This window comes from Equus quagga, chromosome 10 (genome assembly GCF_021613505.1).
Source record: "Equus quagga isolate Etosha38 chromosome 10, UCLA_HA_Equagga_1.0, whole genome shotgun sequence".
Classification (NCBI taxonomy): domain Eukaryota; kingdom Metazoa; phylum Chordata; class Mammalia; order Perissodactyla; family Equidae; genus Equus; species Equus quagga.
In genome coordinates, this window is record NC_060276.1 from 3,553,279 (window position 1) to 3,679,214 (window position 125,936).

General features: G+C 41.5%; 1 protein-coding gene and 1 non-coding gene across 2 annotated transcripts; one reads left to right on the top strand and one right to left on the bottom strand.

The window, feature by feature from the left end:
* Positions 1-27,676: 27,676 nt before the first annotated feature.
* PASD1 (PAS domain containing repressor 1) lies at positions 27,677-93,456 on the bottom strand. Its single transcript, XM_046673710.1, has 16 exons — positions 93,425-93,456; positions 92,380-92,473; positions 88,409-88,528; positions 86,193-86,282; positions 78,659-78,758; positions 78,119-78,229; positions 76,334-76,464; positions 73,571-73,653; positions 45,894-45,966; positions 37,648-37,774; positions 35,586-35,857; positions 32,453-32,611; positions 31,882-32,076; positions 31,219-31,493; positions 29,664-29,919; positions 27,677-27,838 (listed from the first exon to the last, which is right to left on the bottom strand). The coding sequence occupies exons 1-16, from the start codon at positions 93,454-93,456 to the stop codon at positions 27,677-27,679; spliced, it is 2,280 nt and encodes a 759-aa protein (XP_046529666.1).
* A 21,560-nt stretch (positions 93,457-115,016) lies between these two features.
* Positions 115,017-115,121, top strand: LOC124246206 (U6 spliceosomal RNA). The gene has a single exon (XR_006890415.1). It is a non-coding gene; the product is annotated as a U6 spliceosomal RNA (small nuclear RNA).
* The last annotated feature ends 10,815 nt before the right edge of the window (positions 115,122-125,936 follow it).

Sequence of the window (125,936 nt, forward strand, 5' to 3'; positions counted from 1 at the left end):
AACAGTTTGGTGCTCTTCAGGAAATTACTTCCCGGATCTCCTACTCCACCACTATGATTGCATTCTGATCATAACCACCATGTTCACAGGCTACTTCACACAACTTTCAGTGTGAGGCAAGGATCTAGGGCTTCCGCTTTCCTCCTGGCACTCCCACCTAAGCTTCTGGCTCCAGCAACACTAGGCTACTTCTAGTTCCTGCTCGGCCCAGAATGCCTTTCCTCCCACTGTCAGCCTCTGTGTACTTGTATTCATTCTTCTCACATAGTTCAGATGACATCTCTACTCTGGGTCCTGCAGGATTCTCCGCCCCCACCCCTGTTGACTGTTCCATTCTCAGCGATCTGTCTGCAGAGACTATAAACACGGGGGCCTCTGTGGACACCAGGGGTGAGAAGGATTAAGAGCAGCTCCTCTGCAGTGTGCTGCCTGCTTTAGCCCTTTGTAGTACCACAGATCAGCTCCAGGATCTTCAGCAAGTTGACTTAACCTGTCTGCATCTCAGTTTCCTTGTCTGTCAAGCGAGAATGACAATAATATACTGCCTCAAACAGTGGTGAAGGGCAAATGGGATAATCATGTCAAGTGTACCTGGTGTTTAAGTATGAGCCTAATACATGTCAGCTTTTGCCTATCTCCAGCTGCATCGTGTCCATTTGGTTGCTCACTTGGGTTGCACACTTGCCTCCTCTATTTTGGGGCCAGGGACCTCGTCTCCTCATGTATCCCTAGCATCCAACACAGAGCCTCATCCACAGCAGGCTTACCAGATGCTTGCAGAGCTGAGGCAGGAGAGGCTGGGCTGCAGTGAGGAGCTGCAGTGGGAGTCAGCCTTCCACTTACCACCGAGATGTTGTTGCCAACACCACCAGCAGCTCCGGCCCCTGCTTCCTCCCATGGGGGCCCTGAGTCTTGGCTTCCTCCGGATCCTCTTCAGAGGGCTTTCTAGCTCTCCTCAGGAAGACTCAAGGCAATCTCGGGGTCTGGCTGGGGAGAGCTACAATCTTCCTTCCCTCCCCACCACCTGATTTCAAATCTTGCTCTGAACACTCCTCCTCTGCACCAGGATGGAAAGGCCTTGGCCACTGGCTACTCTGCCTTGGCCAGGCACCAGGCAGTTTGGTGCACTCAATGGACTTTATTTTTCCAACCAAATCACAATTATTTTAGCTTCCCCCAGACTACTGGCACAGTTCAGATCCTCATTAACTGAATCCTGGAGAGATATTCCTTCTCCCCCATCTCTGTTACATCCAGCGTGCACCGTTCTCTGACCTGCTGCATTGGTGATCTCAACAAACACACCTTGGCACACATCAAAATCACATGTGTAGGGCACTAACAATTGTGGGAGGTCTCAGCTCCAAAAGAGTGTATGGTATAGTTGCTCATAATAAAAACAAAAACGATGGCAAAAGACAGATCATATTTCAATAAAAATTCCCAATACAGTGCAAGAGGACAGACCTTCTACCCAAACTTGTCCAAACTTCTAACCTGTCTTCATTTCTCATCCAGATCCCATCTGGCAGGACCACCTTCATAGGAGTTGGACCTATAGAGTCAGACAGGGCCTGGCACTTAGAAGGATTACCTATGCTTGGTTTAAGACTCTGCTGTCGCCATCTTTAAGTTCTTAGTACTTTTTGAGCAAGAAACCTGCATTTCATTTACCACTGGGCCCCACAAAGCTTATAGGCAATCCTGCTCCTTGGTAACATTCCAAACAACCTCAATCCTATCCCAGGGTCTCAACCACCCTACCACTCTTCTGACTCCTCCCCTCCTCCCCTCTGTAGGCCTTGGCCAGTCCCTCCTTTCTCACCCTTCCACTGCACCGATTCCATCATCTTCCTCCACATGGCCTCTCCCTAACCTCATCCGTGTGTCTCAACTTTTGGCTGAGACAAGTTCCCTTTTCCAGCCTCATTCTCTCTTGGCACCTCATTCTCTACCCTCATCCATCCCAGAATTGAACACTTCTATGAGCTGTACTGCCCCCATCCCCTTATGTCCTCACTGAGCCTCACCCCATCCCTAGCCTAAACACTGCTCCTTACCCCATATGAGCCTCAATTCATCTCTGCACGTTGATTAACCAATTGATTAGGTGTTACAGGCTGAATTGTGTCCTCTCAAAATTCATGTCGAAGACCTAACCTCCAGAATATGATTATATTTGGAGATAAGGTCTTTATAGAGACAATTAAGGTTAATTGAGGTCATTAGAGTGGACCTAATTCAATGTGACTGGTGTCCTTATGAGAAGAGGAGATTAGGATGCAGACAAATGCAGAGGAAAGAGTGTGTGAGGACACAGGGAGAAGATGGCCATCTACAAGCCAAGGAGAGCGGTCTCAGAAGAAACCAACCCTGCCAACACCTTGCTTTCAGACTTCCAGGCTCCAGAACTGTGAAACAATGAATTTCTGTTGTTTAAACTGGCTTAAGCCAGTCAGTCTGTGGCATTTTGTATGGCAGCCGGAGTAATCTAACACATCAAGTATTTATTCAGTGCTACTATGTGCCAGGCACTGCTCTAGGACCTGGGACCACAGAAGTCAACGAAACAAACAGAAACTCCTACCTTGTGGAGATTAGACAAAAAACAAAGTCAAAGATACAAGATGTTGGGTGATGATTGGTGCTATGGAGAAAAAATGAAGCAGAGAAGGGTCTCAGGGTGCAGAGTGTTTAAGTACAGTGGTCAAGGAAGACTCCACTGAGAAGATGGCATTTGAGCCAAGATTCAAAGGAGATGAAGGGTCGTACTATTCCAGGTCGGAGGATCCACACATGCAAAAGCCCTGCAACCAGGGGCTAGCATGTGCTAGCGTCAGCCAGGAGGCTGGTGTGCTGAAATGGAGTGAGTGAGAGAGGAAGACAGTAGGGGATGAGGCCAGAGAGGCCACAATGGGGGTGGTGAGAGATCCTGCCGGGCCTCACAGGCCATTGCAAGGACTTTGGCTGTTAGAGTGATGTGGAGAGACACTGAGGGATCTGAGTTAAGGGGTACCATGATCTGATTTCTATTTTCATAAAAATGATCAATCTGGCTACTTAATGAGAACAGATTGAAAAGAAACAAGGGTAGAAGCAGGGAGATTATTTAGGGACTATTGAAATAATCCAAGTGAGAGACAATGGTAGCTTACACAAGGTGGTGCAGTGGACTTGGTGAGAAGTAGGCAAATTCAGGGTAGATTTTGATGGCAGAGTCATTAGGGTTTGATGACAGATTTGTATTGGGCTATGACAGAAAGACAGGAATCAAGGATGGCTCCTGGGATTTTAGTCAGAGGAATGCGAAGGGTGGAGGAACATTAACTGAATTGAGGAGGACAGCTGTGGAGTAGGTTGGAGTTGAGTTCAGGGGCAACATCAGGGCTGGAGATATAATTGGAGAATAAGTAGCATCTAATCAGTGTTAAAAGTCATGAGACTGGATGAGATCGACAAGGAAGTGAGTGTAGACAAAGAAAAGCAGCCCAATGACCAAGCCCTGTCCAATATTTAGAGGTGGCATAGATGAGAAGGAACCAGCAAATGAGACAGGGAAAGAAGGATCAGTGAGATAGGCAGGAAACCAGCAGAATGTAGAGCCAACTGAAGAAAGTATTTCAAGAAGGAGGGAGTGATCAATTCCTCAAATCCTACTAACTGAACAAGTAAGAGGAGGATGAAGAATTGACCACTGTGTTTAGCAATGTGGAGGTCAATGGTGACCTTCAAGAGCAATTTCCAGGGAGACGTGGGGTTCCAAGGTAGATCAGAGTGTTTTCAATCAAGAGTGGGAAAAGAGAAATTTGAAACAGTGAGTACTGACTGACAACTCATTTGAGGAGTTTTGCTATAAAGGAGAGCAGAGAAATGAGAGAGTGGTGTTGTAGGGATACAAGGGGACAAGATCAAAGTTTTTTTTTTAATATGAGAGAAATTACAGCATGGTAACATGTTTGTGTGCCAGTGAGCCAGTGACGAGGGAAAGACTAATGATGCAGGAGAAAGATGCACAGATGCAGGTAGGTGGGAGAGGTGATGGTGGAGCTTGGAGCAGTTCTCTTCTGATGGCTTCTATTTTCTCAGCAAAACAGGAAGCCAGGCCACCAGATGGGAGTGAGGGTGGGAGAGAGGTGGCGGCGGTTTGAGAAGAGAAGGCTTGAAATAGTCTTCTGGGAGATGGGGAGGCTGGATGTTCTATGGAAATGTAGCATGATTGCTTAGCTGAATTAAGGGCCCTCTTGAGATTTAATGGCCATTAATTTAAAGTGAAATTAATCAGCATGTCTGCATGGTTTTCTCTGGCCACGTTCAATCTCCCGCGTGCAGACCCAGAGTAGATAGAAAGTTGGATTTTATCACGGTTGACTTTTGTTATGAGTATAAGAAAATGACAGAGGGACACAAGAACTGCATGTAGATTCAAGGGAGAAATTATGATAATCGATCATTGATTTTAGGTTGGGTGTGAGGGAAGTAAGGATAGAGTCAGGGTTTGGTGAAGGACAGTGAAAAAAACAGGATTGTTAGTTGAAGCGTCCCGGTGGTGGTCAAAAGATTATTGGAGTTCTTGTAGTGCTGAAAGGAATGAGCTGGGTTTCGGAGAGCAGGAGGTCATGGAGGGGTGGTGGCAAGGTCTTAGGACATGACCACAGGAGTAAGTGGCTGTGGTAGGGAGGAGGGAAACAGCCTGGGTGGAGAGACCAGGGGCTCGAATCATCTACGTGGATATTGAAATCAGCAAGAATGTACATATTTAACCAATTCTTATACCAGGCCCCTTGAAGCCTTATCGCCTTTCCAACTCCTCACTCCATTCCTTGGACTCATTGTGAATCTGAGGGGCACCCCAATCCTGAGCTTCACCTCTTCCCAGAGCCTCACCTCTCCCTCAACCTCACTTGTCCAAGAGGTCACCCTATTACTGAGCCTAGGTCCTAGCAGGAGCCACGCCCCATGGCCCAATCTGTCATCCTTTACCTGAGCCTTGCCCCTGAGGGCTTACCATGTGCGAGGCACTATGCCTGGTGCTGACGACATAAAGGTGAGTCAAACAGATCAAGTCTCTGCCCCGCTTCCCTTCTGGTTGGAGGAGAGAGACAATAAACTAGCAAACACGGTGAAAACTTAGGAAGGCAGTTGGTACACATATGATGGAGGAAACCAAAGTTGGGAAGAGGGCAGGGAGTGCCCGGACACTGGCTCTTACTTTGTCCTGATTCTAACCTAGCCTGGAGCCTCCCAGTCTTCGAGATCCCCACCCCAGGCCAGCTCATGGTGGCAATATGTAGCTTCAATCACTCCCCCGGAGTCTCCTCACCTCAACCCTGGCACTGACCTTGACGTCTTTGCTGAGCTTGACCCCAGACCGGCTACCATTGAGATCCCTGATTCTCATCTATTCTTCATCCACCCTCAACTGAGCTTCAACATCACACATCTTCTCCCTAAGTTTCACATTGTGCAGAGGCTTACTGTCTCCAAGAAATTTTCCCACCCCTGACCCTCGCTTCTAAACAGAGCACCCCTTCCCTGAGACCCACCCTCTCCTTGATCTGAAGCCCATCTGCTCCTGGGTCTATTCCTGACCCCACCCCAATACCCCAACTCAGACCATACACACCTCAGGCCTCCCTCACTCCACTCCCTGTCCTGCTCTAGCTCTTCTTCTCCACCGCTTAAACCACCCTCAGCACTCCTGCCTGCCCCTCGCTTTATTCGGCGACTCCTCACAACTCCATCCCTGACCACACACCACAGCCCTAAGCTTCCTCCATCCCCATTTCTTACATCGTCCTTGGCTGGGAGCACAAGCTCTGGAGTCAGACTGCCGAGATTCAAATTCAGCCTTTCCACCTGCTAACCACGTGCCTTGGGCAAGTGACTTTACCTCTCTAGGCCTCAGTTTTCTTGTATGAAAAATATGAATGCCAAGAGATCTGACTTCCAAAGGTCATTGTGAGGACTGAATGAGATAAGGCAAGTGAAGAGTTTAGCACAGCACCCAGTTCAATGAGGTCTCGATTAGTACTAGATACAAAAAGACGCTAGTCTTGGGCAAATGGTCTGGAACAGTGGGTGCTTCTGTGTTGATTTCTTTCATCTCAAGGACGAGACTCAGCCTGAGAAGCTACACACCATCACAAGAGAGGTTCTACCCTCACCACTCCTAGCTTTGGGATGCTCCCAGAAAATTCTGATGTTCTTTTAACAAACTCTGGCAGGAGAAGTGGGACAAGAAGCGAGGCTGTTGGTCTTGAGGTTGTAGGACTAGGAGTGTCAGAGCAGCTTTTGTCTCCCCAGCTGGTGTTGGCCTGCATCTCAGTAATTGGCCTCAGTGCTGAGAATCCTCCTCCATGTGGCTCAGGGTGTTCCTTCGGGAGCCAGAGTCTGAGGGTCCACACTCCTAGGAGCTTGAAGACAACTGAGAAACTGCACAAGATTCGAGGCTGCTCCTTTCTGAAGAGGAAAACAAAGTTCCCTCAGTGGCTAAAAGTTTCCTGGCATCTCTGCCTTGGGGTGGAATTCCCTCCCTTTCACTGGGTAATCATTGTCTCTTCGGCCACATGCCCTACTTGTGGCAGAGGAACCTCTAGACCAATATTTCTCAAAGACTATGATGCACAGGAATCATCTGGGTTGCTTTTCAATCATGGCAATTCTCATGTCTTGGTCTACATCCCCTACAGAAACAGTAGGCCTGAGGGGGGAGCAAGAGTTCTGCATGCTTACCCAACATTCAGCATGCCAGTGACTTGGTGATGTGAATGTGGGGCTCTGGGTAGGCCAAACTTTCAGAAACATTGCTCTAATCTTGACTTTCTTCACAGGAAGTGCCTCCTTCTCTCTCTCTCTCTCTCTCTCTCTCTCTCTCTCTCTCACACACACACACACACACACACATAAACACACACACACACACACACACACACACAGTGGCGGTAGCAGAGAGCTCCCAGAGGATGGATTGTAAGAGTAAATAATCTGACCTCAGGTTTGGGAGGTCAAGTGAGCAAGTACACGAGGTCCTTAGAAACCCTGGGAGCCAGCAAGAGCATCTCAAGGCCGGGGACAGGGCTCCTAGGAGGTCTGAGTACAGTTGCCTGGACTGGCCAGGCTCAGTCCAGGGCTGGAGAACCAAAGACAGGGCTAATGGCCATTATATAGCATGACACACCCACACACACCTTCCGTACCAACATACACACACACCTGGAAAAGATGCTTAAGCAGACAAGCTCCCACTGACCTCGGCCCTGGTGCACTTCATTTTCCCTACTGCCATCTCCTGGACACTGTGGGCACTGTAACTACCACCATGACCACTGGCAAGTGCATTCCTTTCTTATGCCAGGCCTCTCTGGATACCATTATCATAAAAGTTATGTCAACCATGCTTGTGGGCTCCAAACTCAAGTCCAAATATATTCCCTGTCCCTGACTCTTATTATTTGAGGTGGGCTGCTGGAATCGTACCAATTTTCAGAAAGAATTGAGCTTCATTGAGCCACTGCCTTGACTGGAATGTCCACCAAGCATCGGAAGTACCATTGGCCACCAACCTCTGGTCTTTGGGAGTGGACATTTTATGAGAGAGGATGCTGATGATGGATGCAAGAGATCAAATGACAACTGTGGTAGTCAGAGTGGACAGAGCTTCTTCTATCATCCTGCTCAAGCCACAGTTGCCTCCTTGCTCTTCCAGGAGCACCATAAGCATGTTCCTGCCTCAGGATGCTTGCACTTGTTCACTCTACCTGGAATTTTCTTTGTTCAAAGTCTATAATAAACATTTGTTGAATAATCACTATGCACAGGTATGTTCTAGAGGCTGAGGACACAGCAGTGAACCAAGTTGACTAAAGGCCTTGTCTTTCTGGACATCACAGCAAGGGAAGACAGATAACACATTAATAAATAAGTGCAATATAGATGATATTCCATCAAATCCAGGATGACATCAAGTGCCTGACCCGGCAATTAAGCCATGATGCAATGCTTTCTTGGTACATATAATTTTTATTTTGTACTTATTAAAAGAGCTTTTTTAGACTTTATCAGACATTGATTTTTACCATAGTTCTTTCTGGTGCTTATATAAAGAGGAAAATATAGGCGTGACATCAGCATGAAGGCAGAGTGAGTTGTTCCCTTTGTCTCTCCCCTCTAAGTTACAACTAAACAGACATCCATTGACCAACAGAGGATTCCCTACACAGCACAACAGGACACCTGAGAGATCCACACAGCCGTATATCTGAAGGTGGGCCATCTGGACCCCCAGGAAGCAGTGGAACTAGGGGAGTGAACCCCTTTCCCTCCCCAGCAGGAGTGATCCAGGTCATACATCCTCACACAGTGGCAAGTGAAACTGTGAGTGGAGGCGGGGAGAGCCCATGTGTAAACGCTTGTGGAGTGGCAATAGCCCAGCCCACAGGAGTGCCCACTGCACTATGGTGGGCCCACTAGACTGAACGCTCTCCACCAAGCTGAAGTGGCTCAGCCTGGGTGAAGGTGCCCCACCCAAGCAACAGGCTCTGCCCATGTGAGCATGACCAGCCAACCAAGCATGGCGGCCCTGCCCATGGGAAATTGCCCAGCTGAGCCCCTGAAGTTTGGCCTATTCAAACTCAGAGCAGCCTGACTGGCAAAATTATGAGCAGACAGGGTGGGAACAGAAAAAACAGCTCCGGTCCCCCGACCCCCAGCAGTGGCAGGTGGAATCTGTGACCAGAAGCAACAGGAACCACAGCAGAACTGGTGACCCAGTCCCCAGTGGCAGCAACACCAACACCAGCACCACCAGCTGCAGGGGCTGCATACAAGTCCCCAGGTCCCCAGGCACTTGCCAGTAACAGCAACCATTGTGGTGCAACAAGCACCCCAAGATGACCTGGGAACGGCAGCACAGGTGGTGCATGGGACAGCAGTGTCTGAGTCCGCAGAGAGCCAGTGAAGGAACACTAGACTAGGTGATCAGAACCAAAGTAACCAAAGCTGTACCCAAATAAGAAAAGGTGATTACCACCACAAATGCACTAGGAGAGGATCAATTCATCAAACACCACAAAGAACTACAGTAACACAGCATAAGAGAAGGAAAATGACAATTCTCCAGAAACCAAACCAAAAGTCACAGAAGATTACAATCTGAGAATTCAAAATAGCTGTCATAAGGAAACTCAGTGAGTTACAAGAAAACTCAGAAAGACACTTCAATGAGCTCAGGAATAAAATTAATGAACTGAAGGAATACTTCACCAAAGAGACTGAAACTCAAAAGAAACAAAACAGAAATTCTGGATGTGAAGAACACAATTAATAAGATAAAACGTAATGTAGAAAGCATAAAAAATAGAGTAGACCTTATGGAGGAGAGAATTAATGAGATCTAAGATAGAAATCCAGAAATGCTTCAGGTGGAGGAGCAGAGAGAACCAAGATATTTAAAAAATGAAGAAATTCTTTGAGAAATATCTGACTCAATTAGGAAAAGTAATATAAGGATTATAGATATCCCAGAGGGAGAAGGGAGAGAGAAAGGAGCAGAGAGCTTCTTTAAAGAAATAATACCTGAGAACTTCCAAACCTAAGGAAGAATCTGGACTTACAAGTACATGAAGCTGATAGAACTCCTAATTACATCAATACAAAAAGACCTTCTCCAAGGCATTTAATACTAAAACTGGCAAACATCAATGGCAAAGAAAAAACATTAAGGGCAGCAAGAGAGAAGAAAATAACCTACAAAGGAATCCACATCAGACTTTCAGTTGTTTTCTCAGCAGAAACCTCACAGGTTAGGAGAGAATAGAATGATATATTCAAAGTACTGAAAGACAAAAACTTTCAGCCAAGGATACTCTATCCAGCAAAACTATCCTTCAGATAGGACAGAGAAATAAAAGCTTTCCTAAATAAACAAAAGCTGAGGGTGTTCATTGCCACTAGATCCGCCTTACAAGAAATGATCAAGGGAGCCTTCCTACCTGAAACCAAAAGGCAAAGTTTTACAAAGCCTTGAGCAAGGAGATAAATAGACAGACAAAATCAGAAAACTGCAGCTCTCTGTCTGAATAGGTTACCAAACAATTATAACATAAAAGATAATGGGGAAGAAAACATCAAAAATAACTATAAACACTTCAATTTAGTCACAAACTCACAATACAAAAGAGAATAACTTGTGACAACAAAAACATAGAGGGGGAAGAGGAAAGCGATGGAACCTGCTTAGGCTAATGGAGATAAGAGACTACCAAAAAATGGACTATCTCATCTATGAGATCTTTTATTCAAACCTCATGGTAAACACAATACAAAAAAATCAGAGCAGAGGTACAAATCTTAAATAAAGGGAAAACTTAGGAAACCATCACAGAGAGCCACTAAACTGAAATAGCAGTTAGAAATGCAAGGGAAAAGGAACAATGTAAATATAGAAGAACCAGAAACCAAGAGATTAAATGGCAGTATTAAGCCCTCATATGCCAATAATCACTCTAAATGTAAATAAGTTGAATTCATCAATCTAAAGACATAGAGTGGCTGGATGGATTAAAAGACAAGACCCAACAATATGTTGCCTCCAGAAAACACATCTCAGCTCTAAAGACAAACATAAGCCCCAAGTGAAAGGATGGACGATAATACTCCAAGCAAATGGCAAGAAAAAGAAAGCAGGTGTAGCCATACTTATATTAAACAAAGCAGACTTCAAGATAAAAAAGATGATGAGAGACAAAGATGGGCAGTATATAATGATAAAAGGGACATTCCACCAAGAAGACATAACACTTATGAATATATATGCACCCAACAAAGGACGACCAAAGTACATAAAGCAACTATTAATAGACCTAAAAGAAGAAATTGACAGCAACACAATAATAGTAGGGGAGCTCAACACCCCACTTATGTCAATGGATAGATTATCCAGACAGAAAGTCAACAAGGAAACAGTGGCCTTAAATAAAACACTAGACCAGAAGAACTTAGATATGTATAGAACATTCCATCTTAAAACAGCAGAATACACACTCTTCTCAAGTGCACATGGATCATTCTCAAAGATAGACCATATGTTGGGAAACAAGGCAACTCTCAATAAATTTAAGAAGACTGAAATCATGCCAAGCATCTTTTCCAACCACAATGCTATGAAACTAGAAATCAACTACAAGGAAAAAGCTGAGAAAGTGACAAATATGTGGAGACTAAACAGCACGCTGATGAACAACCATTGAATCAATGAAGAAATCAAAGGAGAAATAAAAATACCTGGGGGTAAATGAAAATGAAAATACAACATAGTAACTCTTACGGGATGTAGCAAAAGCGGTACTAAGGGTGAAATTTACAGCAATACAGGCCTACCTCACCAAACAAGAAAAATCTCAAACAAATAATCTTAAACTACACTTAACAGAACAAAAAGAAGAACAACAAACCAAGCCCAAAGTCAATAGAAGGAGGTAAATAATAAAAATCAGAGCAGAAATAAATGAAATAGAGACTTAAAAAACAGTAGAAAGGATCAATGAAAATAAGAGCTGGTTCTTTGAGAAGATAAACAAAATTGACAAACTCTTAGCCAGACTCACTAGGAAAAAAAGGAAAATACATACAAAATAAATTGGTTAAAGTAAACTTGCTCACATTCAGAGGCCGACTCTATTGAATCACTTTTTGACTGAAACTTGTGGATGGCCCTGTCTTCTCACACCCCATTGTCCTCTCTGCTGTGAGGAGTGCTGGAGGAGATGGCCTTTCTTTAAAGGATGTACTGTTTCAAAGCCTTCAGGCCCTAAGGCAGGCTTTGCAATGACTAGAGGATAGCCCACTTTGGACTCCTGCTTGGAGAAGGTAGCTAATGTAACTGGTCAAGTTTGACTCACCAGCTTGACACCACTCCATCCCCATTGCCATTGGTTCCTAGAGGTTAAAGGAGCGATTCCCTATCATCTTGGGGGTTTCTCCTCCAGCACTGACACCCTGCAAGTTTTGATGTTCACATACGTGTCGTGATTGGTGCTTGGCTGTCAGCATCGTAAGGTGAGAGTCATCCTGATTTCAGAGACTAAAAGTTGAAGAAAATATGAAAAAAATGTACTTGTTAGCATGTCACATGGTAATAAGGCCTATAAGGAAAAATAAAGCAGAAAGGAGGGATGAGAAGGGCCTGGGGGAACATTTGCATAGCATGCAAAGTAGGTAATGAAGATAGCAGACATATGAGAAGAGTATTCTAGAAAATAGGAACAGCAAGTGCAAAGGTCCTGAGGCAGGCGTGTGTTTGGCATATTTGAGGAACAAGGAGTGGTGGAGGGCTCTGCTTTGGCATTCTGGTGACCTTTGCACATCTCCACAAAGACAATGCAGGCAAAGCTCAGCCACAGCCTGACTCCAGTCTTAGTGGAGTGTCCCATGATATTCCCAGGAGCATCAGAAGATAGGCAGTCTTGTGAGGAGCTGTCACAAGACCTTTTCTCATTTGCCTTTCTGTTTGCCACGAGGCATTTTCTCATCCACTTCCCTGGTTCCAGTGAGGGATGGAACAAAGGCCTCTCCCTACCTTAGGGTGCAGCTGCAAACAATACAGCTGCTTTGCTGTGGCGTAGAAGTGGCTCCTCAGCAACAGAGGATCCCACCTCTCGTAGTGGCCATTGCCCAATCCTGTGGAACCAGGGACACGAGGAAGTGACAGGAGCTCAGTGCGGAAGAGTGGTGGCAGATGAGCTCAAATGAGGCCACTTCTCCTCCACTCTGAGCTGCTTCCCAGCCCCTGATTTCTTTCCCTCAGAGCATCTGCCACTCTTCGCCATCTTTCTGATTCATTCATGTTTCCTTGCGGTCTGGCTGCCTCCCCCACCAGATCGTCAGCTCCTCTCTGTAGACTCAGCTCCTTTCTAATCTCCTTTCCCACCACACAGCCCAGGAATTGTACCTACTTTTTTCAGTTCTGATTATAAAAATAATACGCTCTTGTTGTGGCAGTTTTAGAAATAACCACTCACAATCCCACCAGCCAAAGAAAGCCATTATTAAAATTGTATATATTGTCTTCCTGTTTTTTCACTCTACAAATCCAATTTTACATCATTTAGTTCATACAATGTAAAGATGTTTTAAAATTTTCCTTCGTTTTTTATCTGAGTATAAAAGTCATTGCACATGCATTATAAACATATTAGAGTAAAACATACACATATAAAATACAAAGTGAAAAATCACCCATAATCCCATCCCCCGGTGACAATCACTTTAGTATTGGAATCTATCCGTCTGGATGTTTTCTTGTCACACGCAAAGGAACTATGAGCTGCTTTTTTACCCTTAACGAGATCCCATGGTCTCAGGGGCGGTTCTCCTCGTTGGCGCCTGCGGAGGATGGTGGAGCCACCGTTTCCTGACTTCCTACCCCCTCCTGCTTCCAAGCCCTGTTGCTTTCTTTTCCATTGAGAACGATGCTGGTGTGGCCTCGCTTGCACACATATCTTTGGCATTTGACCTTTCCTCCCTCTGCTTTCATACTTTCAAAGCCCTTCCCCACCCCCAACATTTAAAAAAAAATACTACTTTCACTGTACATTTTTATGTTTTCAATAGTCCATGTAAATTTTTAATCTGTCTGGAATTGAATTTGGTTTAAGACTTAAGCTAGGGATTAGCTATACTTTGCTAATTGTTTAATCTGTTTGTGGAACACCATAATTTCTCTTGCAGTGTTGGAAGGAAGGGGTGGCTTAGGGGAATTGAGCCCCTATAATATCCATGAATATTGGATTAATTATCCAATAATTATCCTCCAGCGTTTCTTGGTTATGGACAATTAATATTTCCTCAGCCTTCAAGAATCCCCTCCCCTTCTCACTGACCGGAGGGTCACCCTGAAGATTCATTCCTCTAGAAAGCAGCTCTGGAGCCACAGCCGACCTACGCTGATGGAAACGCCAGTCCTGCCATGTTTTTGTTATATATCGTTGGCTTTGTTTCTGGTCAAGTCCATCTCTTCCTGTGCTGTCACATGCTGTCAAGACCAACGTAGCTGTAACACACCTGTTAACACGTGGTAGGTCAAGTACCCTCTCATTCCTTGCCTCTGCTCACTTCTATTTCTTCCCCTCAAATTTCCTTATTGCTCACTTAGTCTTCTATCTAAACCCTAGAATAAATTCATAAACTTATGAAAGAAAAATTATACCATTGCTATCTTGGTTGTAATTGCATTAAATTCATGGATTAAATTTGGAGAAAGCTGATATCTTTACTGTAAGAATCTTTTCAATCAAGCTGCTGGTATTCCTCTTTATTTTCCTAAATGTTGCGTGATGTCCCTCAGTAAGATTTCCTGGTTTTCTTCTTATAGGTACTGCATATTTTTTAATGTTTTATGTATATTTTGTATATATATATATATATATATCTCATATACTATATAACATATAATAGATATGCATTTCTTGCAATTATGAATGGGATCTTTTTTCTGGCTGGTTATTGTTGGTTTATGAGAAAGGTGTTGATTTTTATAAAATTATCCTGTATCCATCTGCCTTGCTAAAAACGTTTCTTAGTTAATTATCTGTAGTTTCCTAAGCAAGCGATTGTAGCATTTGCAAATAATGACAAATGAGTCTCTTCCTTTCCAACATGCCTCCCCTTTGTTTCTTGTCCTTGGCTCTCGTGGTGATGCCTCTGGTGACTCACGGTGCGTACTGACATTTCCTCCACCATCGCTTCCCATACATTTAATATATTATGTCGAGGAAGAATCCTTTTATTCCTAGTTCACTACTATTTGTTAGTTTAATCAGGAATGGAAGTCAAATTTTATTAAATAACTTTTGTTTACTTACAGTATTTTTTAAATAGATGCAAACAATTCCATTATATGGAGGTTTTGAAATAACCCTAACAATTCCTCAGGTAGTTGGAGGCTTTGGTTGTTTCTATTTTTTATTACTGTAAATTGTGCTGTAAATGAATATCTTTTCCAAAAATAAATATGCGTCTACTTTTTTTTATTTACATGAGCAGGAAGACAGGTGAGCGATCGAGACTGTCAAGCATCTCCCATGTGTCTGGTATTGGCGTTGGTGTTTCAAGCGTGTTGGTCTTTTTGGTTCATCCATGCTTGAATTAGTTGGGGGACCCCTCCGGCAGCTAACAAAGTTTTAGTGAACTTCTTTACAGTGAATAGGAGGTGGCTAACACAGAGTAGTGTCATTATTCTTTTTTTAGACTTCTATTCATTTCTCAGGTTAATTCAGCTCTAAATCGCCACTGAGTGCTTCTTGTAAGTCAGGGCTGATGTGGATTAGAGACAGAGTCTCCCCAGCCTCGGCCTTCCCCGGGTCTTCAGCGAGTCAGAATATGCATCAACTTCTTAAAAGTAGAATTATGGGTCCCAAGTAGTAAAATTCCTGGTGAAAGAATGTGAACCTTTAAAGGGTCTGTCCCTGAAGAGCTGAGCAGCTATACAACAAGGGTGACACAAACCCCAGCGCATAAAAGTGTTCATTCCACCTCACCCTTGCCAGCAAGAAATGTAGTGATTCAATTTTCTTTGCAAAATTTATTAAAATATTTCATTGTTTTAGTTTATATTTTTATCATGCTTTATTTTTCACATATTCATTCACTATTTTCCTTTTCTGTGAATTACTGTGTGTTCTCCTTTTTCTGCTGCAATCTTAATGTTTTTCTTATTGATTCACATATGCTCATATGTGCACAGCAGGTACACTGATAGGTGGCATGTATGTTAGGCTTTTTTGTTGCTTATCTTCTCGGCACACAGAACTTCATTACTTTAATGTAGATAAATCTATTGTTTTGCTTTTCTTTTGTGATTCTTTCCATTTCTTTTAAACATAGAAAGCCCCATCCATCCAGGGATCAGAAAGATATTTCATACATTTTTATCGTAGCTTTTTATGGCTTTACAGTTGGAGCAAAAAATAAATACAGAGGCCCAGAAGTGGTGGAAGCTCACAGAGTGAGGTGGGATTTACATCACTTTCATGGCTCCTGGGCCTTTGCCATGGCTGCGTCCTGTCTCTGTAAAGTCCACCCTCCCACCCCCACCTTCTCTAACTGGTGACATCCACTCAGAGCTCAGATCCAACAGAAGCCTGTGCTGACACTTTTCTAGCTAGAAATGGTCTCTCCATCATTCTTACCTCCACTCAACGAACCACTACATGCTTCCATTAGAGCATCTCCACTTCTTTCATTGTTTTTTCAATATAGATCTAATGATTGTCCACTCTGTTCCCTGGACTCTGGAGAGAGTGGGGAATCAGTCTTGCTTGGCCCCACTTTATGGTACTTATAGTTCAGAGGTGGAGGCAGAAGCTAAATAAATATGTATTCAATATATTCAAGTCCATTTATTCACTAATTTATTCAATAAAATAATATATAAGTACAAATGAGATGATTTGTATTGCTACTAGAGTTTATGACATGAAAGGGGAGTTATTCAAAACAATGCATTAAGATTAGAATAAGAAACAAGAGGCATACATATTGCAAAAATGTATCATTATTTGCAAAGTCTATGATTGCTTGCTTAGAAAGGTAAAGATGATTAAGAAATCTTTTTAGCAAACCAGATGGATACAAGACAATTTTACAAAAGTCAACACCTTTTTTATAAATCAGCAGTAACCAGCTAGAAAATATAATGAAAAAATATCCTAAGCACATTCACAACTTCCCTTCTGAGGAAGTGATATGTAAACTAAGACCTAAAAAAAGAGATGGAGTCAACCATGTGAAGTGGGTGTGAGGGGCTAGGGATAAGCATTTCTGGCAGAAGGAATAGAAAGTGCAAAGCCCCAAAGCATTAAAGTGCTTGATGCTCAAGGGCCATAAAGGAGGTCAGCGTGGCTGGGGCATGGTGAGCAAGGGTCAGGGGCAATGAGAGGAGATGAGTTCATAGAGAGGGCTGGGGCCAATCTGTGCAGCACCCTAGAGGACTTTGCAAGGAGTTCACAATCTTTCTAAGTGCAATAGAATGCACTGGAGAGTTTTAAGCAAGCAAGTGACATGATTGGGTTTATATTCTATAAAGATCACTCTAGATGCTGTGTAGGGAGTAGACTGTAAGGAGCAAGAATGGGAAGAGCCCAGTTAAAAAGTTATAGCAGTAACAGTTGTGAAAGATGGTCGTGGGAGCTTTGGAGGTAAAGAGTAGTAGATGGACTCCAGATAGATTTTGGCGATATATCCAACAAGATGTGGATGTTGAGTGGGGAAGGAAAGTTTAGGAAAAGGGTGGCTGTATGCGTCTGCTGGGCTGGCCATAACAAAATACCACATACTGGGGGCTTAAACAACAGACATCTATTTTCTCAGTTCTGGAGGTTAGAAATCCAAGATCAAGGTGCTGGCAAATTCTGTTCTCGATGAAGGCCCTCTTCCTTGCTCACAGATGGCAACCTTTTTGCCATGTCTTCACATGGCCTTTCCTCTGTGTCAGCATGGTAAGAGAAGAATCTCTGGTGTCCCTTCCTCTTCTTATGAGAACATCCTATTGCATTAGGTCCCTACCCTTCTGACCTCATTTAACCTTAATTACTTCCCTAATGGCCCTCTTTCCAAAAACAGTCACGTTGGGGGTTAGGGCTTCAACATATGAACTTGGGGAGGACATAATTCAGTCCACAACAGAGGCTTAAACAAGAAATGTATCGTCTCACAATTCTGCAGGCTAATAGGTCAAGTTCAGGATTGGTTTCTTCCAAGGGCTTTGAGGAAGAATCTGCTCCAGGCCTGTCCCTCAGCTTCTGGTGGTTTGCTGGAAATCCCTGATGTGCAGAAGCATCCCTCCCATCTTCACATGCCCTTCTCCTCCCTGTGTGTCTGTGTGCAAACTTCCCTCTTCTTATAACAACACCAGCCACTGGATTAGGGCCCTCCCTACTCCAGCACAACCTCATCTTAACTAACCCCGTCTGCAATAGCCCTATTTCCGAATAAGTTTACACCCTGAGGTACTTGGAGTTAGGGCTTCGCCATATGATACAACTTAGCCCATAACAGCAGATTTCTTAGAGAATTGGGTGAATGAGTGTTCAATCTACTGAAAGAGGGAAGACTATGAGGCAAACAAGCCCATGGGGTATCAAAAGTTCTGTTTGGGGCATATTAGGTTTGAAATGCCAATTAGATATCTAAATTTGGGGGTATAAAGTAAGCAATTGCATATAAGTCTGGTTCAGTAAGGCAATGTGGGATGTGTGTGTGTGTGTGTGTGTGAGAGAGAGAGAGAGAGAGAGAGAGAGATTTAAAGTTATGGGACTGGATGTGATCACATAAGGTGTGAAAAGAGGTAGAGAAAAATCCAAGATGCAAGTTCTGGGCCCTCCAATGTCTAGCAGTCAAGAGGAAGAAGTAGCAAAGGAGAATGAGAAGGAGCAGCCAGTGAGGTAGGAGATGGGGGAAGCGGAAGTGAGGTGTCAAAGAATCTTAGAAAAGAGAGTTTAACAGAGAAAAGGGGTTGGCCAGTGAAACAACACTGCTGAGAGCCGGAGTAACACCAGAGCAGAGAAGTGAAGAGCGAACTTGACAACATGGAGTTCACAGACCACCATGGTCAGAGCTATTTCAGTGAAGTGGTAGGAGGCAAGGGTGGATTCAAGCGTGTTGACTACACTGGGAAGAGAGAGCAAGGAGAGGCAGTACCTGGAGAGAAGTGCTTTTAAAGGGAGCAGAGAAATGTAGCACTTGCTGGGGAGGGATCTGGGAGTGAAGAGATGACTTTTTCTCAGATGGGAAGTATTACACCATATTTGCACGATAGGGAGAATCTGGTGATGCTAGAGACAGGGGCAAGTCGGAGAGAATAAGATCCAGAACACAGAGAAAGCATCAGCCTTAGAAAGGAGAAGGGATACTTCCAACATCTGAGCTTGAGGAAAGGAGAAAAGGTTGAAAACAGAGGAAGGCAGATTAATAGGCTTGGTGATGGGATGATGAGGGAGTTCCCTTTCCATAGCTTCTAATTTCTAGGTCAAATATGGACAAGGTAAGCAGGAGGGACGTGAGGACTTTAAGGATAGAGCAAATCATCATTCTGAAAATGGACTGGAAAAACACAAAACGCAAAAGTCCTTCCAAGCAATGAGGGGTGCCTGGACAAAGTTGGAGATCATCAGTCTATAGGGGAGCGCAATCTGCCAGCTTGGGTGATTCTCTCTAGCAACACAGAGACGCTTAAGTGCAGACAAACAGAGCACAAATAGCTGCGTTCCTTGAAGGCTGGGGATTTGCCAGTCAATCATGACAGAGGGAAAGAGGCCACAGGGAGTGCTTATGTGACAGATCGTGACTCTGAGGCATGTCGAGAGTAGAGAAGGGAGATATACCAGGGAACTGACCGAGGGCTAGACTGAATCTTGAGAGTAGGATCCTCTCTGGCCCAGAGTAGGCGCTCAGCAAATGTTAAGTGAATTGGTCACGAGGGGTGGGGGTTGGGGGTGGGGGGCACTGGAGAGCCGCAATACTGCAGTTATACACCAGGGGGCAAGAGATGCCAAGAAATGAGTCAGACCAAGCCCCGCCTGAAGTTTGGGGGCTGTGTGGCTGGAGCTCCAGTGGCCCTCCTGCCTGCTCTAAGCTTTCCTAGGACATGGGGTGAATGATGCTGCCTACCCAAGCTGGAGCCCACTGTAGGTACCACCAGATGGCTGGTGGTGGTGTGTGTGGGGCAAGAACAGAAGAAACCATGAGCCCTAAGACACAGAAAAGGGAACCTCCTTCATTTATACCCATCCTGTTCTCCTGGCCCATGTCTGGGCTCTGGGCAATGCCCCAGCCCTGAGAAATCACAGGAAACAGACTCTGAGTGTTCTTGGGCACCCTAAGGTTTGGGAAATCGGTACCAAGAAGCCCAACCTATGTGCTGGCCCTGAGGAGCCATCAGACCTCCTTGCTGAGGCTGGTACCATGGCATATAGCCTCACAGGCTGGCCCCAATGTAGAGGGCCCCTAGAGCTAAGTGCCCAGAACCTGGAAAGGTATTGGTCCTGAAGCAGAGGCCTGGGAAGGCTCTGGTGAGGAGGAGAGAGCCCATTGCTCAACAGATCTTCCCTGATGCCTCCTATATGCCCAGCCCATGCTGGGAACACAAGACAATGAACACAATCCAGTCATCGGTTCAGTCCTTAACCCCCTCATTCATTCACACTCTCCTTGCCCCATACCATGTGTCAGGGAAGGAAACAGACAATTATGTCCAAGAGTTATGACTGGGGAAAGGAGGAGTTAAGGCTGATATCTTACTATTAGCTTGGGTGACTAAGAAGATGAAGATGCCTGTTCCTGACAGGGGAGCGGTTTCAGGAGATGCTGAAGAGCCTGTTTGTGGCTGTGTTGACGTTGAGGTGCCTGAGAGACACCCACGGGGAGATGTCCAGTATGCAACGGGATCTCCAGGTTTGGAGGCCAGTTGGGAGAGCTGAGGTGGGGGATTGAGGTTTGGGAGTCATGGATCACTTCCCAGGTGGAGGCTGTGGGCTGGGGTGGGGGAAAGTGCAGTAGTCAAAGGAGGAGGTGGGTCTGAAGGGCACCTTCCAGCGGACTGCGGTCCTAAGCATGCTTGTAACTTGGGCAGAAAGGACCGGGGGTGGGGGGAGGTGAATGCAACAAGGAGGGTGGAAGTTCCTGTAGTATGGTCGTCCTCTCAGGGACAAGGCACCCCCTGTGTGTCTTCATTAAAGCTGAGGAGGAGGCACAGGGGCCAGACTGGCAGGGGACAGACTGTCATTAGTTCGCTCATCCATTCACTGGTTCCTTGCTCCAGGAGGGTTCTTAGCTCTAGCCCCAGTCTGGAGCAGGCCTCTTATCTTTGCCCCTATGTTTCTGAGAGTCAGTAGAGGCACAGAGAGGTAAGACAATTTGCCCAGGGTTTCAGAGCAAGTGGGTAGCAGGTAGAAGCCTAAAATAAAAGTTCAATGTCTTGTCTTCCTCGGCGTCACATCCCAGATGGAAACTGGTGGGCATTGCCTACAGGCAGGTGAGGGGAAGAAAATAAAGGAGTAGCACTAAACTGGGTAGGCCCAGCTCCTTCCCAGGTCTCCTGCTGTCCACAGACATCCCTCTATGCGCACAGTCCGGCTTTCCTAGCAGACCACGTGCTCCAAGGTTCTGGGTGTAAATCTCCCTGTGAGCTGAGTTCTTGCCCAGAGCCTGGAATACCAGTTCTCAGCAGGAGTCACGCCCCACTTCAGCTGAACTTGCAGCCCCTCTCCCACCTACCTCCCCACAGGCTGGTGGCTAGAGCTCTAAATAGATTACAAAAACACTTGAATGTGCGATTCTGAATACTGCGATTTGTCTGTCCTGTCTATTGACCTTTGCCTCTGTGCATTTGACATGTTTTGATTCTGCAGGGTTGTGGGTTTCGTTTCATCAACAAGGTGACCATGTGGTTAATTACCCCCTGACCTTCAGGGTCAGGGCCTCCATCTGGGCAGGAAACATCCATGGTTCCAGGAGTTTCAGGCCTCTCGGCATTTAGTTGTCACTGCCAATTCCCCCCATCTCCCTGCAGTGTTCCTGTCTCAGGTGTGCCACAAAGCGATCTGGAGAGTTCATCAGAGCCACCACCAGGGACACTTGCCAATCGAAATGCAGTGCTTTGCGCTTTGTGACTTACACTCTGCTGTCTCATCCACCAAGCGCCTCCATCCCTCAGTCCCATAGGAACATGGCAATTCAGGGGCCAGGACTGTACCCCTACTGCAGGTCACTCCAGCAGGTTCTGCACACCCTCATCTCCAAGTCCCTCTGTGAGGAAGAAGCCTGAGGAAGGGCTGCGAGGTTACTGGCTGATGTTCAGAAGCTTAAGAACACTTATATCTGAGCTAAATAGAGAGTGAGCAGAGCAGGAGGTTTTTCCTGGGGCCTGGGACTGGAGGAAAGGGCTACCTTTTGGCCCCAGGGACTTCCTGGTCCCTCCCAGCTTCTGGGAAGTTGCACAAGAAGGCTCAAGGGCCTCACCAGCTTGACCTCCTGCTTGATGATCCTGTCTCAATAGCTGGTTTTCTTTGTGAAACATTTTCCCGGTGACTGCTAAGGACCTAGGTTACAAAGATGTTCATTGGAACATTTGTAGAGGGAAGGCTGTTTGTAAGGCATTGTGTTACATGGGCCTCCAACACCTGCCCCAGTCTCTGCTCACTGCAGCTCAGTCTAGAAGAGAGAATGCCACACGTGCAGCGGGAGCTAAGCAGAGACGTAAGTGCTCTGAGTGAAGCACAGGCAGGGGTGGAGGGACATGGAGTAGAGGGAGCCTTCCCGGCCGGGCTCTACATCACGGGCAAGGGTTGGAAATGCAGAGGTGGGAGGGAAGGACATTCCAGGTGTATGGAATAGTGACAAATCCATGAGGGCGGAAAGGCTTGTGTCGAACCCAATGGTGCAGCGAGGCTGAGGCCAGAGTGTGTGAAGGGCAGAGGGACATGTAGCTGCAGAGGAAGGGTGAGGCCAGACCACCCTAGGCAGAGAAGTGGATTTTATTTGATAAGCAATGGAAAACCATTCAACATCATCTTGCTTACCAATGAAAACAGAAAACACCCCAATTATTTAATATCCCCTATGGAACATTCAATTGGGTCCTAGCTATAGACCAGAGAGTTTTCATTAAGATTGTTGTAACTGATTTTGAGAGACAGGGATGGAATTTGCTGTGGTCTCTCCTGAGGCTGGAGACACGTTGAGGCTGGAGGACCGACTTCCTCCTCTCACTCTGGTGAGAGAAGCTGCAGTTCTAAGCTCCCATGCCCACCTTATGCCCTTCTCCTCTGCCCAACCTTTCTCCCTCAACCTTTCCTTCCCAGTGATTTTGGCATGAACACCACTCGCATCCCAGAATGTTTCAAGGCTACCTTCACTTTCATTGTCTTCAAAGTGCTTGGAACATTTGAGATACTGCAGAGAGCGTTAGCCAGTGCTGGGCTGTGCACCGCAAATGGAGTTGAAGAAGAACATGCACTGGGGCTGGCAGTTTGAATAACACTCTTCTTTCTTCATTGTCAAAGGCATTTGGGAACAGGAGCATTTATCCATTTTTGATGCCATAGAAAACATACGAATATTCAGCTAAATCTGTGCATAGAATATTCTATTACATGCAAACTGAGTCTTGCTCAGTGAGGAGGCTGTGCTGCCCACCTGGGAACGAGCTGATGGTTGGGTCACGGCGGCTGTGTATGGCAGCTCTGCCACGTGTGGCAGCCGAGGTACCTCTGTCATGTTCTTCCAATTTCCTCTGCCCCATCAACCCACAGAAAAATGCACATCCTGTGCTTTCCTAGACAGGGGATGCCAATTTGGCTTCATGCCGGAGGAGTTAACAAATCCTCACAAGCCACCATCAAGTCTTGTCGGGTAAAGGTAAGGTTATGATGGTCTCGGCCAGGGGCCACCTTGCTGACATCATTGCTGGGGGATGCCTGCTTTGAGTCTTGGGGCTGCTGGTGGCTGTGTTGAGGGAAGGAAGGACAGAGCCCAGGGCTCCTGGATCTTCTGTGTCTGAGCCTGCTTCTGCTGCAGGAACCCTGTGCCCACAAGATTGCCATGCTCTGGCCCCTCTGTACCTCTACCTACCCCTCAAGGGGGAAGCTGGTGTGGGCCAGGCAGCTGGGGTGAGAAAAAGGTCACAGCTGTCCCAGCAGTGGCGCACAGGAGGGCCAGGAAACTCCGGAAAAAGGCAACCCTCGCATTACAAGCCAGGTGCCCAGCCATCGAGTAGTGTGTTGGCTACTGTGCTCAGAGCCTAAGGCAGAACGCTGCTGCCTCTCTGGGGCCACCCAGGAAGGAGAGCCAGGTGGCTGAGGCTGGGGTGCTGGGGGTGGGCGGCCTGGGAGCAACGGCTGCTTTGCCTTTGGATTCTCCCTCCCAACCCCTTCCCCAGGATCTGCCTACCCTTGAGCTGCTGGAGGAACTCCCTCTGCTCTCCTCTCCCTCTGCTCTCCCACGCCCAAGAAGAGTCTAAGAGTAAAGAGGAGGTGGCTGGCGAGGGTTGTGCACTGTGTGTGCAGCATGTGGGGCCTGGAGGGAGGGTGATGGACAGAAAATTTGTCCTGAGTAGTCCTAGATGCTGCATCTGTTTCAAGATTTCCCAGGAGAAACTTTGTGGGACAGGCTGCAAAGTCCCCAGAGCCTCCTGGAGCAGCTTAGTGCAGATCACGGGACAGGCATAGCTCTTTCCAGTTTGAGGCGTGGCCCTGGAAGCTTGTTTGTAACCATTCTTTTTGAAGCAAGTAGTGCCTAAACTTCTCTCCTGCCCCGGGCAAGGCTGGTACAGGCCTCACCCTTCAGCTCACGACTGAAAAGTGCACATAAGGCCCACTCATTTCTTATCACTTTGTGGCTAAAGGGACACGAGTCACGCCTTATCCTCATGCCGACACTGCCATCCTTTGGTCTGGTCAGCCCTGCCCCTCCCAAAGCCTGCGAGCAGACAGCTTTCTCCCTGGTTGCAATCATCAGGAGACCCTCTGGAGCTGGGGGAATTAGGGCTCGTGCCTGGGAAAATGAAAAGGTAAGCTCCACCTGACCCCAGTTAAAGCCAGTGGTCCACCCAGGCAACCAAGTCTAAGGTCTCGGCAGGGAGTACCACGAATGCCTCAGAGTGGGAATTGGACCCAGAACTGCCTAAGAGGCCACAGAGAATTCACTCGCCATAGTTTGACCTCAGTAATACACAAAACTAAGTCACAACTGGATGATCCTGCACGTGAGCACTGATTCTGGGCTTCTGCCCTCGGTACCCCCAACTTCTCCTCATCCTAAGATGGGGTGTCCTTGCAGCTACTCCTGTGGAGATCCTTGGGAAAAAGCAGGCCTAGGCAGCCAGCCCTCCAACCCTCTGGCAACATGGCTCTGGGGCCAAGCCAGGAGCTGAGCAGTTGAGGCAGAGCCTGAGGAGCCCACAGACTTCCCCAATTCAGGATCCTTCTCTGAAATGCAGGGGGTGGGGAAGCCAGCAGAAATTGGGCCAGATCAAACAAATCCCAGCCCTGGCACACTCCAAACATTGATCAAACAAGAACCCCAACTGAACGCCTCCCGTCTAGCCAGCTTTCACGGTGCCTTTCCCGAAGCATCTTTCAGTCCTACCGTTCTAGGTAGGAAAAGCATTGTCTCCTCCTCCCTCCTTTTTTTCAGATGGAGAAACTGAGGCCCAGGAGCTTAAGTGACTTGTCCAAGGCAGAACGGGTCTCAGCTGCATCTCCTGGGAGTGTGCCACTCTTGGGCCTGCCTGCCGGCCTCTCCCTTGCCATGTAGAGGGAGAAACAAGGCAGGACTAAATTCTTTTCCTGTGAGAAACACCAGATCTGGCTATGGGAGCTCCCGATGCTGCACAGTAAGCCTCTGAGCTGCTCCCATGATCAGAATGCTACCAGTTGACTGAGGAGCCAGAAGGAGCCTGCATGCCTGAATGCCACCCACCCCGCCATGGTCTACGAGGCAGCTCTTGACCCCTGAGCCTGGGCCACTCTGCATGCTAGTGGAGTGGTGCCTCTTGCTCCCCTGCAATCGTTCATCACTCTCTTTAACAAGTGTGACATGGTTTTGTACATATGCAGTCCTTCCTCTATTGTCTGGCAGGAGAGGGTACAGTGGTCCCATGATCTCCCAAGAGAAGGAAGTGGCAGATGTAGCAGCCTCTGCCTCCCAGTTCTACCTCTCAAGGGAGGCAGCTGCCAGTGCAGGAAGCAACAGAGTCCCTGCTAACACCTCGGAATGCCTGTCACTTCCAACTCTGTCTGTCCAAAGTCAAAAATGATATCAAGATTGCCTGGGACCACTGCTCCCATCTCTGCTGGGTGGCCCAAGAGAACTGGTTCCTGGAAATGTTCTGCATCTGCTGAACACAATGGGAGATGTTCCTCTAAGTGCCAAGGAGTGACTCAGAGAAGTGACTGGGCCTTCAGCTTCTCCTTCCCAACAGCTACGAAGGGACATGCCTGAACGCAAACAGCTCCTGTGCCTTGGTCAGCTCAGGCTGTCATAACGAAATACCATAGATGGGGGGCTTCAACAACAGATCTTTATTTTTAATGGTTCTGGAGGCTGGAAGTCCAAGATCAAGGTGCCAACAAGGTGGGTTTTATTCTGAGACCTCTTCTCTTGGTTTGTAGGTAGCCACCATCTTCCTGTATGCTGACATGACCTCCTCTTTGTGCATACAAGGTGAGAGAGGGAGCAAGCTCTCAGTGTCTGTTCTTATAAGCCCATTAATCCCATCATGGGGGTCCTACCCTCATGACCTCATCAAACCTAAGCAACTCCCAAAGGCCTCGCCTCCAAATACCATCACATTGCAGGGTAGGGCTTCAATGCATGAAGTTTGGGGGACACGTTCAGTCCATAGCACCCTGGTAGAGATCAGGCCACCTGAGAATACCAAGCTCCTCCTGTGGGTATGAGGCCTCACGTGCCCCCTTTATTTTAACTTGCCACTAGAGACTGGGGGCTTCCTTTGCCTTCTTCCAGCAACGGTTCATTACCTTAAGACTGATATTAAAGGTATACAATAACTTCAGATAACGTTATCAAAGTGCCCCCCCTTTCCTCCCCTCTTTCCCTCTCCTTGCAGACAGCTGGAAAGGTGCTCTCCTTGGACCTGACTAGAGAGCAATCACTTTTCCTCCAGGGAGTGCACCTGCCCAAGAAAAGGCTATGGGCAGGAGAGAAGAAACCTGCATGCAAAGCAAATGGGCACTTTGCCCTTTAGCATCCAGGTTCACCTCTGAGGCGACATATGAGGCACGAGCACAGTCTACACAGGGTGGGTAGCCCCTAGGCTAACTATTTCAGGCCCGGCAGGCCTTGGGCTGCCCTTGGTTTCAGTGAAGGAGCCAGTAGGCCTCAGCTACACAGAGAGCCTGGGTACATGGCCACTTGGAAAGGCAGGATCCACCAGCCTCTGCAAATGTGGCAGGGAGCTGAGGTGTGAACGAGAGGTTGAGGAGAACAGACCACATAAAGAGGAACTCCAGGAAATGAACCCTTCACTCAGGACCTTGGCACGAGTAGGCACCAGTTGGTACCATTTCTAGGTTCCAAAAGTCAGTCAAAGTTCACAGAGAGTTGCAGTGAAAGACAATTTTTATTAAGCAGTTAAGTTGTGACTATTTCAGCATGAAGCGCCTCTGTTGACCTTATTTCAGCTTCCCACAGTTGTAATGCTGTTCCCTGTGGGTTTCCCCAAAAAGACTGTGGAAGAGATGCAGGGCTTCATCATCAAGGCCAAGGCCTTGGAATTCTTGCAGCTTAAGACAAAACAGCTTCTTCCTAGATAGTAAAACATGCTGGAAAATATTTCTTGGCAGAAAAAGGGTGTTCTAAGTTGATGAGACTCTGCAGCCTGCCACCCCATGGGAGAATAGGTGTGTGCGAGACTGGGAAGGGCAGGTGGGCACAGCGGTCTCCTGCTGTGGCCTGGCTGCTGTCACATACTAGCCCACTGGGGATCATAGGCTGCCTCTGCTTCCACAAAACAGGTTGTGCTCAACTAACAATTACAGAAAGAACTTATCAGGAAAGAATAGTAAGTATCCACACCCACCCCCTAACCCCTACTCTAGGGGACTCTATAAGCCTTGGAGTCCCCTGGCCACGCAGGCCTCATCGGCCTGTCTCCCCTCTTCTCTCAAGACTCGGTATGAAAGTACTGCTGGTGCTGCTGTTCATCCAAGCTGGACTGCTCTGCAGGCACGAAATAGCTGATTTGGTCTGGTGGATATTCAGCAGGGGCCTGGAAAGCCTCTGGACTTGGAGGTACCTGGGCTCCTGCCTCAGGGGCTTGTGCCTGCTAGGAAAAAGGGGGACAAGGTGGAGTCTTTTGCTAAAGTTTCTGGGCCCATTTCGCGGTGGAGGGAGGATCCCTTTAGTTCAGGTCAACAAGGTGCTGAGAAGTACCTCTGTGGAACACAAGCCTGCAAGGTGCCGGTAGAAGGTAGAGCGGGGGAAAACTGGGTTCCTCCCTGCTTCTCTCTCCTAATGTCACGTTAGCTTAAAGACCAGCAGAAGCATGCCTGGGCTCTCCTAAACTTGTCTTCATGTCTAAGGCTACTGGATCCCGTGGCTGGCCCTGCCCAAACCAGCTTCTCTGGCAGCCCTGGCTAGCCAAGGCCTTGGAAGGTCTCTTCCTGCCCCTACCCTTGGACCTTGCCATTATTCTACTTGGACTAAGTGACTTCCATGCTGAGCCTGATTAGCAGCTACCTGGCCCACCTGAACAACGTGATGGGAGAGGTAACAATCCACTCTGTGCAATGGAGAGGGGAAGAGGGACAGACACAAAAATGGTGTTACAAAGAGTGGGCTAAGGGAATCTTTTCTATTGGAGAAGGAGTGACCCCCCCTTGGGGTGGGTTTTGAAGGTGATGTAAGATTTCAACAAGTGGAATTCAAGAGGGCGGAGGAGAAGATAAAAGAATCAGAAGGAGCAAGAATGGGCTATGGGCAGAAAGCTAGAGGTGTCTGGGGACCCAGAGAGAGGGAGGGCCCAGGGGGTGGTGGAGATGAGCCAGAGCAGGGTGTGGGGGGCCCCTGAAGTATTATGGACAGGGAAGTTCCCACACGGTCCTGCCCTTGGCTGTTCCACTGTGATCTCCTATCTGCACAACCTTCCGGGGTCCTCCCTTCTCCACTTTCCTGGGATATCTGCTCAGCTTTGTCTCAGCTCTGCCTCTCAGGGCACATCCAGAGGGTAAACACCTTGAGAGCAGGCATGAGGAAGGGTCTCACCAGAATCTGGCTTGGTAACTGAACCACAGGGTTCACTGGCCATCTGATCTCTTTGTGTGGGCAGTCCCTCTAACAGATCAACTTCCTGGAGGGCTGGCAGCCCAGTGGTTTAAGGTGTGTATGTGAAATTATTCACACCTTTAGCCACTTAAAATATCCAAACTCCTTCATTCTGCCTTAGCTTACTGTTTTTTCTTGTTGTTTTTAGTTTTTTAAAAAAGAGTTGAGGCTCTATTAAGATTTCTAAAGCCAGAATCAAAATACCCTTTGTTAAGTGCTGTTAGTAAGAATGGGAGTTTGTGGTGCCCAAGGGGTCTGCTGGGAGTATACCTGGGAGCAAAACCTGCTATGTGACTGCCATCTGGACCAGTCCCACCACTGCCCTGGAAACATGGATGTTGCAAATGATCCCCAAGCTGGGGTCTGCCCTGCCAAACATGGGGCATGACATGCATAGATACCAAGCACATTCAACAGTAGGACTCTGCGTTTGTTTTCGGTATGAAGAAACACAGCTACACTAGGCCTGGATTTTGTAGCAGAACTTAAAATTCACAAGTTCAGAAAGGGGTCTGGGCTGGGGCAACAAACAGCATATAGCATGACTAACTTTGCCCAAGTAATATATTTTTGAGAAGTTTCCAAGTCAGATTGCATTTAATATCCATGAGGACAGCTCACTTTTTCATGGAAGGCTGAAGAGAATCTTTGTACTCAGCAGTGAGTGCTACTACCATGTGAGTAACCACCTCAGATTTATTGAGTTTTGAAGACTATATTTCACACATGAAGTGTACTCCTGTGTGTGAGCCTTATGGAGAAGGGGCCCGCCTCTGTGCAGAAGCCCCTGACTTGGGCTGCAGGGCAGAGGAGAAGGGGTGGCATACCTGGGGCCAGGCAGCTTGGTCTTGTAGGATGGCCTGCTCACTGGAAGACCAAGTATCCTCTTGGAGGTAAAGGTCATGCTGTGGATCTGGTGGCTGTTGCCAAAGATGGACGTACTCCTGCGAGGTGTCCAGGGGGACTAAGTTTGAATCAGAACCAATGAGACACTCAGGAAAACTGGTAGAGGAAATCAAGCTTGGGCTATGTGCCATGGACAGCAGATTCATGGAGGACCCCCGCAGGTCCTCAGGAAGAAAGCTGTAAGAGAAGAAACATGTTACAGTGGCACAGATCTAGAAACGATGACCCAGAAGACTGTCTTGCTCATTAGTAGGTGCTTAAGGTACACTTGGTTTTGGTGGCTAAATCAAGATTCACTTGTTTGTACTCTCACTTTGGCCTGAATAAGACTCAATTTGCCAAAGTAAAGTGAAGGTAAACCTTGAGATAAATTACAGTTATTTGTCTCAAGTGGTTTTATTTGTATTACTTGGACTGTACTTGTTCTACCATGATGGTGACTTCTGTGGTCTTGTGCAAGGCACTTCATCTACCCCAAAGTCAGAGACTTGCCCTTCATCACTAAAGGGGCTAGTGACTGCAAGGGGCTGCCAGGCCGATTTCCTCACTCCAAGTCCAGTGCTCTCTCTACAACCCTAAGCCTGGGGGGGGGGGGGGGGGGGTCATGAGATAAACAGATTTCTAAGCCCTGCTCCCAACTCTGAATCTGCACTTTCAACAACCTCCTCACCTTGACTCTCACGATCAGGCCAGTGGGAAACATGGCATTGACCCACCTCACGTGTCAGGGCCACTGATCGTAAAAGAAGGCCCAGAAGGAAATCCGGAGAGCTCTGGGAGGCTTGCTCAGAGAGCTGGAACTCATTCAAAAATATTTATTGGGCACCAAGTATGTGCTAAGCAACCCCTTCACTGCTGAACAGAACCTTCTCTTTCTGGCATGGGACCAAAGACTGTATCACTGAGTAGAATACGTGTTCATGTCCTCATCCTGCCTTCCAGGACTGAATTCTGTGTTCTTGGTTCTTTAGGTATCCAATGGCAAACCAGCAACTCTTTCACAACGACTTCCCTCATATAGATCGTGAATGCCATGAGGACCCCTTCACCTGGTCTACTGTGATCACCAGATTCCACTGAAGGGGGAAATGAAAGCTGGGAGCCCAGGAGTATCCAGTTGTGGGCACTCAAGACTTCCCTAAAGACACCATGTGCCCGTGAGATTGCACTTGGGGGGATGAAGCCAAGCAATTTCAAGATTTGCATGCCAAATCCCTAGCTTGGAGGCTTCCTTATCTAGTCCCCCTATTTTCATGGAGACTCCTCTGCCCCATCAATGCATGCTTGGCCATGCACTGTGCATGTAGAGGCAGGGGCCCCAGTAGCCACAGAGCAAGATGAGTGGGAGCACATTGCTTTTGATGAGGGGGCTTTTGGTGTCCTCTGGGAAAGTCACCAATGGTCTCAGGCATGGTGTCCAGCCACAAGAAGAAACCAGTGACCTTAGCCATTATCACCATTCCATGCACTTCTTACCTACAACTCTCATCTTCCTGGCCCCCAAGGTTTTCGTCCTGATAGTACTCAGAGGGCTGTTGCTCATCTCCTAATTGGACAGGAACGACAGGCTGGCTCTGCGTGAACATCACGGGGTCATTATAGAGGGGCAGAGAAACGCTGCTTTGGTTTGGCAGGCCTATTTGCAGTGTTTCATCTCCCAAAACGACATTATGCTGCTGTGGCTGTTCCTGCAGCAGCTCCTCCTGCTGCATCTGTTGCTGCAGGTATTGTTCCTGCTCCTGCAGGTGCTGCTGCATCAAAAGGAAGAGATAAAAGTACCTCAGTGTCTGCAGGAGCCTCCCAGAAATTGATTGGACACTCCCACTCCAGGTTCCCAAAGCAGAAGACAACAGTAGCCCTGCCTCTCTGGGCATTGCGCCCTGGGTGACTGTCTACTTGTTTGGCTGGGCACTACTTGCAGTCACGCTCCGTGCCATGAGAAGCTGCAACCCAGCACACATGTACACGGACGTGTGCATGTGTATCCAGGTCTAGTTAACCAGGATTTTCAATCTCAGGCAAAAGAGCTGCAGCCAACTAAGCAGCAGCCACTAACCCCTCAGGAGAACCAGGTGAGCCCAAATTTTCATGAAAATGAAATCCTCTTTCAGCTACATAGTTAAAACAGGCTTTCCATACCTGGGTGGAGGCATCATAAGGCTCCTCAAGCTCCTCAGGGAATTTGAAAGAGTGAGACGAATATGAACCACAGAAATGTTTGGCCTCCTTGAGATCTGGGAGGGACTTCATTTGCTCAGTGCGTCGTTTCTTGGGCACTGGCTCCAAAGACTGGGGCTCAGGATTTTCAATGTAGAGTGAGGTGTTTGGTTGCATCTGTAAGGACACAGTATTACAAAGATCTTGTTCAGGGTCCACACCTTTCTTTAGGGCAGAAGACATGCTGGGCATGGAACGAGACTGCCCAAAGGTAAGCCCACAGGAAGCCTTGACTGTATATGAGCCACATCTGCCACTGCAAGAGCCTGGCTGGGCCCATCTCAGCTTCTGTAGCCAAGAGAAAAAGGGCATTGCCATGAAGTCCCTGCTGAAGATTGCTCCAGATGTCCCATGCTGCCCTAGGGCAGCAGCTGTCGCTACTAGCAGGCCCTATTGATTAACTCCTTGAAGACTGTCATGGTTCCTTTCTCCTCTCCCTTCTGCCACTTACATGGAACTGGTCTCTGACCTGAAATTTGGACTCCTGCATTGCCTGAAGCTGCTCCCTAATCATTTCCAGTGCCTTCTGCTGGTTTCTGATGTCAGCATGCAGCATCTGAGTCTTCTCTTCCAGCTGCTCTTTGAACTTCTTCATCAGTTCCAGCTCACGTTTGTCGAGGTATGATGCAATTGATGATAGTGATGGTAATGGCTGTGGGAAGAAATCAATCACTTATGGTTCATATACTATAGGGACACCAGGTTCTCCAAATCATACCATGTTGTTTTCTTTCCAAGTTTTGAAAGACTGAGAATGCAAATAGCAGCACTCCAATCCTGATTTCATTCATTCTAGAAAGTTTGAAGAAATGTTTAGAGAATCCAGGAATTCTCGATCAGAAATGGATCATGGGGATCATTTAGTCTGATTTTTCCCTTAAACATAAAGCTGTGGAATTCACCCAGAGATGTGAAGAAACCTGCCCAAGGGCCTCAGTGGAGAAGTCAGAATGCAGCGGGTCATATCACAAATGAGACATAACGGGAAACATCCATGGGATGCCCTGTTAGCACTGCAGTGAAAAGAAGAAGGCTCAACTGGCGCTTCCTTTGTTCCAGATACTTTTCTAAGCACTGTACAGAAACGCACAGATCTGACCTTCACAATGCCCTATAAAGTAGCTACTGTCCAAGCACAGTTATAGTACTTGAAGGACCATCCTCCTCCTGGCCTTAGAAATCTAATTTTAACTTGAGTAACAGCCTCAGATCTGGAATTAATCAAATGTACAGGTTTATAAAAGTATAGAGTGTGTTGGGGGACAAAGCAATGCTTCGGGTTGGCTGGAATAGAGGGGATGAGGCAAATCTCCTATGGAAGGGAAACTAGAGGAAGAGCCTTGTGCAGACCATACAAGTTTAGGCAGCCGAGGGACTTAGATTTTATTTATCAGCCATCTTGTGCTGCTGCCAGAAGGAGCAGTCTAAAACACAGACCTGATTGGGAAAGTGACATGCTCAGATCTATGTGGTAAAACATGCCTTCTGGCAACAGTGTGGAAGATGAACTGACTGACGGGAGAGAGTAAGCTTGGAGTCAGAGAGAAGCCAGTTAGAAGGCTGTGGAGGTAACTCAAGATAGAGGTAATAGGAGCCTGAAACAGTCCAGAGGTAGGACACTGAAAAGAAGGGACACATTCGAGAGAAATTAAGAAAGTGGATAGGACTTCTCAACCGATTGGCTGAAGGGGTCAGAAAAGAGGTGGGATTCTTGAAAAAGAACTGTCAAAGCTGTAAGTAGGACCTGGAAACAAGTGTTGTTTGCCTTGATCTGTGCTAGACACTGTGTGTACAAACAAGATAAGAGAGCCTCACTTCCAATCCATAATCCCAATACCAAGAGTAAGAAAAAGGTACACACACATGCAACTGCTAGGAAGCAAAACTGTGGGTCTTCAACTCCTTTACGGTTAATGGAAACACACAGTTGAGTTCTTAAAAAGAGGGAGAGAGAAAAAAAAAACTTGCATAGAATACACTCGGAATAAAACATTATATATGCATTTTTAATCTATTGGAAATGATCCAATTGTCCTTTCACTATATTATATATATATATATATATATCTGTATCTTCATATAAGAAAGCAGGCATTCATTAAACCAAAAAATCTCTAAACTCAAGACTGGAAGAGACAAATCTTACAGGTCATCACATCCACCTCCCCCCACCGCACACTTCTCCAGGCAGGAATCTTTTCTCTGCTGTCCCTGGCAGATGAGCTACCAAGCCTTAGCTCAAAGCCTTCCCATTGAAGGGGAGGGGGCTCACTACCTGGGGAGGCAACTTAACCCAGCTGAGAAGGGCTTCCTTGGAAGGGCATCCCTTCCTGCCTTGCGCCGCTAGCTCTCTGCCCTAGTTTGATCTACGGGAAACGTCTTCCACTTCAGGAGTATGACGGTCCTGCAGCTATTTGGATCAAGCTGTCCTGGCCCTCCCCAGTCTCCCTTCTCCTTCCACTACTGACCATGTGACATTTTCCAGCCCGCCTCCATCCTGGTCTCCACCTTATGGACACATTCCAGTCTGCCAACCCATGGCACCCAGAAATAAGCCCAATACATATGCTATCACATGCAGAGCCACACTACACATGCTCATTGCTGGTTATTTTGACTATTTTAAACAAAAGTTATATTTAAAGTTTAATTATAAATTAATTCAAAGGAGAAGAGAAATCTATCACCAGTGAAAGAGGACCCACAACTTTTAACATAAGAACATAAATAAGGACAAAATGGATTTCTACAGAAATTTTCTTTTAAATAGTTGAAAGAATTTTCCTACAAGTCTGAAAATCTCTTCAAGGCAAGCAGACCATTTCAAAATGGAGAAACCGAGACTCGGGGATGTGCCATGGTCACGTTGTTGGGGCCAAACTCAAACAACTGTCTTCTAGCCCTCAGTTCTTCTCATTAGAAGAGGATGCCTTTGGCATCAGGAATGGAGTGACTCATCTTAGGCTTCATAATTAATGCACACAGTCCCACATAACAGACCATAAAGTCATTATCTTGGCTGCCAATCCTGGTTTTAATAATCTTCTCTAACATAAAAGATGATCATCCCAATCTGCGATTATGTACACACATTTGGGGATAGAAGAGCAACAGAGTAGTTAATCCAACCGTTTTGATTTGGCTTTCGACCATATACTGGTGCTGACATTTGAAGGCTGGATATATCTAACATTCTAAAAAGCATGATTCTAACCTAATAAAAATTCTATTGGGGAAGCCTAGCTCCTGGTGGGGAGGTGTTGGTATAAGAAGGCAGGAAAGTCATCTTTCCTTGAGATAGTTAGCGTCCCGTCACAGGTGACGAGGAGCATGGCTCATAAAAATACTGCCTTTTCTTAGTAGTTAAGCTTCCTATTTGACTCAAACATTCTCTCAAGCATAAAGTGTTTTAGCATATTTCACATTAAGAGGAGTACAGGGATTTGTATTTAGGGAGAACCTCCAGCCTCCCTGTTTGCTAGGGCCCACTGGATTCTCAGCTGCATCTGAAAATCCAGTAAAACAGAAAGAGCATGCTTTCTGCAAAGTGAAACTGGGAACAAGAGTGGAAATTCAGAGCTTTGCAGGGTCAGAATAAATATGTGGGATAAGACTTCCAGAGGTACCTGATCACTGATGTCAGCAGCCAAACTGGAGGACAAGAGGTTCTTCTGGTCCACCTGCTCCACCTGGGCCTCCTGCTCCACCTCCTCCACCTGGGCCTCCTGCTCCACCTCCTCCACCTGGGCCTCCTGCTCCAACTGCTCTATTTGCTCCACCTCCTCCACTTGCTCCACCTCTTCCATCTCATCCATCTGGTCCACCTCTTCTACCTCTTCCACCTCATCCACGTTTTCCACTTTATGTTCAGATTCAAAGCTTTGCAAAGATGATGTAGCTGAGGAGAAAAGCACAGTGGAATCCATGACCAAAAAAGCAAAAGTATCAACATTATCAAAGAGATTACACAGATTTCTCCTTATTTCCTTTTATAAGTCATAAAAACAGGCGAGTCCAGTTTTATTCCATTTTAAGAATTAAATGTGCCAGGTACCAGGATTAATTCAAAACACTGCTTAAAAATCTGTTCAGATATGAAAATGAAGAAAAAGGAGCGAGTGTTTGACTTTACCTCCATCCACCCAAGTATAAGCAGGAGTCCAAACCCATTCTTGTTAAGTATCTTTTCATTATAAATTTCTTTTGGCTCTGCTTCTGGAAATTTGGTACTTTCAAACAGATAAAACCAAAGTAAACGTTGTCATAAATCACTTTTGAAAAACTAAGTTCCCCAGACTGTGAGATCTCAGGAGGGCTTGAAGTTCTCTTGGAGGTGTTGTGACATGACTCTCCTTCAACAGCCCCCAGAAGCAAAGTGGAGAACATTATTTGAATAATGCGAAATGGTAGAGTCACTTTGGAAAATGATTTGGCAGCTTCTTTCCCACATACTTCCCATATGACCCAGCAGTCCCTCTCCCAGGAATTTACCCAAGTGAATTAAAATTTTATATCCATACAAAAAACCTGTGCAAGTATTTACAGTGGCTTTACTTATAATCACCAAACACTTGGAAACAACACAGATGTCCTTCTACAGATGAATGGATTAAAAAAAAAAACCTGTGGTACGTTCATAAGATGCAGTACGATTCAGCAAGAATAAAGGAATGAACCACTGATTCATGCAACATGGATGAATCTTAAATGCATTTTGTTCACAAAACCAGACCAAAAGGGCTAGATATTGTATGATTCCATTTATATGACATTCTTGAAAAAGGAAACCAGAGATAGAATACCCATCAATGATCGCCAGTGGGTGAGGGAGAGAGTTTGAGTTCAAAGAGGCGGCACAAAGGACCTTTGGGGTGATAGAACTGTTAATGTTTGGTCTTGTGGTGGTAGATACATGACTCCCCAAAGAGTGAATTTTACTGTGTGCAAATTAAAACTAAATTGTTCTTATACATTTTAGAAATCACAGTTACAGGTTCATTGACTTTGTCTCTCCCCCCAAAATAAATTGTTTTGAAAGAGTTTTTTTAGCAAAGCTTTGAGATTGACAGCAATACTGGAAAGGTTGTTAACGAGGGTATTTAAAATACAGAGATATTACTTCTACATATGGCGATTCCACGATACAAATTATCTCTGATAAGATTAGCTACCTAGAGGCCGTGATCTGCATTATGCATCCACCACTGCTTTAAGTTTTGTATTTTTTATACAATTATATTTATGAAATGTCTTTAATATTGAAACTTACGTAATAAGAGACTATCCCTTTTGCCCTCTACTAACAATTCTTACAGTACAGTTTTTAAAAACAAGAGGTTTCTTTGGAATTCAACTACTATGCCATAGCAGGAAAGACTGCACAAGTATTGAAAGATAAGATGCTATTCCTCCAAGGCCTGAGAGCTAGCACCAATCTTTAGAACATTAAAATTAAATGGGAGAGAATAATATTCCCAAGCACTCGAACCATCGATGAGATATTCATTTTCACTGCTCTCAAATCCTCAGCTCAAAAAATTCTTCATAAGATGAAAAAAGTTAGAATTCACTTTTGTGATTTCACACCATTATAAACAGAACATTATTTTCATTTGAAAAATTGTAACTACCCTGTAGGCCACTATTTTTCTTTCGCTAGTCCCTACAGAAATGCCCACATGAACCTACCTGGAGAGTCAGGTATAGTTTCTGGGGAAGATATGCTGGAGTCAAAAGATGTATCAGACTCTATCTGAATTACAGGAACAGATTCTTGTGATCCATACTGCTTGACCTGTAAAATATTAACTTTATCCTTGGAATTTCCAAACGAGCAGGAGAAGATATTTCAATTTGGAGATAAAGAGGTATACAAACAACACGAAACAGGCAGAACACAAACTTTTGATACATTTCACATCACAATTTCTAACATTGCTACAATCAATTGAATACCTAACACAAAACCATCATGAAACATATCCTTGAAAAATACTGCTGGAAGATAACAACAAGCAGAGACCATGGGCACCACATGCTATACATTGTCAAACTAGAGAATAGAAACAAAGCATAGGTGTGCTAAAAGCACAAGTGGAAGAAAAATGTGTGCCAATCAAAGGCTGTGGCAAAAAAAAAAAAAAAAAGGCCTTTCAGAGATGTTGGGAGGACCCAGACCTGCTAGTTCAGAGGTGGGAAGGCTGTAGGAGAAGGGCACCACCACCAATGGGACCATCTTTCCATAGGTCCTGCACATGCAGCATTGGCTTAGAGGAAGGAGAGGCCAACTGGGGGCTGGTTAATGACCATGTCTGTAACAAAGATTAAAGCTGAGAGTATTATGAGCAAAAGTACCTTTACTATGGTAGCAGAGAGATATAGATGGCCCTGGAGAGCTTCTAGTGCAACCTCCCTATTTGATAGCTTCAAAGGGGAGAAGGTCATACAGCAAGTTAGGAGCAGAGCAAGAGAGAGAAAATTCAGTGTCTTCGAACCCAGTACTCTTTTCCCTAACCCCGGCTATCTCAACCTAAGCCATTTGCTGCTTTAAATCACGTATGTTATATTCCTATTTATTGATCCACTGCCATTTCCTTAACAACTGGATCCTTTTTGAATAGTCTGGGGCTCACTGCTCATATGAAATTTAAGTATCTGGTTTAGCAGTGAAATCTTTTACATCTCTGCCGAAAAAATTAGCTTTTTTTTTTTTTTTTTTTGCACTGGATTAAGACATTGACTCATGCTGACTTTTCTACAAGGAACCTGTTTGTTGGAGAACACTCCCCCAGATTAAATCCCAGCATTTGAACTTCAGGAAATTGCACAATCTCTGTTCAAGTGCACTATGTTTTGTACTCCTTAAAACAAGGAATGTGTTGCTGGGGATGTGGCAATCCTTTCATCATTTAGAAAGCTATTTTTGTGGGGTCATATTCATTGAGATGGGATATGACCTCTCTTTCTTTGTCCTCCTCCTTCTGTTCTTTATCGTGGCCATATATTGATTTAATCACTAGCTCCTTGCTTCTTGGATGATTTTCAATAGAAATGTGTATACTCAGATGTTCATCAAGATGTCCTTTTTTGTGTGTTCATATGCTTTAGCTTATCAATAAAAATGCAGTGAGCCTAAATGAACTTAAATTACAGAATCATGTGCAGTAATGGTAACTGGTTTAGAAAAAAACAAAGCAAGGGGCTGGCCGGGTGGCATAGTGGTTAAATTTGCACGCTCCGCTTCAGTGGCCTGGGGTTCGCGGGTTTGGATCCCAGGCGCAGACCTACACACCATTCATCAAGCCATGCTGTGGTGGCATCCCACATACAAAATAGAGGAAGATTGGCATAGATGTTAGCTCAGGGACAATCTTCCTCAAGTAAAAAGAGGAAGATTGGAAACAGATGTTAGCTCATGGCCAATCTTCCTCACAAACAAACAAACAAAAAAACAAAGCAAAGCAACTATTTTGGAAGCAAAAAGATACCAATATAAAATGCAATCAGGACTAAGATCTGAAGACAATCTTTCAAGAGAGGAAGCTAGAAGCTAAAAAGAAAGATGAAATGAAAATGCATGCATGGGGATCGGAGGGCAATCAATATGCTTTTACAAGTTTAAGAGAAGTTTTGGATTCACTTCTACTCTATAATTGTCTCCATGAACAGTATGCTAAATGATTTGAAAAGAGAAGCATAGCCTTTAAGGCTGGACATAGAGGAGGCTTCAAGTGCAGGCTCCAATACCTGAAAGTTATGTGAACTAGAAATGAGTGTACACTGCGGGGGAGGCAATCAAGACGTACATCCCCCAATCTTCACATTTTCCCCATGATTAGCTTAGCATCAGAAGTGCTCTGAGTCACTTTTAAGAGGTCCTTTCATTTTAGTTTTGTAAAAAGAACAGCGCTTTAGGGCATCCAGTCAAGATAACAGATGGAATAGACATGGGAAAAACACTAGATAAAATAGAGTAGAATTTTTAAAAATACACTCTGTTTAAAAATCCTCTCTGGAGCCAGCTCTGATGGCCTAGTGGTTAAAGTTTAGTGCACTCTACTTAGGCAGCCTGGGCCAAGTTCCTGGGCCCAGAACCAAACCACTCGTCTGTCAGTAGCCACATTGTGGCACCAGCTCACATAGAAGAACCGGAAGAAAAACTTACAACTATACACAACTATGTACTGGGGCTTTGTAGGGGAAAAGGAAGAAACAAAAAATCCTCTCTGGATCCCACCTGTCTTTTACGTACCATTCTGTTTGTCTGATTCCCTTGAGAGCAAAACTTCTCAAAAGGGAAGTACTTAATGTCTCCAATTCCACCATCCTCTCTTATATCTGCTCAAGCAGACGATATCTCCCTGCCCTTGTCTACAGTCCACCAAAATTTTTCTCAAGTTCAGCAATGGCTTCCAGGACCTAAATCTAATGGCACTTCTGAGTAGTCAACCTACCTAATCTATCAGCAGTGTTTGACACTGTTTTTCATTTCCTCCTCCTGGAAATACTTTCTTCACTTGGCTTAACTCTTACTTCACTGGTCACGTCCTCTCAATCTCCACTGCTGATTCCTTCTCTTCTCTCTAATCTCTTCACTTTGGAGGTACTCCAGGCTTAGTCCTTGGTTCTTATTTCTGTCTATACTTACTCCCCTGGTGACCTCATCCAAGTCTATAGCTTTAAGACCATCCATGTTGCTGATTCCTCAATTCTTATCACCAGTGTAGCTCTATATTTCCAACTGACTATCTAATAAGCATCCCAAACATAAATATTTTCAAAACTGAGACCCCTTTATTACCTTCCCCAGCAAACACCTGTAAGCTTGCAAATTCTTCCCACAGTTTTCTCCAGTTAATGCAATACCATCTTTCCAGTTGCTCAGGTCAAGTACCTTAAAGTCATCCCTAACTCCTCTCTTTTTCTCATACATCTCATCCAATGTCAGCAACTCCAAGTGTTCTTCCTTCAAAATAGATCTAGGATATGACTACTACTTACGATTTTCACTGTTACTACCCTGCTCCAAGCCACCATCATCTCTCACTTGGATTGCTGAGATAGCCTCCTAACTCAACTCCCAGCTTCCACACCTACTCCTCCTCCCCACAGTCTAGTCTCAACATAGTGACTCTTTTAATAAACTAATCAGATTATGTCACTCTTCTGCTCACAACTCTCCCATGGTTCCCCATTTCATTCAGAGTAAACCCCAAAGCCATACAATGGCTTCCAAGGCCCCATTCGACCTGACCCCCATTACATCTCTGATTCCAACCATACCTACTCTTACCTTTGTTCACTCTGCTCTAGGCCCTCTGGCCTCCCTGCTATTCCTCTAAACACCAGGCATGCTTCCACCTCAAGGCCTTGCTTTGGTTTCCCCTCTCTTGAGTCTTCCCCCCAGATATATATCTTCATGGCTAACTTGCTCACTTCCTTCAATGTTTGCTCATATTTAATACTGCACTCCCCTATCTGTTGCATTCCCAATCCCTCTCATCCTGCTCTACTTCTTTTCAATAGCTCTTCTCACCTTCTAATTTATCATTTATTTATTTAATATACTTATCTTGTTTATCATCTATCTCCTCCTGCTAGAACGTAAGCTCCTCTAGAGCAGAAATTTTTCAATTTTCTTAACTGATGTATCCACCCCCCTCACCTAAAACAGTGTATAGTACACAGTAGGTGTTGAATAAATATATGTTCAATGAATCAATAAATGAATGAATCTGAAATGGCCTTTAAAATAAACACACTTAAAATGTTCAAAAATACAAAGAAAGGGAAGCCATAAAACAAAGAATAGGACAACATGAAAAAACAGAGAGCTTTGAAAGTAGGTGCTTCATTATTGGGATCAGACAGGCCTGGATTTGAATCCTGGCTCTGCCACTTACTGTGCAACTTTGGGCAAGTTATTCAATAGCAAGAATCCAAGATTCACCATCTTTAAAACTGGAACGATAATGCCTCATAGGGTTGCTGTGGGAGTTAAGCACCCAGCCCAATGCTTGATGCATAACAAGTCCTCAATACACTTTAGTCATTAGTCGTCTTATTATTCTATCATAAGTACCATGTCATCTCCCACCCCTATATGGAGTTAGGGATGACCTTCTTAAATCACTTTTTAGGTGCTTCAATAGGTGTCTGTTGAGTGAATAAATGATTAGGTGCCTACCTCATAGTAGGTATAAAATCACTGGAAGACGCTTTCACGATTACTCCCTAAGCCAGGTTTGCCCTGTCCTCCTCATTAATACATAATTAGCTTGGGCAGAGTGCCTCTGAGTCTGATGTGTACCACGGCTCTCCCACCCCACCCAGGCCCTGCGGTTCATGCTCAAAGCCAGCTGCTTCTGAAGATTTGCCTGCTACCTCCAGGAACAATGAATTTGAGTAAAAAAACAATGTGATAATGTACAAGCTCCAATTCTGCCAAACTTGCTTGTTTAGTGCAATGCGATTCAAGAACAACAGATCTCCAGGGATGGATGGCAGAATGTCAGTTGCAGGTAACATGAGTCACCTAAAGTCATCATTACAATAAAGTATCTGGGACAGAGTCAATTAGGGAGAATTTGCTTTGGATTGACATTGATGCTGCTACATTAGCCACTGCTATTCAAATGGTGAGGTGGTGGTTTTCATGGAAGGAACTTTGTACTCAACACATCATCTTATTCTCAATTCCTTGCCGGTTAACAGCTGTTTTCAACAGAACATGCTTCTCTGGATGCAGTTGTCTACAGTAACTGACAGATCAAAATATGACGGTCCCTGGCAGGGGGCCGGTATGTGCTTTGTGTGGTTTTTTCTCCATGTTTCTTTTGCTTAGGTTTAGTTGAGATCCTTGGATCTTTGGGTTTATAGCTTTCACCAAATGTGGAAAATTTCTGGCCATTATTACTTCACCTATTTTTTCTGTACACCCCTGTACACTATGGAGACTCCACTTACACATATATTTGGCCAACTGAAGTTTCTGACAGCTAACTAATGCTCTTTTCTTTTTTCTTGTTCTTTTAAAACTTTTTTCTCCTTTTGTTTAATTTGGAGAATTTCTATTGCTTTGTCTTTAAATCTACTAATCTACTAAATCTACAATGTTTAATCTACCATCAATCCCACCCAGTGTTGTTTTCACCACTCAAATTTTCACTTGATATGTTTTCCCCATCTTCCATGTCTCTTCTTAAAATTTTGAACACATGTAATACAGTTATAATTGTTTTACTATCCTTGTCCACTAATTCAAAAATCTGTGTTTGTTCTGGATAAGTTCCTACTGATTGATTTTTCTCTTCAAGAAGGGTCATAAATCACTGCTTCTTTAAATGCCTGATACTCTTTGACTCAATGCCAAATATTGTTCACTTCATCTTGTAGGGTATAGATATTTTTGCATTCCTATAAACATTCTTCATCTTTGTTTTGGAACATAGTGAAATTACCTGGAAACAGTTTGATCCTTTTGGTATTGCCTTAATGATTTGATAAGCAGAAGCAGAGCAATTGTTAGCCGAGGGCTAGACCTTTCTGTGTACTCTTCCCTCGTGTCCTGTGTATTATGAGGATTTCCAGTGTTGCTGGTAGAAACAGGAACTATTCTCAGTCCTGTGTGAGTGCTGGCACTGTTCCCTTTAATCCTCTTGAATGGTTCTTTCCCCTCCCAGTTCCCTGACATTATCTCTCCACACAGCCCCCTCCTCTCCAGGTACTCTGCTAGTACCCTTAGACTCCCTATACTCCCACCTCAATCTCTTCAACTCGGGCAGTCCACTGGGATCCCTGTGTGTTCTCCCCCTCAGCCACATGGCCTGGAAGCTCACTAGGTAGTAAGCTGTGGCAATCGTAGGGCTCATTTAATTCATTTTCCATCTCTTAAGAGTCCCTGTCCTTTGTTGCTTGATGTCCATTATCTTGAAAATCGTTATTTCATTTTGTCTGTTTTATTTTTGGCTGTTTTGGGCAAGAAAGTTACTCTGTTCCCTGTCAGTCAATCTTAATTGGAAGCAGAAGTTCCCCAACTCCAAAGAATATTATATAGTTACTGAAATGATTAAAATTGGAACTGTAGAAAAGTGGGACTTAGTGATAAGTGAAAGCCAAGGTTATAGAGAAGCATGTAAGCTATCATTCTAACTAAGTGAAAAATACATATGATGGTAGACCAAGACCAAATAGGAATAAGCAAAAGTAAATAGCACTGTGACATGGTGGTGGGATTATGGGTTTCTTAAAAAAAAAAAAAACCTTACTTTTAAGTGTTAAGATTACTTAGGTTGTATAAGTTTTATAAAGTGAGAATTTTTTTTTAATCCAGTTTTCCTCAAAACACTCTTGTTTGAAGTGTGTTGAAGGACTCTGGATTCTTCACACACAGCATGCTACGGATCCTGGGTAAATATTTGTTGACTGACTGATGAAGTCAGGTTGTCAGCTGTGTAGATGTTAGTCTGATGGCCAGAGCTATTATGGATGTCTTGGCCTCTTTTCCCAGAATAACCGCAATTAATTTGTGTGTAAATAAAACATTGCTCTGTTTAAATTAGCCTTCTTCTACCTAATTCCTTCCTGTTTCATACTTTTTCTTGAACAGAATGTTAGGTTAAGCAGAGGTATGTCTTCAGAAGGGAGAAAGTTTTATCTACATAGAAGTAGCTTGTTAAATGAGCAATAGTTGGAAAATGCAACACAAAATCAGCACTTCATATTTAAAATATGTGCTCACAGCATCTCCACATTACAGAAGAACTTAATTACTGAAAAGACCTGTAGTCTGCAAGGCCCCAGGAACAGGCAAATCCTTGCAGGCAAAATCATGTGGAAGCTTGTCTATACTGTTCTTGAATCCCTTTACCACACGTGTGAAGAGGGCTACAAAAATCCTAGAGTACTGTAACATACACTATTCCTTCGTGCATCTAATATTTATGAGCATCTACTGTGGGTGGCAAGCCTTGTTCAAGATGTCTGGGAATGTGCTGATGAACAAGACAGCACCTGCTCTCACAGAAGCTTCATTCTACTGCAGGAATACAAACAGTATACTAAGAAATGAGGTTTCTTTGAGCATTACTACATCCATACGAGATAGCCTGGCAGATTATTATCACACTTATTTTACAGATAAGGAAACGGAAGCTCTTCATGGTAAAAGAACTTTGCCCAGGTCACATAATTGGTAAGCGGCAGAATCAGGAATCAAACCTTTATCTTCTGACGTCTAGGCCATCTTTTCTCTCTGTAACACTCTCACCACTGCAGTGATCCAGCCTAGTAGCTGTGTTACATGCACCCATGTAGTGGCAGGTAATGTGAAAGAACATCCTTGGCAAGGCCTTCTGGGATGCTTTTTCTGGTCTTCTATATCTTTTTTCTTGCAATTTGCTCTTATCCCCCAGACTAGAGTTTCAGATCATTGAAGGCAGACCCAGGTTTCATATTTCTATTGTATGTCCCTATAACATTCTCTCTAGTAACATCTAGCGAATGGATAAGTGGGTGATACATTCAATGGCTTAGGAAAAGGATGGGGACAATCTAGGCTAATTAGGGACTGGGTTCTGCCCATGATGGGATGATGTATGATGCAGTCTCATGAGTCTACTCACATAGCTACTTGCAGCAGGCAGGTCAGTAAACTTTCATTTTGAAATGCACTCACAAGTCAAAAAGACCTTGCACAGAGGTATAGAGCTTAGCTTAATTTTTTTAAAGCTACTACATTCAAAGCATGGTAGTTACTGGCTCCCAATAAGAAATAGCTACAAAATGGCAACTGTGGAACATCGCTCACATGTATACCCATATGAGATACTTCTTGAAATTGAAACCTTTGTATGTCGGCAACACACGTTAACTGAAGAATAAACATCCCGGGGATAGGGTCCAAGCTTTTAGTCTATGGCTTTCAATGTACATACGTCTGAGGCAGCAGCATCAGGTTCATCATGCAGGAATTGCATTCTAGAACTTATTCTTTGGCCTTGAAAACTTCTATAAATAGGTGAAAAGAGAGATGTTAAGCACAGGAGTCTAATTTGCTATTTAAATCTAATTTTTCTATAATACAGTAAAATCAATGTTCAAATAAGAAAAAAATATTTGTTTTATGTTTCTTAATTCATAACATCATCAACCTTTGAGGTGTCACTTTTTCTGCAGAGAACATTGTTCTGCACCATATCTATAAAATAAATCATCTGGACCCTCATTAGAATGAAGTTTGCTGCAGGTTTCAATGTCTTTTTGACAATAGTGAGCAAAGCAATCTAAAAAAAAGAAAGCCAAGGTGTATGAGTGAATGTTCTTTATTTTTAAACCAACGGCAATTACAAAAACTGCCTTCACGCCAAATTTCATTGTGCTTCCTGTAATTAGAGAAACTCTCCACTCTTTGGCTCATTAACAATTCATTTCTATCAAAATTAGAATTTTGATGCCCAAGGTGAGAATACAGCTTCATGGCACACTTGAATCTAAGCACTAGCTTACCTTTCACCAAATAAGTAGAAGATGAGAGAGAAGAAGAGAGACAGAGGAGAGAACATGAATGAATGAGAATCTTTTTAATTTTGAAATTACTTTTTGAGCCTTAGACGTTTCATAACTGATAATCTGTTATGGAAATGCTTTTTGTTTTCAAGGGTTTTTCTTTTGCATGCCAAAGAGTGAAAAGCTCCTATTGCTCCACAAAATAAGAAACTGGAGTCTGATAACAGATATGATAAAAAGCGAGACCTCACAATAGCAACACAGTGACAAAATGATATCTGTGAAACCCTCCCAATTCATTCAAAAGACACAAAATTAACAGAATAACTGGACTATTCTTCAAGGTTTCAATAAGTCAATACTGATCCAATGGAGAGGAATTTTCCATTCTATATTTCATAAGACCCAGCCACAAAATCCATTTTACTTATATCATCTATTACAATTGAAGAAAATTAAGAAGAGTTTGAAAAAATATATTTTGGATATCAACATATTTAGGAAGTATTGATTTAAATAGCACAAAAAACTACTTAATGAGTTAATTCAGTCATTTTTATGTATGATGGGACTATAAAATATCTGATATGTATTTCTTACTGGTTTGACTTTCAGCATCAAGTAACATAAACAGAGTTACTTATAAATTTGCATCTACATCATTTAAAAATAAAATTCCTAAAAGATTATTATCTTTATTTCTAATTTTTTTCAGTCTTTGACTAAATTTATAAGCCAATTAGTCTGACAGAATGTTTTCTTCCTTACTAAGTGTTGGTACTTCTTCAAGGTTGTTCTTCACTTTCTGTTCTTTCTTTATATTATCTCCCCTGCAGACCATATTTTGTCCCTTGGCTTCAACTTGGGGTGACTCCGACATCTCTATCTCAAGACCTCTCCCTGCGCTGTAGGCCCATATACCCAACTGCCTTTAGGACATGCACTCTGGATGTCTAACAGACATCTCAACTCAACATGGTTCAATTAGACTCATCCTCCTCCTCCAGTGTCTCCTACCTTGGCGAACAGTGACACCCTCCACACAGTCACTCAAGACTGAAACCTCCAAGTCATCTTTGACTCTTCCCTCTTTGTCAACTCTCTTCTGTTCTGTATGAAAGTTTATTACTTTCTGTCCACCTTTTCCACCTGATGAATCTTGTGAAAGCAGTGCACCTGCTTTGAACCTCTTGTATCCCAGCACTAGCACAATGCAGAGCACTTAGTAGGTGCTTCATGAATATTTGCTGAGTGAATAAAGGAATAAACAGACTGACCAGGCAACTCAATTAAAATATTTGCACATCCCTCAACGCAGGTCTACTCAGATTGACACAATTACTTTCAAAGAAAAGACGAGGCTTCTATCTGCTCTTTAAAAGCAATTAAATGCCTCCATATTGGCTTCTAAACAGTAAATGCCTTTATACCTGAGATAAACAGTATGTGAATGAATGTACTGCTGCACTGTCCAGTATGGTAGCCACTAGCCACATGTGGCTAAATTAAAACCAAAATTAAGTGAAATTTAAAATTTAGTACTTTAGTCACAGAAGCCACACTTCAAGTACCCAGTAGCTACATGTGGCTAGTGGCTATGGTATTAGAGCAGATGAAAGAGCATTTCTGTCATCATAGAAGGTTCTATTAGACAGCACTGTATACAAGGATGCGCTGAGTTTTACTGGACCAGACACCAACTTTGACAACAAAACATTGTGAGGCAATTAGTTTTGCTTTAAATCCACTAGCTTGGATTTTAAAAATGTAAAATAAAAGGAAGCAAAGTTTTCCAAATTCTTCAGTGAATTTACATCTCATGCTTCTCTAAATATCAACATAGATGGCAAATATTTGACTTATAATCATAATGTAAAAGTAACAAATAAGCACACACATTGTTAAAGAAAAACTTTAAGGAGTTTTTCATACCTAACTAATCTGTGCGTGTAAACAGTGAATTCAGGCTCAAGATATGACTGACGTATAACAGAGGGTTTGCAGCCATACACATTGCTAGCCTTTGGTTAATAATAGATAAAAACAGAACTTTCCTTTTCCAAATTGCATCAATTTTCAAAAAGAAAGAAAATGATCAAAGAACACTTTGCTAGCTGTATTTACATGGAAAAAAACACCTTCTAATTACAAAGAAAAGTACCTCTGTCTCATTATGTAAAATCTCAAAAGGTCACTCTTAAATTGGGCCCTTAAAATTTCTCACTCTCTCCCCATTTTAAATCTTTTCCGGGGTTTGATATTCATTGGCAAAGTACTCAACACTGCTGAATCACTTTCATGGAAGGTTGTTCTTGGCTCAAAAAAACATCCACTTCTACTTGCTATATAAATGAAACTGTAAATATGAAAAACACATCCAGTGAATACTGTTCTTTCATACGTCAATGCAGTACAAAGTAAGGTGTGTTTTGAACAGTTGTGGCACAGAGTCAGGAACCAGATGACAGTAAAAATATAATCCTAAATCTCTCTCCTTGTCTAAGGTACAGCAGAGATGATCTGATCTGAAGCAGTGGAGGAAGGAAAACCAGAACTCCTTTCTTGGTTGTAGGTTGTGACCAAAGGTTAAGGAGCTCATTTATAAGATTACTCCAACCAAAGGTATTCCACAGGCTCACAGAGGAAACCCACTACCAGCCTCTGTCAGAAAGGTGAAAGTTTGGGTCAAGGCGCAGGCATCCTCTTTTCCTCCAGGCCCAACTGCAGCTCAGTCATCCCTGACAAGTAGATGAGTACCAGCATCTCCAGAACCTACCTCTCCCCAAGAGTTGCTATGCTCTTAAGTGGTTCCCTAAGGATCATATCTGAAATAGCCTCCTATTTTCCCCAGCCTCCACCATTGTGTCCCACATCCCAGAGCTGCCATGGAATGTGGACAGAATTTAGGGTCTCCCAGACTTGGGCTCGAACCTCAGCTTAGACACTTCTAGGTGTAAGACCTAGATCAAGTCTCTTAGCTTCCCTGAGTCCATGTTTCCTGGCATTTACAGTGTGACTTATAATACATACCTTGTAGGGTTCTTGTAAAGAGAAATTCATGTTTAGAAAAAGTGCTTTGTAATCTGTATAGGCCAACGTGATCATCTCAAATACCAGCACTAGCCACTCTCCCTGTGACTGCTCCATTCCTCTAAGTTTCTTCTCCACTTAAATATATGATTTGGGATTTATAATACTGTAATTTGCTTTAAAATGGTTCTTCTGTAATTTTAATTCTCTTTCCTAGAAAATGTGCTCCTCAAAGATGAGTTCTGCATACACTATCATTTCTCTATTCCTTCAGAGCCAAGAAGCAGACTCTCCAATGTCAAGATAAGCAGACTGGGGATCAAGAGTTGATATTGCTATGGATCACCTAGATCAATAGTCTCCTTCAGGCAGCAGTTGTAGGAGTGAGGAAGAGGGGTGTTGTATGGCTACAGAGCTCTGCATCCAATGTACACTTGTAAATATCTCCTGAATGAATGCACAAACTGATCCCTCTGAAGGGGAACAGAATTTGTCACCCAAAAATATGCCTCTTTGGCATAGGGATTATTTTGGCTGATTATTTTTAACAAACAGCAGACATAGGGAAAGCTCTGAAAATTGAGTAGAAGTTACCCTTTTGTAAGAGACATTTACATTTATAAAGGAAATCTCCATTTGTAAGGATGTTTCCCTCTCTGTCCCAGGAAGGGGAAGGTGACTCTAAAGCTCTAGAAACTCTTATCCACGGAGCAGGCCCCCAACTGAAATCTGCATAACAACCTTACCCTCGTTTACTGTGTTTTTCCTGGTCATCTCCCATAACTGGCTCCCCACCCCCATCATCTTCTTTTGTCTATAGCTGGAGATGGCATTTAAGGTGGTGGCTTGGGTTCTGGGAGTTACTCAGTTTTCCTGGGTCTCTGCCATGTATACAGGAGGTACACATGCTAGTAAACTTCTGTTTGTTTTTCTTCTGTTAATCTGTCTTTTTATTACAGGAACATCTCAGCCAAGAAACTGGAAGGGTATAGGGGAATTTATTTTTCCTCCTCCATACCTCCTAATACAAAATAACTACCTGCCTTTTAAATATTTCTTCTCTTTCAATATAGCTCCTTTTAGTAAATAAACCATTGGAGAATATCATCTTAATAGATTATTCAAAGATCAGATTAGTTTATTTTAGGAACCATATCCAAAGGCAGATAGGAAAAGGGGATGATTTTGATCAGTTCTGGAAATTAATAAACAGAAATCTCATTAAAATGGAGTTGGGAGGCCAAAAAGGGGTGCTCTCGCACCCTAGTCAATAGCAGATCCCATCAGGAAGAAGAAAGACTTCCTCTTCTTGACTGTCAAGAAGCTCAGCCAATGAGAGATTGTCACAACTCAGCCAATGAAAAGCTACCACACTACCGAACTCTCAGTCTCCTCCAAGGGACTCTTTGTTTACAATAGCCCTCCCAACTTCCTCTTTCCCTCTATAAAAGAGTTTCTCCTCCCTTTGCTGCTTGAGACTTGCAGATGGCTTGCCATGGTTGCAGACCCCATACTGGAGTTCTTTGCTGATCCCAAATAAACTCATCTTTGCTGGAAAAATAACCAGCTGTCTTTTTGTTTAAGGTCAACATTTTGGTGGCCTGTGCAGGGATCCAGGGAAGACCCCTGATGACTCCAAGGCTGGCGAGTAAACAGGGGTGGTACCCACAACAGAGCCCACTGAGCTCGCTGCTTTTCTCGCCAACTCTGGAGTTTGAGGGTAAGTCTGTTCTCCTGGATCTGAATTTCCACTGTCTTTACATTTGAGGCTTTCCAGGCTTTATTCAAGATCTATTTTAAGGCTCCATCCTTTTCTGGTTAAGGCCTTGTTTGCCTGTGAGTACTTGGTTGGCACTTGGGCCTGACTCTTGAAATCAGACTGTTTCTACCAGATCTATGCTAAACCTTCAGCCTGATTCCTTTGGAATCGGACTGTTCCTACTTGAAACTGAGCTGGCACTTCAGCCTGACTCTTTTGGAAACAGCTGTTTCATTGGCACTGTGTTGATTCAAGCTTGAGTCCACCTTACTGAAATTGGACTGCTCCTATTGGAACTGGCTGATATTTGGCCTGCAGACTGAGAATTATTCTTTTGTTCTAGAGAAAAATCTCTAAGCAATGGGATCTCAATTATCTAAACATTTTGAGGGTGCTCCTCCTACAGGGACCCCAGCCGATTTTATGTTTAAAATCCATAGTACTTCCTCATGTGCATTTCTAACTAAATGGACCCATTTAACCCAAAGTAATTTAGAATAGTAATGGCCATTATGTCGAACTTTCAAACTTCCCAAACTTACTTTTCTTAAAACGGATTTGGACAACCATAGCTCTGTAATTTCCAAAACTGAAAGGAACACATATTTGTATTGGTATTTTGAGGCTTCCAAATGTTATCAGGAGTCTAAAATCGCCTCTTTGCAAAATAAGATTTTAAGATTAACCGAGATGAACAAACAATTAAAGAAAGATAAAATGGCTTCTGAAGCCTTATGTTCCTCTCCTCTGACACCATCTTGTTTCTCTCCTCCGGCTCTTGGTGCTCAGGCTCCACCTCCGGCACCATCTTTCTCCTTCCCTTCTATACCACCTACACTTCATCTATACCCTTAATTCCCCCAGACTAACTCTCTCACCAAACTTCCCCTTTTCCCTGAACCTCTCCCCACTCCCTCTTCCTCTGAACCTATCAAAACCTGCCCCTTTAAAATTAAGCCAAAGGCGATACCCTTAATTTCTTATATTTCCTGGACTAAAGCTGAAGTGTGAACCATAATCAAACATTTTCCCAAAGTAACCAAAGATCTTCACAGATTTGCTGAGGAATTTAACAGAGTCATTGAAACTTAACCTGGTTTCTCTGACTTATATCAGCTAGTTCATATGCTTATCAGTGGAGGCCAGGCCCAGCATTGAGTGAAAACTGCTAGTTGAAAAAATCCTGAAAGGTATCTAGGATTACAACTGGGAGACCTACCCACCAACCTGTTGTATGATTAGGCTTATGCAGTTACTAGACTACCGCATCAGGCAATTCCTATGGCTTTCCCAAAGCCCGTTGACTGCAACAAAATTCAGGCTTGTGCACAAAAAAAAAAAAGAAAAGAAAAGAAAAGAAAAAACCTGATGAACCTGTTCATGACTATTATAATTGACTTGAGATTGTTTTTAAAAGAAAATTCTGGACTTTCTTCAGATATTCCTTCTACCTGGGTAGCTTTTAATTGTATGTTTATTAATAGGCTGAACCATGATGGTTCCCTGCTAGTAAAAAGGACCAGGATGGAAGGAGAAACTATGTCCACTCCAGATTTAGTTAATCTGGCAAACCAACTCTCTCGCATGAGTCACCTGAAAGAAAGACTGTTAAAATTCTTAATCTTCAACTCCAGCAAATGAAGGCCCCTAACCAAAACCCAAACTCCCCTCGTTTCTGCTATTATTGCAAAGAGCCAGGCGTTGGAAGGGTTTGTTACAAATGTAAGTGCTTCAGGAGTCTTCAGCCCTCTAACCAGCCTTTCCAATGTCCTCCACATTCTCAATGAAGGGGCTCCAAGGAATTACAAGGGCTCTTCCCAATCCTCCCTCTTAATCAGCTTGGAGGAACATATCTCCAGCTTGGGGATGAATCTCTCTGTCCTGAGACCAGAGTCGAACTCTCGGTGCTCAACACCACTGCTATAAAGTAGTGCTGTCTCAGAGTACTAAAACAGTTCAAATGGTGGGGATTTCTAACAAACCTCAGAAGGTTCCTGTCTCTCAACCTTTTGTTTAGGCCCTTTGAGAGATACACAACCTTTTCTCCTTAGTTCCTCCACCCCTATTCATTTAATAGGCCAAGACTTCTTGGAAAAGCATCATGTCAGAATTAATTTCTCCCGAAAGGGGGAAATAATCCTAGAATTTGACAGTAGCCATCAAAACAGCCAACCAGGTGAATTAAATGACCTTTTGACATCTTTTATTTGCTCCGTCTCTGATGGTACTAGAATTGATTCTGGAAACACGGATCATTTGTCCCTATGGAATCAACTACACCCTCCTTATGGACAAAATCTCCAACTGATATTGGTAAAATTCACCATGCACCTCCCATCAAGATTCAAATAGATTCTTCAAAACCTCTCCCCAGAATTAATCAATAGGCTATAAGTAAAGAAGCCCTGCAAGGTATAAAGCCCATAATAGAGGATTACATTATCACTTGTACTAGTCCCTGTATACTCCTATCTTACCTGTGAGAAAACCCAAAAGCCAAGAGTCCAGGTTTGTCCAGGACGTCCAAGCAATAAACAACATTGTTATCCCCCGACACTCTATTGTTCTTAACCCTCATACACTACTAACATCCATTCCCACTGGAAGCGAATTCTTTATGGTAATTGACTTACCCAGTGCATTCTTAGTATTCCAGTTGATGAAGCTGGTTAATACCTTTTTGCCTTCACTTGGGAAGGAAAGTAATTCACCTGGACAGTAATGCCTTAGGGTTTTCATGAGGGTCCTTCCTATTTCTCAAAAATCCTTAAGGCTGATCTGGATGATATTAGGTTCCCTAGGGGTTCTACTTTGTTGCAATATGTGAGTGATTTGCTTCTTTGCTCTCCCTCCCACAGCTCCTCACAGGAAGACAGCATGCACTCACCAAAGCTTTTAGCCTTAAAGGGAAATAAGGTCACCAAAGAGAAATAGCAATTTGCCCAAACTCAGGTTCAATATTCAGGGCATCTGATTTCAGAACCAGGGGTAGGCCTAGATCCAGATAGGCTTCGTGGTGCCCTAAATCTCCCCAAATCAAAAACAGTATCAACTGCAAGGTTTTCTCAGGCTAGTTGGTTATTGCCGAAATCAGATTCCATATTTCTCTATGGCCAAACCTCTGTATACTTCATTAAAGAACAACAACCTCAACCCAATTTTATGGGAAGGACAGGATCACATTGCCTTTAAAGCCTTAAAGGAGAGTTTGATGAATCCACCTGCCATTGGACATCCCAATTATCAGATTAATTTTTTTCCTTTTTGCATATGAAAAGGAAGGGAAGGCCCTTGGGATACTCACCCCAAAACAGAGGGACCACCATCGACCCACAGGATATTAAAGCCAGCAACTGGACCCTATGGTGAGGGGATACTCCCCTTGCCTTAGAGCCATTACTGCTACTGCCCTTTTGGTTAAAGCCACCGTGGAAATCATTGTGAGATCCCATTAGTTATCTTTGTACCTCACACAGTGGAAGCCTTCCTGAATTCTCATCACACTCAACATATTTCAGTCAGCCTCCTCACCTCCTACGAAATCCTTTTGTTAACTGTTCCTCACGTAACTCTTACATTGTAATAACCTTAACCCTGGTACTCTTCTCCCCCCACATTACTGCAAAGTCCCTCACGACTACTTAACACTGATGAATCACCTCCTGAATCCTCGTGATGTCCTGCAGGAAACTCCTTTGGGTAACACTGACTTCTCATGGTTTACTGATGTTTCTTATTTAAAAGGTTACGATGGCAAATATTGTGGTGGGCGTGCTATTACAACTCCTTCTGATATCACTGAGGCAGCACTATTACCTATGGCTAGTTTGGCCCAACAGGCTGAATAATACACTCTTACGAGGGCTTGTACTTCAGCCAAGGGCAACACTGCCAACACTTATACTGATAGCAGATATGCTTTCAGAATAGCTTATGATTTTGTAATGCTGTGAAAGCAACATGGCTTCCTTACATCCAGCTGAAATAAAATTAAAAATGGTCCCCATGTTCAGGAATTACTGGATGCTTTACTTTTACTTACTGCTTTAGCTATCACTAAGATCTCGGGGCTTTCTAAACTTGACTGTCTGGAAGCTAAAGAAAATCACCTTATTGATATTTCTGCAAGGAATGCTACCCTTAAAGGAACCAACAACAGCCAAACCTCTGTCATGATCCAAAGGGATATTTCCCCAAATGATAACTTAGAAAAAATGGCTAGAGAAGCCCAACAATTGGACTCAGAAAAGAAAAAACAAGATTGGAAATTCAACAATTATTGATTTGAGAAAAAGAGAAAGCTCTAGTTCGGGCCAAATAACAACCCAGTCCTACCATAGACTCTAAAGTTCCCACTCTTAACCACTGTACATGCATTTAACCACTGGTCTACTGACAAAATGACAGCATTCATGAATCAATATTGTTGGGGAAATATTAATAAAGCTGCAAAAAATGCCTACTTCGCGTGTCTCACATATCCAAAATACAAACCGGGGAAGCCTGTACCCAGACATTTTAAACTGCATAATGGACCATTCAAAGTTTGGCCAATGGATTTCATACAACTTCCCCCATCTCACAGACATAAATATGTTTTAGTCCTGGTTTGCATGTTTTCTCACTGGACCGAAGCCTTCCCTTGCAGACAGGCTACTGCCTCTTCTGTGGCTAAAGTCCTTTGGGGAAGGATTATCCCTACCTGGGAAACTCCTTTTGAATTTCATAGTGATCAAGGAACCCATTTTACTAGTCAGGTACTTCGAGAAGTCTGTGCCGTTTGGCCAGTTTTACAACACTTTCATTGGGCTTACCACCCTCAATCCTATGGTTTAACCGAACGTACTAACTGTGTTATTAAGACTCAATAGGCAAAATTTGTAGAAACCCTCCAAATACCTTAGCCAAAAGCATTGCCACTGGTCCTTCTATATCTCAGATCCACCCTCTTTGGAACTCATAAACTCTCACCCATTGAGATAGTCACAGGATACCTAATTCACTCAGCTCCTGCCTCTTTCAACCCACAGCTGATAAAAACAGATGTGGTCTAATATTGCAAAGGCCTCATGGCTTCCATTAAAAATAACCATATTTTGGTAGAGCAATCACTTCACCGTGCATTCTCAGGAGACATAGATCTTAAGCATCACACTTTGCAACCCGGAGATTTCATCTACCAGAACAGACGCCTCCAGAGGAACTCTTCTTCAACCTTGCTGGAAACGCCCCTATCAGGTACTGCTAACTAATCCTGTGCCACCAAATTCCAGGGCATAGACTCTTGGATTCACGTGACAAATTTAAAGGAAGGACCAAACCTGGATTGGACCTGCATATCACCTAGTAATCTGAAAGTAAAAATCTCCTGAAACTGAAGGAGATGATATTCAACGAGACAGCTTTCCCAATGTGTTCAGACCAGACCTGTTGGAATTTTATCTGTCAAGCCTTTGATGATGACATACTGCTTCAGATGATCTCCAATGCCTATGATCTTGATAACATATGGACTTTAGAAAGGAAAAATGCCTGACAGTTGTCCCTCCTCTCCCTCCTTGTTACTCAAATGTGGCCACAATAGGTCTCCAATCTGTGCAGTTCCCTCCACTGTGGGACACGACACCAAGGAAAGGTGTTTCCTGGCATCAAGGGAAAAAAGGCTGCTGAAACTAGACAAACCTGACACTTGATCAGTGATGCTTTCAGAGAAAGATCTATCAAAAGGGAAAATGTGGAAATCAGTATACAGAAACCTCATTAAAATGGAGTTGGGAGGCCAGAAGGAGAAGCTCTCACACCCTACCTCAGCAGCAGAGCCCAAGAAGAAGAAAGACTTCTTCTTCTTGATCGGCAAGAAGCTCAGCCAATGAGAGACTGTCACAACTCAGGCAATGAAAGGCCACCACACTTCCAAGTCCCAGTCTCCTCCAATGAACTTTGTTTACAATAGCCCTCCCAACTTCCTCTTCCCCTCTATAAAAGAGTTTCTTCTCTTTGCTGCTTGGGACTTGAACATGGCTTGTCATGGGTGCAGACCTCAAGTTGCAATTCTTTGTTGATCCTGAATCAAGCCACTTTTGCTGCAGAAATAACTGGCGGTCTATTTGTTTAAAGTCAACAGTTCAGAAAATCACTAACTTGAAGAGAGTGCTCCATCATCACTCTCAGTTATCATAAGGCAACTGCAACTAATCCTACTCCCTATCTACTACCAATCTCACCTCTGACTGGCAGGGAAGATACTATCACTTACTAATTTTGTGCCATGTGGTAGGTGTCTTACACATATTATCTTTTTGTTTGTTTGTTTGTTTGTTTTTGTTTTTTTTTTTGAGGAAGATTAGCCCTGAGCTAACTACTGCCAATCTTCCTCTTTTTGCTGAGGAAAACTGGCCCTGAGCTAACATCCATGCCCATCTTCCTCTACTTTATATGTGGGAAGCCTACCCCAGCATGGCTTGCCAAGTGGTGCCATGTCTGCTCCCGGAATCCAAACCAGCGAACCGCGGGCCACCGAAGCAGAATGTGCGCACTTAACCGCTGCACCACCAGGCTGGCCCCATCTTTTTGTATCCTAAAATAACTCAATGATATGTGTCCTATTATCATCCCCACTTTACAGATGAGGGAAATAAAGCTCCACAAAGTGAATAACGTGTAAGGTCCTAACTAATAAATGACAAAGCCAGAATATGAGCACAGTCTGCCAACAGGTTGTGCCAGTGAGGACTTTCACCATATTAGGGTGAAGGGAGAATTTGCCACCCCAAAATACGCCTATTTGGCAAAAGGATTATCTTAAGATGGTTGTTTATAAGAAACTGTAGGCATAAGCCAAGCTCTGAAAATTGAGTAGAAGTTACCCTTTTTACATTTATAAGGGAAATCTCCATTTGTAAGGATGTCTCCCTCTCTCCAGAAACTCTTATCAATGGAGAAGACAATGACTTAAATCTGCATAACGACCATACCTTTATTTACTGTGCTTCTCCTGGTTAACCTGCCATAACTGGCCTTTTCTCCCCAACTCCCAGCATCTTTTGTCTTTGGCTGGGAATGATATTTAAAGTGGTGGCTTGGGCCATTTATAGGAGTTACTCAGTTTTCCTGGGTATCTCCCATGTATACAAAAGGTATATATATTTGTATATAAAATTAACTTCCTGTTTGTTTTTCTCCTGTTAATCTGTGTTTTATCACAGGGGAGGCTCAGCCAAGAATCTAGAAGGGTAGAGGGAAAATTATTTTTCTTCTCCTACAAGGGAATAGTAGAGATTAGATACCCTCCAGATGTGCTCAACTCCAGCCAGAAATGTCTTGACTTTTGCCATGCCGCATGTTCAATATGACTTTCTTTGTTTTTACTATCAAGGCATATATGTCCTGTAAATTAATAGACCACTTGCTAAAATCAATTCTATTCCTTTTTGGTCACACCACAAGCCAACTTAAGAATATCCTCCACAGAATGAACTTCAAATAAGTATGAGCTATTACCAACTCTGCCAAATAGTTTGTACACATTGCTATGCTCTCCATTTTTCCAGAAAGGATGTAAACTTGCCCCACTCCTGGCTCCTTCTTAGCTTCACTTTTGGAAAGCGTGGGAGATCAGAATTGGCCACCCCAAAATGGTCTCTTTGCCTTGATTATTTTTAAGAACAAAAGACTTTGCTGTCTTCCCCTTAACTGCCTAAAAGAATTTAAGATAAAAGGCCTGTCCCAAGGACAGGCTATCACCATAAATAACTCCGTGTATCAGTAGACTGTGAGGGTCCTTGCTAAGCCCATTCTTATCAAAGTTCTGTCTACCAAACATTCACATTTCCAACTCCATGTAAATTGTCTTTCTCCCTTTTGAACCCCCAAACCACTACCCCAACGTCCTTCTTTGTCTTCAGCTGAAGATGATATTTAAGGTGGTGATTTTGGCCTTTCTAGTGAGATGCTCAGTTTTCCTCGGTTTTTCCCATGTATACATGTTATTAAACTTTGATTTTCTCCTGTTATTCTGTCTCATGTCAATTTAATTCTTAGACCAGCCAGAAGGACCTAGAGGGTAGAGGAGTTGTCTTCCTCCCCTACAAAAGCCTTTGCTTTTCAGGATGGAAGACCAATTCACCAAGTCAATTTATTAACATTAAATTTGCCAAAAGACAACTTGCCAATAGACCATTTGGTCAAATGGCCAAGAACTCAGAAGATCTATCTGTCAAATTGCTCAAATATACTGATTTACCAAAACCTTGTTTTTTAAAACTATTCATAGAATTTACAGTACACTGGATTGGCAGAGCTTAAGACTGTAAAGGAAGTAAGGATTTCAGGGTTCTGGGGCCTTCAGGCACCAGTTTGGCTCCTGATGCCCTTCTCTCATGGACCCCAGTTCCTTCTCAACTCAACACAGGCTGTGCTGGACACTAGCTCTCCTTTGTTTCTTTTCCCCAGTACAGATTCTCCTCTCTTGTCCCCTGCTCCATCCAGCTACAGCAGTAGGGAACTGGGGGACAGATACATAGAACTTTCCTTATGCTAACAGGAAAACTGACCAAGCTAGATAGTCTAGGGATCTTCAAAAACTGCTAAAACCTTTCAATCTACTATAAATCACTGAACTTTACTGGTTAAAGGATACAAGTTTTGGGAAAACTGGTAAACTTGGCAAATGAATCTGTGGTGACAGAATCTGAAAAAATGCTAGATCATTGACAAAACAGAAAATGAATTATTAGAACAATTAATGCTGCATTAGAATAACCTAAAAAAATCATATGAAATCCTAGAATATTGTTGCTATTCATAAGAATGGTAATTCATTCTATGACTTTTAACTTTTAACAAAGTGAATATTCCTTAAAATGCTGATAATAAGGATATATCCATTGACTATATTCCAGAATGTAGTCACTATATATAATTGAGAATAATATATCCATATGAAAAGATACACATTATTTGACTATATAAGGGGTCTAAACTACAGCCTGTAAGCCAAATTGGCAGCAGCCTGTTTTCGTATGAGATAAGAATTATTTTTACTTTTTTAAAAGGTTGTAAAACAAACAAATAATATGCTATAGAGACCTTATGTAGTCTCTAAAGCCCAAAATATTTATTGTCTGGTCCCTTTCAGAAAAGTGTTTATCAACCTTTGGAGTATATTCAAGAAGAGTGTTTCTTAAGACATGCTTTCTGATGAATCAATAAATTTGGGTAAATTTTGTAAATTGGTTATTCAATGTATTGGTTTTGGATGAATTGGTTTTTGGCAACTTGGCCACTGGACAAATTGATGATCTGGCAGAAAGCTTTCCAACAATTCGTTTTCGGTGAATTCACCTGGAGCTTGTCATGACTTCTCTCAAATGAAAGACTATGGATAGACAGACATCAAAATTTTGAAAAACCTCAAGCAGGTGAAAGATTTCTTTCCCCCCAAAGACTGTGGAAGCCAGTGGAAAACTCAGGGTCCAACCAGAGAGGCCCAGTCTATTCTCGCTTGGGAAAGGTCTTATTGGACCTGAAGTTGTTCAAGATCTTAACTTCTTGCTAACAAGGGGACAACAAATCCCTCCCCCGCTTTTTTTCAACATTTTAGCATTTGAATATGGAAACACTTACTGAGAGACAGTTTGCAAAAATAATTTTTGGCTTAAATTATCATTTTTAGTCTCAAAAAATTTTTCTTTCTTTTTTTTGATGGGAGGGGCAAACTATGATATTTCATTCAGTTACTCTGAACGGAAGGAACGTGCTATTTGAATCCACCAGTCTTCTCCAGTAGATTAATTTGTACCATGGATGATCCTATACTGAAGACTCTGGCAGTTTTCAGGTGCAAATTCTGAAAGAAAAGGAGTATGCATTTTCTGACCCATTACGCCAGGGACAAAAAGAATAGAGCAGGGAAATGATTGGGGTATGCGTTTGTGTGTGTGAGTATGTGCAAAGGTTGGGAGATGGTTTGGGAAATACTTGACTCTTCTCCTCTCGGATTCCCTATTCTGAGCACCACACCCATCACTGCTCTGTGCTCAAAGTGCAAAGAGGATTTGTGCCAACGAGAAGATGACTTAGGGTCTATAAGCCAAATGTACCAATGATATCTTTCCTTCCTCTGGCTCAAGCCACAGATACAGATTCTTGTCATTTTTAAAATCACATTCTTTGTGTAGGCTGATCTATAGCTGATATATTTGAAGCTAATATATCTAAGCTGATTTATAACTGAACCTACATCATACATAAGACTTCAGATGATTTTACATATTAGAATATGAAGACTGAAAACAAAATTTTGAGTTTCAACTATTTAAAATATGGGGTCTCTTTTAAAATTATCTGGTAGCTAATTACTCTTATCACATAGCTAAGAAACTCAATCCTTGTCTTAGTTACATGTTAACAGACTTGCTTCCAACCACTGCTAATACACAACTAAAAAGGACTAAAACTCAAATCCTCCAACCCTCATATATCTCAGTGTTTTACAAAGGCTGGAGTCCAAATGGGAAAATCTCCACCAAAGGCTTACTCTATCCATTTCATAGAAAACATCACTCTCTAAAGGGTCAGTCAGAACTTCTCTAATGTGCTTTTTAGGTTACACTAGTTTTCCACAAACACATCAAAAGAAGAAAAATATCTAACGGCACTCAGTGGTATTTCTTCATCAGAATGGAAAAACAAGAAATGCACCATATTCATAACACTTAGAAAGTACATACAAATCATGAACATGGTAAAAATCCTAGACTGATATCCCCTGTACCTCAAAGGGCAAGTAACCTATGATAAGCAGTGCTCTGATGTCAAAGAATGAAAAGAAAGCAGACAACAAACACCAAGCAAAACGTACTGCTATGAACATATGGTAGGCCATCAATAACCAAAAAAAATTTTTTTGAAAGTTTTATCATCTTGAAAAGAATATTGCTGTTATTGACCCTTCTGAACAGTGTAGAAATATTAAGCAAACAAGAAGGCACCTTTAGAATCTGATTAGTGTTCTGTGGTCTGCTGCTTTCTCAAACGTAGAGAAGGTGACATATAGTGTTGGTTGGTGAGTCACTGGAACATATCTGGATCCCAGCCTGGATGCCAGATGCTAACACTAAAGACATTCATAAGCAGAATGAATGTCAAGACTACACAGTTCCCCATCATATATTTGTGGAAAATTCATTCCAGGAGAAATTCATAAATCAGACAAGAGACTATACTAAGACCAGCACTGTGTGGTAAGATATAAAGACAGTTTGCTCTGTTCCCACTAACTTAATAAGTCTTTTAGGCCAAGCCCTCCAGCAGAGGACAGAGTGTTCTAAAGGGAGGCATCTCCTCCTCCAAGAGAACAGTCTTTGAAGGACTAGAACTGCCAACTAACATGAGTTTTTAAAGATGCTATTTTGCCTTTTTTCTCCCAAAGCCCTGGTGCATAGTTGTGTATTTTTAGTTGTGGGTCCTTCTAGTTGTGGCATGTGGGACGCTGCCTCAGCATGGCCCAATGAGCAGTGCCATGTCCGTGCCCAGGATCCGAAGCAGCAAAACCCTGGGCCGCCGAAGCAGAGCATACGAACCTAACCACTCAGCCACAGGGCCGGCCCCTAACATGAGTTTTTATAATTCATTTGGTACCATGTTTACTTGCATACTTCATTATTTCCATATTTAGATCTATTATCACATGTTTCTACCCATGTAAAACGGTCTGAAGATTTTTTGATGAATTAAAGTTCATCATTTTTCCGTCCAAATGATTCCCCTTACATGGTACTTCAAAAGAAGGAAACGCATGCAACATTTTTACATTGCAAAACAGAGCAGGCCCAACTTCTTTTTAATACAGCTAGTGACTTCAGGGGGCCTAGCCTGGTTACATATGTTCATGGTAAGGTTTTAGCAAATCGCCCATGTTTTATTTGGCATCTCAATCTTCCTACTTTATAATCCACTCTTTCAATCATTTCTTGAAGGTGATATTCTATGTGCTTCTTCTGTCACTTTTTATAGGACTATTACCGAGCCATTTGGGGAAAAACAGCAACAGAAATCAGTCAAGTTCCAGCATATGTTGAAAGAAAAACTTTAGAGTATGTCTTTGCTGCGTATTAAAGCACTGATGGCCTAAGCATTGGCTGTGTAGATACGAGATATGACTTTAAATTTGGCCTTATTTTTCTTTTTCATTCTGCAAATAAGCCCTATTAATTTCTAGTGGTAAGGTGGATACATGGCTACATACATGCTTATATCCTAGAAATCAGAAAGCGGGTTAATTGGATAAGATGAGCTACTCTCTGTACTGAATTAGCCACAAGCTGAATGTAATTTGGGTACCTCCCTCTTGGAACTTTGGATTGTCTAGAGGAAGAGTGAAGTCAGTCCCTGTGATCTCAAGCCAAAGTGGAGAGTGTCAGTAGGAAAGTAGAGAACAGGGTGGGAGAACTCTTCCAGCCAGGCAGCAGGGACTTCTGAGAGGAGGAGGAATGAATTGGTGCCTGAGTGGTGAGGAGGATTTGAGGAGTTGGTGAAGGACATTTTAGTCAGTGCAGAAAACGGGAACAAAGGTACAGTGAAAGAGCTTAGATGGCATTTACATGGAATGGTGACTTTATTATAGCTTCTCGTTTACTTGTTCATCTCCACACCAGACAGTAAGTTTTATGAGGGCAGGCACAATGCTGGACACTGAGAACACAGCCTCATGGAGTTTACACTTTTTTGGGGAATCTAGAACAAACAAACAGTCCAAAGATAACTATAAATTTGCAAATTGCAAAAAGCATGATGAAGGAAGAGGGCAGGGTGTCATGGGAAAGAAGCAAAAGTGGATCTAGGGGACCAGGAGGAGCCAACCATGTGTCAACATAGTGGAAGAGGACTTCAGGTTGAGGACATAAGCCTATGCAAAGGCTCTGTGTTAGAAGAGAGCTTTGAGAAGTCAGAGAGAGGAGGCCAGTGCATCCAGAGTATGACAGATAAGAGGGAGTGTGGCACAAAATGAGGTTTGAGGAATAGGCAGGCATGGCAGCAACATGCCTTATAGATCATACAAAAGGAGTTTGGATTTTATTCCAAGATCCAGTGGAAACCACTGAAAGCTTTTGAGCAGGAGAAGGACAAGGTCATATTTCAACAAATACTTTTGGAACAATTGGACATCCATATGCCAAAAAAATATGAACTTCAACCTCAACCTCACCCTTTATAGAAATATTAACTCAAAATGGATCATAGATACAAATGTAAAACCCAGAACTAAAGAACTTTTAGGGAAAAAAAAAATAGGAGAAAATCTATGTGATACGTAGTTTGGCGATGAATTCTTGGACATGGCACCAAAAGCACAATCCAACAAAGAAAAGAATGGTAAAATTATCCTTCTTCAAAATTAAAAACTTTTATTTTGCAAAAGACACTGTTAAGAGAATTAGAAAAGAAGCTACGGACTAGAGAAAGTACATGCACATCAAATATCTGACAAAGGACTTGTATCCAGAATATACAAATAATTCTCAAAACTCAACAATAAGAAAACAAACAACGTAATTTTAAAAATAGGCAAAACATTTGAATATTCAAATGATGAAAAGATGCTCAACATCTTTAGTCACTAGGGGAATGCAAATTAATACCATAATTCAATACCCTAGAGAAATGAAACAAAAACTATGTCCACCAAAAGCTTGTACATGAATGTTTATGGCAGCTTTATTAATAATTGCCAAAAAATGGCAACGACTCAGATGTCCTTCAACATGTGAATGAGTAAACTGTGGTACATCCATACAATGAAACGTAACTCAGCAATAAAAAGTTTATGATGCGTGCAACAACTTGGGTGAACCTCAAAGGAATTATACTGAGGGAAAGAAGCCAATCTTTAAAGATTATATGCTGTGTGACTCTATTTGTACGACATTCTCAAAAAGACAAACCTAGGGATGCAGAATAAATGAGTGGTTGACAGGGGTTAGGAGTGAGGTAAGGAAGGGATGACTACAAAGGCACAGCACAAGGAAGTTTCTTTGGGGTGATGGAGCTGCTCTTTATCTAGACTATGGTCATGGTTCCATGAATCCATGCAAGTGTCAAAACCACAGAACTCTACATCAAGAAAAAACAAATGAATTTTACTGTATAATTTAACAAGCAAATTGTTTAATAATTTGAAAAATGAAAATGTGTCCACAAAAAGACTTGTAAAAGAATGTTCATTCCAGCTTTATTTGTAGTAACCCAAAACTAGAAATAAATGTCCATCAAAAGGAAAATAGTTAAAAAATTGTGGCATATCCAAAGAACAAAATACGCCTCAGTAACAAAAAGGAATGAACTACTGATACAAATGACATGATGAATCTTAGAGACATCATGCTGAGTCTAAAAGGGCGGACTCAAGACAGTATATATCATATGCTTTCATTTTTATGAAGTTCTACTAAAGGAAAAATGTATAGTGAAAAACATCAGAACAGCAGTTGCTCTAGGTGGGGGGAAAACTAACCGAGAAGGGACACAAAAAAGCTTTTAGTGTGTTGGAAATATTGTATGTCTTGATAGGAATGTGAGTCCCATGGGTTTATGCATTTGTCAACATGCACGGAATGATATACTTAAGATCTGTGCATTTCATTACATGTAAATTTTACCTTAAAAATGTAAACAACATAAACTCAATTAAGGAGGTTTACGTTTCAAAATAATGTGAGTCGGCAATCCTAAAACTACTTTCTGTGCTTTTTAGACTTGAGCAAATGAGTAAATATATTGAGGATAATGAGGCAAGGACTCTGACTATTGTAGAAGAGTGTTGCAACAGTGGAAACGGGAAGACTGGAACGAACCCCGCAGTGTTGGTGTAGAATTGGAGGTATCAGTATGAATTCATGGTTTGTATTATTTTACATACACACATACACAAAGGTACACATACATATAGATGGGTAGGCAAGGAAATAACACAGATATAGATCTCCATGCCTATGTATGTGTATGTGTACCTGTTTCCTAGTTCTGAAAGCACCTAGAAATAATAACCAGTAACAATGAGCACAACTAGTGCCCAGATTTTGGTTTCTAAATATCTCCACTTAAAGAAGCCACGGCTCCCTTGACCAAGGCTTAGAGAACCAGCTTATTTCATGGCTGAGGCTGAGAAAGTACAAATTAAATCTGGAACATCGTATGTATAGCGCCAGAAAGTAAGGAATGCCCCAAGAATGGTGGGAAGCATCAAAAAGACACTAGAGCCAGGTTGAAGAGGCTGCCACTGGTCGATTCTAGGACAATCTGAGCATTAAAATAAATAATAATAGCAAAATAAACAAATGGATAAATAAATAATGAATGAATGAGGCAGAGGGGAGGAGAAAGAGAAAAAGAGGTGGAGAGGGGAGAGGAGAGGGGAGGGAAAGGAGAGAGGGAACAAGTGGGAGGAAGGGGGAAGAAAGGGAGAGAATAATGATAAAGCAAATGGAGCACAATGTAAACAGCTGTGAGCACAGGCAAAGGTGGATACATATGGTAGTTCCTGCCAATATTCAAATAAAAAGTTGAAAAGTTGAAAAACCAAAGTTTAATGGAGCTAAAGCAAAAAATTATCCTGGGAATAAAAGGGTAAAGCAAAAAGCATTAATTCAAAAGAGAGCTGAATCCTGTCCCACTTCTTCAGATGCCTAATACACAGCCTGGCATCTTCACTACAGGATGACAAATGAACACTGTGAGGAAAAAAAATACTACATTGTTAATTATCTGAGTAGCGCAGGCAGCTGCCAGCATATTTATCCAAAACTACTTTTCATAAAATAGGCAAATACTCAGATAATTCTTCCCAGATTTTTTGAAACTTTGATATTTATGAGACTTATTTTCATTAGTGTCTAAACCCTCAGTAATTTTAGTGTGCTTCAGTGAGTTTTGAGTACAAACTATTACTTAGAACTTTTCAAAAAATATTCACAACAAAATTGCTCTTATCAATCGTCAATCTAATAAGACAATCTAATGATTTTATGCTTTTAGGTGATCAAAAAAATTTGTCATGCAGCTGGAGATGGAACATGGCTTGGCTAGAGGTCCTATAAACACAATGAAATATAAAACCCAGAATCTTGAGACTGTTATCCCTTCTTCTATCTTCTTTTTTTTGTGTCTGCCCTTTCCACGGACCAGGCTCTGTACATGCCAACAGGACAAGTTAAACAGGACAAGCCAAGAGGCTGGCTCCAAATCTGACAACTATAGCTGCATGGGAATGGGTTTGTGGGTTATTTCCCCTGAGGCCAGGCTGTCAAAAAGCCCCGAGTCCTTTCTTTATCAGTTGGCACCAGGTGTTAATATGTGAGTGTCTCCCAGGCGTGTGTGAGAGCATGAATCAGCTGACTGGATGTGGCCTTCAAGCTGGGAATGCCATCACATTCAGATTTGGCCAGACCCCGTCCACCCATCAAGGAGACATGGACACTTTTCACGGAACAATTTAATGGATAGAGAACCATCTCATAAGGATAAAGGTTTAAAATGTGCTGGCTTGAAACTGAAAAAGAAAACTATCTTAAATTAATAGGAAAATAAAAGTATTGAAGAATCAGATCATGACCATAAACCAAAGTCACGTTAACCCTCTGCACTTAATAATGTCTTTATAGCTCAGTTAAGGATTTGGTATAGTTTTAAATGATAATTATTCTATATTTGGAAGTACTTCCTAATCAATCATAACTTAACTTTGTATAGATCTCATTTCCTTCTCTTATTTGATTGTCATACACAGTCTTCAGTAATTATTCTCGCCAGTTACAGACAAAGAACGTGAGACTTAAGGAGGCTTCTCCAAGATCACAAAACTTGTAAATGGTCAAGCTGAGAAATAAAACCTAAATATTTTAGTTTAAAAATCCAAATCCTATGTTTTTTTTAAATATCCCTAGACCACAAGGCCGCCCCAGTATTTGGCAAAGGTGATGGGAAGTAGTGTGGAGTAGAATGAGCCAAGTAATCTGCAGAGAGAGAGCAGGGGGCCTTGTTGAGGCTTCCCGTGGAGTGAAAAGCAGGAAGAAATAATGGTGAGTGACTGTAGCGTGGCTCTTTCCTGGCTATCCCATAGGGAGGGCTGGGGCGAGCTGACATGGTCCTGGTGCCTCACCCACAGCTGCTCACACCTTCCTGCCTATAGTCCTCCCCAAGTTCTGTGAGATCTGATCCTCTGTTCCTCTCTGCCCTCCTTTCCTGCTAGTTGCCCCTGGTGACTTGGCTCCAGCAACACTGGCTTCTCAAACACATCCAATGTGTTCCTGCCTCAGGGACTTTGCATCTGCAATTCTTTTTGTCTGGAATATTTCCTCCAAAATCCACATGGCTTGCTCTTTCACTCCTTTCAGGTGTTAACTCCAAGGTCACCTTCTTGTTGAAGCCTTAGCTGGCCACCCTATCTATTACATTAAGCCATTAGGAATTGCCAATATCGCACCATCTTTTAACCTATAAAAATATCAATTGCGTATGGCAAAATCTAATAAAATTTAATCTCCCCCCACAACCTCCCTATCTCTCTTCACTGCTTAATGTTTTCCCTTTGCCCTCCTCACCTTATAACCTACTCTAGAATATTTATTTATCATCTTTCTCCTCCACTAGAATGTAAGTTCCAGGAAGATAAGGATTTTTGTTCACTCTGTATTCTCAGAGCCTAGAACAGAACCTCCCACATAGTAGGTGTTAAATATTTGCTGTATGAATAAGTTTCACTGGGACTGGAATGATGAGATTGACAAGCTAGCTACTTAGTGGTAGAGAAATCCAACCAAACGGCGTGTGAGTCAATGATGTGCAGGCCCTTCTCCTGTTCAAAATGGGGTGGACATGAGGAATGAAGTCAGTACAGTCTAATAATCCATCACGTGAGAGCTGAGGTAGTTGGAGCTCCATCAAACAAAATCTCACTAATTAGGACTATCGTATATCTTTGAAAAATTCTCCTCACAACTTTGTACAAGATAATTCTTCACTGAAACAAATTGAAAAGGGAATTAGGCAGGAATATTCTTTTTGGTGCAACTGCTGACAGGGTGGAGTCTCCCCAGGGACCCATTCTAGCCCTGTAGCAGCGTCAGAAGACTGCAAGTAAAGTTAAGAACTACTAGAACCCTTGGAAATACATGTCATTTGTCTTTCCCGTTTCTCTACTCTATCTTAGTGGGAAAGGATGCTATCTTCGGACAAAGTTCTAGGAGTAATCGGTGTGGTCTCCTCCCCTGCTAATTCTGCTCTCCCCTGAAATTTAAGGCAAAACTAAAGGCGAAAAAACCTGTTTTCTCTCAGTAATGTCCCCAGTCAAGTACTTCCCAAAGATTCCTTGAATTTTCTCCTTGGAATCCCATACCAGCCACAGCTCCTGAAACTGGTGTCTGGGCAAGAATGAGCCCAGGAGAAGCTGGGTCCCAATTTCAGTTTTACTACTGAATGAACTGTGTGAATTTAGGAAAATCAGACATCCTCTGTGGCTGCACTTTCTCATCTTTACAATGGCTCTTGAAACTACCTTAGAGATTTGTGAAAAACTAGGTTAATAAACATGAAATCACATCATGAAAGATAAAGTACGGAGTGCATTTGTATTAAGATGACACTATGACAGAATTTTGGGACTTATCTTTACACACAACTGGCCAAACTAAAAGAGCAGATGAGTGCTTCCTTCTGACTACAGCAGCACTAAGATAGGAGAGGGCTACACAGGATTCAAGTTTTTGCCTACCCCTCACTGACTCTCAAGTATTCCTTACTTCTTTCTATCTTCGACAGTCCAAGCAAGCAAGACCTCCCACTCCAGTGCATCTGTAGCTTTAATGGAAAATAACCCAGCCTTTGAGTCCCTCTCCTGAAATGAAAAGTTCTTTAGCCTCAAATCTGAAACATGCAAGGACAGAACATCCTCCACGGAAACAGACCCTTTCTTTGAATTTCTTTCATAAGCATGGACAAAGCTTTCATGCCTCTTAGCAGGATGCTTCCTACCTTTCAAAGAACATGTAGAATTAACAAGGGAAGTTCCAGAAGCATTTTGAGAGCACTAGGTCTCTATGACCTTTGTGCCTAATTACTTTTCTAACCATCCCTTGGACTGTAAAATGGGAGCCGGATTATCAATGACTGCTCAGGATGCCTGCAAACCATAATCTTGAAATGCCTCTAGCTCTTCTCCTTTTTATTTGAAACTATATTGAGGGCAAGTAACAAGTCTATGACAAAAATAAGGCAATACTGGTTTGCACTGGTTTATAACAATACTGCACCATGTCTGAGAGGTCTCATGGATTACTCTTTTGATAGGATCAATCAATCAGTCAGTCTCTGAGCAGATACTCCTTTCTGCCTACTCATGTTAGCCTCTGTGCTAGACAGGGATGCGGCTGACAGGTCCTCCCTTTGAGACCTCAAGACAGTGGACAAGCCAGGTCCACCAACAATCCATCATGTGAGAGCTGAGGCAGCTGTAGCCAGCACAGTGGCCCCATGTTGGAAGTGAGGAGGAGGGATATGGGAGGGGTGGGGTCTGGAATTAAACAGAATTTTCTTTATCAAATCCATCATTTCTTTCCTAAATGTCATTTTTCCATCTTACTGTCTACATGATAAACAATCCATTGCCTAATTTTTGAAGGAACTTTAGTAATATTTTATGAAAATATAGGTATAAAACTATAGTGGATTCATCCATAATGGTGTAATAGTTTCTTATAATATTAAATAGGATATGATTTTAAGCCTTAAGAAAACACCTCCCTTATATTCCATGAAACTCAGTGGCACAGATGTAGTAGTTGGCTCATTTCTGCATCAGAATATTTTTCATTCAATAAACTCTACTTAAAAAATAAAGCGCAGGTTTCCTCACTCTCTGAACTCTATCTGAATATTTTCTATAATGATCTGCTAATTTACACAAAATGCATTACCCAAACCTACTAAATAAATCTCTTTTAGGTTGCATGCAAGACTACGTTTAAATCGTGCACTCCTAAGCAAAAGAATGTGGCTTGCTGTTATTATCTCTCAGTCTGATAGTGTCTTGAGTTCACATTGTTTAAACATGTTATGTTTTATAGATATCCTCTTCCCCATGTTATTCAGTAAAAGGTCTTCCAATAAAGTAGAGAATCTAATGATGGAAATGGGCAAGAAGCCTAAAAAAGCACATGCACTACAAGAAAATTAGGGAGTGATAAAGCATATTAATACATTTGAATGGCTATTAGTCTTAAGCTTGGCCATGCACATATCCCCAACCCCTATGAATCACAAATACAATGCTGAATATTTACATGAAATTTGAGGTTCTTTCAAAAACAAATCTTGCTGGTGCAAGTGAGTGTGGTCATGGCAGGAGCAGACTTGTCCCATTCAACAGACAATACAATTGCAAGAGATGTAGAACACCAAGCAAAGGGAATGCAAACAGCCTGCCACCGTGAGCTCTGGTTTTCATCCCATTGCTCTGTGTGTAGCTTCAGACAACGGTTCACAGCCAAAAACCTCTGAACTCTCCTGCCAGGAAGGGAAGATTCTCCCCCATTCCTTAGATCCAGACACAGATGAACCTCAGACATTTCCTGTTTAACTCATTTCTTCACCAGCTCTTTCTTCCTTCCCTCCTCCTGCCACCAAATAGTAACAGTGACCACAGCCTCCAGCTAACCCCCTCTCACCACCAGAGCTGACACAAACATGCTTTCAATCATAAGAAACCTCTCGAAAAATTATCTTGTTTATTTTACTTTGTTAAGTATTATTGGCATGTAATGCACATCCTTAATGTGTTATTTTGTTATTTATTTACATGTACATGTACACTATGATGTAGAAGGAAAATGTAACCCATTCTCAATACTCTACACTGAGCAGTGTCTAATATTATGGCTTACTACATACAAACATACCTACTAATGATGTGGATTAAGGCTGCCCCAGCTAGAGAAGCCCAAGGTGACCTGGCCTACATGCCAAACTATATGACCCAGTGGACTTTTTTTATGATATGAATTAGGACCGCCCCAGGGAGAGAAGCCCAGGGCATCCTCACCTACATGCCGATCTATATGGCCAGATTCGCATCTAAAGTTATATGACCGCACAATAACCAGACCCCATCTGCACTGAAATCATTTAATGACTTTTTACATCATCTTTTCTTTTTTCCAGTAAAAATAAGTCACGTACCCATGCCTTATAAAATTAGCCCTAACCCTCAACTCGGGGCAGCAGCAGGAGCTCTGACTGCCCGTGGGTCCTGTCCCCATGCCAGTGGGGGCAGCAGCAGCGGCCCTGCCTGCCCATGGGCCCTGTCCCCATGCCAGCGGGGGCAGCAGAAGCGGCGGCAGCAGGAGCTCTGACCGCCCGTGGGTCCTGTCCCCACGCACCAGCTCTGCCTGCCCATGGGTCCTGTCCCCATGCCAGTGGGGGCAGCAGCAGCTGCTCTGCCGGCCCATGGGCCCTGTCCCCATGCCAGCGGGGGCAGCAGAAGTGGCGGCAGCAGAAGCTCTGACTGCCCATGGGTCCTGTCCCCATGCTATTCCACACTATTCTCTAAATAAAAGAGCACTACTGCCAGATCTTGAGAGTCTAAGAAATCTTTCTTTCGACTCCTCGGCTCACCGACTCCGCATCACTAATGAGTTTATCAAGTAGTAAATAACTAGATAGTATTACAAATAATTTCTATTTTGCAGAAATCCTTGGTGGATTGTTAAATAGATGTAAAAGGGGGTTTTAGAGATATTTGGCAGATTGGCATTTTCTTGTGGGTTAGGAATGCATTTTTATTTTTCCCACTCAAAATAACGGAATGCTGGCTTCTGTTCTCTGAAAATATGCTAACAAACAAATGCTAAAGAACAGATTAGATTCCCAAGAAGAGAGACGCCTGTAAATAGCAGCTCCCACGACGTGTGCTTGTTCTTCTACCATCTAAAAGCATCTCAAGAACAAGAGGTAATCAAGTACTATTTTTAAATGTATTGTCTTAATTTGAAAGTCATTAAATATGCCAGATAAGTGTGCTCTACTTATTGCTTTTTTAACAAAAAGCCAATCACTTGTATTTATATTCAGTTGGAAAAATATTAATTATATTAGTCGGGAAAGGGAATTCAGACTAGTAGATTGCTCTTCTGGATTCAACTGTTTGTTGCTGGGTTTTTTTTCATTTTGATGGAAAAAAATATTTGCAAATGTTAATTCTCGCTTCAGTTTTATTTAATAAAAGTGTGTTATAGGTCTCCATTACTTATGCCGGCATTCGCCTCTCACCTGTGCTCCATAGACAGGTGTTCCTCATCCGAATCTTCTATTGCTGGAATGTCCTCAGCAGCTTCCTTTGCAGTGAAAAGTTCCTGCAGAACAACTGGCATTTTAGATACTTAAAATGTACTTATATAGTAAAAATACCAGACACATTTGTATAGAATGTAGTAAATTTGGAAGCAATCTCATATCCAACGTTGCAACCAATATGTATATCAATGTGAGAAAGGCACTCGATTTTACAGATGTGAAAACTGAGGATTGTAGAAATAATGATTTGGCCCAAGACACACAGCTAGTAGATCCAGGATCAACGTAGATCCATTTCAAAGCTGTACTCTGAGCGCACTGCTCTTCCCACAGTGCTACACAGCCACACTGTAAAAAACAGCCTCTTCCAAAAGCCCTCTGTCCTCACAAGATTTATTCTCCGAGATGACCACTAATATGGAACAAATATCCTAGAAACCCACGATAAACTGGGACAGATCACAAATAGATATCTTTGTGCCATGAGGGGACTAGGGTAGGAGTGGTGTGCCAAACGAGATTCTTCTCTTTCTCAGAGGAGGAAGTAGATATGGGAGGTGACCCCTGAGATGGGATGTCTGCCTTCTCATGGCAGATGTGAGAGCTCAAATCCCAGAGAGCTGCAGAGAGGGGTAATGAATGGGCAATCAGACCAAGCAACTTCCTTCAATTGCTTTTCTCTCTACCACATTTCTCACCATCTTAAATTTGGAAAAATATATCACCATTCTAAAACTGAATGTAAAAGGGGTCCTTCAAAGTTTCTGAAACGTGGTCAGTTAAAGCCTATATTTTAAACTAGAGAGAAAAAGTAAAGCAGATCTTTTGCCCTCTCTGGATCCTACTAATAACAATAATAATGATAATGACAATAATGATGATCATCATGATGACTGTGATAGCCCACATTTACTAAGTGCTCGCCATATAGGAGGTGCTGTCTATGTTACTCTTCACAACAACCTTAAAAGGAGGTACTATTATCATTATTTATAGAAGAAAAACAGAGGCTAAAAGATGTAAGTGACTTGGATAAGGCCCTGCAGCTAGTAGGGGAAAGATCTGAATCGGGCTGGTAAGGAAAGGATCTGAATTCAGGTGTCTGGATCCAGAGGCCTCTCTTGTAAAGTGATTGGATATGTTGTATGGCACAATGTCATCACAATATTAACATGGCCCAAATAGAGCTTTTGATTTTGCTCCCCTCAGCCCTGGCCCTGCACTGCCCAAGCCACACTGTCCCAGTCTTGCACAAGTCAGTTAGTGGCACTTCCATTCACTGAACTGCTCAGGCCCAAAAGCTAAGCGTCATCTTTAAATCATTTTTCTCTCTCCTCCCACCCACCTCCAACGCATCAGTAAGGACTTCAGGCTCTGTCTCCAAAATATAACCTGAATCCGTGTACTTCTCTCTCCATCACTACAATCCTAGTTCAAGCCCTGTCATCTGACATCGCTCCTCTGGCTTCCATTTTTGTTCCCCTATACTCCATTTCCCACCCAGCAGCCAGCCTGATCTTGTAAAAATAACATCGTGGCCAGCCTGGTGATATAGTGGTTGGGTTCACGGGCTCCACTTTGGCAGCCTGGGGTTTGCGGGTTCGGATCCCAGGCACAGACCTCTGCACTGCTCATTGGGCCATGCTGTGTCAGGCGTCCCATATACAAGGTGGAGGAGGATGGCCACCGAGGTTAGCTCAGGGATAATCTTCCTAAGCAAAAAGAGGAAGATTGGCAACAGATGTTAGCTCAGGGCCAATCTTCCTCACCAAAAAAAATCTAAAAAATCAAAAATAAAATAAAAATTACATCAGATCATGTCATCCTCCTGCTTTCCACTGCACTTGGAAGAAAACTCAAACTCATTACCATGGTTCTCAAAGTTCTACATAATCTGGCCCCTGCCTACCTCTTGAACCTCATTTTCTACTACTCCTTACTTCTTTCCCCTTATTCTACTCACTTTGTTCCCTGGAACTCTCCAGGCTAGTTACTGCCTCAGAATGTTTACTGCTGTAGAACCCTCTACCTGGACTGCATTCCTTTCTTTGCTGAGTTCGCGCCTTATCATTACTGGGGGGTCTCTGTTCGAAAAACAGGTCATAGAGATCTTCCCTGGCCACTCTGTCTGAACTCCCTACCCTACTAGTCATTAGCACATGATTCAGTTTTATCATCTCCATGACACTTTTCAATACTACTTGTCTACTGTCTATCTCCCCTAATGTTTCCTCAGCACCTAGTACATAGTAGGTGCTTACTAAATATGTTACTTAGTGAATAAATTCATTGAGGCTGAATCTATCAGATGAATTCTAAAGACCACTATTTTTAGAGATGGAATCTGTGAGCACTATATTAGGAGAACACTAAGTGAGCAATGCTGCCGGGGAGCTGCCTCAAAACTCACCTCATGACAGAAGCCTTCCTTTATCCACCTGCCAAAATGGTCACTTCTCTTAATACGTCCCAGCTTCTGTAAACCTCTTTTATATTATATAAAAACCATTCATAAGTGACTGTGCATCTCACTCAGGTGTGTCCAGATCTCCACTCAGATGCTCACCTTCTGAAACACAGGGGCTGATCTTTCCTCATTCACATATCCTAGCACAACCTTCTGCACACATCAGGTGCTTTAGCAATGCGGTCCAGTGGCTGAGGGACCAAAGGGGACGTGATCCTTCAAAGAAGGCCCACATCTCCACAATGGGGGAGGCACACACACAACATACTCGCCTGTAGGGTCTGAGGCCTGAGGATACAAACAGTCCCCACCAGATAAAACCGATCCTTCAAAGGAAGATTCACAGCGTATGACTCATCGTAGGAGCGTCTGGAGAAGAAGCTACTGAAGAGCACCAAAAGCTCTAAGGGAGACAGAGTTACACATGTGACAACCTAATAGGAAGGCACGCTAGTTACACAAGAAGACTGACATCTGCCACATCGGTGTGCTGTTTGTCAGCCCAACGACAATTTTCAGAATTCTGAGCCATCTATTTTGCCTGTCTTCCGTCTGTTCCAGCCCCCTCCTCACCCTGGTCTCCACCAAAACACGAAAAGGTCATTACCGAGAAATAATTGTTCTGAGTTCAGGGTGATTTTCAGTCTCTTGTTCTTACCCTGTGAACGGACATCTTAGTATTCAAAAGAAATTTAGCTCCCCTCTTTTATATAGACCATATGGGTATTAAATGTGTGTGTGCAATTTGTGTGCATATGTATTCAGGTAAGATTTTTTTAAAGGTATCTGACCTTTAGTTCTAAGACATATGACAAACATCTCAGACAACCATTGTGTGAGTTAATTTTCATTATTTATTTACTCATTCATTCATTTATTGGTTATATTTTTAGACCTCAGTGGCAAGAGACTGAGGTAATTATACCCAGTTTGTGGTGTGTTGAGCACAGATAAAGTCCCCGCTCTTGCTTTTATCTTTACTCTCTGCTCCTTCCCCAGTCACAGCCAGCCACTGCCATCTACCACATTTAATATATATCCTTTAAAATGTGTAGTCTGCTTTTATGTATATGTGTATATAGTTTAAAGTGACATTGTGCTGTAGATCTCGTTCCACTTCTTACGTTTTTCAATCAACAATATGGTTTTAAGATCTAACCATGTTGTAGTATGTGTATCTGGAGTTCATGCTTTAAACTATAACAAAGTTTTCCATATTGTCTATTTCCCAAATTTTACTTGTCCATTTCCCTAATTATGCAGATCTAAGCTGTCTCCCACTCCTTCCTACCACAGACAACACTATGACATGCATAGTACATGTGCCTTTAGACACAGATGTCACTGCAAGTTCACCTCTGGGATGTTTCCACCCAGTGACAGGATTACTGAGTCACAGGATAATCAACAGAACTTAAGTTCACTCTATTTTTCAGGATCCTCTCAATACTGTATTAGTGTTTTCATTTCTCACATCCTCAACAATATTTGGTTATTATTCACACGTCTAATTGTTGCCATTCTGATGGATGTACAGTGCTATCTCATTGGTTTTTAAATTTTTCATTCTTTGCTTACTAGTGAGTTTGAGCATCTTTTCACATATTTGTTGGGCTATTTACCTCTGAGTCAAGACTTAGATGTTTTAATGGCCCCAAATCAGTGTTAATGTTAATTTCTAAGCTTGCAGTTCCTTGAAACCTTAAAAACTGTAAATTTGGACCCCTTATCTACACGACACAGATTTGAGTTTTGATTTCCTTTAAATGACACAAACTTCTTTTGTTGTGTTTTAACGATCATTCCCTTGTTTTTGTAGAAGGAAAGAGTCATCCCTTTCAGCTCAGTCCACTGTGTTACCATATGATCCCATCTTGTAAATTTCACCATGAATTTTTTTTTTTAAAGTCTAATTAATGTCTGTAACCGAAACCTGTGGTCATAGGGATAGCAAAGGGTTTGAGAGTACCAACAGCAGGAGTGCAATGCTGTTAGCAATGAAGGGCTGCATAACTCATGAACTTGATCCAGATCAGATTAAAAACTGAATTGCTTACCACTAGAAACGTCTCTTATACTCAGAATGAATTTCACGTATTCATAAGTAGGGTTGCTACCATGTTTAACATTTCCTCTTTTTAAATGACAGCAAAACTCAATATGTTTTCCTACTAAAAGAAGACACATACAAAAGTTTACATTTATAGTTTGCCATATTCTGCAAGATTGTTTCATATGACTATTGTCTTACTTAGGATAGATTTTACAAAAATATTATTTTCTTTCCATGAACATTAGCACTTACATAGCTATCTATGTTGTATCTGCAGAGTGGGGTATCAGCTAGAACATTATTTATATAACACTAAAGCAATTATATAAAAGCTAGAATAATCAGGGTTCATGATAAAGAACAAGATAACGAGGACAGATTTCTTAACACTAGAATTATAATTTGTGAAATTATATTAAATTAAATTAATATATGATGGGCAGATAAATTGTCTCTAACGAGTTAATTTTTATTACTCCTCTGAGCAATTGTTACCTGTCTCTCAAAATCTAAGAATTTACTATTTGAAAAAAAAAACCTGTACCTGAGCATGACAAAGGAAATTTCAGAGCAATCTTTTCATAGACTTCATCTTTCTCTTGATCAGGCAGAAGACTTAATAATGTTTTACCCGTGATCTCATCCTTGAGAAGGGAAGAGAGAACAAATTTTGTTATATGTGCTACTACTGTTCACTTCCTCTATCTCCTTGCCTCCAGTAAGTTTATCATCTGCCACACCTCAGCTATCTTACGGTCATACCTCTTGTACCTTTAAAAGTCTGAATTCACATTACCCCGTTTTATGGCCATCACCTCCTATCTTTCTAGTGCACTCATGCAAGTACCCCACCTCTCCAAAAACTATCCTACCCACTGAAACCTGCAGGCCATTCCTGTCACATTTTCACTGTGCATTATCTCCTTCAAATTGTCACATCCCTCCTTATCCAGCTCAGATTTCACAGTTGATCATTATAATCACTCCCATGTGCTCTTCCTTTCTGACATATTTGCCTAGTAAAAACCCAACTCTGGTTAATTTCACCTCTTCATCTATCCTGTACTTTCACCTATGCAACTGAATGTATACAGAGCAAAACCCACAACCAAGCTGTGTATTATTTAAAATGGGCACTCAGCTCTGCCTAGAAATCGTTCTACATTTCCCTACACAACTCACTCTCCTACTCTTCAACGTGACTATTTCTTGTCTTTTCCTCCTTCTTCAAACCTCCAACACCCCCTAACCCTCCTCATATTCAGCTGGGGAACTCATTTCTTATTTCAATTAAAAACAAAAGGGGAAGTAAACATCAATATCTCCCTGCCACCAAATCTCCCAACCTATCCGTAGCCAGAGACCTGCTTTCCTTCCTATTCCAATGAATAAGCTTCTACCTATGTCTAGTGCACTGCTTCTCATTCTCTGTCATCTATTCCAGGACATCATTCCAGAAATTCTCCCCTAATCCCCACATCGGCAAGCTGTCCTTCTCTTCTAGGTCTTTCTCATAGCATGCAAATGTTATATCAGAGATGTTATAATATCTGTCATCTTAAAAACAAAAAAGTACAACATTCCAAAAATCCAAAACCTTCCTTGACACTACATCCTCTCCTCCAGCTTGAACTACTTCTCTGGTCCACTTTAGAACAAAAATCCTTGAAAGGAACTTTACTTGCTGTCTCCCACTTCTTCACCTATCACTCTCCCTTGAAACCACGCTAATCAGATTTTTATCCTAACCGCTCCACTTTTGTCAAAGTCGCCAGTGACCTCCACATTGCCAAATCCAATAGTCAATTCTCAACGTTTATCTTACCTAACATCTCAGCATTTGATACAACTGACCCCTCCTTCTTCCTTGAAATACTTTGTTTACTTAGCTTCCAGGTCACCATATACATATGGATATCCTTCTGCTCCAAAAGCTACTCCTTCACAGTTTTATTTGCTGGATTTTTCTCCTCTTCCTGACTACTTGGCTTGGCGTTCCCAGGGCCTAGTCATTGAACCTCTTCTCTTACTTTACTGTCTCCCGGGGTAATCTCTTCTAGTTATATCCCATTAAATATCATCTATCTGTTAATGACTCTCAACTTCTCATCTCTAGTCCAGACTTCTCCCTGAACTTTTCTAGATAACTCAACTTGGATATCTAATAGGATTTCAATTTTAAGATATCCAAAACAGTGCACCTATCTTTCCTTCACAAAACATGCTCTTCCTTCGGTCTTTCTCATTTCAACAAACAGCCCCACCATTTACCCACATGCTTGCCCTCGACTTGCCTTGCCTCGACTCTCAAACCCCAAATCCAGTCTATCAGCTAACTCTGCGGTTCTACCTTCAAAATACATACATAATTGGTCTACTTCTCACCACTTGGTGTAAACCATCATCTCTAGCTTAGATTACTGCAATAGTCTTAACTGGTCTCCCTGCATCTATTTTTGCCACATCCCTGTTCTCACTCCATTCTCCACAGAGCAGCTACCGTGATCCATGTGAAACATAAGTCAGATCAAGTCATTCCTCTGCTCAACATTTTCCACTGGCCACCCAAGTCATTCAGAGTAAAAGCCAAGGAAATTAACAATGGCATTTACAGCTCTATGTTCTGGTTCCTTACTGCCTATTGACTTTAGCTCCCTCCCATTCTCCCTTGTGCTCACTGCACTGCAGGTACACTGAACTTCTTGCTCAAATGCAAATACATCTAACAAACAGTCATCTTGGGGCCCCTAAACTTGCTTTTCAATGTGAAACACTCTTTCCTAGATATTTGTAATGACTTTCTCCCTTATTTCATTTAAGTCTCTACTGAGAAGTATTTTAAATAGCACCAATTCTCTGACATTCTCTTCCTGCTTTTTTTTCATACCACTTATCATACCTGACACTATAATCACATGTATATGTTTATCTGTTTATTATCTGGCTCCCTCAGTAAAATGTAAATTGCATTAGACCAGAGACCTTGGCTGTTTTATTCACTGCTACATCCTCAACACCTAGAACACAGCTTAGTACAAATGAGCACTTACTGAATATTAGTTGACTGAAGGAATAATGCTATACCATTTAGCTGAAATATGGTGACACATGGATAAATTGAATATTAGACATTAAGTAGAGTTTTTAAAGTGATAGGAAAAAAGCAATAAACAAAGTAGTCTTAGCTGAATAATGGCTTTGGGTAACGAACCACAAAGTCAAATTATTTTTAACTGATTAATATTAATAATCTTAGTCAAAATTCAGAAATACATTATTATGACTCATTTGTAGAAGCCAGTCTATGAGTTGGCCAGTGCTCAGATTAGCAGATAGATCCTGTCTCAATCAAGAAAAAGCTTGGCTCAATTCAGGACAGAAATATTACCTTAATTCACCAAACAAAATGTTATGAAATTAACAGGCAATGAATTTTGACAATGAAAGTTGCACAGTAAGAAACTGACTTCCCCCAAAAAATATCGATATTTTTCATTAAACTTAACTTTTTCAATAAAAATGCTTCATTGGTTTAGTTATAAAATAAACTTTAGGTACCAAACCAACTTATCTCTGCTCAGTAGAGACCACGCATTCATTCACTCATCTAACACATGATTGACAACTGCTCTGCACCAGACATTGTCCTATATATATTCACGTGAACTAGCTCTTAATACCTTGCAAGAGGAAGTATTACCCTTATTTCATTCAAGAAGAAATTAAAGCTTGTCCAGTTGTTAAGAGGTCACAAGTTCAGAGACGAGATTCACACCTAGCTCCATCCAACTCCATGTGCACTGTTCCTTCCACTACACCATAGCTGCCTCAATTCCAATTTGTACCAGGAGCAGCCAATTTGCTACTGGGCCAGTTTCCGCATTTTGGGCATTCTACATGAAGTAGTTCATTTATATTCTTTTTACTGAGTACTTAAGAGGGTTAAAAAGATAAACCTGACACGAATTCTAATTTCATTGAACACATAGCTCAGTAGGACAGATGAGACAGACACAAGCAATTATGAAGCAAAGTATAAAACGATACCATAACACGAGCTACAAAGTGCTACGGCTCACCAGTTCTTTCATTTGTAGAAAAATGAAGGATAGAATTGTTACTTAAAAGAATTCAAAGCCAGGGGCCGGCCCTGTGGCTGAGTGGTGTCCCACATGCCACAACTAGAAGGACCCACAACTAAGAATATACAACTATATACCGGGGGGTTTTGGGGAGAAAAAGGAAAAAAATAAAATCTTTAAAAACAAAAAAAGAATTCAAAGTCAGCAGTCTTTTGATTGTGTACGTTCCCTTGGATGGAAATAGTGGCAATGAGTTTCTTATTAATTAACTACATTCTTTAAGGAAGGTGACAGTGACAATGAATGCCTTATAACTGACCACCAACCAAAAACAATGGACATAACAATCATTCCAGTGACCCTGCCCCATAGTTAGAAAAAGGGCATAAACCTGAAAGCATTATCAATAACACGTTATTTTTGTAAATCTTTGGCATCTGCTCTTCTTATTACAGAAGGCAGAAAGATCAAGGTACTTAGAGCTTAATGAAGCAAGGATAAATACCAGTGAAGAAGTAAGGAGGTTTTTCAAAAGCCAAGTTTGCAAATATGAACTAGTTGTCCCACAAAGATTAGTATGGTGAGTCTCAGTCATGCCAAATAAAGAGTAAAGGAATTTACTCCACTCCATGACATTTACCGAGAATCCAGACAAGAAGCGTCTTTTTGCTGGCATAGACATTCACATCGCACATGCGTTAGAAAACTGTTCAACTATACAGGGCACCGTGAAGGCTAAGAGCCTCTGCACGAGATTCAGACTGCATCCTGAATCAAACAAGACTCATCATTAGTAATGCTCTACTATGCTGTACTGTGCTATACTAAGCTTCCCAGGGAGAACAGCAAAACTCATCACAACTATCACAAACTAACCATACACCTATGTGCAAAACGTAATAAAGTCTCTTAGAAACTAACGTTGAAAAATTCTTCCCATGATGAAATGTGTATTTTGAAAGTTTCATTTGTTTAAGAATTGTAAAAGGGAACTATATGTAAATCCTCAGTTTTACTTATTTATTTTTTTTGCGGTGCTTGGGAGATGATGAAGTAGGGTGAGTAGGAGGGCAAACTACTAGAAACGGGGTAATGACGACAAGTTTTTCCAAAAGAAAAGCTGTCAAGGAAATCAATGATTGGGAAAGTGTGATGGCAGATTTCAGATATCAGTTTAATAGCATGATGATGATAATAGCCATCACTTTAGTCATGGTATGTGTTATAACATCTTTAACTTGGACTCTCCCCTTCTTTTTGTCACACTCCCATTCAACCCATCAGCAAAACTTATTTTACCTACAAAACACTGACTACTTCCACTTCCACCTTAAAACAATCCCTAACCATCTATTGCCTGGGCTGTTGCAATAGGTTTCCAAGTGGACTCCCTGCTGCCATGCTTGTCCCCATAACCTATTCTTCTTAACACAAGAGCCAGAGAGATCCTGATAAAACTTAAGTTCAGATCATTTCCTTCATCTGCTCCAATACCCTCAATGGCTTCCTCCCATCTCAGAGGAAATGGCAAAGTCATTACAATGGCCCTAAACAAGGTGGACCTCTGTTACTACTCTGATCTGATCACCTCTTAGTATTTTTTCTTTTCCTCACAGCACTCCAGTCACGGTGGTTTCTTTACCATACTTTATCCACACCAAGCACATTTCTGCTTTAGGGCTTCTCATGCACTTTTGCTTCTGCCTGGAACACACTTGCTCCAGTTATCTGCATGATTCACATAACTCACTCCATTCAGGTCTCTGTTCAAATGTCACCTGATCAGACAGGCCTGCACTAACCAGCCCATTTGTAATAGCTCACCTCTGGTCACTCTCTAAGTAATATTTTTTCCCCATTTACAGATGAGAAACTAAAGCTTATGTACTTAGTGAATGTCAGAGCTAAATTTTAATCTCCAGATTATTTGACTCCAAAGATCAAGTTCTTCCCACCTCATCACCTTATCAGTTAGAGCAGCCCAATAGACAGAGGTGCCTTGATTTTTAATGAAACTGTAGATTCCTGGAGCCAGACAGATACTCTAGAAATGGTTTGGTTTCCATATTATTATAAGATGGGTGACTATTAAAATGAAATTTCTAATCAAAGCCTGGAAAAAAATTGCATGTTGTTAAAAATTACGAAGAATTAGGATTTAATGAGGAAAAGTGTGACATTGTGCCTCAGGTATAGTTCTTTTTAACCCTGATTTATAAGAATACATAACTTAACTCCCATTTAATGTTTATGTACAGTCGTAATAGTTATAGCTTTATTTTTAAGTCTACCAATCTCAGGTAATCAAGTCATGGTTTAAGATTAGTTGTTCAAACCATCTCCCAGACACCTCTACCTTAGGTTGGCCGTATATGTGTGTGTTTGTGGGTGTGTATAAGACACCTCAAATGTTGAAGGGTGAAAGAGTCTCTTCAGAGTGAAAACTTTGAACCAAAATACATAAAGAAACAAGGATAATATAACTAACACCATCACTGAAAAATCTTCATGTAATAGGAAAAAGTCACTAGTCTTAGTGTATGACAAATTTGGTTAAGTAATATATAATACCACAAGAATCTGAGTAGTTTTCTGGTTTCCACTGTAACAAAATATAATCTGTAATGGATCATACTTATACATTCTTTCTTTTAATATAGATTTAATAAGACCATTCCCCTCCCACGATATAAGTACTCTGAAGTTCAATTCAATGAATCTCTCTAATGTTTGAATTTTATTCAGCTGTTTTGGTATCCTACAAATATAAGCTGAATTTGAAAATGTACATTGTTTTCTAAAAGAAAGGAAGAGAGTGAGAAATAGAGATGGATCATAGTATCCGTAAATAAAGAGAAAAGAGTAGAAAAGCTCTCTGAGTTTCCAAGTGGGCCATGGAACATGCCGGCTGAAACAGCATAACTGGTGGACTAAGCTTCTAATCAATCCACATCTAACTTAACTACAGAGTAATTTAACAAAATTTCTACAAATTTACATGTTCCCAACTTGATTGCTATAGATCTCTGGGTCAAGGTTTGTCAAGTTCTTGAGACAACTCTGTGGAGTGAGGAATATGCAATGAAAGCAACAACCCAGATATGATTAACACAACGAGCCAAAGGACAGAGATGGTGGCGGTGGTGGATTTCAGAGGTGGTGGTGGATGTATTCTACAAAGCCCCTCTTCACTAATACGCATTAGTGGAATATGAAGGTATGTAGTACTTTTGTGCTTAAGCCATGTATTTGTTAGGTGTGCAGCCTAAAGATCCAGAAACATTTTTAGGAAATCATATACTCTAAGTCAATGGGACTAGGAAGACAGAAAAAGCTTTCCTGAGAGAGGCATAGAAACACCAAAGGGCTCGGGACTGAGTGATCATTTTAGACACCAGAGACCCTGACTACAACTCATGTGTAGATGTCTTCAGCAATACTTACAATATTGATAATCTAGACAATTTTTTCTAAATTTGTTCTTCAGTACAAAGAAACCAAAAGCAAATCAGACCTGGAAATGGATGCCTCGAGCAAGCATGAGCAAATTATGACTTTCATTGTTTAATCAATATATGATAGATCCTAAAAAAATGCACAAAATCAAATACATCCATCCCAGTGAAGGCTGCCTTGCAAAGCAGTCACCCTGGGGACTATCCACTGATTCTGAGGAGACTGCCATTTCGAAAAGCACATTCTTCTTTGGAGATTGCCTTCAGGGGCAGTTTACAAACCACATGCACACACACACACACACACACACACACACACGTACACACAGACACACAGACACACACAAAGTGTTTCATTACCTCATATCAGTTTCTTTTTATAGATTTAAAACTGAAACCAATGGAGAGGACAATCAAACAGGTGCACATTTTCACAACATTGAGAACGTCTTCTCTGGTGAGTTATATGCTCCTGAAAACAAATAATGAACCCTTAAGTAGCAAACCCAATGATCCTTTCCCAAAAGCTGGAAGAACTTACTGAAAAATAGCCAAGGAGAGAAGAGATATTTCCATCCACGAAAGTTATCACTCCATCTGTGCTCAGTATTATCATAAATCCATCTAATGACTAATGAAGAGAGAATGATAATGTAATTAAATAGTGGAACAATAATAAAATGATAACTTTATTTCTAAATGCATAAGTAATTACAGTAACACACTGAAAATGTATTGTGGTCCTTAAATATCAATAAGGCAGGCACAGACTTAATTAAAATTCCATTATTCTGCCTCCTACACAGAATCTACTTAACCTTAAGCATGAGATGTTTATCAAATGATGTGCCACTTAGACAAACAAATTTTAATGTACACCCAATTAACAAAAAACTCTCCAACACAAACTAGGAAGATTCATTTCCGTATGTAGGTTGTTTCACATTTAATTCAAAGTTAATTTCAAAAACGCTAAGAATATTTTGGAGGGCATTTTCATTTGTAGTTAGTTGAGTCATCCACCAATAAACATGGATATTGCCATCACCTTCCTGCTATATAGTGGATTAGATAGCCAGACAAATGCTTCCTGGTAGCGAACACCTAACATGACGAAGAAAATATATAAAAATTTATTATTTCAAAACAGGACTGAGCTTATGGTAAAGTAAGGGAAACAATCTGATATCAGAAATGGCTAGAACATGGGAATGAAGAGGTAAGGGGATATCGGAGCCTGTACTTGCCACGGGAATATCTGCACAACACTGATGGCATAGAGCTTAGGGGACAGAAAGCAAAGCTGCCTGCACAAGGTGGGAGGTAAAATCAAAGACTCCTGCATAAAGCCAGGCCTCCCAAAGGAAACACTCTCAGCAGGCAAAATAGAAAGATCTTATCTCGCAAAGAGAGACAGGGAATGTGCATGCCTGCCTCAGCCTCAGCTCTGGCTAGAGAAGAAAAGAAAAACCAGTCTCATCTGGGAATTGCTAAACAGAAGCCAACACACACACAGATTTGGAGCTGAAATTCACATACTACCTGTGTAGCCCTCAACACTGCAAGCCTATTGTTTAGTTTAAAGTTGTCCTGACCCCAGATAACTAGTGAAAACAATCGAAATGATCTCTTGAGAATTATTTTAAAACCAGGGCTCAAAGAATTCATGCAGATAAAGTTCCAAATAGCATGGACTTATAATAAAATATTAATAAACACAGGAAGAAATGAAACATAGTGAACAAGAGGCCATATGAACAATAACATGCAGATTCAGATTGACAAACAGTAGATACTGGAATTATCAGAAATAGAATATAAAATAAATATGCTTAGTATGCTTAAATAAATAACAAATGGTATTGAAGATATGATGAAGGAACAAGAGACTCAAAACTGACCAAGCAGATATGAAAAATAATCAAACAAAATGTCTAAAAATGATATCACCAAAAATAAAAATTCAATGTATAAGTTAAATAGCATGTTAGAACATAGCTGGAAAAACAATTTTTGAATTGGAAGATAGAGCTCAAGAAATGACTCAAACTTCAACACAAAGAGACAGAGGAATGAAAAATGAGAAATTAAGTGACATGGAGAAGAGAGTGAGAAGGAGTACTTTCACCTTTTACAACATGTTCACTTTATTTCTCACAACTCAGTGAAGTAGAGATATTTTTACCCATTTTACAGAGGAAGAAATCAAGGTTCAGAGACAGTAACTTTCTAAAGGACACAGAGCAAGTAAGCGACAAAGGCACAATTCATGTCCCTATCTGTTTGACTCAAAAGACCATGGTCATTCAGGCTTTAGTTTGTGGGTTTTGAACTTAGCGAAATTAACCAGTTCCCTTGGAGAAAGAAGCCATAAACACCTCATGTCCTTGAGGAAAAAAATAAGACTTGAAGGCTTAACAATCTATGCTGAAGGAGTACCATACAATTACTTACCTTGCCACTAATCTATGCAAAGACTTGTTCGTATTTCTTGTCATTTGAGATCAGTGGTTTTCAAAACTCAGTTGGCATAAGCAGCATCTGGAGAGCCTGTTAAAAATGTAGGCACCTAGCCCCTACTAGGATTGAGATTCTGATTCAGACAGTTTAAGGTGGGTCCCAGGAATCTGCATTTTTACCAAACTCCTTAGGTAATTCTGCTATGCATGGCCTCCTAGCCACATTTAAACATTATTCTTTATCTTCTATTGCACATATTCTGCATACTAAGCAATCAAAGAACAAAACCCCTCTTACTTGTAGCGTCATATGGTTGAAGTCTTCATAGGTGTGGAATGATGGAACCCAATTAGATTGCTCTCTAGAGCTTTCTGGACTGTCTTTGTCTTTTTGCAAAAAGGAAGAAAAGACAGAAAACTGTCACATTAAAATTATTAGCTATGGGTATTAGACTTTTCAAAGTTATAATTAATTTTATAGAAAAGACTCTCATGAGAAAATACTGAGTGCTCATGAAGGATCTGATGTAGACTAACTAATTGCTTATAAATTATCATAAACATAGAAGTGTTTGGAATTGAAAAATATCTTGAAGATCATCCAACTCAGTTTCTACTAAGCACATTATGACCTCTCCAACAACTTATGATTTTCCACCTCCAGTTATTTCCTTTTCTTTGACTTGTTAAAGTCTTCTGAATTCTACCAAAACCCAGTATTCATAATACGTCAGACAAGGTACAGGCTGTGTCAAGGGCTCTGGGCATATCCAGACACCTAAAATCTCCCCAACGCCTGGCTGCAATAGGGAATTCCATGATTTAGTTTGACCCAATTAAGCTTTTAGCAAGGGCCCTTAACTAGAAAATCTTTAAGCCCTATCTTGTATCTCTTCAAAGTTCTTGACGCTGTTCTATCTCCCATCCATCCTTCTCCATTCTTCGAGGTTTTCTCGTTTTCTCCATGAGCAGTATTTCTGCTCCTGTGCTCACTCAGAGCCTTTGCTATCAACATCTGGCCCTCTCCATCTCCCCCAATCCCACCTACTCCGCTGACTTCTCTAACTCAGGGACTCCACTAACACAGCCCTCTAACCTCCAGTTATTTTAATGCATATCAATAAATGTTAGTTTCTTCTCCTCACGGAAAAGTTAGAGACCCATGGCATACAGATCAGGGTTAGAGACCCTGATATCTATTAAAAACATTAAACCCCTAACAAGGATAATTCTGAGAGCAGCACTTGCTTTCTTAGTGGGTATGAGTCTCAGATCCTTTCCTATGAGTAGATTCAGATAAGAAGGAGGCCAGGCATGAGCAGGAATGCTCCAGAACCCTCACTAAGGAGGGAATGAGAAGAGGGCATGTAACTTCATGGGAAGTAGAAATAATATGAAAAAGAAACCACACCAATTACACAACTGCCTCAAAGTCAGTGTGCCTGACAACTGCCCCCGCCCGGAAACTCAATTCTGGTCACAGTTCTTCAAACTCAGGATACAACCTATGACACTCTCCCAAAGCCAGTTTCTGAAGTCGCTTCCCCATTGACTTTCAGCTCCACCTAGTGACTTTCATCTCCCATACTCCATTTTTTATTTCCAAAGAAATAAAAATGACAGAAGAAAGTCCATATATTTCCAAGAAAAGAAAACTACTGTATTTATCACTCAATCATCAAAGGCTTTTCTACTTACTACTACCCGGGAACTTGTGCTTGTCTGGCTTCCAGGGCAGGCACCATATCCAGTTCTTTGCTATAACCCCAGTGCCTCGCACAGTACTTAACTCATAATAAAGATTTGGTAATTCTTGTTAAACTGAACCTCATTCATTCATTTACTTAACTGATACTTACTGAGTTCCTACTATGTATCCTACTCTGTTTTAGAGGCTCAGGATACAGTATGAACAAGACAAATAAAGTGACTGTCTTTTTGTGTCTTACAGACTTGAGTGAGGGGGAGACAGATAATCAACACATAGACAATGGACCTCATAGTTTCATGTATCTTTAAGTGCAATAATTTAGAGTGCGTGATCAAGGAAAGCCTTGCTGAGAAGGTAACATCTGAGCCAAGATCTGAAAGACAGGAAGACCCGGGAGTAAAGTACTTCAGACAGAGGAAGCAGTAAGTACAAAGCAAGGCAGGAAATAATTTGGCCTATATGAACAACAGACAGGAAGCCAAAGGAGCTATAGTAGGGTGACCAAGAGACAGAGTAGTAGGAAATAAAGTCTGAGAGTTAGGCAGGGCCAGATCACGTAGGGTATATGGTAAGGAGTTGATATTATTCTGAGTACAACATGAAGTGCTTTTAAGCAGGAAAGTGACATATATTTTTAAAAGATCAGTGTGGTTGTTTGTGGAAAACAGATCAAATTGGGGAGCAAGGGTGGAAGGAGAGAGTCTAATGAGGAAGCTTCCTCAAAAGTAACAGATGATGGTGGCCTGGATTAAGCTGGTACACCAAGGCTATGGAAATGGGGAGAAGAGAATGGATATGACATATATTTTAGAGGTAAAGCCAAAGGATTTGCTGATGGATTGGGTGAGGAGGTGAGAGAGATAGAGGACACAAGAATGACTTTTAGATTTTTAGCTTGAGCAGCTAGAAGAATGACTGATGGTACCAGTTTTTGAAATGGGGAGCACCAGGGGTAGGGGTGCGAGAGGCAATGGAATGGAGAGGGATCAAGAGTTCCTTTAGGGCCATGTTAACTTTCCTGTTAAATATCCAAGTGAAGAAATCACATAGGAAACTCTCTTGCTGATTTAACAATGAGTACGATTCTCAAGTGTGGCGCTCAGGTAGGAGGACAGGGTCAGAGAGATTTAAAAAGTAGGGGTCACTGACATCCAGGTAGCACTTCAAATTAAGGGACTGGATGAGATTACTTGCGAAATGAGTGTAGATATAGAAGAGAAAAGGTCCAAGGACTGAACCCTGGGGCACATCAATGTTTGGAAGTTGAAAGGGGAAGTAGGCGGATGCAAGGAAAGACGGAGGAGTGGCCAACGAGCTAGGAGAGAAATCAGGTGAGTGTATTATCCTGGAAGCCAAGAGAAAAGTGATTCAAGAAGGAGGGAGTTAAATCAGGCAATATTTGTCTTTCTCTGGCTTATTTCGTTTAACATCATACGATCAAGGTCCATCCATGTTGTTGCTAATGGGATGATTTTGTCTTTTTTATGGCATGATTTCACTCATATGTGGAAGATAACAAACACATGGATAAAGAGAACAGATTAGTGGTTACCAGAGGGCAAGGAGGTTGGGGGGGTGGGCAAAAGGGACAAAGGGGCACATATGTATGGTGATGGATAAAAATTAGACTACTGGGGGTGAGCACGATGAAGTGTATTCACGAAGTGATACACAATAATGTACACCTGAAATTACACAGTGTTATAAATCATTACAATCAAAATAAAATTACTTAAAAAGAAAAAGCAAATAGGAAAATGGGGGGAAAAAAGGAGGGAGTGGTCACCTGTCCAATGCTTTTGAAAGGTCAGGAAAGACGCGGACAGTTAAGGGACCAAAGAATTCACCAATGTGGAGGTCACTCTTATTCCTGACACACATAGTTGTACTGCAGGGGCAGGAGCTCCAGCCACAGTGAAGGGGGATGAGGAAAGAAGGAGGCATGAGGAAGCGGAGACAGAGTCTATACAATCCTTTCAAGAAGTTTTGCTGTGAAGGGGCACATAAACAGGGCAATAGCTGGAGGTATCATGGGATCAAGAAAGTTTTTTTTAAATAAGAGGTTTTTACAGAATCATTACATGTTTATGGGCATAATCAGCTCACATGTTTTGAGTTAAACCTACTTAAGTATTATAGGTACTATTTTAAATCCTCAAGGCCATGTTTCGCTTAGTAACATTTACCATATGCCTTCAAACGCCTAAGATACAGAAATCTGCATTATTATTGGCCAGTACACTTTTATTAATTCTCATTTCCTTGTTCCTCTTTTGTATGAACCTCAATAATATTTTCAGCATTGACCATAAGCAAATTAATGAATGGAGAGAAACTAGATATCTGTGTATTAAAAGGTGCTTCAGGAGACCTTCTGGTCATGAATCCCTCCCAAGAGTGTTTGAAGTAAAGGAGGAGAGCCGGCTGTCTCCCCCACAGCTAATTTCCAATGTGACTAATCAAAAAGCTCTAAGAATGGGTTAGTGGGCTCAAATCAAACCTTCCTCCTGAGACACAGCAGTAGTGCTCTGCGCTGTTTTCACTCTGTCTCCTTTTACGGGATAGCCATGAGTCTGCAGCAGGGTGCGTAGTTTTGCGAAGAGGGCTTTGACATGTTCCTTCTCTTTATTTTCTGATGTACCAGATGCATCCCTAATTGACAAAAAACAATCAGAGTTATTAATGGTAACGGGAGGGCTGGGAATTCAGATGGTGGAACAATGGATGGAAAGCAATAAGAAGAGAGAAAGGGAGATGTTAACGTCAACATCTGAGCAAAAATCCAGTCCCTTTGATCAGTCATAGGACAGCAATAACTGTCAATATTAAAACAAGGAAATGAAAGCCATTCTCATCTCCCTAAGACTGTGAGGCCATTGAGGGACCAGATCTGTCTCTATGTCTTCCATGGCAAAGCCCAGCACAATGTCTGGCACAGCGGCCTAAGAATTATATAAAATAAGCCCAAATTAATTTGAATTTGATGGTGGGTCTTTGTTCCACCATATATTCTTACCTGTTATAAGAGTACTTCTGATTAAGGAAAATTGTTTCTAAATGATCTGTAATTACTCAAGAGGCTCTCTCAAAGCCAATGCCCCTTCTCAGAGAGAAAGTTGAGCAATCTAATGCTAATTGAGATGTTTTTTACACCTTTAAAAAATGTAGACCATACTGAAAAATTTTGACAAAAACTTTTTGATCAGCACGCCAAAATTTACTTAGATACTTGAACTGAAAAAATAAGGTAATTTGTCTTCTCAAACGTAAATGAATTTAAGCTCTAGGCAAGCCAAGGACCCAAAACAGGCTTCTAAACCTATCAGGGAGTGTAAACCATTTATTTAGTGTCACTCTGGGCAGCCACCATGCAAGGTATGGATGACACAGTTTGATGAGGGGGGCTGTAAGACAACACTGGCAATACGCTAAGGATTATAATAGAGCTGGGGCTAGGGACTAGGGAAAATCCTCTAGAAAGAACAAATTTCCCTGAACGAGGCAGGTTTTCCCGAGGAAGTAGGATTTTGCTAGATGTGAAATGAGAACAAAGGACAGGGGAGAGGGCTTTGACATAAGTATTAGTCAGTTATGAGTTCATACCTCTGCTCTTTTTCTCTGTCCTCCTCATCCATTATTCAGTGATATAACAAAGAATTCTGAAATCAAAATGGAGCAACTTTACTAAGAAATCAGTCTATGATGAATCACAGTAAAGCAATAAGACTAATCAAAATTCTCAATTGCGTAGCACCTTTCCCTCCAGGAATGCCTACTTCTTTTAAAGATAGAATTTCATTAGTATCAACAATCCTCTCAAATGTTATGTAAATGTTGAACACTTGCTTTATCATATGGTCCCCAATGAATGTTTGTCACAATAATATGACAAATGAATATATTTTTGAAAGAGTTACGAAAACATCCTGTGAAGTTATACAACTTAATCCAAAAGTTAAGCATTTGTAGATTTAATTCCATATCCTAACTTCCTTTAATTCTTTTAACTTCAAGAACACTTAATGAAACAAAGACAGATGCGAGTTGAAAGCTTCATATCTAGCCACAATATCATGCCTCAACAGACCAATCTGCATTAATGCTTATATCACAGAAATCCTGGGGATATAGAAAACAGCCCTGAAATCACCAAAGTCCTCTGCTTTGAATTGTATAATTAGACTCAAACATCACCTCAAGGTCAAAGCCTCAAGGTAGAAATAAATGACATTCAAATATATGTGTGTTAAACAAGAAGAAACAGTTAAAATATAGCAAACATCCTTTAAATGCTTTCAAGCAGGTAAGGGAAAGTGCAGGGGTCAAACACTGGGAAGGCACTGAAAACCAAAACCAGTTAGTATACTAACCTGTGCTACTGCAGGGATGGGGATGTATAGCTATGCAACAAAGGAGCGTGGGTACTAAGGCCCTCTTGGGTGAAGGAGAATCCAAGCAGGGAATTGAATCTAAAACCCACCACCTCCTACCTATGTATAGCCAAGATTCCCAGAGGCTACAATGTCATTTAAAAGTCCTCCCACCAAAAAAGAAAGAAAACAAGGAAGTTTGTCTGCTTGAGCACATTCTCTGGGTGGGAAAGAAAAGGGTGCTACTGGACTGGATCAACCTTAGGGTTTCAGGAGAAGCAAAGACACTCCCATTCTGAAGAGATACTCTCTAAAGCCAGGTTCCATGGACTTTCCACAGATAAGGCACTGGTGAAAATCAGCTCACCATCCAAAATTGGAAAATACATGAAGAAACAGTCAATCCACCAAATGCCAGAATTAGGACACACCCCAGCAGTATGAGACCTCCAAGAACCTCAAATTAAAATACTTGAAAGCCATTATAAAATAATTGTGTTTAAAAATATTAAAAACTGAATAAATGAAACTGAAAATATGAGAAAAGACCAGGTAGATGCAAAAGAAAACAAAAGAGAAATTTTATAAAGACATATTCAATTAAATTAATTTCAAAAGAATGGATTAAACAATGTATTATCACAAATCTGATGAGAAAATTAGTAAATGGAATACAGATATGAATAAATTTACCATATTGCCTTTACAGAGAAACAACGAAGTGCAAAATATAAAACAAGAGATTATGAAACATAAAGGACAGAATGAGAAAGCCTAATATATATCTAATAGGAGTTCCAGATGAAGAGAACAGCAAGACAGGAGACAGGCAGTGAAGAGATAATGGCTGAAATTTTTCTAGAATGGAGAATGTGCTCCAATCTGGATAAATTAAAGCAAAACCACATCATATGAAAAGATGCTCAACATCACTAATTATTAGGGAAATGCAAATCAAAACTACAATGAGATATCTCCTCACACCCATCAGAATGGCTATAATTAACAAAACAAGCGTTGGGGAGGATGTGGAGAAAAGGGAAGACACACACTGCTGGTGGGAATGTCAACTGCGCAGCCATTATGGAAAACAATATGTAGATTCCTCAAAAATTTAGAATAGAACTATCATATGATCCAGCTATTCCACTGCTGGGTATTTATCCCAAGATAATGAAAACACTAAGTCAAAAAGATACATGCACACCTATGTTCATTACAGCATTATTCACAATAGCCAATATGTGGAAGCAACCTAAGTGCCCATCAATGGATGAATGGATAAAGAAGATGTGATACATACACACCACAGAATACTACTCAGCTATAAAAAAAGATGAAATCTTGCCATTTGGGACAACATGGATGGACCTTGAGGGTATTACGCTAAGTGAAATAGGTCAGACGGAGAAAGTCAAATACCATGTGATTTCACTCATAAGTAGAAGATAAAAACAATGTCAAACAAACACATAGACACAGAGATCAGACTGGTGGTTATCAGAGGGGAAGGGGGGAGAGAGGAGGGCGAAAAGGGTGATAGGACATATGTGTTCAGTGATGGATAGTAATGAAGTCTTTGGGTGGTGAACATGATGTAGTCTACACAGAAATTGAAATATAATGATGTACACTTGACATTTATGTAATGTTATAAATTAATGTTACCTCAATAAAAATTAATTAATTTAAAAAAACACTTCTAGAAACATCATAGTGAAATTTCAGAACACAAAAGACAGCTAGGCCATTCTAGGCCATAAAACAGATCAACAAATACCAAAGAATAATACATACAGACCATATGCTCTGGCCCTAATGTCACTGTATTAGAAATCAAGAACAAAATGATAATATAAACCTCTATAGACTTGGACATTTAAAACAATAGCAACAACAACAACAAAATTTCCTAAACAGCTCTGGAAAACAGAAAATAGTCAGAATTGAAGTATTGTAAACACGCTACATATTAAAATATGTAAAATGCAGCTAAAGTAATACTGAGGAATTTACATTCTTAAATGCTTATAAGAAAAAAATGAAAATAAATGAGCTATGTATCAAAACAAATCATAAAGAGTAAAGCTAAATAGAAGAGAAGCGAGGAAATAATAAAGATAGGACCAAAAAACAACACAATAAAAAATAAAGATAAAATAGAACAGATCAAAAAATCAGTTTCTTAAAAAATAAAATAAAATAAAAAACATTGTTGTACCAGATCAATCAAAAATAAAGAAGACACATTTTGGAACAAAAAGTGCATACCTATGAATAAAAGAGACGGTAAAAGCAGTATGATCAACTCTATGCCCTTAAATTTGAAAACAGAGACAAAATAGAGGATTTCCTAGAAAAAAGTATTTTACTCAAACAATAAAAAGAAAATTGAAATAAATCCTATAAATGCAAAGAAATTAATTCAGTGATTAAAGATTTATCCACAGAAAAATGACTTAACCAAACCTAAAAAACACAGCTCCAATGGTTTCACAGATGGGTACTTCCAAAGATTTTAATAACAAGTATCTCATATTTCATCCAAATTATGCCAGAAAACAGATAAAGAGAGAAGATATCCATCCAATTCATTGTATAATGCTAGTACATTCTTTATACCAAACCAGAATAGGGTAGCATTAGAAAACTTTATAAGCCAATTTTATTTATGATCCAGATTCAAAATCCTAAGTAAAATTACCAAACCCAAACCAGCACAGTATTTAAAAATTTGAGCTAATTCCAGAAATATCGGGATAATTTCACATCAGAAAAAAATATAATTCAACATATCAGACAAAAACAGAAAAAGAATGTGATCATCCCATAGATGCAGAAAACACATTCGATATAATTCAGTATACATACATGATTTTTAAAAATGTTCTTAACAGACTAAGTATAGACAGGAACCTCCTCAACCTGATAAGGGGAATCAATCAAAAGCATACAAACATCAAAGTGAAAAGTGGAACATTAGGGGCTGGCCCGGTGGCGCAGCGGTTAAGTGCGCACATTCCGTTCAGTGGCCCAGGGTTCGCCGGTTCGGATCCCAGGTGCAGACCTGGCACCGCTTGTCAAGCCATGCTGTGGCAGGCATCCCACATATAAAGTAGAGGAAGATGGGCAAGGATGTTAGGTCAGGGCCAGTCTTCCTCAGCAAATGAGGAGGACTGGCAGCAGATGTTACCTCAGGGCTAATCTTCCTCAAAAAAAAAAAAGTGGAATATTAAAGGAATTCTTTAGATTCAGGGAGAAAAACAAGAATGGCTGCTAAAATATTCAATATACAGTGCTAAAGGTACTAACTAATGCATTAGGATAAGAAAAGTATATAAAACAAACAACACTTGGAAAGGAAAAACAAAGCAGTCCTCATTCATGAACACTATGCTTATCCACATAGGAAATCCAAGAGATTCTACACTTTACTAGAAATAATAAAATAGTTCAGCAAGGTTGCTGTATATAAGATTAATATTTAAAAATTAATTTTGTTCCTATAGAACAGCAACCAAAATTAGAAAATATTTTTTAAAGATACAATAGCAACAAAAATTTATAGAGACTACTGCTTATGGCCATGGAATAACTGATACAGGAATAGTCCTCCTGCCATGAACAACTAGGACACTAGAAAAATTTTAGGAAGTTCATGTTTAGATATATTGGAGAGAAGGCAGGATATGCCTGTGATCCCTGAGGTAAGAGGAAAAATGAAATGAGCCCTACAGCAATCCCCACTTTCTACCTAAAGTTACTTCCAGACCACAGTTCAGGGGGCACAATCCCAAGCAGAGTACAGCAATCTCACTAAAATTAGTATACAGAAATAAGTTCAGCAATGCCACGTTGGATGGAATTTGTGGAGAATGTCAGAAAGAAAGGAGCTATGGCAAAAAAAAAAAAAAAAAAAGCTCCAGAAATGTGAATCCAGGTTCTCTTGAATCTCTGGCTGAATCCTAAGTTGTGCCTGTGCAGGGTGACACTCTACAAACAAGACCAATCCAAGAACAACAACCAGGGAAAGGACAAATACTATAAATCCAAAACGCACTAACAATCACAGTTTACACAGGGCTGGAAGACAATGAAGTTTCACCCAGCAGAGTGGAGAAAAAAGACTGAAAAAAATGAACAGAGCCTCAGTGTGGTACAACATCAGGCAATCGAAAATACATGTAACTGGATTCCCAGAAGGGGAAGGCAAAAAATATATATGAATAATGGCCATTTTTTCCCATATTGGATGAAAAATAAACTCATATTCTCAAGAAGCTCAGTAAACCCAAGAAAATAAACACAACTAAAAACTCACCAGGGCACATCATAAACAAATTGCTGAAAAGCAATTATAAAGAGAAATTCTTAAAAACAAACAGAAATAAAAGACGCATTTGACACAGGGGAAAAAAATAATGTCCTTTGACTTTTCATCAGAACAATCCAAGTGAAAAAGAAAAAAAAAAAAAGAAACATCTTTAAAGTGCTGGGGTGGGAGGAACAGCCTAGAATTCTATATCCAGCAAAAATATACCCTTCAAAGAAGCTGAAGGTAAAATAAAGGCATTTTCAGATGAACAAGATCTGAAAAAAGCCAAGGCCAGCATACCAGCACTACCAGAAATGTTAAAGGAAGTATTTCAGGCAGAAGGAAAAAACGCCAGATGGAAACTCACATCTACATAAAGAAATGAAAAGCACTGGCAATAACATACATGTGGATAAATGGGAAAGAGTTTTTTCATCTGTAATTTCTTTAAAAGATAATTAAAATAAAAGCAAACTACTATAGGGTTTATAGTATATGTAGAAGTCAAATCTATATATAATATATATATAACACATAAGACAGGAGGGTGGAAAATAAAAATCTACTGTTGTTAAGTTTCTTACGTTATACATAAAGTGGCACAATCTTAATTCACGGCAGACAGAAATAAATTAAAGATGTATACTATAAACTGCCTAAAGCAACAAATAAAACACCCACGGGATACAGATGATAAATCAAAAGAGGTAAAATTAAATAATCATTTAATCCAAAAGAAAGCACAAAACGAAGACAAAGAGAACAAAGATCAAATGGGACAGAGAACATATAGCAAGATGGTAGACTCAAACCTAGCCATGTTTCTAATTATATTAACAGTCAACGGACTAAAGACACAATTGTAAAGTCTAGGATTGTCAAAACAGAGTAAAAAGTAAGACCAAACTATATGCGTCTACAGGATATTCACTTTAATTATAGAGATAAAGATAGGTTACAGGTAAAATGATAGAAACATATATACTACGTAACCCTAACTATAAAAAGCTTGAGTGGCTAATTAATATCAGACAAAGCAGACTCCAGGATAAGGAACAGTACTAGGGAAAAAGGAGGACATGTCATAATGATAAAGCAGTCAATCAAGAAGACACAGCAATCCTAAATAGGTGTACATCTAATTATGAAGCTTCAAAATGAAGTAAGAAGTGAAAGAAGAAATAAACAAACCCACAATTACAGCTGGTGAGTTCAACACTCCTCTATGAGTAATCAAGAGAACAAATAAACAGAAAATCAGTAAGGATATTTAAGACTTACTACATTGACAGCAACTTGGCCCCATTTGTTTACAGAACACTGTGCCCAGCAACTGTAGAACACACATTTTCCATCTACATGTAACAGTCATAAAGATTCAAAATATGCTAGGCCAAAAACCAGTTTCACTAAATATAAAACATTAAAACAGAATTAAATTAGAAATCAATGATAAATAAATAAATATCTTGAAAAAATTCAAATATTTGGAAATTAACATACTTCTAAATAATTTGTGGGTGAAAGAAGAAACCTTTGGAAAAGATTTAAACAAAGGAAATTAGACAATATTTCTAACTGAATGATTATGAAAATTAATTTTTAATTCCAACAACTTCAATAATCTGATTGTAATTTGTTAAAATTTCATTATACACATTTATGGTATTATATATTTCCTTCAGGAAAAGTTATATCTAATTATTCAAATCATTTTTTCATGTTCTTAAAAAACATTTATAGGTTTCTTCATATAGAAAAGAAACTATACAGTCCTCAGTAGTTAATTTAACAAAAATTACACAGCAAGAACATTACTCAGAAAATAACATCTTTATTGAAGCATATAAAAGAAGATCTAAATAAATGGAAAGATATGCCATATCCCTGGACAGGAATCTGATAAATTTATCAGATATCCCCAACTAATCTACAAATTAATGTAATTCTGGTCAAAACTCAGTATATCTTTTTTTTTGAGGAAGGTTAGCCCTGAGCTAACATCTGCCACCAATCCTCCTCTTTTGCTGAGGAAGACTGGCCCTGAGCTAATATCCGTACCCATCTTCCTCTACTTTATATGTGGGACGCCTGCCACAGCATGGCTTGACAAGCGGTGTATAGGTCTGCACCCAGGATCCAAACCAGTGAACCCTGGGCTGCCGAAGCTGAACATACAAACTTAACCACTGTGCCACTAGGCCAGCCCTGAAAACTCATTACATTTTTTGTTTTGGTTTGGGTTTCCACATAACTTGCCAAGTTAATTACAAACTTCCGTGGAAAGCAACAAGTCAGAAATATCCACAATAAGTTTGAAGAACAACAATGCAAAAGGATGTGCCTTAGTAGACATCGAGCTTTATTATAAAGCTATAATATTTAGGTAAATGGATAATGGTGCAAAACATAGGTATAGAATAATGGGACAGAAGAGAACTATTAAAGAACAGATCCATGCATAGAAGTGAAATTTGATTTATGACAAAAGAAGCACTAGAATTTTGAAGTTTCCACCATAGTGTGTGTGTGTGTGTGTGTGTGTGTGTGTGTGTGTGTGTGTGTTTTAATATAGTTCTTTCTGTGTATTGGCATCATAATTTTGAAGTTTTTATCATGGAGTCAGTGTGTGTGTGTGTGTGTGTGTGTGTGTGTGTGTGTTTAATATGGCCCTTTCTATTTATTGGGGCAAAACAAATTTGTTTTCAAGCTCTTTAAATACAGAAGTTATGCTTTATATGTCTTTGATATTTCCAACAGCACCAAGCTCTACACAGGGAAGACACTCAAAACACACCACTAAATATCTGACCACTCTCCTTAGCCATTGGACAAGGTAGGCACAGACATCTACCTGTTAATGTACTTAGAGTCGTTTCTACTCAGTAATCTATTCTAAAACAAAGACTTTGAAATTTACACCAGTAAAAGAACATGCAAAGACTGAAAAAGGAGTAAGGCTAATTAAAAGTTCTCCGGCCAAGGGTAGCCAGCCTTCTTGTGCAAACTAATAATTTGTTCAGAATAGCAGAGTTATTCACTGAGTGCCTTTTCCCAGAATCAACGGGAAATAATTTAAAATCTCATCAAATTTTATTACTGAAGCATAATATCAAGAGGGTCATGCTTGCAAAGATTTCTTCTTTTTGGGAGGCAAGGAGAGGGGGTGTTGCTCCCATCCACTTTCAGTTTTGGGGGTGTGTGTGTGTACATGCATATACATAGACTTTTTTTTTTAGTTCACAAGAAAACACACTGAATAAATGGATTATGCAAATAGAACATGAATTGATTTCTCTAATTAATCATTGGCTCTCTGTGGTTGAGAATCACTTACACAGATATTTTCTAGTGTGACAATTACGATGACATAGGCTATCAGTATTCAATTGAGATAAGATCCACAGTCAAAGGAACCTCCATCTCAATCTCTCAGTCTCAAAACTGCCAAAACCAAATAAGTTATCAGACTCTCAGTTCAGGTTCCAGGGCAAAATCAATTTTCTATAGAGACAAGTGACTTGCTGATCAAATCTGGGCTCCTGTTGCTAACGTTCTTGGAATATTTTGCAGGGGCCATAATTGGGGCCTGTGTGACACACATAACATGTGCGGCCATCTCCCAATACAGATAGTTCAGGACTAAATGACACTAAAGGTTTAATCCTGAATTAGAATCAAAGTGAACACATCCTGAGAATTATTCCAGGACTCAGCTAGGCCAAAGGCGTTCGTTCAATCTTCCATCATCCTTGAACTACTTTAAAGAGTCTCAGTTATTACACTCTGAAGCTGTGGGAGGGGAGAAAACAAGCTGAGGAGCAACAGAGTAGCGAAATCATGACTTTCTCTGGATGCAAACCTAGGGGAAGAGAAAAGTCTTAGAATAAAGACTACAGCACTGTAATTCAAGGAATTTACTTACATATCTAGGGCTGATGACCTTGCCAACAAATTTTCTGCAAATTCAGATAAATACATGGACTCATGCACTTTTGTCTATTCTGCTCGAGGGTTTATAAAGCTGAATTTTAATGAAGTTCCATGTGAAATGTGCACACTTGTTGCATTCTTCAATTTGAAATAGACTAACATTTGCCCAGGACTAGGAGTCCAAGCTTCCTTTATCCTTCCTCCCAAGATTATATTTCTTATTTCATGGAAAGTCTCAGAATTTGTGACACTCCTCAGTGTTTTTTATCAATGCAAAGGCCACTGAAAAGCATGTTTGTGAAGAGTCTGTATGATGAAAAAATTCTTGTTATAAATATCAGCCAAGAAAGAAGGTCACAATATGGTATATGCTATCTTAGCCCAATCATATAAAACATGATACACAAATGAACAAGTAAAATATTGTGTAGAAAACATTACTAGGGGGAAAAATATTCAAAGGTGTCTTTGGGTGATGGAACTACGGGTGACTAAAAATATTTTTGCATTTTTTATGTTTGCTATAATTAATATCTGTGACATTCCGAATTAAGCAACATCTCTCAAAAATAATATGGGAGCCCGTGTTGAACAAAGAACAGTCTGGGCTTCAAAATCAATTGGACCTGGGTTCAAGTCTCAACTCTGCCTCTTTATAGTTGTATGACCTTTGGTGAGTTTCTTAACCTTTATGAGTCTCAATTATCTCAACTGTAAAATCTGGGTTATAATACCTACATGCCAAGGTTTTTGTTTAAATTAAGTTAATGTATATAAAATAGCTAGCACCATGTCTGGCACATTGTAGCCACCCAATAAATTGCAGCTCTAATTAGATATATTAATAGTAATAGTTGTATACAATCTAAAGGACTATGATGAAGATACACTCTTCTTAGAGAGGGAAGTGAAGGTAAACAGTTGGCAATACAGAGAAGTTTCTTGATGCCACTTATTGTCACAAGAACGAGAGAACCGTGAAGAGATCAATCTCCAAGCAGTGGGCCACCTGAGTAAATCTGAAATGTCATGAATAAGTGGTGTCTCAGGCCTGGGTACAGAGTCAAGGTATCATGACACCTAATGGAACACATGTGCTTGTCATGAACAACATGAGGTAGAAGAGCATGACTCCATCATGGTACTGAGCTGCACAGAAGTGACACTTTCTCCAGCAGCACACAGCAGGCCATGTGTAGGAGTGAAGGAAGGAGATGATCATATTGATCCTTGCTCAGAGTTTTTCTAGGCACCAAGGAGGACAAGAGATACAAAGGATACTGGTCACAAAAGTACTTGAAGTGTTGGACCATAACGTAACGATTGACTAAGTAAAGAAGTTGTGGGCGGGGATGGGGGAGGTTCACTGAGAAAATAAAGTACAGCCGTCAAGGGGCTGGAATCAATTTGAGAAGGGCAAAGAGCAGGGGTATTAAAAGTACCACAGAGAAAGCAATGGACGAATAGGTGGTTCCAGCATAAGTGGGGAGAATTCGGTTGAGAATGTCACCAGTAGTTTCTGGCGACACCAAATGCAATCATGAAAAATACTCTATTTCATAAAGAGAGAGCGAGAGAAAAAGAGAGCACATCTTCACCCTTCCACATCTGAAGACGCTGAAGTTAACTAGTTAGTGCTCTGTAACCAGGGAACAACTGCCCTCTCTGTGGGGTTGCCTGAATCCCAGGCAGTCACTGGGAGGCCTCAAGAGCTATTCAGCACACTTAGTCCTATTTCAGTAGCCAGAACTGTGCTCTGCTTATCAGCTCATCCCCCGCTCCACCCGCCAGTCTGTCTGTCAGCCCAGCCAGACTGACAGAGAGAAGGAAACCCCTGTGGCCTCCACAATGCAATAATGGCCAGAAAGTGTTTGGCTCATGTAAACATCATTTAAAATGTTTATATGGAATTTTAAAGAAAACCAGAGAGGGTCTGAAGAAAAGCAGAATGTAGAGGTGAATACATCTTTGGCTATTACTCTGGTTACAATATTTGTTTATTTTAAAGTAAAAACCTCAAAGTATTTAAAATACCATTGTGGAAGATAATCACATTATATATTTGTAATTATAAAATTTGCTGTGCATTATCAGGGATAAACTCTTTCTTTATACAGAGAGAGAGACACATTTTTTAATAAACAATTGCTCAAGTAAAGAAAAGTGGTCTTTCAAATATCAATATGATTCCGGGGCTTTTTTAAAAGTTTTTAGAGGAAAATGCATGGTGGCACGCTTCATCAATTTGAATGGAGTCATCTTCTCTTACTCATACAAGGTTTAATAAAGATATTTAATCAGTGAAAAAAAGAAACATTTATAATTCTCATGTAGACAGTAATGATGTTAAATGTGTATGGCATAAATATATCAACCAAGTCAGTGGAATTTTCAAATTTATTTTCAATCAAAACTTTCTTCAAAAATTACAACTCATAAGACTATATTTCATCAATTACTCATCCATCTTAAAGGAATATAATTTTCCAATGGATAAAATCAAGAATGGAAATTAACCTTGACTGGATCATGTAATATGTATGCCACACAGCACACCGCATAAGCCAGGAAGGGGCAAGTGGCAAAGTCATGCTCCAAAAGAGATCCAGAAACAGGATCAGGCTTCCTGATTCCTTTGGAGTATTTCTAGTGAGTGGCTTTTCTTTTGCCGCACCAGAGCCCTTTTGGCAAGCTCTCACTGCACAGGTATGGGCCCTGGCTTGGGTGACGTGGTAGGGAAACCAGGCAATGAAAGGAATGAGTCCATTTGCACAGGAGCACACACATCTACACAGGTAAATTGTCCTAGACCAAAGCTGAAGCTCATTCTGTGCACATTCTGTGGTCCCTTCTGAAGACAGAGTGAAGTCAACTGTGTCCATTATTATATTCCCAACACCCTAGACTGTTCCTGGCAGAAAACCCATGCTGAATAAATGTTTGGTGAATGAAGAAACTCGGAGTCCTACCTGACAAAATGCTGATGAGCAGCCAAAGGTTGCTGAACACTTCTCACCCAGCTAATCCTGTTCCTAAAAGACAAACAGGCAAAAAAAGGAAAAAAGGCAAACCCAGATCCATAGAGTAACAAAATAGGATCTAAAAGTGTCTCTCTCATTGGTTTTACACTTTTGGGAATTCTGTATGGCACGCTCTCTTAGTCTGAGGCAATAAGGAATACTAAGAAGCAAAAAGTTTCTTACATCCTTCAATATTCTGGCAGAACATTTCAAGTGTCTAATGGTGGAGGAAAAATTGGACCTGGCTCTGAAAAAGATCAGCAATCCAAATCCATCAAATTCCCAATCCAGGCTTACTCCAATTAAGTCTCTGGATCGTCTATAAAACCTTTTCATGGTCCAGCCAGTGCTGAAATGTCAGCAATTCATTCACTCCCTGTCCCCACTACACTTGGCTGCACACAAGCTTACAGGAAAGACTGACAGCTACACATAACCACTGGTTCAAGGCAAGGGAATGATCACTACTAGACTAGAAGGGTCACAGAAGGCGGCATCTGAGCTAACTGCGGAATGGATCCGAAAGACGCGAACTGGCAAACGGGGAAGAAAGGACAACACAGGCAGCAAACAGAGCCTGAGGCAGGACACCAAGGTGGAACATCATGGTATGGTGACATCAAACCGTCCTTACCGCTTCCTAGCATGTGAACTTGGGCCAGTTACTTGACCTCTCTGGGCCCCAGTTTCCCCATCCTGGGAATGAATGGGAATAATAATAGCACCATTTCACGGGGCTGTTGTGAAGATTCACTGAAATAATGGATGGCAAAGTGCCCAGCCTAGTGCCAGATACCAAAGTAAGGTCTCAAAAAATATTTGTAAACAAAGCGTGATAAGAGACAGAAAGGAAAATAGTGGCTCCTGGGGGCTGAGGGAGGGGAGATGGGGAGTTTCTGTTTAATGGTGACAGAGTCTCAGTGTGGGATGATGAAAAACTTCTGGAGATGGAGAGTGGGGATGGTGCACAGCAAGCTGAATGCACTTAATGCCACTCAATTGTATGCTTGAAAAACAGTTAAAATGTAACTTTTATGTTACATGTTTTACCACCACAATAAAAGAAGGCAAAACAAAAACAAGAATAAAGTGTGAGGCTTGTCCAGCAAGCACTACAGTGTGACTGAAATCAAGAACACTTAGGAAGGCAGGCCGGGGCCAGAAGCAGAGCTCCGAACATCAGGCTGAGGAAAAGTATGAAGTTGATCTATCCTAGTGCCCTGTGGAGACACTTGAAAGTGCTAGGACTTGAACTGATATTTTACAAAGATATAGTTGATATTGATATTTTATAATGATCACCTAGGGGTGGATTAGATGGTTAGAAAGAAGTTGAAGCTGAAAGAAGTCCCAGTTAGACTTCTGCTATTTAAAGCGTGGTCGCCAGCCCAGCAGAATTGGTCTTACCTGAAAGCAAATTCTCAGGCTGCCCTAGACCTGCTGAGTCAGAATCCTCATGGTACAAGATCTCTAGGTAACACCTATGCGCACTAACCTTTGTGAACCACTGGGTCAGGAGTTCAGCTGGGAGAGGTTAAGGACTTGCAGTAGGACAGTGGTAGCAGAGATGGAGTCATAATCACCAACACTTATGGAACTTACTACATACATGCTAGGTTCTGTGTATTTCAAAAACCATCATTGAATCCTCACAACAGCTTTGTGTGACAGGTGCTATTACTCGCATTTCCCACATGGAATACTATTCAGCCATAAAAAGAAGGAAATCCTGCCATGTGTGACAATATGGATGGACTTTGAGGTCATTATGCTAGGTGAAATAAGTCATACAGAGAAAGACAAATACTCGATGATCTCACTTACACATAGAAACAAACAAAAAACCTCACAGAAACAGAGAACAGATTAGTAGTTGCCAGAGGCGGGGGATGGGTGGTGTGGGAAATGGGTGAAAGGAGTCAAAAGATACAAACGTCCAGTTATAAAATAAATTAGTTCCAGGAACATAATGTACATCATGGTAACTATAGTTAACATTACTGTATTGTATATTTGAAAGTTGCTAAGACAGTAGATCTTAAAAGTTCTCATCACAAAGAAAACAATTTGTAACTTTGTGAGGTGATGGATGTTAACTAGACTTATTGTAGTAAACCTGTCACAATATATACATATATTAAATCATTATGCTGTACACCTTAAACTTATACAATGTTCTGTGTCAATTATATCTCAATAAAACTGGAAAAAAATTAGAGCTGAAGTAGCTTGTCTGAGGTTACACAATCAGTTCCTGACAGAACTAGAATCAAATCAGTCTCTAAGTATCTACTTCATCATCTCCTTCGTACTGCTCTTCAAACCTCAGGGGACATGAACACTCCCTGTCTTGCTATACTACCTACTTTCTTTCTGTTATTAAACTCCGAGATGATTACTCTGAAAGCTCTCTAAACTATTTTGGAGACCCAACTGATGTGGAAGAAAATATATAAATAAATGGGGAACTTCTGAGCTTTCTAGCTACCCACTCAGCTACAACCTTTTACATCCCGTCTCCTAGCCCTTGCCTGGGTTGTACATGAAGCGCCTAAGTCATCTGCTTCCTCATCCAAAGTCAAAGTGAGTGTCCCTTCCACAACCCTGTCCTCCAGAATCCCGAGGCTGTGCAGGAATCGGGCTGATCAGCAGCAGGGAGGATTTAATGTGTGTTCCTTTCCCTTCCTCATTTACCAACAGAACTCAACATTTCCTTCCCTTGGTTGCAAAAACAGAAGTTCTCCAGAATTAAATTTCCACCATATTATACAATAATCCTCTAAATGGAGTAGAACATCAAATTCTTCATCTTTACCTAGATATTAACAGAGAAAATCCCAGTTATATGACAAAACTCCTCAAGCATGAGCATCATCAATCTATTTCTGCAAATAAAGGTTGCCAAGTTACCTTTCACAGCTCCTCCTTTTCTGCCCTCACTGTGGACCCATCTGATTAGCATCCATGGCCTGACTACAGATCCCACCTCTGCACTGTAGCTCATGCCTACCTGCTCCTGCATATCCTCCATGCCAGAGCTCAAATTCAGGCCTTTCACCTCAATTCCTGCAACTACCTCCTCCTCATTAGTCTCAACTCTTGCCCTGCTCCAGTCCAACCCCACCTAGCGGCCAACACGATCCAATACCCCAACCTAATCCTGTCCCTCCACCTAAAGCCCGCCCCCGGGCCCCCCCCCCCCCCCCCCCCCCCCGCTAACCCAGATTTATAGAGAGGCTCTGATCTCTGCAGCAAGTAACTTATTTGATTCTCATCATCTCAGTTTCTCAGGAAAATGAGGCACAGAAAGGTAGCTCAAGTTCACCCAGCTGGTAAGTGTTACATTGGAGATTTGAATCCAGAGAGTTTGGTATTGGAGGTAACAACTTCACTAGACTGCCTTCCATCCCTATGTCACTATTTCCAAGAAGTCTTCCCGGATTTCCCTTAAGTCTTTCCTTTGAAGACCCCTACACAAACTGTACATTAGAAATGCAGGCTTCCTCAGGGCAGAGGAGTCTTACTCTGCTTTCTATACCCTAAAGTATCTAGAACCGTTCTGCATACACACAAATTACTAGATATTTGTTTAATCCAATTAAATGTGCATAAGTACAAAAGATTATACAAAGAATAAGAGAAGAAACGGGAATTTAGAATGTCAAAAATCAAAGGGATGTATTCCCTAGGAGTCCTAGGATTTTAGAGAAGAAATGCTTCCAGAGAAATCCAGCCTATTCAATGTTCAAAGTGAATTTTTCTGTGAGGCTTACCAACCCCATCACGTCTTTAGCCATTTCAAAGGTTAAAATGCTGTTTCTGCACTATCTTTAATGCCCAGGGCTACTTCCACTCCTGACAGTCACAGAAGTTCAGAATCAGTTTGATTTCCACTAAAAGAACAGGGTATCTCTGCGGTACTTCACTTCCTGGAGATGCAGAATTGATCCGAAGGCTCTGCTGCTTCAATGTGCACATTACCTTTGCTCACTGCAATAGCTGGACAACAACGAAACCTCACAAATGAACCCTACAGACAGTCAGGTGACAAAACAGAATTTTAAGATTTTAAGTATAATTCAGTCAGCCTGTAGAACTTAGTGTGTTTCATCATCCCCAAAGTATGTCCTCATATTAAACACAGAAACCAATCCTTATAGAAGCCCTAACCCCTGAGATGGAGAAAAGTAGCTTTAATGACAGAAGGTTCATGGGGCCAGTACTTCTGTTTTTCTTCTGGCTGTCCTGTTCTGGTGTTATCTTTCCCTGACTGATAGCTTCAATCTCTATTACTAGGGCCAGACATCACTTCACAATGGGAGTGATCTACTGGGGTTTGGAGAGGAATTCCATTTTTTCCAGCTTTATTGAGGTATAATTGACAAATAAAATTGTATATATTTAAGGTGTACAACATGATTATTTGACATACATGTACACAGTGAAACGATTACTACAATCAAGGAAATTGACACCACCATCACCTCATATAATTATCTTCTTTGTGTGTGATCTACTCTCTTAGCAAATTTCAAGTATACAACTAATTATAGCCACATTGCTGTACATTAGATTTCCAGAACTTATTTGTCTTATAACTTAACTTAAACTTCATACTCTTAAGACTATTGCTCATGGTCACTACATTTCTAGCTATGCCACTGTACACCAACTTTGATTTTCTATTAACCCATTAAATTTATAATGTTCATTTTAAAAAATCTAGCTGAGAAGTAATAGGAAGCATCAGTAGATTTTTATCATATCTCTTTTTTATATTCTTTTGATTTTCCCTAGACTTAGTCTGAATTCTTTTAGCACTAGGACATACGAAAGCCCCATAATCTGCAAAGCTAAAGCACTGCATGATTCCCAGCGCATCTGTGGAGCGCCTCCTCTGTGCCAGGATTGGCAATGCCAAGCACGGGAACTCAGAGATGAGGATGCATTGTCCTTGCCCTTGTGAAGTTCACAGTAAATACGGGGAGGCATTTAAGTCAATAATTATAATCCCTCAACTAAAAAGGACTTCATAAAGTTAAAACAGTCTATGAATTCCAAAAGACACGTAGAAATGAAAAATATTGCAAACTTTTCAATTTAATAACCAAGAGTATGTTGCTATCCTTCCTCTTTGAAATCCCAAAGAAACTAGGATGGTACTTGCTAGGAATCTGTCTTCAGGCCCCTTGCTATGAGTTCCTTGGAGAGAAAAACATTCTCATTACAATGTTATTTTTATATTTAAACAATAAACCTCCCTTGAGATGGGGCTCAGACTCCAGCAAATTTACTGAATTTAGCTTTATAGTAATAGGAAGATAGAAGATTTTTCAAAAAAGTTAAACAAAATAATAACATTAGGTGACATTTATTAAGCACTTACTATATCCCAGGCTCTATTATTATCTTCCCTATTTAACATATGAGGAAAATGAGGTCCAGAGAGGCTAGCTAACTTTCCCAAGGCCACGCTGAGAATCAGTGGCAGTACCCGAGCATTCATTCACTAGCATACTGCCTCTCCGTGACCTAGCATTAGCCCTCTTTCAACTCTCTTGCCCATCTGTGAATGTCATGTGTCATCTCCCAGCTACCCTCCTTCCACTCTCCCCTCCATTCTCCACCTGTGACCTTCCAGCCAACTGGGAATAAGCAGGAACATCTCATATTTCTCCCAACTCTGGTACCCCAGCCCATCCACAAATTACTTTGAAGTTCTGTAGCAATCACATTTATGTCCAATAATCTTTCTGCAATTGATCATGTCCTTGAAACTCACCAAAAATCATAAATATGCTGACAAACTGTCTAAACACATCAATGTCCTTCACTGGAAAACATAGGGGAGTTTGGTTTCTATCCTGGTGAGAGCCCAGTCCCTTGACAGTGATTTGTGAGACACAAGATTTGAATATTTGAGAATCTCTGGTCTATAGCAAAGAGTGACAGTCCAGTGTACTTCAAACTCTAGACAGCATCAAGGCTGAAGTGCAGCAGCACTAGGACTTTGCAAGCAGTAAGAATTTTGAAGTGCATTCCATCAACTCTTTGCCACCTCTCCGCCCTCCAGTGGTTGGAGATGATGGGTTCCAAGCCCCTAATACAACTCTCTCCTACTCAAGAGCTCTCCCAAGCCCCTTTGGGTGTGTTTTGCTGTCATTATCCAAGCGGACTACGGCATCAAACCAAGGCTAATACTCTTAGACTCACTCAAGACCCAAGAACACATTGCTGAGAATATTGCCCCTTAAGTCTCCTAGAGTCAGATATTTACACAGAAAAACTTCCCTGTCTATCCTTCACACATCATAATTCTGTCCTATTCCAGCTACTCACTGATGCTGTGCAAAACTCAGCTAAAAGAGCTAGCTGTGCATTGCCTCTCTTTCCAGGCTTAGTCAGTGGACACTTTCTTCCCCTATCCTGCTCTTTTCCTCCCCCCTTTTTCATCATCTAGTTCCCATGTTCCAATATTGGTTCATCTCTAAACAAACAAACCCAAGAATTTACCAAAAATGAAGAACGAGAAACTCACAAAGTATAACTGATAGTTCATCTGTAAGAAAAGGAGTGAAGGGAAGATGTTAAAAGGAAAAGGTCAATAGGAGAAAATCCCATATCCTAATATCCTGGTTCTCCTTGCCAGATAGCTCTTAGTAAAAAGTAGACACTCAACTGTAGAAGTAAAGGAATGTTTCCCCTCATCAGATAACATATCTTTCCTGAAGAGTTGTGTGTAAGTCACATTCCATCTATTCATTTGACATTTGATAGAATTTTCTAAGTGTGGACTCTGGCAGACTCCGGGACATAGAGAGATGGAGTTGATATGGACTGCCCTTTGAGAGATCACATTTGTAAACAGATAACTAACCAGAATACAAGGTCAAAAGCGACGAAATTTGAATTCACATAAAGTTCTCTAGAAGCTGAGAGGAGGGAAAAGAGATGACGAGCACAGAGAGAACACAGGAACAAAGGTGCAGAAGCCACATCTGATGTTATAGGTAGCAGGGGAGCATCAATGTGAAACTAATCATGGTTTTACTTAAATGCCAGCCCCTGAAATCTGCCAGACTGAAGTTGAGGGTTCGCTGGGTAGTGAAAAGCTCAGGTTGTCATTCTTAGAACCACAGAGAAAGTAGACCTGAAACTGCCACAGAGCAGAGGAGAGCAAACCATTATCAAAGAAAAGCTATTTTGATCCATCATATTTCAATAGAACTTCAATTTCAATCCACTGAGGAAAACCAATGTGTGTAATCTTGTCTATTAATAAAATTAATGTAAAGCAGTAAAGTACAGCCTCCAAAATTCCAGAAGAGAAGAGAAGCTCTTTTTTTTTTTTTCCTGTGAGGGGAACCGCTTGCCCCAGAAAGATGGCCTGCTGGTCTTGGGGAGCATTGTCTGCACAGGCCTAGAGGTCCTGGATGCATGAGGGCCCATGCGCAGGAGCAACTCAGCATCCAGGCTCCCTAGGATAGGTCCCCAGGTCCAGGGCATGTAGGGATATGCTGAGCCACAGGTGGGAACTTCAGGGGGACACTCCAGCCTGCCAGGGTCCATCCCGCCCCTAAGTTGAATTGCTAATCGAGAAGCTATTCCTTGCCTATACATCTCCCCGGACCTCTCATCTTCCATCCTCACTTTTGTCCAAAAATTGGTATCGAATGAGTGAATAAATGAAGCAATCATGCTTTGATATCAATGAAAGCATTGGAATTTGCAAACTACGTAAAAAATTAGAGTTGAATCAAGATTATCCCCATGCTACCTCATGTCCATTTCCGGATGCCTCCTTCCCTAAAATGCCTATGGCTTTTAGGCTTCCTACAGAGTTATTCCTTTGCTCTCTAAAAACGTTGAGAATTAACTTACCGTTTGACTTGGATTCTACAGATGTGCATAACACTTTAAAAATTCTTCCATTATTACTCATGTAGGGGTAAAACTTTATTGCCCATTATATTATAATTTATACAAACTAAAGGTTATTCTAGCCACTCACTTAATTCAAATATTTCACAAAAATGGCCAAGATATACAACAACTAAGTAAGAGGCTTAAGTTAAACTTTCAAATTTTTACTTATGAGTCTTTACAGGCTCATAAGATAAACATTTGGTATGAGATTGTCCACATTATATGTACCTTATAAGCAATATAAACAGATGCTGACTTATTCAAATTTAAAAATTAGAATTATGTATTAAATAGAATTCTAATATTCATTGAAAAGAAAATTCACTGAAAGTTGATGCTAAAGATTTTTAAATGAATGGGAAAATTACTTTTTACTGTTTCCTTAAAGAGAAGTTAATTTGTCAAACCATACACAAATTCACTTTTCTACAGTGAAAAAGATTGGTTCTCAGAAATATGGAATTGGATTTGGTCTATGACCCAAATGGCTCAACAGATGTTTCTTCAAAAAAAGAAAAATGAAATAACGTATTCTGAAACTCATTTTTTTAACTCTTCTCTGAAGCAACACACCCTCCTGGCTTCCTTGGAAGAGAAGGAGACTCTTCGTTTGCCACAGATTCTATGCTGGTCCCCACACTTCCTTTGCAAGGGCATGGACTCAGTTGCCAAAGTCCATCCTCTCAAAGTCACTCAGTGGAAAGGGAGAGCGGAAAGATCTCTGGTGAATGTCATCCTTGTTCAGCAGCATCTAACAGCAGAGGGGACTGTGTCAACAAATCTCATTTTCGGTTTTAGGGACTGGGATTGTTTTCCATCATCTCTGCAGCAGAGAAAGTGCTAAGCCTCTAAGGTCAGTTTCTGAACCTCCTGGAGATAGCCCAGGAGTTTTTGCTACATTCAAACGTGCTCGAGCCTAAATGAGTGCAAACCTTCATGGCCAGTTATCCTAAGAAGTTTGAAGTTGCGATTAACCACTGGTATTCTCTTTGCTCAGAAATGGCTGGTAAATCTTATGCCTGGGCAGTTCAAGAACACTGGGGCCAGGAGCCATTGCTGACATCTAGGAAATGGCCTCACACGAGTAACCCAGACTTCCCTAAAGGTCATTGCTCCCACAGAACACTAACACCAAGGGATGTTAATAGGTATGAAGCAAAAATAAAAATGAAGTGTTCCTTGGTTGGGTAAATTTGGAAAATGCTGTGATAAATAGAGTGAAGCAGATCTCTTGACTACAAGACATCTCAGGGCTTTTCATATGTTCAGGAGCCCTGGGTACCTCCAATATGCCTTCAGTGTGCCTTTGCTTTGCTTTACCTCCCATCCTCAAGCATCTTCGACGGCAAGATGCATTTTGCTTATGAATGACAGACAGGAAACTTTTGAAACCTAACAAATATTCAATGAGCTCTGGGATAAAAATACCAGTCTGGGATCCCCCCAAAGATTATGAAGGGTCCAGGAAAGATGAATGTGGTAATTACAGAGGTCGTTTTTAATAGGTTTACTGGTTTCAGTCCAAGGTGCTTCCAAAATGGTCTCCAGCCTAGCCTGCCCGAACACCCGGGACACGCCCCAAAGATAAAGGATTCTCACCTAACCTTTCTTTTAAAGAACAATCACAAGGAGTGCTCGCTTTGGCAGCATATATACTAAAATTGGAACAATACAGAGAAGATTAGCATGGCCCCTGCACAAGGATGACATAAATTAGTGAAGTGTTCCATAATTTTTTATATGTCAATTATACTTCAATAAAGCTGAAATTAACAAAAAAGAAAACAGAAAAGACTTTTTTCCAACATAAAAAAGGACAATTGTAAAGACTGTGCATTACAAATATACCTCTCCCAGAATTATCTATGTAAAATAATGTTCTCCTTCGTGCAAACAATATGCACCATAAATTAATATGTCCTTGATCCCTGACATCTAAGTAACTTTGAAGCCAGAAACAAGGTAAAATCTGTTCACCAGGTGTACCACCACAGTGGAATTTTGATACTAAGGAAATATTCCCACCATGGAATTTCAAGGCTGCACTGGGGCAATTTGTGTTTCTATTGAGATATTTTCATAAAATGAGCAGCTTGGCATGCGAGATATGTAAGTTCCACGCAATTTTTGACAATATATTTGTGGAACTGACCAGCTGCATACCTGGGAAATGCCCCTTTGAAAGAAATGAGTGAGAATGAGTATAACTGTTACATCATAAGATTTATAAACCTATTTTCCATATTTGTTCACTTTTTCATTACAGAAATATCAGTTCCCAGAGAACCTAAACACCAAATTACATTTATTGCAATAAATAGAGGTTACAGATTTTTTCACACGTCACAGTTCAAAGGAAATATATAGATTGATTTTTCATTTCTGAGAGAATATGATCACAGACATAGCTATATAAGTATAAAATTAGATGCAATAAAATTAACATTCACGTTCAGTTCTGTTTGCGTTTGTTCTACGAGTTCACGTGCGCGCGCACACACACACACACACATATGCATGTGTTTCATTGATCTAATATCTCCAATTGATCAAAACCAAAACATCTTTTCTTTCCTTCACTTGATTTTATAATTCTCTCAAGGAAATGCGTAGACTACTACATTTAGAGTGACCAAGTAGGACCCCTTAAAATAAAATATGATTTGCATTTTAAATCCATAGCTGGTGAAAATCAAGGACATCTGTAAACAGATATTTTTTATTATTTGGGCTACACAATTTCACATGCATTCAATTCACTAGTGTTAAGAATCAACTGTGACTACTTGAATGATGTTACATTTTGACCTGTGCTTTAAACCTGACTGGGCATGTCTTGATTGTATGAATTATTGACTAACTCAGGAGTTATTATTATTTAAAAATGCAGCTCATTACTTAGATTGTCCCCCATCACTTACAACTTGCCGATCAGTTTCAAAACACAGAGGACTCTTATTTCCGTTAGATTACAAGTGCACAGTAAAATATAAAAGTATAAAAAATGTAAAAAGTAAAAAGCATCTTCTTACCCAAGAACAAGAGATGAAGAAATTGATGAGTGTTGTCTGTGGATACTGGATAGTCTATCCAGGTGACCTTCGAAGAGAGAGATGTTTTTAGACGAAAAACAGCCCTTCTAGCAACTCAAGGGATGTCAGTAATCACGTAACCGCACATTTAAAATAACAATGAGAATCTTTTTCAACTACCAAACTTTCCAGGTTAGAACTGACTTTTACATACAGTGCTATGATTCTCATAGCAATGCTATGGGGTGGAGAAACTGGGATTACTCCTCACCCAAGAATGTTCTTCTAGCTTCTGCATGAAGTCAAATTTCCTTAGTCTCCTCCTAATTCCAGCCCCCTTCAATCACCATGGCAGCTTCCTTGACCAAAGAGACTGAGCTTTCTGATGCTACCTTGTCCAGTGGCCTTGAGACAAGCCTTAGAGATGGTGTTAAGGACAACCTCTACACAAACTCTACTTTCTGTACAATTAAAAAGAAACTTTTACTTGTAATCCTTAACTTGGTGTATAGATACAGAAGTGAGTATTGACGTTCAGGAATTTTTTCTAACAGGCGCTATGGACTTGCTTCACATTAGGCAAAGAGTATTCCTGCCTTCTCTGAGAGACACACAATCCTTGAACTATCTGGATGGTACCAATGCTGAAGCCAAATAGCATGGTCTCAAAATGGAAATCTGTTTCTCATGTTTGGCAAATATACCCCAAGTATTTATGAGGCCTGAACACATCTGGGAATCTGGATACATGGGTTTGGATCCAAAAAGATACCACTTTTCTCAAGTTTTTCCAGAGTCACATAGAATGCTCTCTGGTGCATACCCTCCTCAGATTCTTCCCCCCGAGGCCCTCTAAAGCTCACTGCCTACTACTCTCTCAGGGCACTTGCCACTTTCTAGGATGCCTGATCACCATTTGAGCCCTTGTCAGTCTCCCCAGCTGGAGTATGAGCACAAGGCCAGAATCTTGTCTCATTCCTCCCTGTCCCCAGCACCTGGCACAGAGTAGGAGCTCAAGGAGCATCCACTGAAGGGAATTGGGGCCACTTCTCAACAGATGACTTCAGTTCACATTAGCCAAAGAGCATCTGCAAGAACCCAGCTGGGTGCCTGCCGTGGCACTCAGGCCCAATGCTTACTTGACTGGTGACTAGCATCCAGGCCTACTTGTATGGCACGGTTCTGACCTCGAGGAAGATCCTCCGACAAGATCTGTCACTTGAAATCATTATGAAGCAAGCAAGAGTGGTAATGCGGACTTTGGAGCACACCTAGTTAGACAGGTTTGGTTTGATTTAATTTACTAAGCTAATTCTATCTTTCCTCATTGCAGATAAGATCAAGTTAGTAAAGTGAAAATACAAGAGGTTTAAGATGTGATTATTCAACAAATACGTATTGAATGTGCTCTTGTATCATGGCCACATGTGTTCTCCTCTTTGCAGCTTTTAAGCATCACTCATGGTAAAATTATCTCAGCCTGTCACCTGAGGCTTTCTATGATATGACCTAACTCACTTTTTCAGCCACATCACTGCTCACATCTTCTGAATTCCAGGAAGTACTCACCAGACACACGCTGTTCATTCCCCCCCCACCCAGCCTTTGCTCATGAGAGTCTCCCTGCTTAGAATGCCCTGCCCCACAACTTTACTGATTGAAGTCATATCTGTCTTTCAAGTCACATTCTCTAAAGCACCTTCTCCAAGAAGTCTTTTCTGAGCCTCTCTCCTGTACCGCGGATGGCACCTGCCCTACTCGGCACTGTATGAAAATCATGTGTTGTCAGTCTCTCCCCTCAGCGAAGGGAACAGGGTTAGTTTCTCTACAATGCATGATTGTCTGAACCCAGCCTGTAAAACTATGAGGAACAAATCACATTCAGCTGGTTGAGCATTGTGTCAAGAGCTTTCTCTTTCTCCAGAGACCCTAGGATTCAGGAAAAGAATGACCTAAGATATAGAAAAAATGTAGGAAAAACTATAGGAGATGTGACTTAATATGTACATAGCCATCTCTCTTTACATAAAGGCATATTTTAAATGAACCATTTAAAGAGATCTAGTGAATCATTTAAGAATCTGATAGGTAAGTTTTCTCTGTCTTCAGTTCATTTTCAGTTTAAAATATTGAGAGCCAACTGGAGAAACAAACTAAAGAAAATAATATTGGAAATATTGATAGCAGAACTTTCTAAACAGGAAGATCCACATACATAAACTGACAGAAATACTGAATTTGAGTAAAGGACCTAAAAATATTACAGATTGTATTGGAGTATTTTAGGCCACGCCTGTTTTTTTTTAAGATTGGCACCTGAGCTAACAACTGTTGCCAATCTTTTTTTTTTCTGCTTTTTCTCCCCGAATCCCCCAAGTACATAGTCGCATATTTTAGCTGTGGGTCCTTCTAGTTGTGGCATGTGGGATGCCGCCTCAGCATGGCCTGATGAGCTGTGCCATGTCTACGCCCAGGATCCGAACCGGTGAAACCCTGGGCCACCAAAGCGGAGCGCGTGAACTTAACCACTCCGCCATGGGCCAGCCCCTAGGCCACTCTTAATCCATATTTATTAAGGTTCGCTCTACTTAACTCCATAGGAAGTTACTGAGGAATCAAGAATTCTGTTTTTAGGACATTGAGTCCTACACTCTGGTTTCTGGACAAATCCAGGTGTCTACAGTGATTTCAAGTGCTTCCATATATTTCTTCAGTTATTCATGTCCCAAATAGTTATCTACTATGGGCAGCGCACTGTGCCAGCTGTTTGTATTGCCATTGTTGTTGCTGTTGCTGTTGTTGTTATCATCATCAGCCCTTAAAGCTAAAAGGTCTACAGAGAAATAATAATTATTATTATTTCAAGGAAGAACTACATAACTGTCAAAACAATTCTCTAAAAATTGAGCAGTTGGAATGTTGAAAAGTAAAAGAATGAAATGGGAAAATCAATGTGGTCAGACAGGCTGGGTTCTCTAACCAAAGATGTTAACATTTTTATTTAATTTGTTAGATAGCTGGGCACTACTGCAAATTTTTGAGATGAGACTAACAAGATCAAACCAACTTTTAGAGACAATGCAGGGAGCTCAAGCAGACAGGCTGAGGAAAGGCTTGAGTTCAGAAAGTAATTGTTGCAGAAGGAAGAGAAGAAAGTTGCAAGAGAGGATGAATTTCAGACATGCTATAAAGAAGGCAGACTAAGATGAGAAGGGACAAAGACTAAGTTAAGAGACAGATGTGATACTACCATTATGGGCCTGCGGGCAGCAGGGGCTGAAATGCTGAAGGTCGCCAGGCCAGAGGTGTTCTTTACTAAAGGGAAATTGGGTTATGGAAGAGTCTGGAGAGGAAATTCACCAGCTTTGGGTTCTCTAGCATGTTTAGACATCAATGAAACACGCAAGAAAACACCCCTTCTATTTGACAAGAAGTATCAATTTGACTACAGACATGAGAGAGAGCTGGCCAGATGACTTGGAGTTCTCGTCCTGCTTGGAGAGTCTGTGATTCCACAAGACACGTGCAGAGGGAAAAATCTGAATTCAACTAACCACTGAAGTGCCCTAAGGGAGTGACCCAAGGAGGAAAAGATAAAACCTCAGACACATTCAACTAGAAGGATGGAAGGAGTAAGCAGCATCTAGGAGAGAGAAGAGAGCCAAAGCAAGTGAGGAGGTGAGCAGAGCCGGAGCAGCTTTCCCAACTCGGGACAAAAACAAGGAAGCCCAGGATCAGGAAGGAAAACTGGGAGAGAACAGAAAAAACAGATAAGGACATAATATATTTTGCACAATGTCCAAAAACAACACAACACTCTCGAACTCTACGCCATGTCAATCTGTTCCTTTTGAGGAATAATTTGTTCTTCGTCAATAATATCTTAAGTGCAAGAAGGTTTTGTCAGTGTTCAATTTATCAGCAATGGCATTTACAAAACCATTTGAATTTGCTTTTCTTCCTAGAAACACCTAACCTGGCCGATCTCCCTCCAAGCTCTGCACAAAGCCTATTGCCCAGAAAGGCTTAGCTGGCCTCTGTCACAGGGCAGGCTCTGGACAAAGAAGAGGGATTTGCATAAAGGTGGTCAGCTGAGTACAGCTCCTATTGGAGGCTGCACAGTGTTGAAAGGGCCATTCTCCAACCTGGCAGTGTAATCCTAATGGAGAGCTTTTGTCCCCGAGGCTGTACTGGGCTGCTTTATTCCGCTGACAATCTACAGCGAAAGAATGAATGAACCGCGTCCTTTTAGTAAAGCAAAGGCAGCTGGCCCACAGGCCTGACAGCTTACCCAATAAGAGGCAGGACAATTGTCAGCCTGAGACCTAAAAGGTGCTCCGTAAGAGAGTGCCCACTGCTAGTGCTCCTGGCTGCATGCTGGGCGCTCACCACTCAAGACAAAGGTCCTGGAGCCCAACCTCTACAGAGGGAAGGGGCTGTGAGAGCTGGGCGCTCTAGCAAAGCCACTCCCTACAATACTCCCTAAAGAGATCAAAAACCTTTCATCCCTACGGAGTCCCTCAGACACTTTTGTAGAACCCTATAATCATTTCCCATTAGAATGCTGGGAGAGAGCCAGGCTTCTCGTTTCTTTTGCGATTTCATTTTTTAAAAGAAATTTATCTTAGTTTTCCTCTTTTTGAGAGTGTTAAATTTATAAAATAGAACAGAGAAACAACGCAAACGTAATTCTACAGTTCAGAGCCAAATATTGCCATTTCAGATTATTTCTTTCCAGTCTTTTTTATGTAGCTGTGAAAATTCTGTAAGTACGGTTTGTCCTCAGAGCAAGTCTACCTGATCCCTATTTTTCAACTAAGCAATGAGCCCTTTAGGAGTTAGGTGGTTTCTCCTTATTTTGACTACCTTCCCTTAAGGTAATCCCTCAGCCTAATCCCCAAGTGTCATGATTCCTATTCCACTCTTCCATGTACCCTAGGCTGCCTTATCCAAAAAAGCAGAGAAATTCTCTCCCAGAATCTGTTGAGCAATTTTTTTAAAAAGGAGCCATGTCCACTAATCAAAACTCATATGCAACAAAAATAATTTAAGATCAATATATGAATTATATGCCAATACACAAGAAAGATCAAAAAGATATATATACCACTTTAGTAAAAATGTTCTCAATTCATTAGCCACACAGTTCTCAAATTAGGAAGAGGGGCCAATTCATTTCCCGAATGAAACACTGTGGACCTCCTCACTTAAAACGATCTCCCTAATTGTTGCTGACTCTTGGCTGTACCCACGCCAGACCCGCTCCTCTGTGCCCCACCCTCAGCCCCCACTCTCCCACAATTCCTTTTCTCAATGCTGATGGTTAAGACATAGGCACATTAAAGTGAAGCTCTGCAAATGCCCTCGCTGACAGTTACAATATCCTCCCTGCTCAATACACATCAAATAAATTCTGCGATCACATATGTTGGAATGTTACATGAAAGGTTCCAACTTGTTTCCTGTGAAATGCACAGAAAAATGAAACAGCTCTCACTGAGAGTTTCCAGATTCTTCATGTTGATTGACTTTGTTTGTGAATTTCACCTCAAAGTACAATTATTTTGTGCTGACAGATATTTCAATTTCCCAGTCCAGCTCCTGCCTGTTACTTTAAAGCTTTCTCATTTCAAAGCACTATGTAGTCCATGCCATACAGCACAGTTCACACCTAGATTTCTTGAGAAGATCAGCAGACAGAGCTGATACTAGAGAAGATCAAGAATAAACAGGCTTTACTAAGTCCTGTCTGCAGAGTACCCAGGAGTGTTTCAAAGTGGGCTTGACACAGCCTGAGGAGGAGAGTGAAGCTTCCACAACTTATTGCCTATATACTAAGGGGTATATTTATTGATTTCTATGAGGAAACAACCGACTTACAAGTTCATTCTCCCAAATGAGAGACCTGAAGTTAGAGGCTAGCAAGCCGAAGAAATATACTTGCTTTAATCCACAATTTAAAAATTATTAATCCAATGGCTTAAATAGGGGAGGTTGCAAAACTAGTGGAAATCAACAATATTCTTGAAGTCAGAACGCTTGGGATCTTGTCCCAACTCTGCACTAGCTGTGTGACCTTAGGCAAATCACCTGGCCTCTCTGAGCACCTGTAAAATGGTGCTAAGCCCTGACCTCTTGACCCCATGTGGTCACTCTCAGGAGGATGCCATACCATAAAGGACGGGAAGTTCCATGGAAAGTCTAAAGTGCATTGCACACTCGTGTATTTGGTGAGTATCTCAAATGATAAGGTTCACCGTAACAAGGAGACAAAAAGCAGGAAGATACTGGGAATTCAGCACCTCTTGGATGACTTTCTCCTGAAAAGCAACTGCATTCATGAATTCAAAAAATGTTGCAGCAAGTAAAATATACATTGTCAAAAAATAAAAACAAAAAGGGAAAATCTTGGAACATTATGTGCATACATATATTTTATTTAAATATCAATGCAGAGAGATGAATACTAATCATATTCATGAATTTATGCTTTCATTTCCAAAGCTAAATATTAGCTTTATTAGTGTGTCTTGATCTCAGGAATTAGCATATGAAAGGCTGACTGCTCTTGGCTCCCTGCTCTCCCAGAGGTACAACTTGGATATTTAAATATGGGGTACATTTATTAGTGGGCATGAACACTCTATAATCAAAGGACAGTCAGTTACTTAAACAATGTCCTTAATTGTTAGAAACAGAATCAGAAGAAAAACTCATCAACCTCCAAAGCATCCTTCCCTACTGGGACATTAGCTAGACTCAAGTCAGCACACATACTCCATAAATACTGATGAAATAATACAAACAAACCTCCATTTCTCACCAACAACATTTGTAAGTCAATTTAATATTTATGTAGTATTTGGGAAAAGCCTCACAGAAATCTTAAGCTCTCGATAAAGGGCAAAAGGAAAACGCAAAGTTTCTTTGCAGAATGAAAACTGGGAGGCCTGCTTCAAAGGCAGTTTATGTGCTCTATTAAAAAAACTAACATTGGGCCAGGGTGGTGGCGCAGCGGTTAAGTTTGCACGTTCCGCTTCAGCGGCCGGAGTTCTCAGGTTCAGATCCCGGTTGTGGACATGCCACCACTTGGCAAGCCATGCTGTGGCAGATGTCCCACATATAAAGTAGAGGAAGATGGGCACGGATGTTAGCTCAGGGCCAGTCTTCCTCAGCAAAAAGAGGAGGATTGGCAGCAGTTAGCTCAGGGCTCATCTTCCTCAAAGAAAAAAAACAAACCCTAACAATTATTTTGTTTTGTCTTTCTAGAGACTGATACTCTAACATTATCAACTTGAAAACCCAGGAGGAAGCTTTGTCACACATAGCTTGCACCTATGGACATTCAGACATAGCATAAGTCACACAGGCAGGACAGGAGACAGAGCAGCTTTTTGTAGCTGGAGCAGGTATGCATGACTCAGTTTCTCCACACCAGAGCCATAAACAGGTGCCAAGAGTCCACAGAAGTCTGCCAAAGGGAAACCTCAACGACTCTGGGTCTTTATTTCCAGCCCAGACTGCTCCCTTGAGTTCTGGCCCTGAATGCATTTCCAGTGGCTTCCTACATGTCCTGCTGGTACCTCACACTCAGGTCCAGAACTAAGCTTGCCCAAACTGCTGCTGCTTCAGTGCCCCCATCTCAGTAAGTGGAACTAGTCACATAACCCAGAAAACTGTGGAGCCATTATTAACAGCTCCCTCTTCTTCATTCTCCCCCAAATTGAACCCATTCCAGCAAGTCCTAATGAGTCTACCTACAAATCAGATGTGGTATCTGGAATCACACACTTTCTTAAAACCCTGTCATGGCCCCTCCTATCCAAGAAATGAAAGGCAGCTCCTCAAACTGACCCAACCACCAGATGCTGGCTCCCCACTCCTCCTCCTCCAAGGGCCTCAGGAGTAGCCACCCTCACTCAGTCACCTCCTGCTTTGGAAAACACCATACCTCTTCCCTCCTCCTTGACTTTGTTCATATATGCCCTTCCCTCTTTCCTTCTCCTTCTAGTGATATGAAACATCCTTCAAAGCCTAATCTAAATCCTCCTCTTTGAGGAAGATGTGTAGAGGCCCAACCATCCAGGGTAAATCAGTTACTCCTTCCTCTGCGCTACCAAGGACGCTTAGTCACATATTCAAGCACAACACAAGCACTTCGGGATATAATCATTTGTCTCCAAGTCTTTCATTTGTTTCCAAGTTTTTCCACCCCACTAGCCTGTGAGCTCCCTGAACGCAGTACCCATATCTTATTCCCACTGGCTTTTCCCCAAGCCCCAGCGCCAAGAGTGCCTGTAACAATGTGAATGTGTGTTGAATGAAATTTGAGTGGAGGCTAAAACTAGAAGAATGATATTTTTATCACAACTTTTTGTTTTACCACCATTAGCCATCTGCTTTCCCCACAACCATGATTACCACATCAACCTAAACAGCTTTCAGTTAATTTAAGAGGAGTTGGAGGATTTTTAGTCCATTTCATTCTCATCACTCAAAAATCTGGGTACCTGTGAACTGCTGTGCAAACAGATTTGGACACAATGGTCTTGACTCGCTGGGGGGAAGGAGAGAAGGGACAGCTGCTACCGCTGCTCTTGGCAGATGGAAGAAGGGTCCAGTTTCCTCCCCTCCCCTCAAGTGCCAGGCTTGCCATGCTCGCCAGGCTCAGAGGCAAGATATCTCTGTGCAATGACGGACTGACGTGGGGGTACCCAGGCCTTCTCAGCACTAAGTCCAAGGCCTCTCCAACCAGGCCACATTGGCCCAAGTACTTTCAAACTCATGAGTCAAGTGCTTTCCACCTATTCCCTGGAGCTTAACGGAAAGGATCCTCTTTCGATGCTTTGGTGTGGCCACGCCTCAATACTCCCTTTTCTTCTAGAACAGGCAGAGAAATAAGCAAAACAAGCTATGTACTTCAGACACAACTGAACTATTTTCTTTTCTAGAGCAAACACATCAGTAGGCAATATTTATTTCTGAATGTGATCATTGTTAATGCCTTCTGGAGTGATTAAAATAAACTAGCTACCTACTTGACTACAGAAGTGTTTAATTTTATAAAACAGGAGGAATTTTATGATTACATTTTCTCCTTTGTATAGCTGCAGCTCTGGGCGAAAGAAGAAGGACCCTGTTAAAAGGTCCTGCCATTGTCTGGGATGGACTTTCAGCCTGAGAATCTCTCTCTGCCATGATATTCAGAGTTAAGTGACTAACTTCAAAATAAGGGCAAATAAGGAGGCCCAAATCAGGAGTTCATTCTGTTAAGAACAACAAGGAGAAATTTATTACCATGTTATTTTACTTACCTATGAAGATACATCATATGTGAAAATCTTTCTCAGAACTGTTTAAAAATGTATTTTCCTGGGGCCAGCCCGGTGGCTCAGCAGTTAAGTGCGCATGTTCCACTTTGGTGGCCCGGGGTTCACCAGTTCGGATCCCGGGTGCGGACATGGCACAGCTTGGTAAGCCATGCTGTGGCAGGCATCCCACATATAAAGTAGAGGAAGA

Coding starts and splice junctions, on each gene's coding strand:
- PASD1 (XM_046673710.1), bottom strand. CDS start 93,456: ATGGATGAGGAGGACAGAGAAAAAGAGCAGAG. Junction 45,967..73,570: donor CACCTGTCTATGGAGCACAG/GTGAGAGGCGAA, acceptor ACCTATTTATAG/AAGTTTTCAAGGCCAAAGAA. Junction 32,077..32,452: donor TGATTAGGGAGCAGCTTCAG/GCAATGCAGGAG, acceptor GTGTCCTTACAG/ATGCAACCAAACACCTCACT.